Below are 129,430 nucleotides of genomic sequence, written 5' to 3' on the forward strand. Positions count from 1 at the left end.
GGCTGTAAACCAGGGTTGGCATGTTTAAAACAAAAGTATTTTCAACAACTTGTTTTAAACGTTTAAAAAACATTGCTCTGTTCTTACAAATGTTTATAATGTTTAAAACAAAGTGTTATAAACATGTGAAGGGTACAGGGGAAAAAAGATGAATGTCACAAGAAACTTGAATGGAGTTAAATGAATTTTAATGTTTGAAATGCTCTTACATCTACAATATGGCTTAGCACTGTATGAAATTTTTACATAATCTGAAGCATTATATTGTTTAACTAATGATATAACAGTGTGTGTAATAATGTAAACACGAAGAACACATTTTTGACAAAATTCGTTCTTAATGCACATTTTGCAGGTGAAAAATGATGAATGTCCATTATTCGCACAGAAAAAAAAGCAAAGAAAGATGAATGTCCATTTGAATTGTAAAATACTTTATAGCTCTTTTCAGTTCTTACGGCGTGCGCTGTAGAAGCTGGCAGGGGAAGTGGAGAGCGGGGAACATGCCGCTGACCAACCAGAGAACAGACCACCTAGCGGTGGAGCCGAGAGTTACGCAGTCGCGGGAGGAAGCTGCAGCGCTAACTTCGTTCTGCACGTTGCTGTGTTGCCAATTCACCGCGTTGCTGATGGTGTTTTGCCCCAGTGTTGATTCCTGTTTGTTATGAGCGGAATGTAGGAATAACATGCGTGGTGGGAGTAATTGTCGTCGCGTCGTGTATTGCCCAACTGCATTGTTTCTTCGATAAACGTGTATGTGGCATGTGATGTGACGTTTATTTGTACTCTCGTTGTTCCATTGGGAGCTTTGTATTTAGCAACGCAGTAAGCATCGTACGATGGCTAACAGGAAGGAGGCAGTTCGAAGCCAAGGCAGGAAAATAATCAGTAGGGTTCATGAATATTTTCAAAAGGAAACAGAAAACAGTGGTCCCTTGGTAAGTGTGCACGAAGTGCAACAGAGAGCGTCGGAAGATTGTGGAGTGAGTAAGCGAACTGTGCAGCGTATTGTTAGGGAAGGCAAGGACAGTCTTGAGGCGTCGGGTTCCACGCAGTGATGTGCGTCTACGCGTAAACAACGATAGTCTACATTCTACACGTAGACTATGTTATACACGAAGATTACGTAATCTATGTAAACAACATGGCAAAAGGTGATAACTTAGCAAAGAGCGCCGTGGAATTAAAAGAAAATTATACTGCGTATCAGTTGCTGATGTGTGTGGAGAACTTTTCATACTCTTTCTTTCAAATTCGAATAATTTCTCACCTAGGAAAAACCTAGCGTAGGAAATATTCTAGTGCTTTATGGGGAAAAGACCACTCTTGCCTCACGACTGCCATCTGTTGTTGTTTTTTGCATACTATTTATCTTCTTCTATAGTTGATGATAGAAGAGAAGATACATTTTTTTGTAAATAGGGTTCTTTTCATTTCGTTAGGAACCAATATAGTTGAAAATGTCACTTTCATTTCATGAAACCCTTGAAAATTAATTTTAATGCACTTTACATTGTCTACGTAGTCTATGTAAACTATAACTCAATGTAATCTACGCGTAGATTACGTGTAGACAACGCATGTAGACGTAAACTTATAGTCTACGGCACATCACTGGTTCCACGTAATTTGAATCACCGCGCAAGCGAATCAAAAGGAACAGTATCACAAAGGAAATCGACGGTTGCGATAAAGATAGCTATAATAAGAAGAATTATTCTCGGGTATTATGTAAAGGACGAATATCCAACACTGAACAAGTTTTCGTTGATTTGCATACACAAATAAGCTTTCAGTGGGGAGTTTCGTCGTTGTGGAGGATACTGAAGTATATGGGGTTCAAGTACAAAAAGAGCAAGAACGGTAGACGATTTCTGATGGAGAGAGCCGATATAGTTACAGCCAGAGTAATGTTTTTACGAAAAATGCATCTTCTAAAAAATAAGGAACCTTTGCCCTATATAGGTATTTTATTTAGATGAAACGTATATACATCAGAATTACGCTCCAATGAACATCTGGCAAAATAAAGAGGGTACAGTGCGTTTAAAAGTGCCCGTGGGTAAAGGTGGGCGCATTATTGTTTGTCACGTAGGTTCCAGTCACACTGGTTTTCTGCAGGAATGTAAATTAGTTTTCAGTGGTTTTTGCAGTTTTTAGATACGCTTGACGAAAGGAACATCAAAGACGCAGTGATGTAATGGACAATGCTAGCTACTATTCGGTACAGTTGGAAAGAATTCCTACAACGTATACACTTGATATACACTTATCGGTATTCTACTGACCACAAGATGGGGATAATACGCATTCTCAAGCCATACGCGAACAATGGGACGTCTGTATTTCATGGTTCTTTCGATTTCAACTCACCTTTCCCGCTACTCTGGCAACGCTGCAGTCTCTCTCTCTAACCGGCCTGTCTCGTTGCGCTGGATAGGTCGTTTCCCCGCTCTCCACTTCCCCTGCCAGCTTCTAGAGCGCACGCCGTAACAACTGAAAAGAGCTATAGTAAAGAATATGAATGCTTTGTGAAATACACAAATGAAATAAAATGCTTTTTAGTGGAAAGAACATGAACATTAAATAGAAAAAATGACAACTGTCTCTTATAATATACATCATTGGTACTAATATTGGGTAACTTCAAATTATTTTGAAAATAAAAACATACTGCCTCACGTGAAGTCATCTTCTGACTTGAGAGACGTGCTTGGCGTTTTCTTGTAAACAAAGAATCTGCCCTTCGCAAATGGAGCTCTTGTTGAGTTTTGAGATCTTGCAACTGTGCGTGTAATTGAAGTTTCTCTTCATGAACTGATGAGTTAGACAGTTTGTTCTCAAGAGTTTGTTTATTGACTTTGAATTCATCCCATGTGCTGCACGTATCTGTCCGTGGATAACCAAAAGCGATGTTGAATTTTGTTTTGAAGAGATGACGATACGTTTCATATGATACAGGGTTCGTGGTTTTTTCCTTATTGGCATGGAGCTTTTTATGTTCAATTCTTCTGGTAGATAAACACGTTCACTGTCATGAAGGCTATAATGAGATCTCCTGCTTCCAAGGGATTTTATGTGAGAGTATATGGCATTCAGAGTTTTCCGTTTCAATTTGTTTGGTCTAGTTTTATGCTTCCCACGCTCATCTTTACCAACAGAACCTGTCAGTGCTAGTTTAGACTGAATTGTCTGTACACGCCTTGCACTGATACCATGTAAAGCCAAAAATGCCTTGTAACAAACAGATAACTTAGCCATTACACCACCTCTAAGTACACGGACTTTGTACGTTACTGTATGAACGTGTATGTAAATTGGCGTCATCCTGATTTTGACTTGGCCTTCTTCGTGAAACATCGTTAAGAGTAATTAAACCCCCTAGATAACAGTTTTGTGCATTATAATTGTCCATTCTATTAAATTGCACAAAGAATTTCAAACGATAGCACTTGCAGTCTGTTCCTGTTTCATGAGTACTACACAGCATTTTCTTTCTAACATCAATCACCCTTTCAAGATGGGGCCTCTTCTTTGTTCTCCCAAAGTTATCATCCACTTCTGGGTTACTCATGGCGAACACTGTGAAACCAACAAAACCTGCATTCAAACTGACAATGTCAGAACTGAGACGACAATGCGTCTGTGAAGTAAAGGCTGTTGCGCAATGAGTCCGTATCGTACGCGACGATCTATTCCTACACAATGGATGGACAATCATCATTTTTGCCCTGTAAACCTAGGACATCTATCGTTTTTCCCCTGCACACGTTTTTTTAAACCTTCATTAAATATGTGTCTCTCAGCACTTTTAGCCTGTTTTGACATTTTAACCGTTAATGTGGACTGCCTTTAATATCAAGGAGGCAAAATATCATTTTTTGTGATTTTGTGACATTCATCTTTTTTCCCCTGTACCCTTCATGTTCTTTACAGACTTGTTTAAAACACATATCGATACTTGATATATGTTAGTTTGTGGTTATTTGAGTGTTTTATAACTATGCCTTTTCATTCAATGAGTGTCATTCAAATTCGCGATTAAAATTACCACCTGAGCGCTAGTGTCGCTTCCAATATGGCCGCTCTAAGTAGGATAACTCTTTGGGCCCGTTCCGAAAGTCGCACAAGTTTAACGCGTTAAACGAGTTATGGTAACTGGCTGTCCCATAAGTGCTTCCGTGCGTTTCGTGAGTTTCATTATGCTGTCCCAAAAGTCGCATTCCGTGCAAGTTCGAGATTCACCAAACGCACAGGCCAGGAGGCTGGTTTGTTCCGTGAGAATCGTCTGCTCCTTGCAGACAAAGCGCGTACTGATGGATTCAAACTGCACTAGTTCGGAAGATGTATTATAATTTTAACAGAGACCGATATGAAGCAACTTGCACAAGATGAGTATGCCTTGACAGTTCTTAGAATATGATTAAAATGAGTAACAGTGTCCACAGTAAAGTTTATTTTTGCCATAAGGACATCCCTTCCGCTGACGCCATGCGGAACAAAACGTTGCGCCTGCGCTTTCGCCTAGAGTGTCCCACAAGTCTGTAAAATAACTGGTTTCACCAGTTTCGTGTGCCAAGATATTTTCGTCGAATGCGTTCGTTTTGTTAAGACTTTCCGAACGCACCCTTTGTTTACATTCAGTAGTAGTACGAAACAGCAGCGTGTTGTCATTGCTGCTATGGAGGAGAAACGTTTATACCTGCCGCAAAATTAGTTTGGTATTGACGCTTGGGAAGCACGTGGAGAAAGCGGGTCTACTTTACTGCGGCAAGTTGGGTTGCTGGCATGCGAGCCAATCAAAATCGTCCCAGTGCTTCACCCAAGCTCTGGTTACCTAGCAACAGAAAACGTTTATCACGGTGTTGCCGCTTATCGGGCGATTGTTCTTGCGATCAGTTTTCATGTTGTTGGGACAGGACGTGTGTGTTTGTTGCGTTGCTGTGATATTTTAACCGGTCCGTTTGTTTAGTGTTTACTGAATTTAGAGTATTCATTGTTGTATATAGCGTGTTGTTTTAGTGTGTTATTTTTTGTACATAATTTTCTGCTTGAGTATGTCGTGTGTTTGTGTGAAGAATGTCAAGCACAGGAGGCAATACTCGAGGAATTCTGTGCGCAAATATTTTGAGCAAGAGAGAAACAATTGGGATTCAATCATTTCTGTAAATAAAGTTCTGCTGCTGCTGTCGGAGTGTCTAAGAACACTATTGTTAACATAGGGAAAGAAGAATATAATGTGGTAGAAATAAATCAATGCGAGGCTTCAAAACTGGAAACCCCAGGAAAGAAGAGGAATATCAGTAAACGCGTAACAAATTTAGATACCTTTCAGCAAGACGCTATTCGTCCCCATATTTACTCTTATTATAGGAGGAAAGTTCATCCCACTGTAGGGAAACTGCGCGTTTCGTTGAAAGATTCGGAACTTTTTCGAGGTGGGAAAACATCTTTAAGGACAGTCATAAAATCTCTGGGATTCTCATACAAAAACAAATAATGGACGCAAAATAAAGTATGGAGGCATATGGGGATGCGGAGGTAGGGCTCCACACATTCTCGACCTCGACCATATTATGGAGGTAATGTGGTTCACCAACCGCCTTTACCCCAGGTTTGCCCCAGGTACTAATTTGGGCTGAGTCGACTCCGGAGCAGCTAGGGATATTTGATTGATTCATTCATTCATTTGTTGTTTTAAGTCCACTTTATGCACGGGAAGGCTAATCGGGACTGGACCTACAGTTTAAAGAGGGATCCGAACCACTGTGCCATGTGCCTCCACCGGGTATCGAACACCTTGATTACAAGGCGACGACGTTACCACTACCCCATCGGGGAGGCCTGCTAAGGATATTTGAAAGAGTTCACCAAACCACCGCGGGTCTCCCGCGTAAAAGTCAGACGCCTCACCAACTGGACTTTGTGCAATTCAGTTTCGGTATAATTGAAAGATGGGCAGACTTTAACGGCGACTTCGGAAAGAAATGATTATTGAAAGTGTATATTCAATATTTTCAGAATGGATTGAAAAGGTAACCTGTAAACAATGCTCGTTTCGTTAATTCGTTCATGTTGTAAGGGAGATGGAAATGAAGAGAGAAAACAATAACACATTCATCATTGTTGTCATCATTGTTATTCCGTTTTCCTCAAAAAACAATAACACATTTCATCATTGTTGTTCTTTTTCATAACACGTTTTCCTCGACACAGCGTCAGAAGGCTGCACTGCGTACCGTACCGCATGATATGGCAACACCGTGACGCGTGTTCCTTCAGCTCTCAATACCAAACTAATTTTGCGGCAGGTATAAATTACGCGATATTTTTAAATATTGCGAATGCGATGTGAATTCAAGGAACTCTAACGAAGCTGAAGCTGTGATGAGAACGAAGCATTTAATTATGATAGCAAAAATAACAGGGAAAACGCAGATGAAACTAATGTATACGCACTGGTTCTTCATAGCAGTGTTGTAACATATGCACCTCATGTTGTAACTGGGATTCTCGGAAATTATTTGAAAATAAAGAAATTGAAATTGACCTATACTTGAAAAGCTGGCAGGAGAAAATTGCGAAGATATCGTTGCAGTTCTTTCTCAATAATATTCACGATTTCATGACCAGGCTATCCTCACCTCACTGAAAAAAGGACATCGTACTCAATGAAACAGCAACATTAGCATTTGTATTTTCTTTTTCTGGTTACATTTGACATTAATTCATTCTCAAACTACTTTCATCTTCTCTCTTAATTGACTTGCACCTCTTCCAAATTTCAGAAATACATTGCATTGGGTAAGACAATTCATGACTTTTCGAAAAAGGAAAATGTTTATTTATAAAGTACAATTTACAACTTTACTTTCATGGCAATCTCTCGAAAAAGAAGGTGTATAGTGCATTCTTCGTAATTTCCTAGCCGAATTACAGTGTTATTCCCTTTGTCAATCAATTACGTTTCCCCTGATTCATTTACATATTTCATTTTGTTGATTCCACGGGGTGGAAATACATGAAAACTTTTCATTTGTTCTGACCCATAAAACGATTTAGAGTACTAAAAAACCTGAACTCTCTCGCATAGTCCCCATGCTTTAAACGACTTCAACACAACGTATCCTACTTAGATTAGTTCCTGAAAGTCCCTCCAGATGGCATATCGGTTAATTTTAATCAAGTAATGTAAATGGCCGTGTCTGCTGCCACGCACGTGTCAGCAGTAAGAATAAGCTTCAAATTTGCTCCTGCCACGTAATTCGTCTGCTAAGAGGATGTTACAAATTTTAAGAACAGATTGAGACGAGAGAAATGCAAGTTTATGATCAGTGGGAATGAATGTACAGGTAATTTAGAACCTTTTTTCTTTAGAAAGCATTCAGCGATAATCATTTAGGACTAGGGGAGTGCGGGACAGAAATTTTTGGGGTAAGGACAGTCATTTTAAAAAGTTTTTAATTCTCGACGTTTTCTGCATTGCAAGTCTCTGGAACTTATAGGAAATTGTTTGTTTTTATTCCAGAAATGCAAAACCAATCAGTTAAGTTGAAAATGACGTATAGAATTCGAGTTTTTCAAAATATCCCGACTTTATATATATCCGAAAATATCCCGACTTTGTCGGGTACTGGCGAATTTCTCCCGTTCCGAATGTCGGGAATAAAAAAAATTGACGTATCCGGCTTACTTGGCTCGTACGATTTGTAGGTCGTTCGCGATGCGACTGATGGCCGCGTCCATCGACACCGATTATTTAGAGGTTCAGGTGAACGAGTTCAATGTTAATCCACTTAAAATGATCTTGGTATAAAGATTTGCATTGCATCATAGACTGCTAGGGGCGTGCGGGACAGAATTTCCTTGGTCGGTATGGGAATTTTTTTAATCCCGACATTTGGGTCGGGAAACATTCCCCATTTCCCGACAAAGTCCGGAAATGTTCGAAATTTCCCGAAGCTCTAAAAATCTCGAAATCTAATGTCATTTTCAACTTAAGTGATTGTTCTTGCATTTCAAAGCAGAAAACGTCGAGAATTAACAAGTTTTTAAAATGATCACTCGGTATTTTCCGACTGTTCTGGATCCCGAAAAGTCGGTGAGTCATTTCCCGAAGTCGGAATCGGAACGGGAATTTTTTTCCCGACCCCGGTCCCGACTTTTCGGGATCCCGCACACCCCTATAGACTAATAATAATAATATTTTATTGTCGTTAAGCTTGTACAGCAATAGACAACGTCAAGAACAAAATACATGTGAAATATCTTATAAAATTATAACCCCTTATATGTTTAAGTTTCTCTAAAGTACTATATTTTTAATTTCAAGAAATTCCTGAGTTGAGTACAATGTTGTAGCAACTAACCAGGCATACAGTTTATGTTTAAATACATTCATAGGCATATTTGTCATATCAAGAGGTAGCTTATTAAGTAGTCTTAATCCTAGAGCTTCAGAACTATTCAGGGATTTTGAGAGTCTATAATAGGGTATATTTATAAGCCTGCTGTTTCTTGTAGTATAGGAATGTACAGTGGGATCCATGAGTTTTACCCTGCAAATTGTCCATCACCATGTTCGTGCACTTTATTTGACCCAATAAGAGCTTCAAGAATTAAAAGAAAACTCAAAACAAGCTGTTGACAACTTCTGCACCAGCATAGACAAAAACCCATCACTTAAAAACACACAGGATGTAAGAGAAAAATTAATGAAAATAGTCATGGACAATTTGCAAGGTAATACTCATGGATCCCACTGTACATCTTGTCTACTTTGTAGTTGTGGCAAAGTTTTCTTTACATACAACAGCACAGTGTAAATATATAGATTTATAAGTCATAAATATTAACAAAATGAACAGTGGCTACAATGAACTAATTTGTGTGAGTTGGTAATTATTCTCGCGGCTTTTTTCTGCAGTATTAAAATTTCCTGTACATAACTGCAGTTCCCCGAAAGTAAAATTCCATATGAAATAATGCTTTGAAAAAGAGCAAAGTAAGCTGATATTACGTAATCTTCAGGTACATGACTGTTTAGATTCCTTAACAAATATATAACCCTGGAGAGCTTGGCAGTTATGTATTTAATATGTGGCTCCCATGACAATTTATTATCAATGACAATAACTAGAAATTTTACATTGTCTGAGCTATTATCGATCGGGATGTCTCTAAGACTGAAAAACATATGCTGGGTTTTACTTTCATTCAGCATAAAACCATTAGCTCTGAACCATAAAGAAAATTGATACAGGGTATTCTCAGTTCTGGCTTTAAGAGTGTTAAAGTCAGAGCTGGCATTAAAGAAGGTAGAGTCGACGAGCGATATGAAAGCGGCTGACCTTGACAAGTCCGCGCAGAGAGAGAGGGAGATACATTTCCGCTGTTGCCACCTACTCACCGTTCGAGGTTCTCGCCATTCTTTCAAAATAAAAAAACAATGGCTACAATTGGAACAATTGTAAATTGCCGCTGCGCGGCTATTATTGCAACAATCGATACCAATCCTGCACGAGTATTACCAGAAAGATTTAGACATTCGTATTGTGTTGTAAATTAAATGTGTAGAATCTTGAAAGTAAGTGAAAGAAATTAAATATTTTATTGACCATTATTATATAGAGAAAAAAATTCTCTTGCGAGCCGATTTTTATTAAATTAGATTTGAAATAACTTCCAGTGAGAAAGTTACAAAGAAAACTCCAAATTTTAAGTTCGTATAATATTTACAGCGATATGTTATTTGGTTACTGAAAAAACGAGAGAAGAACTTGATTCATTCTTTCGCGGCGCGGCAAAGGCAACTTCGTTTTCCGCAGATATCATGCGCCAGTCTTGTGCCACTCGCAAAACAACTGTCTGGCATGCATAACATGAACTGAAAATAAAAAATAAAATGCCATTTACTTACATAACGCTCATTCCGTACTGCTGTCAATCTCGTCACTTGATTCAAGTTCTTCGGAATCCGTGTCTTGCAAATTTATAATGACCTTCTCGATGACATCATCTCTGACTATTTCACGCTGGAAGTCATCTTTTGTATTTTTTCTGCGTGAGCCACACAATCTGCCCACTCGGAAGCACCTATTCTGTCTATTGCTTCGTGAGTCAGTTTCTGTACGTCGGCAATTTTGAAAGTCTTCTTCTTGTCAGCTACGTACCCCTTCACCTGGGCCCAAATCATTTCAATCGGGTTGTACTGACAATGATAAGGTGGGAGACGAACAACTGTGTGACCATATTCTCTTGCTATTATATCGATTTCGTAACTTTTGTGAGTTGGTGTATGATGTTTCACCAACTGCAACAATTCTGCTCGGGTTTGCGTGCTTGTGTGGGGAATGTTCTTGTTACAGAGCCATGCCATAATATCCGCCTTCCTTGTGTTCGAACAAGGCGTTTTATCCACTTGAAAGGAATGTATGCTCGCGTTGTCCATTACAATCACGGATTCGGGAGCGAGAAACGGCAAGAACTGCTCGCAAAACCACTTTCGAAACACGGCAGACGTCATTTCTGAATGATAGTCAGTACTGTTTGTTTTGGAGCGGAAAACCAATTTACTTTGGGGCACAAAGCCTGTAGCAGCTGAACCAGCATGACACACTATAAGACGAGCACCTTTTCCTAATGGCACCTTTAACCCACCAGAACCATCACTCATTCTCCAGCAGCTCGTCTTCGTGTGATTCTGGTTGACCCAGGTTTCATCTAAATAGTATATATTTGCAGTACCAGCTTTCCTGATTTCGTGCATGGTTCTGAGGAAGATCACTCTCGCAGCTACAACATCACCCCTCTCCATTAAAAATTTCCTCCCGTCGTTGCCTTTCCTATATCTGAACCCCATGTTTTTCAAAATTTTTAACACTGACCACGTACTGCCTGCAAACCCGATAGCTTCCTTCAATTTAGCCCTAAGTTTCACTGCAGTAGGAAATTCGCCATTTGCGTACATATCAAATATAATTATACGCAATACCCCTTTATCAAAATCGTCCAAGTGCGTAACATTCTTTCGCCGATTACGACGTTTGCCAGGCGAGCGAAAAGAAACCGACCCTGTATCGCCGATCGACGACCTGGCTTCCTTCGCAATCGTCTGAACTGTACGCAGACCTATCCCACATGCAGCCGCTGTACGCTCCTGACATTTGGCAACACCGTTCCCTGACGAACACGAGGCACTGTCTTCACTGCGAGATTCACTTTGGAAGAACTGATACACTTTGTACACCATATCTCGCGCTTGTTTGTGTAGAATACGACGTTTAGGTGTTTCTGTAGCCATCTTGCACACGTATATTGACAAATTTTTGTGATCACACTGAAGAAACACGAACAGTCACAACGAAAACCAAACCGATTCTTGCCGCTCGTAAAACAAAAGAACGACATCGCTCGTTTTGCACGGCAGTCTCCACCACCTCCTTTTGCTACTGCGCATCGAGGCTTGTTCAAGGTCAGCCGCTTTCATATGGCTCGTCGACTCTAGTAACAAAAGATCAGTGGAAGAATTATACAATATATGATTTTTTCCACAAGGTAACTGGATAAATCATAGATATCTACATTATCTGATGGTTTTAGCTTTTTCACATTGATAATTATCTCGCTGGAGTTATTTCAGAAAGAAACAAATTTTATTTTCGAATGTCTTACGCTATACTGTTCAAGTAAGTCGGAAACTGTTTCAGGTATGCAATTACGTCTGTAACACGTACTGTGAAATTGTAGCGATTACTTTCACAAAAATGATTTAAGATTATGTCCCTTAGCATTCTTATAATAAAGCCCCTATCACACGGAACTGGATTTCTAGTTGGAATGCCCTACTTGGCGATGAACTGACTTTCTGGGTAGTAATCATGGCCGCCTGGCTGACTGCTTGACTGGTTTTGAGGAATAGGACATGTTCTAATTGCAACTAACTTTTTCGACTAGATTCTGTGGAACAGCCAATCAGAGCAATGTATGGCCATGTGAAGATAATCTGTGAGTTTGTAAAGTAGCCTTTTTTTGTCTGTGGCTTCCGAGTGCATACAACACGAAAGGCATGTTTACAATTGAAAAAGCTAAAATATTCTTCCATACGTGTATAGTAAACGTTGTAAAGTATGTATTTTATCAGCGCCGTTCTTCTCTACCTAAAACCATTTAATGCGATGCGATATTCCTCTCGGTTGGATAGTTATTGTATTTTAAAAGTTTGAAGTGATACGTTGTTTACATCTCGCGCGGCCGCCATTATGGGAACGAAAGACTATCGACAAGTACGGTATAACAAGTACCGTGTGATGCGAAAACTAGCAAATGGGTAGCCAGTCCAGCGTCAACTAGAGCATTCCAACTAGAAATCCAGTTCCGTGTGATAGGGGCTTTAGTTAGGTTAGGTTCTGTTAGCATTACAATAATATCGCTAAATGCTTTCTAAAGAAAAAGTTTCTAAATTGCCCGTACATACATTCCCACTGATCATAAACTTGCATTTCTCTCGTCTCAATCTGTTCTTAAAATTTGTAACATCCTCTTAGCAGACTAATTACGTGGCAGTAGCAAATTTGAAGCTTATTCTTACTGCTGACACGTGCGTGACAGCAGACTCGGCCCACAGATTAATCAAAGGCATTGATATTTTGATCAATTAGCACTTAGCAGTGTGAAACGGTGAACACACAGCGTCAAGCAAATGATCTGTCTGCTCAACGAGCGAAAATCTTGCTCGGCGAGCAATTGAGCACCGCTCCCCAAGCAGCGTATCTGAGCGATCACGATGCTCACTGAGCGCTCAGATACTTGAAGCGCCCGATGCACGCTGGTGAATTCTGGAAAGCGCGGGATGTCAAATAGTAAACATCATAGGTAAACATAAACAATTCTCCTCTACTGTTTGTCTAAGAAGCGGTGACGGCAAGGATTTGAAGGTCCTCTTTCAAAGGAAACCTTGGCAAATCGCGTGCGCCTGAGTTGAATGCAACCTGAAATAGTGTGTAAATTTCGAAGAAACAAGGTATGATGATTTTATATTGTTATCTGCATGTTATAATAACATTGACATTTTCTAGAGTGTTATGTACTTGAACGTGTACACTGTCTGGGCTTACACGTGTGCATGTACAAATTGTCAGTAACAAACTTTGGATCGAGAAAGAAATGATTCAGAGCAGATGCGGCGGGCAGGTAGTATGATTGGTAGTCAGGGTACTTATCCGATAAGACCCGAACACCTCTCACTCGTTTTTTTCGTTAATTTTAGCATTGATACTTACCTATTCTGCATTGCGGAAGATTCTTTAAGGTGAAGTTATGCCCTTTTTAATAAAATAGTGTCAATTCTTCATAGTACGAGTCATTATTTGTCTTCCTTGTTATGTTATGCTTGGATAACAGACAATATGGCGTGCACTCGTCATGGATCATCGCGCGTCGTGCTTGTGTTTTGTCGATTTGGAGTGAGTATGCAGTGTTTCAACCTTCCTAACCGAAAAATACCTACTTTCGTGTTCATTATGTCATCACAAACCATTGACGGATAGCCCCACGGACCATTTGCATCAAGGTTAGGTTAGGTTAGGTAAGCATAGTTGAAAAAAAAAATCCTCGTTAAAAAAAAAAGGCATGTTTGAAAACACTGGCGAGACCGCTTGACTTTTGACGCTCGCACCATCTGCACGTACATAATGGAAACAACAGCCTAATGTTACAGAAGATGCAAGTGCCTTACGTAACAAGTGATTATTTCTTGTTCTGCAGCATTCTATGGTGAAGTTTTCAGTTTCCGCGAAAGAAAATACCTCCAAGACCTTCGACAATGCTACAGAAAGTGATTTCTGTAAGTAGTTTCTCCTGTAAATTTGAAGAAATCTATTCGGGCGATATCGGATAGTTACCGTAGTTAGTGCCAACATGATCAAGAAATCGAAAAAGAGAATCTTCGTTAGCGTATCTAATGGAACCGGTAATGGGGCCGTTTACCCACTGTACCCCCTCGAGAATTACATCGAATTTTTATTAATCGATAGATTTCAATGTTTTACGTAATGTAAAACTGGTCCCAGCGTTAGGAAAGAATAAATAACAGATATATTTGAACCCAAAGAATGGCACACGTAAGTTAAAACCTTCAATTTCGGAGTTCTTTCGCCACTTGTTGTTAGTAAAAACTGTTTATTTGTACACTAAAGTAGCGAGAGAACATGCCGAAAATACAGGGGATGGTCAAAAATGTGGAAACACCTGCAGAAATACACATTACCTTTATTAATATCGAGTAGGACCACCTTTGGCACGCAGAACGGCTTGCAGTCTACGTGGAATGGACAAATACAGGTTGCCTATGGTTGCCAAAGGGATGTTGTACCATTCTTTCTCCAAAGCAGCTGCAAGTTGTTGTAGAGACGATGGTGGTGGGTAGGGGGCTCGCTGCTTGGTCTCCAAAACCGACCACAGGGGCTCAATAATATTGAGGTCTGGCGATTGTGGAGGTCATGGCAGATGTGACACTTCATCTTCGTGCTCATCCAACCAGTACTGGACGATGTGAGCTGTATGAACAGGGGCTCTCTCATCTTGAAACACAGCATTACCATCTGGGAACAAAGTTTGCACCATGGGATGCAGCTGGTCACTCAAAATGGTTACGTAGTCCCTGGCAGTGACATGTCCATGCAGGGTGATGAAGGGTCCGGCAGAATACCAGGACATGGCTGCCCAAATCATCACTGAACCACCGCCATGCTTCACTCTAGGTAACAGACAGTCGTACGCTTGTGCTGGCGTTCTCCACATGGTCAGCAGTTGGAAACAATGTATAGGATGACTCATCCGACCAGATTACAGTCTTCCAATGCTCCATTGTCCAGTTTTTATGGGCGTTGCACCACTGTCTCCTTCTAGCAGCATGGTCAACAGTCACGAGTGGTTTGGGAATTGCAGATCTGCTATGAATACCCAGCTTGTGGAGTTCTCTTCTGACTCTTTTGACGCTAACAGGGTTTGTAAGCACTGTATTCAGCTCAGCAGTGACTTTTGGAGCTGTGGTGGCTTCTGCTTGGTCACAATCCTACCCAATGTGCAACTGTCTGTCACGCAACACACACTTGCGTCCACGCTGTTGCTTCACTGATGCGGTTTTTCTGGAAGTCTCGTAGGCAGTCATGATCTTCGAGACTGTGCCTCTTGATACACCAAACATTCCGCTACTTTCATCACGGAAGCTCCCACCATACGCGCACCCACAACTTGCCCTCTTTGAAACTCTGTCAGCTCAGACATGATTCACGATAACCCTCTGAACTGTAACTGGCCCATCTGTCAGGTTGGCCAGGGTGTATACCTCGCAGGAAGTGCCAGTGACCACAGTGCCACCTACCATTCAGATGCAAATCGTGTTTGAAATGGCTACCTGTTTTATCCCCTGTAACTATCAGTACGAAACCTAACAATCCTAACCTAACTACGTAAAATTATAGCTGCTGTTCTGGAGAGTCGTTTTGGGTGCTATATTCATTCATTCATTTATTTTCCGTTCCTTAGATCATAATGTACATGTATGTTGAACAGGTCAATTCATTTACAGTTACATATATCAACACACTATTACAGTGTTTTAACATTTCTAGTAATTACATACATTAGAATACATCAAAATTATTTTACAGTTTAACAGCTTGTAGAAAAATATGAAAAAAAATATTAAAGAATGTTATCATACATAACTTTGAAGTGAGAAATAGTCAAGTATTATATTTTATTCTTCCATATACTCATTTACATTGTACAGAACTCTACCAGTTATACATTTTTATAGCTTTGATTTGAATATTTTTCTGAGGGATTAACTTTATTTTGTTTGGTAATTTATTGTAGAATTTGGTACCTGAATTTGTCAGAGCTGACTTGGTTACGTTAAGTTTCAATGTTTTCCTGTGAAAATCTGCTTTTTGTCTGGTATTATACGTATGTATTTCTTTATTTTTTATAATTTGACCAGTACTTAGGACATATAAGATTGTCTTGTATACATATAAGGAATAGATAGTCGCTATGCCTTTTTCTTTAAATATCTGCCTACATGGTGAATTGTAACCCAATTTATACATTATTCTGAGAGCATGCTTCTGTAGTTTAAGTATTCTCTCAGTACTTGCGTGAAGCCTTCGGGCTGTTCTGCTTCACAGTAAAGTGACATGCTAAGGTAAGAGACTTACTTTACTCCACAACAACACATTTTCTAGAGCTAAATCAACTGAAAACGTTCATATATATATATATATATATATATATATATATATATATATATATATATATAAAGGAATGAACAACTAAAGACACTGAGCCGAACACTGTGCTCTTGCCTTGTTTCAGCTCTTGAAGTGCAAAATGTTAGGTGTAGGGATCTTTGGTCTAGCCTTGGAGTTAGCTGGAGGGATGCTTGTATGGTTTAACATGGTGATAATGCGACAGCTGGGGGATACCCCCCTCACTTCAAGTACTTCCTTGTTTTGCTTATAATTTTGGAATCCCATCACGGCACATCAACAACCGGTGTTACCAACAACTAAAATATGATTATCTGCTAAATGAAAATGTGGATCTGAAGATTTTAAAATTCAATGAAGCAATGGAATTATATCTCCAAGTGAAATTCATACACACTGATACATTTTCCATGTGATTTTTTAAAAAAATGTAGAAGTCAAAATTCCCTGGTGATGCGAGTTCCCTTTGATATTTAGACAATTCTTTTTTTTACAGAGAATGTCTAAAATATTGTCTTTGTCAGTTGCAACACGTGTGTGTGTGCGCGTGAGAGCAAGGTATGACTCTAGACTCTATCTAAATGGTTATGTACATTTTGGAAGACATTACATTCGTTCTTCCCAAGTAGGCAGAAAAGTGTCTTTCTCACGTATTACTTCTCCAGTGGGTATTACAAATCAGTTAGGATTAGCAACTTCTCTCTGAAGTTTGCAACTATGTCAACACAGTGCGAAAGCTCTTGCATGCCCAACAAAAATTGGCTCGACTGGTGTCTTATGTCCACCATTGCTACCTCCTATAGAGCTACCACAAACAAAAGAAAAAAGTCTCCATGCAGCTCCCCCTTCTTCTGTTCAACTCGAGCCGTAAGGAAGCATGCTCCACTCTGCCCCTCCCTCCACACAGGAGTCGCGGGTCTGTGGAGGCTTTTTTGCTTGTGGGCCACACTGGGCTCAGCTCGGGGTAGCTTGGAGCAAGTGTAGGGAACAGCTGTGGATGCGGCACAGGGATTAAGGCAGCCATAACCTTGACTACAATTATTTATATCTAGTAGAAGAAAAGTATGAGCTTCTCTATTAGATCACAGTTCACATCTAGGTATGAGGGTAAAATTTAATTCGAAACTGCCATTATGAGCACTGCTGCATGTAAACAATGGTATCTAGATACCATGTTTTACATGAAATAGAATGTACGTGCCCATGCACAATTTTAGTCGCATTTTTGATTGGCAACCTCTTCATTCTCCTCATTCTTAGTCAGTGGTATATATTCCGGGAATCATATACACTTTCTTGCTCGTTCTCATCTTTGCTATTTCTTCAATACTCGCAAACTTTCTTAGACACGTTGCAATTCAGTAACAGCCGTTTTGCTGCCATCTTTGCTACTTACCATACTTTACATGAAACAACTGGTAGATACCATAACTTTCAACACGTCTAGCTGTGTCATCTGTTGACGAAATGAAACACTTCGAGTACGATTCGACTCTATTTACGATGGACTAGACGATGTACATTGTAACTCCAAAATGTCACTTACCATGTTTTACACCCGAGCCCTTCAAATTGTACACCTAGAATTGTAATATTTATTTGTTTACCATCTTTCCACTTAGAGCCCAAAGCCTACCCGATGGTGCAGTAGTATCATCGTTGCCTTGTAATCAAGGGGTCCCGGGTTCGATACCTGGTGGAGACACATAGTTGTTCGAATTCCACTTTAAACTGTAGGTCCAGTCCTGATTAACCTTACTGTGCATAAAGTGGACTTAAAACACCAACTCAATCAATCAATCAATCACATAGAGCCCGAAGGCCATTTTGCTCTATTGGAGATACACGCCTCCAACATATCAAAAACATACCACCAATCAGGCTGTCAAAAAAAAAAAAATGCTTGAAACCCACTGTTAGGAGAAAACCTGTGGTGTTGGTACATTAAATGTTTACGCCATACCCTTAGTGAATGAAGGCAGTGAGCCTTCGAAATTAATCAGAAATTGCATTAAATTGTGTAACGTGGAAATACAAAATTTCACTTAAGTAATTAGATGTTTAGTTATGACTAAAGGGTAGAATGAGAAAAAAGTTTGAGAACCACTGACTCTAAAACAGAAAGGAGGGATGGGCTGAGGGAGTGAAAGTACAATCATGATCGTAACTAAATGAATATAAAAAAGCCTAACTTTTATGGTGGAAAAACTAGGTTACGAAAACATGAATTTTCAGCATGTGGGCATGATGGAAGCAAATGCTACAAAGAATGAAATTTATGTTAAATCACTTTGAATAAATAATTTATAGAATAATGTACATAAGGATTTTTGTAGATTACATTAATCTCGTAATCATTTGAAAGTACATTAATCTTGTAATCATTTAATGGTGTTGATTAGGCTGTAAGAAAGGAAACAAAATATATGTGCTGGTGGGGTGAAGCTCATGCGAAAGGAAATCTAATATGTAAACTGTAAATATGCTTAAATTTCTTTTGATTTAAAATTCAATAATTTTTATATTCAAAAATAGCAAACATTTTGTGTAGAATAATATACAAAATACTAGTCTTGTTAAACTGTAAATAAACATGGCATCTGATATTTTGCAAGCTAAAAAAAAAGCAGAAAGAAAAGAAAAGAAAACAGCCAAAACTGTGTATCCAAGTTTAATCTGTATGTAATAAAATTTAAAATATGGCCACAGTTTTAGCCATAAACAAAGATTATGAACATAGTTAACATCTCTAGGTTAATCACAACGATGAGATTAATGATGATTTGATGGATCACGTAAGAGTTGCAAAAAAAGCCAGCTTTTTTGAATGAACGTTTTTTTAATAAATAGCCAGCCTTTTTTAAAAGAAGAAGAAAAAGAACTGACATTTTGGCTTTTCACTAATTGCAGTAACCTATTTCACTTACAATGTCAATTAAAAGTGTAGAGGTTTGTGATGACATATGTTGGAACTTAATACTAATACTAATAATTAATTTCTGAGATGGAGTTTTTCTTAAATTATTTGAAAATTCTGTCAGAATATGCACTGTAACAAATGGTACAACTAAGAAAAGTTCAAGGTTTTTGAATCCGATACTGGATTTAGGCTCCGGGATTGATATAATTGATCTAGGGTTGTGATGGTTTCTATTGTGTTTTGGTTTTATTACATTGCTGTCTAACCTCTGTACCTTAATTTTGAGAATAAAGAAGACTTTAGTATACAAATTATTAGGCCTGAACTGATACTGATACCGATACTGATACCAATGTATCTGTATCTGCCGTAACTAGGGGCATCGGTTGAATTTTTTGTGCAGATACCATCCGATACTGAAGATTCTGAGTGGCTAGATCAGTCAAGAGAAACAACTCGAGATTTGTCCTTTTCAAAGGTTCACTCACCCTTCCTTGTGACAGGTTGTGGTCACGCACAGAAATTCCATGTACATTTCCAAAATATTCAAAAAATCTAAATTTTACTATTTTTATAGTATAAAAAATAATTGTTTTTTTAATCAAATTTAACTACTTATTTTTATAGGGTAAAATTTACTTTTTGATCCTAAATCAGTATATTTACAATTATCCAGATTTTAAGAGAAATGGAAGTGATGATACTGGTTTTAAGTTATCAGTACTGCAGTACTGTGTAGTGCATATAATTATTTCTCAAAATGTGTGTGTATTTCTGATTAATTTTTACATCTGAAAATGTAGATACTGTTTTAAGTTATTAGCAGTACAGTGTAGTATAAATAATTATTTCTCAAATGTGTATATTCTGATTAATTTTACATCTGAAAATGTACATGTGTGTATTTTTTAGAAAGAAAAAGCTATATATAAAAATATATATGTATCTTGGTATGTAAAGCATTCAAAATTGTGTGTAGTAATGTAAGTTAATATTTATAAATATATATATGTATTGAATAATAAGCAAATTGCGAAGCAATTAGTGTTAGTGCATCAAAATTGTTTTTTCTTTAAAAATATCAAATTTAAGTGTCAGTAATATATCAAATCTACCTTGAAGAGGGTTTTTAACATTGAAAGATTAAGAAAATTTTGTAAAATCTTGAAATTATTACACGTTAAAGCTAGTAATATAATATTTTCAATCATACAAACAAACTAGTATTAAAAAGAGAAATTTTCACAAGTCAAAAACATTAACTTTCAGCTTCATGCTGACAAAAGCTCTAAATGCAAACTTATTTGCCTCTGAAGGAGTCTCAACTTGCTCTGACGGAGCAAGTGTGTAAAGCCCCCGAACTCTGTCTATCATATATATTTTTTAACATGCATTTTCTAAATATAGCAAGTGTATCTGTTTACTACTGTGTATTAAACGAAATAACCTGAGTGATTGCATATGATCACCTTTATACTTTACGGGTGCATTAAAAAAAATGGCTTTTTCCCCGTTTAAAAAAGCTTACTCATTGGTTAGTAATGACATCATGAAGAAAGGTCAAAAACATTATACTTCTTTGTATTGCACAATGTCTTGCAAGCCTCTGACGCAAGTTTGTGCAGTGAATAGTTAACGGGGTGAACATTCTTTGAACTCTGTGATGCGCGCCACTAAGTCTGGGAAATAACCTGCAGGAAACACCGCATTCTAATCAATAGTTGTTACACAAAACAGTGGCATACAAAGAGATTGATGAGAACTTGGAACATGGTAATGTGTGACATGCAAACAAGTTGAACTCGGAATAAAACATGCAAAGATCATTATCTCCTTTTTGCATGCTATGAAAGCGAATTATTATGCGTTAGATGTTTTATCTTTTTTTAAATCTTATTTAAGCTTATAGCTCGAGAACTAAGCAACGTAGAAAGGTGCTGTTTTTTGCATTCGTTTTGTTTTGACGTTCTCTTTAATTTGAGACCAAACTCGATAATAAAATAACCAAAAAGAAATAATGCCCATGAATGTATTTGGTTGTAAAAAAACATATTCAACCTGTAGAAATAAGAACTCCAGTAAACATGGATATTATTAGAGATATTCATTGTAAACTAAGAGGTCTGCTCATCATCCATCTAAATGGTATCTGGTATCAAGTGGATGAGGATACAGGTAAACAATTACATGTATTTAATAATAACCAAACATCTTATAAAATTCCTGTCACAGGGAAAATTCAAATAAGTATCTCTTCATCCAATGCAGCAGTTGTACACATAGGTAGAAATTTGTACAGGATTAAACACAATAATATGATTCCCAATACAATATACGAGGTAGAAACAGGTGATTTCCTCTATGCTGAAATAATTGGGGAGTATGATAAGTTAATTCCTCTCTTCATTGAAATAAGAATAATTTATCCTCTCATGAATATATAAAAAAAGCAAAACCAAAATAAGAAAACAAATTAAAAATAAAAATAAATAAATAAAACAATGGATATATTTGGAAATAGACGACGACAAGAGATACCAGATAATTCCAGCGACATCGCCAGATTAAACGAGCGTCTTAAGAAACTTAAATCAGATTTATTAATTTTACAAAATTCACTAAATTTAAACATACAAGCTGAGATTACAAATCTCCAAACTGAATTAATTAATCCCATAGTAAAAATTGATGGTGAACTTAAATCCCTACTCCAAAAATATACTAACTTAGCTTCAATTGACAATGTTCAAAATTTAGAAGAAAGCATAGCCAAATTGAAAAATGAACTTAATAAATTTTGACAACTCCAAACAACCACTTCAGATGAATTGAAACAAGAATTAAACAATCAAGCGAATACTATTCGTTCCGAACTTGCTTTCTATTATTCAAAATATCAAAACCCAAGAGCAGTACGAACAGCTTAATGCTAGTATTCTCGAATTACGAGAACAATTGCTATCTTTCGAAATTCCAACACTAGAAAATATTACAATTGAATTGCAAACTGATGAGTTACACAGGCCCATAACAGAAGTTCAAGCCAAACTGCAAACGTTGGAAGATTTTATCAATAATTTACCTTCATCTTCTGAATTAAATGCTATCACACACAGCGTTGCCAATATCAAATTACAGTTGGAGACTTATGAAGATTTCGGGAAGATACAGGGTACCATAGCTCATATTGAAGACACTTTGACAACCATGAGAAATGAATTGACAAATGTACAGGAAACTTTGGAATTTAAGTTGCCAAGCATATCCGAATCTTTTAAACATAATTCAAGAACAGATTACTAAATTAGAAAACCTTAATACCGAATCTGAATTATCCCATTTTCGTCATCTCATAGATGATATTTAAAACAAATTACAAATATTACAACAATCAACGCCTACACAAGATGACATACAACAACTTAAAGATGCTTTGAGCAATGTTGCAGATGCTACAGAGTTAGATACTGTCAAACAAGCTTTGACCACACTTCAAAACACTGTAGCTAATTTACCCACTTCCCAGGAGTTAAGATCTGTAAAAAGAGCAGTAAATCGAATACTCAAGTCAGAGGACATCAAGAACATTCAAGCGGAAATTGCTGTAATTCAAGATACCATCGCTACTTTGCCTACCAACCAGATAGTCAATGAACTTCATGCATTGTTTGAAGAAATCAGAAGTCAGGTACACGATCTTGCAAGCCAAAGTACCAAATTAAAACTTGTAGAAAATTTACAGAAGATTATTTCTAACATTAACCTACAAATCAGTACCCTCGAAACAAGTCAAGAATCTGCTTTATCAAGTTTTACCTCGCAACTTCATGATCTCAAAGAACAATTTAAACAATTGTATGTCGATGTAAAAATCAAACCCAGCTACGATGAAGTGGTGCGCACCATAAACGAATATCAAGAAACAGTATTAAGCAGATTAGATTGAATTACATCAATTTTTTACTGCTGAGATAGTTAGACTTGAGAGTGTAGCAAATGTACGAGAGCACTGGACTTACATTAATGCAGGTAATGTTTACAAACTGTATCTCTATACTCAGTCTCATGAATTTTTTCTTGATGGTAATATTAGGTTTTTAAAATTTGGTAATCTGAAGAAGGGGAAACATATAGAAGTACCAAGTTTCACCACACAGAGAAAAGATGGTGTGTACAGAGCACTTCAGATACCTATTGCATATTGGGATGAATCTGTAAAGAAATATAAAATACATGAGGATGAACAATTATCTGGTTTTCATGTGGAGGCTGGTGACCAATTATTATGTGAAGTGAAACAATTATACCCTGAAAATAATCCATTTTATGTCATATTTTCTTATAAAACCAGATGTCAAATCAAGATATAGTTAGTGAATTACACAGACCAGCTCGTCGCAACTACAAACGACTGAATGTAACAAAAGGTATAGACGATTTGTTTCAAGCTGATTTGATAGAAATGAGCACAGGAACTTTAAAAAAATTAACTAACTCTCTAGCCTTCTTAAACCCGAAGGTTCATGGCTGCAGCAACACAGGCCTTCCATCTGTCCCTATCTTGAGTAAGATATATATACTCTTTTCCATCCCTACCGATTTCCCTTAGGTCCATCTCGACGTTGTCCCTCCATCTTCGTCTTGGCCTTCCTACTGGTCTCTTACCATCAGGTTTCCCAACAAGAATCCTGTAAACTCGTCTTTCCTCTTCCATTCGTGCCACATGGCCTGCCCACCTAAGTCTTCTTGATTTAATTATTCTAATAATGTCTGGACATGAATACAAATTATGAAGTTCTAAATTATGTAACCTTCTCCACTCACCTGTCTCCTCATCCCTTTTAGGTCCAAATATTTTCCTAAGGATCCTATTTTCAAATACTCTCAATTTATGTTGCTCTTTCAATGTAAGGGACCAAGTTTCACACCCATATAATACTACAGGCAAAATTACTGTTTTGTATATTTTAACTTTTAGTTTCTTAGATATTAAACGATAAGACAAAAGTTTATGAAGAGAGAAGTAACATGCATTTCCTGAATTAAGCCTACTTTTTATTTCCTCTTTAATATAATTTTCATTTGTTAATATTACTCCTAAGTATTTGAATTTGGAAACTGGTTCAAACGAGTTGTTATCAATAATTAGATTTGGATTATTACCTAACACTTGGTTTTGGTCTGTAAGCATATATTTAGTTTTCTCTTTGTTAACTTCCAAACCTATCTCTTTAGCAGTTTTGAATAATATTTTAGCATTATTCTTAATTGTATTCACATCATCCCCCAGTAAGTCTACATCATCTGCATATGCTAACAACTGAGTCACACCATTTAATTTTAGTCCTTGTTTAGTTTCTTTTACCTTGCTAACAGCATATTCTAAGGCAAAATTAAAGAGCAATGGAGATAATGCATCTCCTTGTTTTAACCCATCATGAATTGTAAATTTGTCAGAAATATTAATACCCACACGAATTTTACTTTCTGTTTCACTGGTACATATTTTTATCATACTAACAAACTTCTTAGGTATTCCAAACTCTACTAATATATTATATAATTTATCTCTTTTGACCGAATCATATGCTTTTTTGAAATCAATGAATAGCTGATGGACATTTTGATTATATTCCCACTTCTTTTCAAGTGTCTGTCTGATGTGAAAAATTTGATCTGTAGTTGATCTGTTGCGTTTAAATCCACTTTGATAATCACCTTTAATTTCATTAGCATATGGGGTTAATCTTGTTAAAAGAATGTTAGATAATATTTTATATGTTGTTGAGAGTAGAGAAATTCCACGGTAAAAATTACATAAGGTAAATCATGGTTACAAATATATGCTCACAGTTATTGATACATTCAGTAAATATTCTTGGCCTATTCCTTTAAAATCTAAGAGAGGTACGTGTGTTACCGAGGCTTTGAAATTTATTTTTGAGCAAGGTAGGATACCGAATTATTTACAGACAGACAGAGGAAAAGAATTTTACAATTCCACATTTACCAAGTTAATGAATCAACATAATACTAAACATTATTCTACATACAGTGATCTTAAAGCCAGTATAGTGGAACGATTCAACAGAACATTAAAAAATCGCATGTGGAGGCATTTTACTCTACAGGGTAACTATAAATGGGTACAAATTTTACCCGAGCTAGTTCATAATTATAATAATTCAGTACACAGAACTATTCAAATGAAACCTGCTGAGGTAACCGAGTCTGATGAGTCTAGGTTGATTTCTACTGTTTATTGTCAAAAATATAAGTACACTACCAAGAAACTAAAATACAAAATAGGTGAACAGGTGAGAGTAAGTAAATTCAAACATTTATTTGAGAAGGGATTTACAAAAAAATTCACTGTAGTTCAAGTTTTATCAGGGAATAGAAATGCATATATATCATAAAAGATAATTATAATAAAATATTGAAGGGGAGATTCTATGAAGAGGAACTTAGTAAAACAAAATATCGAGACACATATTTAATTGAGAAAATATTACGTAAGAAAAATAATAAATTGTATGTTAAAGTAAGTCAAGATGGCGCCGAGTGCAGGCTGTGCGAAATTTGTAGCTCCGCTCTTTATCTGTTTTATGCTTGTGCTAGTACGAATCTGCATAGTGAAAAAGTGTTTTCCGCCTTGTGAAATTGCAGTTAACGATGTGAACATATGTGAAGATCTGCTCTATGACAGTTATTTGAAAGCTCTGAGTGCTTTCCCAACGCTTTGTGCTGTTCGAGGGGCGAGCGCGTGCAAGGGCGCTTCGAGAAAAGCCTCACCCGGGACCTCCGCCAGGAAGTGCATGCTCCAGCATCTCTTCCTCCTGCTATTGCTCCATGGAGACGTCGAACTTTAACCTGGACCAGGGACGTCTACAGGGATAACAACATCAAGTGATAGTGCATTTCACCTTTACTATCAAAACGTGCAGTGCCTAAAAAATAAGTTTTTGGACTGTGAACTAATGATGGCTGAGTTCTCGGAATACGACTGTGTGTGCTTTAGTGAGTCATGGCTCAATTCTGATATCTCGTGTGCTGAAATTCCGCAGTTCAATGTTTATCGCAAAGATCGTGAAATGCGTGGTGGTGGTGGTGTTATGGTGTGTGTGAACAAGAAGTGGCCCAGCAAGATACGACTGGATTTACAATGAGACTGCGTATTACTCTGGGTAGATGTAAGTACAAACCACCATAGAAAAATGCTTATAGGTTGTTTCTATCGGCCTCATAGGCAAAGTCCCAAAGAACTCTTAGAGTGTTGCTATGAATCTACTCTGGCAGCTCTATCCAGCCACGAAGTTATTTTGTGTGGGGATTTTAATATGCATATAAAGTGGAATAATCCTGTAAATGGCATACCAACCACTGGAGACGAAGACTGGTTCATAGACAATTTTATACATGGACTGGGTCTTCTTCAGCTCAATATGCACAACACCAGAAAGGACAAAAACCTTGATTACATTCTCTCCTCTTTTGAAAACTGTGAGGTTACACCCTCGTTGGATCTTGTTCAGTCAGACCATGAGTCGCTTTGTGCTATTTTCGAAATTCCAGTGAAAGCGCGAAGCTCCCCTTCTGCACGTCCCAGGCATAAGACTCGTTTGTGGAAGAAAATGCCATGGGACACCGTCTGTCGAGCCATTGACCTTTTCAATTGGAACCTGCTCTCCGAAGGGACCATGACTGAGGCTGTTGAACTGTTTACGGACGTAATTCATGCCCTAATTCAGGACTATGTGCCACATAAAACAATGAAAAGTAAAAAGTCCCCCCCCCCCCCTTGGTTTGATAGAGAGTTTCAGCATCTGTTACTTAACAAAAAGAGAGCATGGCAACTGTGGAAATGTTTCCCCAATCCCCACACACACAACACTTTCAAAGCACTTCGAAAGCATAGTAAAGACTTTATGAAACAGAAATACACCGAATATGTCAACACAGTCACAAACAAACTCTTTACTAATTCAAAGAGATTCTGGACATTAATAAATTCACGAAGACAAGCCAAGCGCATCCCTTTAGAAGTAACACACAATGATGTTTCAGCTGTTGGTAATGATAGAGCTGAACTATTCAATCTAACATTTCAAAATAATTTTGTTTCAAATGATGTTTTAGATCACCCGCCTATCAAATCTATCTGCTCTCACTCTCTTTCTACCATCTTTACAGAACCAGGTGAAGTCTTGCACTTCCTTACCTCCTTTTCTTCTCACTGAGCATCTGGACCAGACAATATTCCTACTATTTTCCTTCAAAAAACAGCTCACTCACTAGCTACTCCTCTTGCAATGTTATACAATAGGTGCTTCTCTGAAGGCTGCTTTCCCACTCAATGGTAGATAGCAAATATCATTCCTATTTTTAAATCTGGCAATGCTAACGATACTACATGTTATAGGCCCATTTCTCTCCTTTCCTCACTTGCTATTGTCTGTGAAAAAATTCTGAAAAAAAGACTTCTGAAATTCACATCCCCTTACATTAACTCAGCACAACATGGCTTTCTTCCAAATTCTTCATGCCTTACCAATCTGTCTTGTATGCAATCCTGTGCCATAAATGCAATTACTAATCGTAATCAGTTAGATGTTGTTTACTTTGATCTGTCCAAAGCTTTTGATTCAGTGGATCACCACTATTGACTGAATAAATTATCTAACAGATTTAACATAACTGGAAACACGTTAAAATTAGTGAAGGACTATCTAAGAAATAGACAACAACGCGTTATACTTCCTGGAACTCATTCTAACTGGCTTCCTGTTATATCTGGTGTGCCGCAAGGAAGCGTTCTTGGCCCTCTGTTATTTGTATTATATCCGGATGATCTCACAGACCTCTTTAATTCCCCCATCTCAAGCACAATTCTAATGTTTGCCGATGATTGCAAGATTATGAGAAATAAAACAGCCATCAGACATGCAAATTCTCCAAAATGACATTAACAGATTCTCTGAATGGTGTAAGCGATGGAAACTGTCCACAAACCCTTCTAAATGCTCATACATAACAATTTCATTGAAACAAAACATTCTTGAAGGCAATTATACACTCACCGACCTCCCTCTAGCAAAAGAAGCACAACACCGAGATCTAGGTATCCTCATAGATTCAAAACTAAATTTCGATAATCACATATCAACCATCACAAAAAAGGCAATGCATATGCTAGGCCTACTTTACAGATTCACCGAAATCAATAACCCGAAAGCACTTTCCATTTACTTCAAGATATTTGTGTCCCCCATTCTAGAATATTGTTCACCAATCTGGAACATGGCTGCCCATTCTCATACCTCCAAGATCGACAGTGTTCTCAGCTTTTTCCTCTCCATCGTTCGATATAGAGTGCCTGCCCTGAGACACCTGCCTAAGAGAGATCTGCTTGTAAAACTGCATATTAATACTCCAGAAACTTGTAGATACATTGCAGATATGAAATTGCTATAGGAGGGGGTATCAAAAAGTTGTAATTATCCCCATGAAATAATTGAGACAGAAAGTTGAGTTTTATATCCTTTTATTGTGACTTCTCTACATAGTCACCATGCAGAGTTACACATTTCTCCCAGCTGAGCAGTAGTATGTCCCAGTGATAGTTTCTCCCTTCCGAAGATAGTCTGTAAGGATGACCCCATGACAATCCCAAAACACTGAGAGCATGACCTTCCCAGCAGACTTTTGCACCTTTGCTTTTTTTGGGGGGAGGGGACGAGGGGTGCTTCCATTGTTTGCTCATCTCTTTTGTCTCAGGATCATATAGGTAGATCCAACATTCATCCATAGTTATCATACGGGCAAAAAAATCTTCCTCGTTTTGTTCCAAAATGTTCAACATCTGACTCGACATGTCACGCCGTGTTTGTCTCTGAAGAGGAGTGAGCAAACGCGAAACCCAGCGGGCCGAAACCTTAGACATATGCAATTCCTTATGAATAATATTCCAAACACTACCATAACAGTCCACTTTGTCGCATGATGTTTTGGATAGTTATGCGTCGATCTTCCAGTATCAGATCCTCGATTTTCTTCACTGTGGCGGCATCATCCGTGGATGATGGGTGTCCAGATCTAGGTTCATCTGTAACAGACATGTGACCTGTTTGGAAATGTCTCTTCCACCTCACAATAGTGTCATAGGATGGACAATCACCACCATACACAACTTTCATTTCTTCATGAATTTGGCGGACGTTGTGACCCTTCAAATGCAGAAACTTAATAACGCTGCGAGCTTCGATCTTCTCCATTTTGCACTTTACTGACAACTAGCGCCACCTATAAAGAACAGAAATAACACACATTAATAATTTTCACTACAGAACACATAGAAGGTCTAATGACTACAGAAGCGAAGTTTCATCGAAATCACTCAATAAATTCTGGGGGATAATTAAAACTTTTTGATATCCCCTCGTATAAGATTATAAATGGAAACTTAAGATGCAGCATCCCACTCCACGAACTCTCACTCAGAGTGTCTAGACATAAAACACGGAGCAAGGAAACTTTCCACACTACAACTCTCAGGCTCTCACTCATACAACGATCACTATTCCATAGGCTATCGAATCAGTTCAATATAATCTCAAACCAAATAGATATATTCACTTCATATTCATTTTTTATCAGCAACATAGAAAAAAATTGTACATAAGTAATGCTTTTGTGAAACTGATCTTTTTACCTTGATACTTTTTTTTTGGCTTGTTTTATTTTTGTTTATTTTATGTTATCCGTTCTTTTGTTTTTAATCTTAGTCTATTGTTTTACTGTTGTTTCTTTCTGGTTTAAAATGGCTTCTGCTGTACTGGAAATTTCAATAAACAAATAAATAAAGAAGTTGGGTAGAAGCAAACCATTTGATTATTTGACACCAACATGGAATGTGGTACAGTGTTTACCAGATTTAGTGGAAACTAGTAAAAAAAATGGGGAGTTGTTACCCGATAATATATGGTGCCTCATTGTAGGTCCCTCAGGTTTTGGAAAAACCACTCTGCTGGTAGATAATTTCCTGCTAGCTCCTAATTAGCTAGATTGGGAAAATAGACACCTGTATGTATTCTCTAAAAGTTTAGAACAACCAAAGTACAAGCAACTCATGAAGCTGTACGAGGGACTTAACATAGCTACATTTGCATCAAAAGTAAAACCTCTCAATGATTGTTTGAAAAATTCTGTTGTAGTTTTCGATTACATCATTTTAGAAAATCAAACCGAAATCCGAAATTTCTTTACACAGGGTCGTCACAAAGAAATAGACTGCTCAAACTTATTCCAAAATTCCTAGACAATTACTACGAGATAATACAAACCTAATTTGTTTGTTTCGTCAAGATCACACTAATTTGAAACATGTATATGATTTTTACGTGGGGGGTGACTTAAATTATAACCAATTTTCAAAATTCTGTTCATTTTGTTGGAACAATGATGATTTTGGATTTGTTACCATCAACATGACTAGAAAACCTAACAATGGAAAATTTAGAAATAAAATCAACGATTTTTTGAACGTTGAAATAATAAAAAAATAACCTCTAATCAAAAAATAAATATGTCAAAACATAAAATTGAAGATAATTTAAATTTACATGATTACCTGTCCAAATGTTTCAAAGGTTGGAAATTGAGAATCGAGGAGTTTATGAACAACACAAACGTCAGGACCAACCAATGCAATCAGTGGTCTCGGTAAAGAGATTAAGGGTGTCATAGAACATAATAAAAATCTCATAAATGAATTGGTACCTCATACTGCTAAAAATTATGCAGATTTTCCACCTACCCCTTTATCTAGTATCCACACTCCTCTGACCCTCCAACAGCCACCTACTAAAGCTATAAGTGAACCAGAGATAATCGAGTTTGGTCCCTTGGCAAGAGATTACCTGAGTACAGGCAAATTTGAAAAAGAGTAAGTGTTTGGGTTGTATCCGACCATGGAAACAAACGAGGGTGTGGTATATAAAATTGGGAAATCTAGAGTAACATTTGAAGGGGACAACATAAAAAAGAATTTTACAACCAAACAACCAAAGAATTTTACAGAAGAAGATTATCAGAGTTACTCAGATATTTTGATACTATCTGATGCCTTATATCAAAATAACGATGCCACTCAAAATTGTGTTGAATCGAGCAGTGGGGACAAATACAAGAATCTTATTAAACCTATCTGGAACCAACTCAAAACTGGTAGTGGTATCAAGCAATACAATACTTTACCTAAAGAATTTGTGAGGGTAGATGATGTGAGAAAACTCATAGATAGATTGCTGGTTATAGCAGAGGAGGAAAATGCTGGGAACAACAACTTTTAGAATGAGAAAATGAGTATTGTAGACATGATTAGCAATAAACTAGCTCATTTTATTGTAAATGATCCCAAAGGTATAGGATACCTAATTAAAATTATTAATACTCTACCCCCTAAATCTGGAGGTGTTCAACAGGGTCTGGCATGACAGCCTGCTTTGTAAGCTACAATGCTTTGGCTTTACAGCCCAGGAAGTTCAGCTTCTTCACCCATTCCTGAGACCAAGAGATCATCGTGAGGTTCATCCTCAGTCCTCAACCAGTCATGGCCAGCATGCTGCAAGGCTGCATATTTTGACCCATATTAGGCACACACTACACAGCAGACATGTGGCTGTACAATACAGCCATCTTTTCGTCAAGTGTGAAACACCCATGCAATGCTACATTCAACAGTACCAAGAGTGGGCTATGAAGTAGGCCATCAGAGTCAATTCTAAAAAGAAAATGGTTGTCCTCTTTATTAAAGAGAGGAAAAGATTCCAACCCCGTCTCCCCCTCCACCAGTGATGATACTTTTGCAGACTCCGCGAAGTACCTTGGAATTCTGGATGAAGACTCACCTTCACCAGAGACCCGAAAGACTGTGAACAATGGTACACAGCAAACTGAACGACTGTATCCAATCTTCAAAAGCCACTCCCTACTCATTTGACAGTCTTGAAATGGTCATCAGGTCACTTATCCCCTACTCCTGTGTTATATGGCTGCACGGTTCGCCCAGCTTCAACATGTGCAAAACCGAACCCTCCGGTTTGGTTTGATTTGGTTTGAGTTGGTGTTTTAAGTCCACTTTATGCACGTAAGGCTATCGGGACTGGACCTACAGTTTAAAGTGGGATCTGAACCACTTGTGCCTCCACCCGGTATCAAACCCGGGACCCCTTGATTACAAGGCAGTGACGCTACCACTGCGTCATGGGGGAGGCCCGCGAACCCTCCGGAGCAGACCACTATGTAAGAACCTTTCAGTTGCATGAAGACCTCGACCAAAACACACCCTTTGAATTTATGTTGAGGGAATGGACGAAGTTCTGGGCAATGCAGCCTTATCACTCCAATCTGACAGTTAGCATCATAGGCAGAGTCCATCCAGTCCACTGGATGTACAAGTTGCTCCGGCCAAACTGAAGAAACCGCCAACTCCACCCAGCGCACGAAGTCAAGCAGCATCATGCTGGTTCAGTACTTGGTTGGGTGACCACCGGGGAAGAAAGCTTTTCTTTGGTGCTTTTCTCTTGTATGTATATTAAATATTATTTTTTCCCCCAGAAGTATACTTTTATATTTAGATTGCTTTCTGTGTCACTCTAGCTTAAATGTTCACATTGATTTTTAGTTGCATCACGAAAATCTGTCTTTATCCAGGCTTGAATAACCCCCCTCCTTCAAATCAGTTGTAGGGAATAAGGTCAATCAATCCATAAACAGGAATCAAACCAGATTAGGTGAATATTATTTCAAATGTATTATTCATGGTAGCAGGAACAAAATATAACAGTATCTTTCCTTTATTGTTGACTTTCTGTTACTGATCTAGGTGTATTATCCTATTATAACAAGTAGCACATGTAACCTCCCAGATGGCACAGTGGTAGAATCATTGCTTTGCAATCCAGAGGTCTTGGGTTTGATTCCCGGTGGAAGCACATAGTGGTTTGGATCCTACTTTAAACTGTAGGTTCAGTACCTATTAGCTTTAGTGTGCATAAAGTGGATTTAAAACACCAAATCAATCAATCAACACATACACACACATAATCTGTAGCTGCAACTGTCAGAAACTTATAGAGCACAGAGTAAAAATCATTCTTGAATATGTGCCACATGTTTTATTAAATCAACACTATCTGTGAGCTAATGCTGCCAGGGCTACCACAAACCAGCAGGAAGTTCTAAAATAGACATATCCAATTAAAATGTTGATGCACCTACCCTTTCATGGGGTCATTTACTACAGGTGCCTTATGATCCAGCTAGGATGGACTTTCTGTACCTTTCACACTTGCCCCACTCTCCACAACCAGTCAGTCATCAATATAATTCTCTTGATTTTCCTCAGTATTATACTTTGTCTATAGATTTTAATTTGTATGATTGTACCTTTGTCTATTTAAGGGAAAGAGTGACAATTTCGCACCAGTTGTGAATTTATTTCAATATAGTCAGAATGGGCACTGCTACTGAAAAAACCTTCACTATACCAGAGAGTATGAATTTCTCTCCTTGTTGCAAGTGGAAGCAGGTTTTAAGGTGATTGTTAGGCTAGACACGATGTTTCAAAAATATGATAAATAAGTATGTACAGAATCCCATGTATTCCTTATGAGGAATCAACTTCAACTTCAAGTTATGGTTAATCGAATGGGAGTTTTGACTTTTCGTATGACTCCTTTTTTGGTCCATGTACGTTTCTACGTCATTGGATGTTTCATATTCCTGAGAGAACAAATAAAATAATTTTCCCATAAGCGTAATCCATTTCTGCTTGCCTCCTATGGCCATCTTGGCAGTGTGCCAAACCTGATGTGCATAATGGAGCTAAATTTCACCTTAAATGGAGATAAAGTAGACTTTCAAGGAGCTAGATTTAGGAAGGCTGGATAAAGTGCATCCTAGACTGTTTTTTGTTGTCAAAGGGGTGGGAGATGCTGCTATAGCCATTACCTTTAAAGTGATGACAATTTATTCTTAGTTTTCACCGTCTAGATCTGGTGGCATCACCCATCTCAATAATGCACTGATGGTCGTATGAAATCGAAAATAAAATATTCCCGGATAACAATATTATGTCATCTTCATGTCAGCCACGGCACTATAAAAAAGTAGCTGGGGAGATAAAAGGGGGTGGGGCAATGTAGCCAATATAATAATATTACGTCACGTCCACAATGTATACTCATGGCAAAAGTTGAGCTATGTGGGCCGGAGTCAGTGATGGCATCTTAGTGGGCCATGGGGGGGGGGGGGGGGAGGTGCCACAGTTCACAGCCAAACAAGTGCATGAAAGAGCCAGATCTGGCTCCAAAAGAGCTTAAGTTGGCAACAGTGACCTGTTGCCTCAGATGGACCTCGGGGGAAATTGCCACTTTTCCCCTAAAGTCTACTTTCAGCTCAGATAGCCTAATTGGAAGTGGTCCTACAATTTCAAGTGGGATCTGAATCACTATGTGTCTCCACCAGAGATCAAACCTGGTACCCTTTAATTCTAGGGCAACTATAATTACAGCTTTACCACTACACTGTCAGGGAGGTCCTAATTTGTATGAAAATAAGCTATCAAAAATAATAGTTTTTCCAAGTTTGTTCCCATTTAGTTGTTTTGTGTGTGCTTATTATATTTACCAGATTTAATTTTTTTTAAAATTTATTTTGAAATTTTCCATTAAAACCTCCCTTTTCTTTTATTTTCACAGCTGTATTTGCATTTCAAAATGGATTTACTTCGAAAGTCTGGATACAGGGTTATCCCTATAGAAACTTTGATACGTGAGGGTGTTACAGACCAGAAATTCAAAGAAATTCTTGATGCACTTCCAGAAAGAAACCTTCTACTCTGTGCTAAAAGTTACAAGAAACCACCAACTCCACCTTATAACGTAGAAAAACTAATGCCTTGGGCTGATTTCAAAGTTTACGTTCTTGCCCGTTTCTCTGGAAGTTTGGAAGACAGTGTAAAATATTTCAAAGATGGTAATATCTTATTCAGCGTGTGTGATATTTTAAACTCAAAGAAGTGGGAGAACTTCTATAATGTCCTGGGAACAGTGCTCTTCAAATATATGCTAATTGATTGTGTAATTTGTTTAGAGATTAGGAGAGGAGTAATTGTGGCTCTGACAGACGTAAATGCATTGACATTGGACAAAAAATCAGTGACCACCAATGTGCGTGAAACTTCTGATAGTAAGAATCCAAAAGATAAATTATCAAGTAAGAAATCCAATGATCCATTGTTCAAAGAAAATTACGGCACCTGCACAAAAGTAGTAAAGAGTGTATCATATGCATATAGTAAGTCAGATTGCAGTTCAAACCAAGATGGATCAATTGGGAAGGAAAGTCAGTCAAAACACAAACCATGTGATTGCAAAGTGCCTCAGAAAATTAATAGGAAACGGGCAGCTGAAGCAGCATCCCCAACAGGCACCAAAAGGTTTAAACTCTCTGGTCAGGAACAAGAGACAAGGAGTCAACAAGCTGGAAGACCAGCTCAAGTCGATAGTAGTAAAGAGGCATTGCCTGCGAAAGAACATGTAGAAAGACAAGGTGCAACAGGAGTTGAAAAGAAGCAGCCAGCGGCTGGTACTGAAAAGATTACTAGGTCTGATTCAAAACCAAAAGAATGTTTTAGATATGATCAAGTTATAAACTTGTCATTTTTATATTCAAATAATACATGTGAAAAATGGCCTGCGCATCATATATTAAGTAAGTGTAATGCAGATGAAGAAGGTGCACTGTCACTATTGCGACAAGTTCTGTCCCAAGATGTTGGCTGTGGACGTGCGGAGTTTGTTGATGAAGAAAAAGTAATTGCACAATGCAGTGATTTACAGGGTATTCTTAGAGAGTTTATCAAGAGTCACAAACATTTTCATTACCAAGAGAGTCTGAAGTATCATGTAAAGCATACTAGGAAAATAAACCCAGAAGTTGAATCTACTAAGCATTATGTGGAGTGGAAAACAATTTTCAGTTTCTTGAGGGCCATTGATAAGAATATAATATGTAGTGAGCTTTTTGGTTCAGAAGAGAACCATCAGATTTTCCTGGACGTATTGAAGAAACTAACGAGAGCAACTAAAGGGCAAACTTTTACTTTGGACCAATTAATGGTTGGAATAAGAATTTCTAAATGCAAGTGGCTGAAAAAGGTCGATGGAAACGTAAGAGGTGTTGTTTTCGCAAAAGTGTTTCTGTGGCTGTTGGAAAATTATATTTTTATCATCCTAAGAACTTTCCTGTATGTCACAGAAACAGGACTTGAGAAGAACAAGCTAGTGTTCTACCCCAAGAGCAATTGGGCCAAAGTTCGTGAGCAGTCTTTGAAGGCAATGGTGTCAGAGGAGCGCTTGAAGAAATTAAGCGAAAAGCAAGATAAAGGATTTAAAAAGAATGAAAAAAAGATTGAAAGAGGAAGACTGCGATTCATCCCAAAGAAGCATGGAGTACGACCTATAATCAAAAGTACAAGGTGAGTTGGAAGGAAAAGAGTTACATTCATTTATTGATTATTTTTGAATGTTTGTTAGTTCTGTCACCACAATTTATGGCCATCCCGACAGCAACTTGTTGCAACAGGGTGGTTACTCACCGGGAATTCCTTGAATTCTGGGAATTCTGTGTGAATTTTTCTCTGTAGATGTGAAAAGTTGGAACTTTTTTTTAATGCAAATCCCATTGAATTTATACATATTTATTAATGTCCCGAGGCAAGTTTTTTTCACAGTTTAGCTTTTATTTTTATTGAGGAAGGAAAAGAAAAGAAAGTTGCATGGAAAATACAATGCTTTGTTGGTGTCAGAACAATGTATCCGACAGATGGAAGATTATTGCAACATAAGCTATCTTGATTTGGTAAATTGGAGTTTGAATTTCTCATACAATTAACAATTTTTCCTAGATTTGTATATTCCTTAACATTTGTGACTTGTGTTTGTAGATATATTTCGATTCTGAGTATGTGATATATACGAATGTAAACTCTCCACCATAAATTAAATATTTTAAGTATATATACACTACGTTTAATTGAATTAGAATTTTTTGGATATATTGGAACTCGCAGACCCTTTATATTGTTAATATATTTGTGTCTGTATGTGTGGGTTGTTGAGAGACAGTAATGCGCAAGGGTGAAATAGAGAACACATCTGCTTGTTCCCTTGAATTTTTTGGGAAGTTCTCCTTGAAAACCGGGAATTATACTTGAGTTTTATCATGTTCCTAGAGCGCCCAACCTGTGCAACTAGAAATAATTTAATTTTTCAGTAGAATGTTTTAGTTTTTATTAATTTTGTGTTGAAATGTTGTAATACATGTGCATCAGTAATATATTGCTGAATCTAGGAAGAATTATTTCACTTTATTAAAGAAAAAGTAACAGCCTATGGAAATACTTATACAGGGTGTCTACCAGTGAAGAATGTCAAGAAAGAGAGAAATCAACAGACATGTCGAAAAATTATGCTTGTGGTCAAGAATCTCTGCTATTTTTTTTTTTTTTTGTACAGTATAATGAACATATACATGTACTGGGATTTGATAAAATTGAATATTCGGAAATCTAAAATTGTATTGAGTTGTGGTTAAGAATTGTTCACTTTGTTTCTTAAGAATTACAAGTTTTATAAAATTATTACATAGCATAATGTGGCCATTTCCCACCCAGGATGAAGTCTGAATCATAAATTTTACATGCATTAATAACACAGGCCTGCGATGAAAAAAATACAAGGGAAGTGATAGGTGAACTTTATGTATTTTGTGGTGCTGAGTTAAAAAAAAAATAAAGAAAAATGTCTGTCACGTCACGTTTTCTTGAAAAATTTAATTGTACGTGGATTTGTATGAACATTTACCATAAATATGTTGTTTCGGCGTGTGGAATATCTTCCATCCCTGCCTGACCATCATTCTACCATGGTGAAACGATACCCCTGTGTGACTCCCCCCGTCGACGTCCCTCCCTCCCCGTCACAATCGCTCTCGACAAATAGCATTGTGCAAATCCTTATCTTGGTTCGCCGACTGCGCAGGAACGCTCGCTAAGCCAGCGTAAATCGCAGTCACCTTCCAGTTGTGTCGAGCTTTATCTGGATTGATCCTGAACGTGTTATTCATAAGACTGAATTCTCGCGACTTGTCTGGAGGCAGCAGAGACGATATAAAACAGATGTCCTCATGAGGGAATCAGTTTATCGCTCTTTAACCCAGCAGATCATGTACTTACCGTGTTCGTAGTAAGATAAAAGACGTGGAAATTTGTACAGTGACAAGTGACAAGTGGAAACTGTATCACAAAAACAATTGTAACTGGTGCTTTCCTCTGTGCGTTTCGTGAACCATGGCTTCGAGTTCGAGACATTGTGAAAATGCACCAGATGACTTTTGTTACATATGCGGCGAATATAGTGATCTTAAACATCGCATGAGGAGCATTACAAACTATGTAAGAAAACTTTATCTTGCGTATTTTGGCATGAAACTTGGAGACCAGGACAAATCGTGGGCTCCTCATAAAGTCTGTGTGCAGTGTCTCAATGATCTACGCTTATGGCTCAACGGAAAGAAGACTGCTTTACGCTTGGGAATTCCTATGACATGGAGGGAGCCGAGAAACCACTGTGATGATTGTTACTTTTGTGCCTGTCATGTCCATGCGTATAACTGAAAAAATCACAAGATAATCTCTTATCCTGAGAACATTCTATCGGCCATACGCCCCGTTCCTCATGGACCTGATGTGCCAGTGCCTTTGCCTCCAACTGAATTACCAGTCATCTCTTCAGAGTCTTCAGACTCGGAACATCCAGACGGTCAAGGCTCCGATACCGAATATAAGCCCTCTGGAGGTGATTCACCTCAGCCCTTCTCTCAGGTTGAACTTAATGATCTGACTAGAGATCTGGGCCTTTCAAAAGAGGCAGCTGAATTGTTGGGCTCCAGATTGAAAGAAAAACATTTATTGGCCAAAGGAACCACGTTTTATTGGTACAGGAATCGAGAAAAGGACTTTGTTCAGTACTTTGAGGAAGCGGAGAACCTGGTCTATTGTTCTGATGTTCCCGGATTGATGAGCAAATTTAATATCACGTACGATAAAGATGAATGGAGGCTGTTTATAGATTCATCGACAAGGAACCTGAAAGCTGTCCTTCATCACGGAAGCCAGTATGCATCTGTACCAGTTGCACACTCGGTACATTTACAAGAACGCTATGAAAACCTGGCTCTCGTCCTCAACAAAATAAAATATGCCGACCATGGTTGGACCATTTGCGGTGATTTGAAAGTTATCTCCATGTTTCTTGGTCAACAAGGTGGATATACAAAGTTCCCATGTTTCATTTGTGAGTGGGACAGCTGTGCAAAGACTCAACATTGGATCAAGAAAGAATGGGCTAAAAGACAAAATCTTGAACCAGGCACCAAGAATGTGATTCGGAACAGCTTAGTTGACCCAAAAAAAGTATTGTTACCCCCGTTGCATATCAAATTAGGTGTAATGAAACAATTTGTCAAGGCTATTCCAAAAGATGGCGATTGTTTCAAATACCTGTGCAAAAAGTTTCCAGGTTTATCTGCAGCCAAGTTGACAGAGGGAATCTTTGTTGGTCCAGATATCCGCAAGCTCATGAAGGATAAAGACTTTGAGACTAGCATGACAACAAAGGAGAAAGAAGCTTGGGTTACCTTCAAAGATATGGTCAGTAAATTTCTGGAGAATTACAAGGATCCTTACTATAAAACAATTGTTATGAATATGCTAAACAAATTTCAAGCGTTGGGTTGCTCCATGAGTGTCAAACTACATTTCCTTCACTCACATGTGGAGTATTTCCCCGAAAATTTAGGAGCAGTCAGCGAAGAACAGGGTGAAAGGTTCCACCAAGATATTCAAGATATGGAGCGCAAATATCAAGGACGATGGGACAAGAACATTCTTGCTGACTACTGTTGGATGTTAACACGAGAGAGGCCTGAGATTGCACATAAAAGAAGAACGTCAAAAAGAAGTTTAAAAGGCAAAAGGATACGTACGTAAATATAAACTTTGTTTGTGTTTGGTTTTGTTGTTTGTTCAGTTTACAATTTGTGTCAAACGTTCATGTACACATACATTGCTCCTCGTGGTCAATCGTCTATTTTATGTACGTTACCTTAATAAACACAAATGAACATAATACGTTGCGGTGATTTGAAAGTTATCTCCATGCTTATCTCCATGCTTTATTTCTAGAAACTTCACCATAATAGGATGTTAAAAGTGTAAACGCAAGGGAGCTTTGTGTTTTTCTCTCGACCAGAGGCAGCTCGTGCGATCTGGCAACAGATCTTCCATTTAAACCTATAAAAAATAAAATCAATTGCTAATAAATAAATTTGCATCACCAAGCTTCAATTTTACATAGATTTAAATGGATCAAAACCACTGTTGCCAGATAGTGCATGCAAAATTGTTCGCAAAAATTCCTCTTCATATAGGATTTTAGCAAAAATATTGATATCGATTGTACAAAAAATCCTGACGTGATGAAAAAAATGGAGGTCATTTTTGAAATCACCACACCTAATAACATAAAACTCAGTGAACACGTCTCTTGTATTTTTCAACAACTTCAATTTCGCAGGCCTGTGTAATTAAAGCAAGTCTAAATCTCTCGTTAAAGTAGAGCTTCAGTTTTCATCTTACTGGCCTTGTAGTAGGGGTTTTTCATTGAATAAAAATATGTACGAGGGTTTTTTTTTTAAGTAAGGTCAGTTTTGCAATAAAAACGAAGTAAGTAAATGTATTTAAAAAAAACCTTTATTTTCTGAATTTACATACACTTTTCTATTTGCTACATAATTTCCTTGCTGGTTTAAACATTTATCGTAATGAACTATGAGTTTTTGGATACCCTCCTCATAGAACTCTGCTGCCTGTGAGATAGCCAGTTACTCAACGGTCGTTGTTACTTCTTCATCAGTGTCTAAACACTTGCTGGCCAGGATGGTATTCAGATGGCGAAAGAGGTGCTAGTTGCTAGGTGCAAGGTCTGTACTGTATGCGGATGATGATCTGATCGAATCTTTTGGCTGGGAGGTATTCGATCTTCAGCATACAGTCCAGACCTTGCACCTAGCAACTACCACCTCTTCAGTCATCTAAATACCTTCCTGGGCGGCAAGTGTTTAGACACTGATGAAGAAGTGAAAACGACTGTGAGTATCTCACAGGCGTCAGAGTTCTATGAGGAGGGTATCCAAAAACTCATAGTTCCTTATGATAAATGTTTAAACCGGCAAGGAAATTATGTAGCAAATAGAGAAGTGTTTGTAAATTCAGAAAATAAAGGTTTTTTGAAAAATATTTACTTACTTCATTTTTATTACTTAAAATAATAACCCTCATATTTTTTTACTTTCCAAATGTATCTAAGTAGGAGCTGATTAAATAAATGTTAAGAAAAAGGGGAAAAAAGGTCAAGAAAAAGTCAAAAGTCAAGAATTCCTGCTATAATTTGAGTTCTTTACGTTTTTTTTTTTTTTAATCCATCATTTTGGCTCTCCCACCATCTTAACGATCCACTATTCTCCAAACCACTTCCTGATAGTCTTGTGTACTGTCTGTACCTGTGATGGAGTAGAAAGCAGTGACAGACAGGTCACTCTGCATTGTGTGTGACCTTCAATTCTAACTCTTTTAACCCAACTTACCTTCCTTCGTTTTAAACTTAGACCCCAACAGGACAGCAGGTAAGCACCCAGAGTGATATTTTTACCATCCTAACCCACAACATACAAAGCTTAACTCACAAAAAACACAACTCAAAGTATTGATCAACACAATCGACCCGGAACCAGATGTAATATGCTTGACAGAACATTGGCTCAACAGTGAAAATATAAAACTTTTGAAAATTAGTAATTATAAAATAATTAGCGGTTTTTTGTAGTGACATACCAACGAGGTGGTTCTCTAATTTTAGTAAAAAACTCTCTGCTGCCACATGCTAGACAAACTAACAAACTGTGTAACGAGTCCTCGGAATTAAATTTTGAATGTTCTGCTGTTACAATAGATAATTTGAACCTTGTTATACTTTCGGTCTACCGGAGCCAATTAGGGTCTTTTGAAATATTTCTTGAACGTCTTGAAAATGCACTAAATAACATACCAAATATTCATAAGAAAAAAAGTATTAGTTTGTGGAGATTTCAATGTTGATTTTCTAAAAGACTGCCCTGAGCAAAACAGTTTGTTGACACTAACTTTGTCGTATAATATTAACTATTTAATTACAAAACCTACCGGAATAACATCTAATTCCGAAACTGCAATTGACAATGTTCTCACAAATCTCGATCACGGTGACATCTCATATGACATTAAGAACTGTCTCTCTGATCACACATACCAAATCATACACGTAAAAACTACACGTGTTACCAAACAACCTATTATGCATGAAAATAGGATATATAGTCAAAGAAATATGTACAAATTAAAATCTTTGATAGAAATAGAATCTTGGAGCCAAATATACGTAAGTCAAATAGACAGTGATAAAACGTTCACAATTTTTACAAATACACTCTACAATATTTTTGACAAAGCGTTGTCTAAAAGAAAAATACAAGCCAAAACTGGAAGGAGAAAGCAGTGGATAACACGAGAGGTAAAACAATATAGCAAAATTAAAATATCCCTGATAAGTCAAAGTCAACGCACTCCCATAAATAAATCAGTAAATAAATTTTACATAAATTACTATAAAAAACAAATAAGAGATGCCAAACAAAAATATTATGCGAACAAAATTGTGTCTTCAAGCAACAAAAGCAAAGCAATGTGGGACGTTGTAAATGAAAATACTGTAATGAAAGAAAGAAAAACAAATAACAATATAAAATTATGCACAAATGATATTGAAATAGACGATCCATTTGTAGTGTGTGAAACATTTAACAAATACTTCACCGAATTAGGAGATAACTTAGTAACAAATATAAATAAAGCAAAAAAAAACCATTGCAACGTTTGTGTAACTCTAAACCGCGCACTCTAGAAAGCATGTTTTTAACACCAACCACAACAAATGAAATATTGAAGGAGATATGTAATTTAAAAGACTCAAAGGCTGTAGGAGACAAATTTCCAATCAGAGTAATAAAAGAAATCAAGGAGTTGTTAGCACCCATTTTAGAATATCTCTTTAATGAATGTATCACGAATGGTATATTTCCCACTAAGCTAAAAATAGCAAAAGTCAACCCAGTATTTAAAAATGGAAGTAAAAACCTGGTTCAAAATTACAGACCAAATTCTTTACTACCTGTGCTAAGCAAAATTCTAGAAAAGTTACTAAAACGTCGCCTTCTACAGTTCCTTAATAAACACAACATACTATCAAAAGAACAACATGGATTTATTGAAAATAAAAGCACAGCAAGTGCAACACATACATTAATCGAAAACATCTTGCAAGGTATAAAGGATAAAAAATTAGTTCTCAGAATATTTTACGACTTGACAAAAGCCTTTGATTTAGTAAACCACAAAATATTAATTTCTAAAATGGAACACTATGGGATAAGGGGTAACGCACTTGAAATTATGAAATCATACTTATCAAACAGAATGCAATGTGTTGAAATTAGCCACGAAAGAGAAGGAAACGTAAGAAAATACAAATCCACTCTAAAGATATTAAAATATGGAGTTCCCCAAGGATCAATATTAGGCCCACTACTTTTTCTTTTGTACATAAATGATTTACCATTTAATATACAGAATACAAAGATTTTGTTGTACGCAGACGATACTAGCGCAATAATAAAGGGAAATGATGTGAACGAGTTAGAAGACAACATTGAAAAAACAATGGAAGAAATGAAATCTTGGTTTGACAGTAATAAATTACTATTGAATGAACAGAAAACAAATTATGTGCTATTTCACACTAAACAAAACAATAAAATTAAATATGTAGTAAAGAATAGCCATCTTCCAGTAATATTAGTTAGAGAAACAAAATTTTTAGGAGTTACTATAAATGAAAATCTAAATTGGTCAAACCACGTAAAAATACTTGTTAAAAAACTAAATTCCAAAATATTTGCACTGAGGTTTAAAACAAACACTTCAAACAAATTCACTAATTCAGGTATTTTATGCAATGTTTCATTCACTAATAAATTATGCAATAGAATTTTGGGGGAACTCACCGGCAAGTTTAGAAGCATTTAGAAAACAAAAGCAAGCCATTAGGATTATAGCAGGTATAAAGCCTAGGGAATTGTGCAAAACATTGTTTAAGAAATTTAAAATATTAACTCTCCCTTCTCTGTACATATATGAAATGTCATTATATGCGAGAAAAAATATTGAGCTGCGAAGTTCAATAGAACACACATATGACACCCGAAATAAACAGCTCTTAAAGCCTTACTTCACCAGGCTAACATTAGTTCAAGAAGGACCCCAACAGATGGCAATTAAAATATTCAACCATTTACCAAATGATATAAAAGCAGAAAGTATGACAAGTTTCAAAAATAAATTAAAGAAACTATTAGTTAATGAGGAATATTATAGTGTTAGTGAATATCTAGATTGTAAATTACAGAAATTTTGTAATTATAATTTTTTTTATATGAACTGTACTAAACCCTCCAAATACCAATGTATATGGTTTACATGGAGTAATAAAATTGAAATTGAAATATTCTTGTCTTAACTCTGAAGAAGCCATGTGATGTGGCGAAAGCTGGAGTAAAACAATGAGCACATGCCAAAATTGGACTTCAGTTATTAATGAAATGATGGCTTGTGGTGTAAGTTATGGCTTATCCAAATATTGCATGTTAGAATTGTTAGTGAAGATATTTTATACTTCATTATCTCAAATCTTGCATATCTTTCATCTGTACTCTGCGATTAAATAAGTTTATATTTTAAAGTAAAGAGTGAAATTTACTTATATCATGAAAGTATAGTATTAACAGGGCCCGGGGCTTTATGTCCTATAAAACTAAAATATGTGTCTAATTATGTCATAAAAGGTGAAAAATATGTCATGAAAAATTAAAGATATGTCAGAAAAAATCAGAAATATTCCCAGTATAGTCATAAATATGCACGTCAGTACTTTCGAATTTCTCATTATGTGGGAAATCAGTATCTTCCAGGAAGGATTGACTAGGGTGGGGATGGAGTATTAAATGAAGTCAAAATCCCTTTAAGAGCATGCAGGATAGTCTCCACAGGACTCTTCCCCCATAGCAGTGTTGCTAACTTATCTCTCTTGAAGCCAGATTGTGCACTCGTTTGGCTGTGACTGGGGACACCTGCCCCTGTGTCCCACTATGATGCCATGACTGGTTCCGACCCACATAGACCAACTTTTGCCATAATTATACATTTTGTACATGACGTTGTTATATTGGCTGCATCGCACAACCTCCTCTTATCTCTCCAGCTACTTTTTTTATAGCTATGTGTTGATGTGAAATTGGCATAATATTGTTATCGGGGAATCCTTTATTTTTGATTTTATATGACCATAAGATGGGTGATGCCGCCGGATCTAGAGTCATTTTCACGTTCAGAAGACACAATGGCGCTTATGGAGAAACCGCACAGTGTTGCCAATACAGTGCTAGCTCATGTCGCCGGGAAATGATGAGCTTTCTTCACAATGAAGGTGTTACATATTTTGTATATATAATGATAATTATATGTAATTATTAATATTAATATTATATTATATTATATTACAGTTCATTAGCATGTCATTTTCCCATTAGATTTAATTTAATACACAGGCACATTTAATATTCATTCACCTTTCTCTGTAACTATTTCATAGAATAACATTGAGATATAGTAATGTGTTACATATATATATAAATTCATTATTGTCTATGAGTTTATGTGTACGTTGGAAACTGAAAGGTGATCTTCATTTCAGTATTAATGTCGACAGTAATGTAAACAAAAATGTTTATTTGCCACAGCACTAGTGTTGCTCTCAACAGCAGCATTGGAAATAATTGTCAATTATTAAATTAAAGTAATTGCAATTCTATTATAACAAACTGCATGAAGTTAATATTTTTACTGAATGGAAATAAAATAACAACTCGAAAACTTGGTGGTGATTAGCCAGAATGCTGCGGTGAGCCAGCTCAAGATGGCCAGACAACGTCTCCTTACTTCGCGTGCGGTTCGGGTTAAAAAGAAACTCCAAATGCATGGAAGTAATATTTCTGAGAACCTTTGAGTGGTTATAAAAAATAATTTCATTATTTTCTTCACAACTTTGTCACTGGAAGTTTTTACTTGGAATTACAGAACAAAGAATGGCCAGTGACAACATTTTTTACTGCACGAATACAAAAAATCTCCACATACTTTATTTGAATATTTTTTAATGCAAATATGCTTTAAAGTATTGATAAATTCTGATCACCACCATCACCTATAACAATTAGAAAACAGTGTCAATTTTTTTCATAATGAATGTTTCAATTTTACGGCATGTTTCAACGTTAGGAATGAAAATAATGTAAAAATTTTGTTTTCACATAAAATTTGCGTTTTTAATTTATCTAAAAATATGTAAGCAAGTTACCAGTTTTTTGTGCTCACCATCGTATTCTCTACAAAATTTCCTGCAAAACTGCAGGTACCGATTTTACGTAAGCTAAATTTGTAAATCGAGAAATTTCGCAACAGCGCCCTCGTATTTGCCCATAAGAAAAGCATTGTCCATAAGAGCCCATTGTGTCTTCTGAACGTGAAAACGAATCTAGATGGTGAAAACTAAGAATAAATTGTCATCAATTTAGAATTAACGGTAATAGCAGCACCCCACCCCTTTGACAACTAACATTACTCTAGGAAGCACTTCGTAAATCTAACTCCTTGAAAGTCAGTTTTAACTCCATTTAAGGTGAAATTTAGCTGTTTTATGCATATCAGGTTTGGCAACACTGTCAGGATGGCCCAGGAAGCAAGGAGAAATGCATTGGGCATATGAGCATATTTGATTTGTTCTCTTGGGAATATCAAACTTCCGATGGAATTGAAAATGAATACAACGAGAAGAGGGCAGTTAGAAGAAGTGTTTGCCAGGCAAAAAAGTCGAAACGTCCAGTTCTTTAGCCGTAACTTGAAGAACTTCCATAAGGAATACATGGGATTCCGAAAATTCTTATTCGTCATATTTTTCAAATAGCGTGTCCGGCTTAATAATAAACACAAAAAATGCTTCCACTTGCAACATGGAGAGAAATTCATACTCTTGATACACCCAGTTTTTTTTTAGTAGCAGTGCCCATTCAAGCGATATTGAAGTAGATGCACAATTGGTGCGTAACTGTACCTCCTCCCCTTAACCGAAGAATGTAGTGGGAAAATACTGAAAATATTGTGAGGTTCACTGCAATTATCCTAATTTTGATTTGCTATTATGTCAGATTAACACCTTTGTGGAAACTAAAGCACAATTGGCAGCTCGCTACTCTAGTAAATGTAGGCAATCAATACACAAACACAACTTGTTTAGAATCTGGAAAACAGTCTTCAAAATTTTGTCAGAACATTTTACACAACTCAATATTATTTCCGTTCCAATATGCACATATCATCTTGTGGCAGCAATCAATACACAAACACAACATTTTAGGGGATTTTAAGTATATAGAATTTGAAAAACACAACAATGACTGAGAACATAATGTTCACAAGGCTATCGATTGTCGACGGGATAAAAGAGTGGGTATTATTGTTCTCTACTAGTTGGTAAGAAAATATATCTGCTTTTAATATTTTCATCCATAATTTCCTTATCCTGCCATTGATAATATAAACTATCCGTTAAGCTAAAGGTATGAAGAAAAAAATATACATATAATAACCGAGGCAATTACGAAATTATACAGAAATATTGTTATTAGGAGAAAATTGAAGAAATATGTTGTAAAAACATGAAGTTGGTAATATATGTCAAAATATGCCTTATCAAGTTTGTCTATTTCATCTGATTTTCATCAGAGACTTCAAGATCTGTTCAGATATGTTATAACATAAAGTCCCAGAGCCTAATTATTAATAATAACAGTTATGTGATTTATTTCTGTTAATGCAAAATGTAAAGAATACAAAGAAATAACAATAACTAGTACAGTTCAAGGCAGGAAAATCATTAAATAGTGGTGCTATCTTTTTATGTATATTTCACAAATTGTAATGTTACATACACACACACATAAGATGTAATAAGATGGTCTAATGGTGATTTAACTTCCTTAAAAATTTGTTTTACCCAAATGTGTTCTGACTTTGTAATTTTTCTTACTAGGCTATTGTTATTACTAGCGCTAGGAATTTCTTGACTTAGCATATTTTTTTTTTTGGTGAAGGGTGATGTGTTCCCTAGATATGTAGAAATTCATATTATGAAGAAACCAATTAAATTAAGGTGCTTTTTAAGGGTATATTTTGGCATATTTGATCATTTCTGCATGATAGAGCATATTTTGATGGATTTTGGGTTATATTCACCATATTTTTGCTTTTTCAAGAAATATACAGTCCCATGTTCAGTAAAGTTTTTGTTTTTTTGGGCTGCAGCAAAATCTTTTTCATTTTTATTTGAAAATTTACAGAAAGTATTCATTGTGTATTGCAACTCAGGTCCCCTTAAATTGAACTAAAAATAGTACATAAGTGAAAATATCTCACCATATGTTAGATATTGATGTTTTGAAATAGTAAAATTTTAGGTCATAAGAGCATATTTTATTTTGCATAGTTAGGTGATTTTTAGGACATAAAAGTCCTAGCCCTAGTTAATACATGTAAGTTTTGTATTTTTTACAGAAAAATAGACAATAATCTACTTGAAGCACAACAGTTTCTACTGGCGATAAATAGGGAGAACCAGTTTGCAAGCATTGGAAAAGAACTGCTTTCAAAGTGGCAAGAATTCAAAGCTGCGTGGGAGAATGAAGGAAGACCAAATTTGTTTTTTGTGAGGACAGACATAACAGATGCTTATGGATCTGTAAATCATGAAAGAATTCTTAAGAGACTGGGACGTGTTCTCATGGATCCTGAGAAAGTAACTTTGAGAAAAGTGAAGGTAACTAATGGTCAAGGAAGGAACAGGTTCCAAATGGTCCAGGCAAAGAGCTCAGAAAACATCAGATGGACTTTCCCAAATAATTGTATAATTCAGGACACAGGAGAGTTAAAGGTGTGTATATTTTTGGTATAGTGGTCGTAGACTTTGTTCTTCTATTAGTATAGGAGAAATTAGTCCTAATAATTATATATTTTAGGGATTGGACAGATTAATGAGTACTCTGTCGGTATTGGCCGATGTGGGCATATCAGTGTATTGGTTTATCGGTAAAATTTCCGATTATTTTACCGATCTGATATATCTATAAATATGTACGGAAAGTACATTTTTAGACTACATTTGGGTCTCATCTGGACATTATTTAGATATGAAAAGAGCATTTTTTGTCCAAAAAATATATTTTTAATATTTTCTGATGTTATTGGGTTGCAAAGAGGATGTTTTCAGGCTATTTTATTGACTAGATTGGAGCATATTGTGGACATTTTCCTATCATTATATCGATAACAGGGAAGTTTTTTTTTATATTATAACTTTTTAGGACACCATTTAGATATCAAATAGATGTATCCTGGACTGAATTGTAGTCGCATGTGTACGAGAGATTTATGCACATATATTTACAACATGCTATCATATCTTCTTCCTCTCCCTCTCTCTCTCTCTCTCTCTCTCTCTCTCTCTCTCTCTCTCTCTCTCTCTCTCTCTCTCTCTCTCTCTCTCTCTCTCGCTCGCACGCACGCATGCACGCACATAAACACACACACTACTCACACACGCATATAAACACACACACTACTCATGCACGCATATAAACACACATACTACTCACCACGCATATAAACACACACACAACACAAACAAACACACAAAGCACACACTTGCATATCTACATATCCGAAAAATGTATTATATTCACATGCATATCCATATAATAAGCAGAGTATTGAGCTTGTTCTTCACTGCCATGTGCACCTATTGCAACTTCCTGAATTCAAACTGTCCACTGGCAACTTGGAGCTAGCCAAAACCTGCCCTCTAACAAAGCGTTTCACTTGAACTTGCGTGCACATGCGAGACTTGCTTGGACCCAGACAATGACCACATGGGTGATTCTCTTAATATGCAGACAGGGAACTCCTTAGTAAATAACAAGACACTCACCAACAAGGAAAACAGTCACAATCTTCTGATTCACTCAGGCTTAAAGCACACGAAAATGATGTGCACAGCAATTATCTATACTAAATATAAGGAACAGGTTTTCCAGCTTGATGCTAAGCAGGATTGACTCGATTTTAGTCTCGATTGTATTGTAGTGTTGAGTAAGGCTAAATTGAAATTTTCTGATTCTAAGAAGGAAAAAAATTAAATCACTAAGTAAGAGGTAAATAAGTTTATAAACACTAATGCTTCAATGCAATTATTGTTTCAATTCCACGATAAAGTATAAAGATATACATAACCGAAATACTATAATTATTTTCTAATGTCCGAAACACATCGTATTTATGTTTATTGTTGGATATCCCGTTCTGGATCAGTTCTAACTATGTATTGGATATCCAGAATTGTATATATTTTGGATATCCCTTTTTGGGCAAGATCTAGATATTTGTTGAATATCCAGAATTGGATGTGTTTTGGACATCACGTTTTGGACAAGATCTAGATATGTTTTGGATATCCAGAAATGGACGTTTTTTGGATATCCCATTTTGGTCAAAATTAAGATATGTTTTGGATATCCAGAATTGGATGTGTTTTGGATATCCCTTTTTTGACAAGATCTACAGGGTGGGCCAAAAGTCAGGTGACAGCATTGTCATAGGAAAGGTTGGTGTGTTGGAGGTCCACTTTGGCCACATATGGTGTTTTGGGGGAGGGGCAAACCCAAGGACACATGTGACAACCCCAGCCGCCATCTTGGAATCCGCCATCTTGAATGCAACTTAGGTTTCTTAAATGGAACCATAGGAATGTGACATATGATTTCCAATTGTTTTTTCGTCAGAAGTTCAATGCCACAAACCGTTTTGTCCTATCGTGAACCTTTTCCTATTTATGGCCTGTTTTATCTTTGCAGGTATCACCGACTGAATAATGGTGCTGACGACCGAAGAACATGTGGAGATCATCCTTATGTGTATAAATCGGAGCTCGCATGTGGTGGCTGCAGAGTTTAATGCATTACACCCCGATAGGGAGCCCATTTCCCACAATGGTGTGGTCAAACTCATCAGCAGATTCCGAAATACGGGATCTGTGGCCGATAAAGCATGCAGTGGTCGCCCGAAAACGTCAACAGATGAGGCAACCACTGTCGCTGTCCTCGCATCATTCTCCAAAAGCCCCCAACGTAGCACCAGACGTATCGCCCTTGAATCTGGAGTTAGCCGAACGTCCATACGGAGGATACTTACCGTTAACAAGTTGCACCCATACAAAATTCAGGTGCACCAGCATCTGACAGAGGACGATCCTGACCGTCGGGTACAGTTTGCCGAATGGGCGACGGAGGAACTGGAGACCAACCCGGATCTTCCCTTGCAGGTGTTGTTTCCGATGAGGCACTTTCTTTTACGTAAACGGAGAAGTGAACAAACAAAATCAACGTTACTGGAGTGACAACAACCCACACTGGATTGATGCATCGTGGATCGTTGGTTCCGAGAAAATTATGGTATGGTGTGGTATTTTTGGCACGAGGATCATTAGTCCATTTTTCATCTTCGTCACGCTGAACGCCGACCACTACCAACGACTGCTGGATGAGGAGATTTTCCCGTCTGTTTTCTCGGAAGACGGTTCATACCCAACGTTCTTCCAACAGGATGGAGCCCCTTCCCACTACGGACATTGTGTACTGGAATACCTGGACCAGCAGTTCCCTGGGAAGAGGATCGGGCATCGGGGACCAGTAGAATGGCCACCACGGTCACCGGACCTCACGCCTCTTGACTTCTACCTGTGGGGCCACCTCAAGGCCATGGTTTACGCCGTTAAAATCCAGAATTTACAGCATCTGGTGCAGCGGATTGTGAATGCCTGTGCTGCTATGTGTCCGGAGACATTGGTGGCTGTGCATGAGGACTGGAAGAGGCGTGTGGAACAAACCATTGTGCACGAGGGTGGTCATTTCGAGCATGTGTTGTGAGGAGACACAAAGGGGGAAAAACAGGCCATAATTAGGAAATGGTTCAGGATAGGACAAAACGGTTTGCGACATTGAACTCCAGACGAAAAAAAACAATTGGAAATCATATGTCACATGCCTATGGTTCCATTTAAGAAACCTAAGTTGCGTTCAAGATGGCGGATTCCAAGATGGCGGCCGGGGTTGTCACATGTGTTCTTGGGTTTGCCCCACCCCTCAAACATCACACGTGGCCAAAGTGGACCTCCAACACACCAGCCTTTCCTATGACAATGCTGACACCTGACTTTTGGCCCACCCTGTAGATATGTTTTGAATATCCAGAATTGGATGTGTTTTGAACATCACGTTTTGGGCAAGATCTTGATATGTTTTTAATATCTTGAATTGGATGTGTTTTGGAAATCCTGTTTTGGACAAGATCTGGCGACGTATTGGATATTTGGAATTGGACAATGTTTCTGAATGCCAGTTCTATGCATGTTTGGGCTATGTATTAGATATCTAGAATTGTTCGAGTTTCAGATATCCAGTTCTGGATAACCCATAGATGTCCAATGGATATCCATAATATCCATGGATCTGATCTGGACATTGTGGACATCCAATGGATATCCCTTGGAGATTTGTACTGTATGAACAGTGGATGTTCCATCACTGAGAACCATATATTATCTTAACAACATGCATGCACGTACATGAAGGTTACCTTCACCTCTGTGTACAGTGTAGGCAACCTACCATAACTATTCCCCGCAGGAAGAGAAATGGTCTGATATTTTTAGACAGGCTACGTATTTATTGTTACTATTTTCAACAAACTCATTTTGAAAATGTAGATTCCTTACTCCCTGAAAAATATGGGATGTAATGAGAATTGGGTATAAACTCTTCAACTACAGTTTCTTGCTCATAATTTTTATTTTTACGTGAAATAATGACAAGAAGGAAAAAATGAAACTTGTTCATAACATGCGACACTTGGGCATCCAGTGGTAGATCTCCAATTTTCAAAGTTACCCAAAACTTGTGTTTTTCTAAAAATAGTTGCATATTTTCCTTTTTTAAGGAATCGGGACTCCTGCAATGCATGGATTGTTGCATAGTTTTAGGACCGCTGCCCTTTCTGGTGGAGTGGTTATCAGTCACAGCATGCTATGATGCCAGGAGTTCCGGGTTGGAATACTGGCCTTTGCATGGAAAGGTAATGGATTGCCAGACTGAAGGAAAATGAGTATTGGGAGAAGTGTTATTTTATCAATGGTAAATATTTTTTGTAATGTTTCAATTTTATATAGGGTGTCATTTTAATGGTGCCCACGGACCACAGAAACATACAAGGGTTGTTCAAGGTTGACCGGGACTTTTATTTCTGCAGAGGAAATAGGTAGCAGTAGAAACACCAAACTATGTCAGTTTTTCAAAGTATTCTCCGTGCGTGCCGAGGCACCCTTGCCATCGTTCTGGCAGCTCCCGAATTCCTTTGGCATAGAAAGAACTTGGTTGTTGTCGTAGCCACTGGAGGACATCGCTCCTCAGTGCTTCGTCTGTCGTGAATTTCTTCCCTCCCAGATGGTCTTTAAGGGGTGCAAACAAATGATAATCACTGGGGGCTAAATCCAGACTGTAGGGGGGATGGGGCAGAACTTCCCAGCGCATGTTGGCCAGAGTTGTTGTTGTCACATTGGCCGTGTGAGGGCGGGCATTGTCATGGAGAAGAATGACATTTCCAGACAACATCCCAGGTCTTTTCTTGCGAATGGACTTTCGTACAGCACCACTCAACAATGTGGAGTAATACTGGGCATTAATCGTGCTCCCTTTGTCCAGAAAATCCACATGGATAACGCCCTTCATGTCCCAGAAGACACTTGCCATGATCTTTCCACCGGAGGCTGCATTTTGCTTTTGTTGGAGGGCGGGGAACCTTTATGCCGCCACTCCATGCTGTGTCTTTTGGTCTCTGGGGTTGAATTGTGCAACCATGTTTCATCACACGTGATGATGGATTGCAACAATTCATCACCTTCTGCTCGAAACCGATTCAGAAGCTGTTCACAGACCGTCCTGCGTGTCCACTTCTGATCGAATGTCAGCTGGCAGGGAACCCACCATGCACAGATTTTACGGAAGCGTAAGTGGTCGTGAATGATTGTCTCAACACTCCCGACACTGATATTCACCTTGGCAGCAATATCCCGCACTGTTACTCGCCGGTTCTCAAGAATCATTTGCTCAACACGTGCGATATTCACTGGTGTGACTGCAGTCGGGCGAATGTGTCCATGAACTTCATTTGTCACCAGCTCCCGTCCTTCGCAAAACTGCTCACACCATTTGTACACTCTTGTCCGCGACATCGTTTGTTCACCATACTGTGCTTGCAATCGTCTGAAAATCTCAGCTGGTTTCACTTTCTCCTTCACGAGAAATTTGATTACACACCGCTGCTCCACAGCCACACACTGCTTGCCGCCATGTTCGCTGCAACTGCTGTGCATGCGCGAAATACGTCATGCCGGGCGCTAGTTACTCGCGAAGGAATACATTACGTCACCCGCACGTTTCATCATGATCCGGCTATTCATCGATTTTTTATGTACGAAAATTCCGGTCAACCTTGAACGACCCTTGTATAAAAGACATCAAAACAATCAACTTTTCTCAGTAACATTGTTCTCGTTGGTATGTCGTTTCTGTGCTACAGTCGTTCAGAAAAGCCCATTTTGCCACCTGAATGCTGGCAACCTCACACAACATGTGATGTCATTTCCTGCAGCGAAACAGTGCACGGCAGTGTTGCAAGAAACACAAATTTTGGTGAAAATTTCAACCACATTACGAGCTGTAAAACTAAGATAGGAGCCCATCCTGTAGACTGAACATCTGTAATATGGCCTACCAGTCAGAAGACCAGCAGTCATCCCAGGGGAAGGTGGAAGTGAACCACGATACGAAAAATGTTAGAAAAATAACGTATTCAAAATGAAGTGACAATATCGAATTTTTTCTCAGCCTACGTGTCAACTATAATCATCCTCAACAATAAATTTTATATGACTTGGAGTTTATATCTGGCTGTTTAAGCCCAGCTACATGTCAAATATTTGCAAATCTTGTTACAAGGTTGATATCTACAAGTTTGTATATCCATTTATCCTGAAATTTGTTGTATTGTGGTGCTGATATACAGAAGTATCAGAGGTTCACATTTTTAAATTATGGTTAAAACACGTACAACCACAGTAACAACCTAATAATGAATCAGCAGCGAATATACTGCCATATTCATAGTTGCAAACTATTACATGTGTATCCGGTCACCCGGTGCGTAGATAAACACAGTCGTTGGAGAGCTTGTTTTACTACGACTTACATCCCTTTATTTTCAACCGTTTTTGCCCCTTGCCGCATAATGCCATCAATATACATTACATTATGTGTTACTTACCTTTGGAATTTTGAGTTCTTTAATTTCTATGTTGTCAACTGTTCAGTGTGTCACAGACAACCAGTATCAGAAGGATGAAGTGGATAGACTAAACTGTAGATGCCAACTTGTCAGATTTGCAAATAATTGACATGTAGGCTGAGACAAAATTCGATATTACCACTTCCTTTTGAATACGTTGTTTTTCTACCATTTTTCGTATCGTTGGTTCACTTCACGTTGGGTTACAGAACACATTTTCTCACTTTGTTTTACAGTACATAATGTGGCTGGTTGTAGCTATGTTATTTTTCACAGAATATGTGTGTTTCTGGCAACCCTGGCACGCATTGCTCCACAACAGGAAATGACAACTCAAATGCAATCACGTGTTGAGCTGGGTTGTCAGCATTCAGGTAGCAAGAGTGGCATTTTTGAACAATCGTAGCGCTGATACGATGCACCAAAGGGAAAAATGTTAAGGAGAAAATGAGATGGTCAACTCACAACCAATGGCATCACAAAAGACCCCCAAACCTTAATTCCAAACTCCACCCTTTAAATCACAATTTCAAATTTTACAAAACAAAAGGCCCTTTGGGCATCTCACCTGCGGTAATAGGAGCTCCAATTTGTGTTCCACAGCAAAAGAATTACATAAAAATCCTGTACTATTAATCTAAACAATATTTAATTTAAAAAAATCCACTGATATCACAACATTAGAATTCAAGAAATTTTATGATTTGAACAAGCCTCGAATAAATTTCACCAATAGAAGGAGTAATTTCTAATTAAAAATTAACCACCTATGGGCACCCTGTATATCAAACAAGACTATGCTATATGTTAGGAATAGTGGTTAGTTACTTACTTTTTGCACATCCCACATATTCACCATGTATAAAATACCCTTAGTTATTAATTCTTACATTAGGTGAGCTTACACGCTCCAAGCCATTCGATCCTTTTTGACAAGCTATCAATTTAATTTGGAAATTGTGGAACCACCCTCAAAAATGCATTAACACACTTCTCATAAAGTGAGATTGGCAAGGACACATAGCTAATGTTGAAATATGAGCAAGAGAAGTACAAGTGGAGCCTCTCCTTTTCTCTCCTTGTAGCGAAGCAATTTTTAAGGTACTACAATTCAACATTGCCATCCGATAAAATTATATGTGACCACTGTGAGCATTGAACTCCCCCCTGCTGCAAGAAAAGTTTGAGATTAATACAATTAAATACACTGTAGTTAACTTCTCACAAGGTCATTATGCATAGGGTAAAATCTCAAAGCCACAAAGTAAACAAACTCAGATTTATTCATATAATCAAACTACCCCTTTAATACAATAAAAAAATGTGACTTTCAAAGTTCTTCACTCAAAAAAAGTAAATAAATCTCAGCATGGCAATTTCACAACAAATATCAATGTACTGGAGCATACCATATAAATCTTTATTATTTTGCTGCTATTTACTTGATTAATCAATATCGTACAATAGCATCTTCCTGCCATAATATGCCATATGATATAACGTGCATCTTCCTGCTGTAATATGCCATATGATATAACGTCCACATGTGGATTGATACCAGTAAAAAATCTTTCTTATGATTTCCTCATACTAAAAGAAAATAGAAGATCAAGAAAAAATAAACCAAAGTGAAAATCTAACTGAATAATATTCTTTTGAATTGTACTAATAGGCCTTATAGCAGTACCATGAATACAACCTCAATGTTCAACGAGAAAACATTCAACAATAATTTCCCTTTCCTTGCTTTTTTTTTTGTTGGTTTTTAAGTCATGTGACAGGAACACTAATTTACCTCCCTGAAGTTATTCAACATATGTGAATGAGTGTACATATACGAAGAGTAGTTCCGAAAAACACTATCGATAGTTCCATCTTGGATGAAGCCTTATTTGTGCATTAAAGCAAATTATTTTGCAAATGGCGTCATCACCATTTTATACAGATGGCGTGGTTTGAGAAGGTTTATGCAAAATCACATCTATCTTTCGAAGCTCATGCTTGCATGCAAATATAACTCATTTACTCAACTTTGCAGTAGTACTACTGTGCACTTTTGAGAGAATAATCCAAGGATCACTATCGTGAAAATATTCCAAGATTCACTTTGGTAGAAAATCGTTTTCTACTTACAGAGCCATTGCAGGGACAAACAATGGCATAAATGGCAGCCGACGAAAACTCGCTCCTTTCATCCTTCAAGGGCTAAATCGGCACCAGAAACAACTGACATCTCGTTCCCAGACAGTGAGTGCTCAACTTGATCCTACAGATAAGCACTCTACTATATTTAAATGTCCATTTGGAGATCCTTTTCTCCTTCCTTGCAAACGTGCAATGTACAATCTCGAGCAGTCCCTTCCGTTCCGACCAGGTATCCTCATTCCTCCATCCCAGCTCCATTTCAGTTTCTGTTTCCGTTCCGCTATTCCACTTGCACTTCCATTTTTTTAAATGGATATGCAGTTTCTGGATTGCTTTGTGAGGTGAATGTGATGTCTTTCCTTGACAAGAACATTGGAATGACATCTCGTGAGATGTTAATAAACTGTTAATGATTGAGAGCTAGTGACACCTCTCGTGAACTTTCTTAATTAAGTGTGCAATCAATGAACAAAACAACAAATGAATTACAAGGTAACCAAAAAAGTTCTTGCCGTTCTAGAGCAGTGATAAACAAAGAGCAATACAGTGGACGGTACATACCTTTAGGTTTCGAAGTAATCTCCATCAGCATCCAACACCTTTTGCCAACGTTCCTGCAGTCGCACAATACCCTGGTGATAAAACTCGGCGGGCTTGGATGCAAAGAAGTCAGTGAGTGCATTCCGCAGGTCTCCCTCATTTGCGAAGGATCTCCCACGGAGGTGGTTGTCGAGGGAATGAAACAGGTGGTAATCTGTTGGTGCAAGGTCCGGTGAATATGGTGGATGGCACAGTGTCTTCCAGCCAAGTTGCTGAAGGGTCTCCCGGGTCCTCTTTGCCACATGTGGCTTGGCATTGTCGTGCAGGAACAGCACAGCCTTGCGATTCACCAGTGATGGCTTCTTGTGCCGCAATGCATGGTGCACCCTTTGCAACTGCTGAGAGTAGAGGTCAGCAGTGTTGATCTGACCAGGTGGAATGAGCTCGTAATGAACCACTTGCCGACAATTCCACCATACAGGAAGCATAACCTTTCGTGGGTGCAGAGGTGGTCTTGACGTGTGAGGAACAGGGTCACGTGGCGACAACCAATGTCTGGTACGCTTGGGAGTGTCATACAGGACCCACTTTTCGTCACCAGTGAGCAAGCGATCAAATATGGGTGTGTTCAGGTGCCGAGTGAGCAAGGACAAACAGGCTGTCACTCGTTGTTCCTTGTTGGCTGTTGACAATGTGTGGGGTACCCACTTGTTTAACTTGTATGACTTCCCTATCCCATGCAGGTGCAGTCTGACTGTTTCAGCGGAAACATGGAACCTTTCTGCAAGTTCATCACATGTTAGACCACTGTCCTCCTCGATGGCTGCTTTCAGGGCCTCGTCATCAAACACATGTGGTCGTCCACTGTGAGGTTCATCCGAAAGGCTCACATCTCCCGAACGGAATTTCTGGAACCACTGCCTGGCAGTGCGTTTGTTCACGGCATTCTCCCCAAATGCCTGGCAAATGCGGCGACTTGATGTGGCACTTTAAAGTCATGCAACTAACACACGCGAAGAAGCTGCTTCGATACCTCCATTTCTCTTCGACACTGGATGAGCTATGACTGCTGTGTGTGCGCAACGTGCCTGTATTACTGACAGTCGATGGTCAGACTAACTCCCGATTGCTTGGCAGTCACGTGCATCATTTCGTTTCCTCTTTGTGAGCGCATGACTAATGGGACATCAAAAACGGCAAGAACTTTTTTGGTTACCTTGTACAATATCAATACGCTAACAAATTAAATGTATGAGCTGCAGAAGTTACTAAAAATCTTACTAGGGTCAAAATTCGATTCCTGGTGAGTTGCCGCTCCATATAATTCAAGTTGTGAACTAATTGGCTGCAACTTTTGATTATCAACTATGAACTACTAGTTTATTCATTATAAGTAATAGCTCCTTGGATGTGTAGTGAAAATTGACTTCTTCATACCAGTACTGCGATGTCAACCTCTGACTTAACTACAATTTCTGCAACCAACATTTTGCTCATTTTTCAAAATTTTTTGTAAATTTAATGTTAGTTCCTTTTTGCACAATTTTTTATGCATAATTCTTATTGTTGGGGGGGGGGGTATCGTTTTTCTTACTTTTTTTTTACTTAAGGATTATTTTTTTAGAATGTATTTATATTTGAATTCAAGGGACATTACCACGATTTCGTTATGACAAACTTATATATTTGGCTTGGAGGAGTTTTCTTCCGGTTTCTTTGAATTATTATTTTTTTTGTTGGTTTTAGGGGTTTAATTATATCAATTTATATTTAATTGCATAATAGTTAGAATGTAGAGACTTCTAGAATATTTACATTCTACTTTATGTTTTCAAGACATATACTTAAAGTTTCAGTCAAGAAGCCATTTTTTTAAAATTTTATCTCATAGTAGTAGTGTTGTAGGAGATATAATGAAGTATGTAAAAAGATGAAATTTGGTATATAACATCCTAGTAAAATTAATAACAACATACCAAAAGTCCCCGGTGATCACCCATGTGCTAATTCTGCCATATTGGAAAATGGCGAGAATGAAAGTTTTCACGAAATAAGGGAACTATATTTCATAACAAGCTGAAATTTGATGCAGAGCTTCTTTAAAACATTAAAATAACATATCAAAAGTCCTTGCCGATTACCCGTACGCTATGTCCGCCATATTGAAAAATGGCACACAATGGAAGTTTTCACAAAATAAGTGAACTATATTTCATAACAAGCTGAAATTTGATGCAGAGCTTCCTTAAAACATTAAAATGACATATCAAAAGTCCCTGCCGATTACCCATATGCTAAGTCCGCCATATTGAAAAATGGCAAACAATGAAAGTTTTCACAAAATAAGGGAACTATAATTTATAACAAGCTGAAATTTGGTGTATAGCTTCTTTGTAACAATAATAACAACATACCAAAAGTCCCTGGTGATCACCCATATGCTAAGTCCGTCATATTGAAAATGGTGGACAATGAAAGTTTTCTCGAAATAAGGAAACTATAATTCATAACAAACTGAAATTTGGTGCATAGCTTCTTTATAATATTAATAATAACATATCAAAAGTCTCCGGCGATCACCCTGCCACCAAGGACGCCATATTGGAAAATGGCGGATAAATTCCAGATTTCACTAACTAGAGAACTAATTGACAATAGCTTGCTGTTGGATATACGTATATCTTTCTTATAACACTACTAACATCAATTACAACATGTTAAGTTTACTGCAGATTACACCGCTCTGCAATTTTAAATTATTTTTTTGATGTTTTGGTTTTGAATGTCGTTTCCCCCTAATTTTGGGGCGCTGATTCCAAATATGTAAGCAGTTTTCTTCTATCACGTCCAGATTGTTGAAAAAAAATGAAAACAAAATTTGCATATTGAACCATTACGACATATATTTATACCCTTCTACAAGATCATTGCTATGCTTAAAAACGTGGTGTATATTATAATTATGTAATTGTAAACACAATGTACGTACAGTTCACAAGAACTACCAACAAGTGATATTATTTACAGTGACCTCACTTATTTTACAGACAGGAAGTTTCGTCATTTTGAACTTTTTCCATATGCATGAGAAGTACTTTCCCTTTTCATGGACCAACAGTTGTCTGCCATCATGTTCACAGTCCAACCACCATGGTATCTTCTTTCCATGTCTTTCAAATCCTGATGGAAACGTTCACCCTGTTCCTCGCTGTAAAATCCAAGACAGGTATCTGGACAATAGTCAATGTGAGCATGTAGGAAGTGTAACTTAAAGCGCATGTTACAACCTAGTTTTCTCAAATTTTCCAACATGGTGTTCACAATGGTTTTCTAAGCTGGACTCCTTCAGTTTCCTAGGAAGTTTTTAAATCTTTGTAGCTCTCCCAGGCTTGCTTTTCTGTTTGGCTCATTGTATCCTCAAAATTGGGGTCACACATTAATTTCCTGATATGAGGTCTAGTAAAAACACCTGCTTTCAGCTTATCTAGGGTCATTCTCTGATAAACACTACATACGTTCTTAAAACACTCACTGTCCTTATCTAGGGCATGTACAAACTGGCTCATGATACCCAATTTAATGTGTAGAGGAGCGATAAGAACTTTTGTGGGTTCCACAAGGGGCGCATGCATAACATTCTTTGTTCCGGGTGTCAAGGGTCCTCTGGTTGGCCATTCCTTTGCCAGTGATTTTGTCCGTCTCGACTATCCCACTCGCACAGGAAACAGAGTATTTTTGTGTATCTCATTTGTAGTCCCAGTAAAAGGTTGATAATTTTGAAGTCACCACATACAATGCAAACTTTCATATGATTCTTTCAAAGTAATAGAATAAGCAACTGGTACAGATCCAGGAACATTACTATTGTGGAGTAAAACACCTTTCAGGCTGGTTACAGAAGAATCTATGAAAAGCCTCCATTCAAAAGTTACATACTTCACACCAAGCCACATTACAAGTTTCGGTATGTCATTGCAGAAGATCGTAGACCTTTCTTCTGAAAATAAAGAAACATTTCTTGTTCCCGGGATCTGTAACATGAAATTTTAGTGCCAGATAACAATAAATGTCTTGTCTTTCAGTACAGAAGCTAACAGTTCAGAACTTTCCTTTGGTAACGCAATATCACGTACAAAGTCGTCTTCTGATCCACTGATATCCGTTGTATCGCTTACAACTTCCTTTCGAGGCGATGTACAGCTTGAAGATGGACGAGAAGGAATAGGTAGACTTTCGTCACGTTTGATTGGTCTCATTGCAGATCGCAAATGTGGATACACTATGTCACTTTTGTTCTTGGCACTGAAACGTTGCACTTGAACCTGGCAAAAATAACAGTCATCCGTATGGTTTAATTCTTCCCTCCATACCATTGGCAGAGCAAAATAGAATTTCTCTCTTTGTCCGTTCATCCAGAACCTCAAACCTTCCACACAAGTCTTACATACTTTCTGGGGTGCCCATGGTTTATTTTCATCGCCAAGCACAAGTCCAAGATATGCAAGGTAGGCTTCTTTGTCGAATGGCGTTATCTTTAGTTTTTGTTTATACACAACATGTACTTCCCACATATGTAACAGAAAGTGTTTGGGTCGTTTTTGCAGCCACGTGAAGACATTGTTGTCCGAATATACACAATTTGTCACTTCATGCAACCGTCCAGCACTAGGAATACAACACACTCAACCACCCGTGAAACAAAACACAGTTGAATTAGTGTTGCCAGACCACATACAAACGTGTAATCACAATTTAACTCTAATAGTCTCCATGCCCTCCTACGGTATATAAACGGGACTTTTATGAAACACAAATTCCTGATTTCCTCAAAAACCTGACGTGATAGGAAAAAACGGATTGCACCGTTGAACTCAGCGTGAAAATTCCATTTAGGAACACTCATTCATTCCAAAACCTCATTTTTGCTGCAGAGCAGTGTTATTGACACTGTAGGTAACGGCACCATAATGAAAGCACTGCGGATAATTTCAATATTTCGCATGAGAATGGAATTGACTTGTAACAGAATTGAATTTGGCAAATGGATTTTGTATGTAAGATATGACAATATTATGTAATATTTGCTTTCTCATGGGGTACGCTATTGTTTTCTTGTGTGTCGTTCTGTTAACAAACTAAATCAAATTGTCACTATGTCAATGCACACTGTAGGTAACACACCAGAAAAGACATATCTAAATCAGAGAGTTTGTCGTTGTCATGTTGGCCATCGACGTCTTCACCATTGTCTTCTCTGGAAACACTGAAAACAAGAATGAAATTCATACAGGAAACACCTTGGCAAGTTTCTGTTTTCTTTCACTTTCACTTATTTCACTTATTTCTTTGGTAGATACTTTACCCTGTTTTATAATACGCAACACACTATGCACAAACACCACAAGCTTTAGCCGTAAGTTCTCGACTATGAGAGAACACTGTTTCAGCACACACTTCTTCCAACGCCAATTCCGTGAAGTAAGAATACACTTTAAAACTAAATAAAACTAAGATTCCTGTCTTGTGAACGTAATATATTACCCTTGCTGCCTGTACTACTGGTACTAGGTTTCGATAGCGACATTATTAATTTGATTTCATTTGTTTTACCTTGCTTTTCTGCCATTTTTGGCTAATTGCGAAGATGGGAATGAGTGATGAAATAATGAAATTGATGAATGGACATTCATAAACATCCATGTCCAGGCCGGGATTCGAAACCCGGGAACCCTGGCATCGTAGCACGATATGCTAACCACTGCACCATGGGGACCAGTGTGACATTATTTAATAACACTCGCGGAACACAAACTATTGCACAAATATCGAACATAAGGGCTGTATTGCACAGCATGCTACGACACCAGGGTTCTTGGGTTCGAATCCCAACCCGGGCATAGGTGTTTGTAAGTGTTCCTTCATCAATTTCATCATATCATCATCCATCCTTATCTTCGCGATTAGCCAAAAGTGGCAGAAAGGCAAAGTAAAATAAATCAATTTAACCAATCAATAAGGGCTCTTGAATCCTCTCACAACTGTTCTTTGTGGCATACGAGTATAATTATCTTAACATAGCCCTTGTTACGAAAATGCTGAACTCAAACCTGACTAATATGACTTGCAATGTTCGTGAATGCCCACAACAATGAAGAGCCATTGTGTATATTCAGCTGAATTCAACACCCATAGCTTTACTAAGACACAAAAACTCAGCGGGGTCAGCATGGTAGCAACAAAAAAAAACAACCAAAAACAGACTAAACATGGAAGGAAAACGAAAGGGTCATTGTGTGTGTTAGAGACGTGTTGTTTCCCATGTTTCTTCAGGAAACGATAACTCTGGCTGTAGGTGATGGAAATTCATGGGACTTGGACAGTCAGGTTCAAAATGTCGTGCCCCTCTTATGATAAACCTTAAAGTTGCGAGTTTTATGAAAACTTCTTGCGTGCAAGAAAAAATACAGAACACGGCATTTAACTTGCATGCCGCAGTTTCCTAACTGTACAATGTTGCACTCCTGCCATTGGCTGGTCGCCAAGGACATGCTCTCAGTAGCTCCACAAATATCGCTTCTAAAAATGTGCATCTTATACATACCAAATTCCAGCTTGTTATGAATTAGTTCCTTTCTTTTGAAAAAAATCGCCTATGGTGACTGTACTAATTTATTGTTTTGTGTGACTTAGTATTGTTCATTTTTACTTTCAGCAATGTATTTTCTAGTACATCGTTTCTCAACCTATGGGGCACGACCCACTGCTTGGTCTTAAAGGGGCATTCGTTAGGTTGCGAAGCCGAGCTCTAAAATTTATTTACTGTGCGTTAAAAATCTATTACATTTAAATGACTAAGATATATTGTTTTAACAGTTTTAATTCAACCCGTGTTGTACGTTGTATAAATTCTACATTTCTGTTATTTACGCTCTACAATGATTTTTACCAGAATCTTTCCGATGTTTAACTCTAGGGAATTGGTTATCTGTCATTTTCATTTCGGTCGCAGCAACGAGTTCTTAATTATCTGTGTGCCACATGCATGTTGACTTAAGGAGTTTCTGGTCACCTCTGTGTGTGTGTGTGCATGTGTGTGTGCATGTGCACACGTGCAGTTACCCAGAGGTATCAACTGTCATCATTTCACATTTCTATTGTGGCTGCTTGGATTACATAACTAACTGTCTAAGAACAAATGGATTGTTTCAGTTTTAAGAGAGAGTAAATTAGTCTTTTAAATTACATATTTACTTTTCTTGAATAAAGTGAAGCAAGTGTAAAAGATGGCTTCTTAAAGTACTCAATGTTAGCAAAAAATATGATTATACACTGGATGCACACACCAATAAATAATTCTGCCAGCACCCTGGACTGGAGAAGATTGAGAACCACTGTTATAGAACCTACATTAAAACTTCTTCATATACACTCATATCATGATTCAGTATGAATTTATGCCACCTTCATCATTATGCCCATTGAGGTTCAAGAAATTAATATTACCTTCAAAAGTTCCATGAATAAAACACTCAACTTTTACCTGTTTTTAAATTTATTTATTTATTATTATTATTTTTTACAGACATATAGTAAAGGAAAGATAATCAAGAAGATTCAATTCTACATTCAAAATCAGATTGTTAATTTTGGAAGACGGGCTTACTTACTTCGGAAAGGGGTCACCCAGGGTGGTAAACTTTCAGCACTGCTCTGTGATTTTTATTATGGAAACATAGACAACAGCATCTTAAAAAGACTTGTGGAAGAAAATGATCTCCTGCTCAGATCTGTGGATGATTATATCTACATTTCTTCCAAAAGAGAGAATGCAGTAAGGTGAGGCAAATTAATCTTTCAAAGAATTTACTGTAGTTAAGTCTTTGCCAACAATAGTGGCTCAACCCTCCCCCTCCCCTTTTCCTTAATCTACTCATGACCATTTCTTGTACCTTAAAGCAATTTAAAGATGTTTACAATAGTCATAAATATTAATGTACAAGTATTTTGTTGCAATTTTATGATATTCTACTCCCTTTTATTTTAACATAAATTAACATGAGGCATTCAGAATATTAAAATTGCTTTTATTTAATCCCAAAATGCAACTTTAACCCATAATGTTGGTGTAAATCAGCATTCAAAAATTGAATATTAATATAATCTATGAAATATGAATTGTGTACAGTTGTTTTTCACTATGTTAACTAATAACTAGAGACACATATTTTTGGTAAATAAAAATGCAAAAGTTCGATACAAAAACAGTCAATTTCGGGTTCAAAAGCGGTAAATGAAATGAAATTTCGCTGTTATAGCGGTGAAAAAGCACCATATAAAATGACATTTTGATATAAAAAAATGTGAATATAATCTCAAATTTGATTTAAAAACTGCACTATTACACAAAACATATCCCTTCTAATAGCACATTAAATCATGAAAATAATATTTAGTTTCTTTCTGTATAAAGGGGTCCATTTTTGCTTCTCAAATATTTACAGCAGAATTATTCAATTGGAATTGCATAACTCATAGGATACTTCAGACTTCAGAACGTGTCATGTCGGTATATAAACGGTAAATTTCGTGTTTAAGAGTCTATTTCGCATTTTGCAGTTCATTTCGCATCATTTCGTGACAAAACAGGGTAGGAAAATGCACCTCACACCTTTCAGAAACATGAAAAATTAACATTAGAATGTGTTATTTTACATTTCTTGTTTTCATCAAAAACGAAATATGCATAATAACAATTAATCAAAATCGCTAAGGCTATTATATTAACAAATATACTATATTATTGTGGTCAAAAAAGAGCCCAAACTTGGTTCATGTAACTTTAAGGGGCAAATAGTGCAAGGGTTAACCTCCTTAATTAATTTATGTAACCACGACACTGTCAGTGAGAATATCCACATCTTCATAATTGGAATGTTCAATGTAAATGTTATATTCTTTATGATTTTTTTGTCAATAAATATTCGAAACAGAATGCAAAACATATGTATTATAAAAATAATGAACATGTTATGCTTGTTTTTTTCTTGAAAAAGAGGGGAGAGATTGAGATTGTCCCAAATCCTTAAATTGTAATGCTCAACTTTTTTTTTCATGTAAAAATTAAAAAATAATTTCAGATTCAAAGAAATAGTGCATATTTCCGATGAAATATAATGATATTTTGACTTCTATTACCTAATACAGTGGAACCCCGATTTTACGTTTTTCAGGGGCCTGTAAATAGAAAACTTAAAAAGCGGGAAAGTATAAGGGAGGGATGAAACTCAAGTGTCGGTAAGAAAGGACTACACAATCATCTTTTTAAGGGGTATAATATGTCAAAAATAATTTAACAACAGGAAAGAAGCATGATTGTTAATTTCTAAGGATAAAAGCAAGACCCACTGTGAAAAACAGTGGTGGATTAACATGACCCACTTTCGAGGGTAGGGACGGTGGATCACTGCCGCCTATTAGGGTCAATACAGTAAAACCTCGTTAATCCTGACCCTGATAAGCTGGACTTAGCTTAATCCGGATAGGCAAAAGGCTAAAAAAAAAAAAAAAAGAAGAAGAAAGAATAGCAGAATGCTTTCGGAAGAAGCTGCATTGACACAGGAATACCCTCGTACTGCATTGTATGTACAGTATTGCTTTACATTTTACTGTGCTGTATAGTGTATTTAGGCCTATGTCCTTTAAATAAACCATAATAAACGTGTTTTGTTGCTACAAACAGTTTTAATGCACTTTCTACTGTTCTATTAGGTTATTTTAGTTAATCCAGACTTTTGTTAAACCGGTCAACTTATCCCCATTAGTGCAGATTGACGAGGTTTTCATTGTATATGCATGTGATTGTGTTGGATCTCCATTTACTCTCTAAACTGGTAATTAGTTGCTAGTTTTAGAAATCTTGAGTAATTGAAGGGGGGGGGGGGTTCCAGCACGTGAATGGTTCCAAAGAAAATCAACAATTATATTATTCTTAGCATCGTGTGCATTTCCTTCCTGCACTGCTCTGTGTTCAAGATGCTGACATGTCCTTCCTGGACGTATGAACAGACTGCTGAAGTCTACCATCCCGCCTGATAGATATGAATCTTGTTACGGGGGAGAGAAGTTACAAGATTAATGGAAGTTCATGTGATAATTTTTGTGCTGCGGTTACTATGACTTTTAGTGCATTTCGTTATGATGTAAAATGTTGTTCTTAATTGCATAATCAAGATAAATAGATTCTGAACCTAGATGTTAACACGTAAGTCCTGAGTTTTTTTAATTTACTGCAAATCTTATTGTTTTCCCGTGCCCTAGGAGGTATCACGTGTATACCAATATATAGTCTCATGTTGCTCATTCTCAATTTGTATTAAGATAAATATATTCTTATGACTATTAATAATATCCTATGGTTGAATCTGGCACAACCGTGTCAATGCAGAACAAGAAAAAAATTAGCTTTTAATGCGTCACTTATTGTCTGGTGCTCGTGTTTCCTAATCATCAAAGGAAAACAACCTTGTGTGACGAGATTCAAAACAATGTTGTTTTTTTCTTCATGATGGATGAGTCATTGCTCTGTAGCCATTGGACAAAAGATTGGTGCCAGCTACCCGCAGAAATCTCTCCGATCAGTGGCAATGGGAAGGAGGGGAAGTGAAAAAGAACAGGTGGTGAAGCTGAAGGTCCTCAGTGCCAAAAGTCTTGTCAGAAGTATCCTTTTTCCTTGCCACGTTACAGAGAGAAAGAAGGGGAGGGTAGGATCATTGCTTTATGCTCTCTCCCATACTGCAAAAGCTATGGATATCAGTGGCGTAGCATTATAGTACGCCCATACGCCCGGCGTTCCCTGATTTAAAATTTCAAAAATACGAAAATGCTGTAAATATAAAGTAAATCTTGACTAATATCATATATGTTTGACCTTCATGGCATTATAATAGCTATTTTTCGCGATCTGCTTGCAACAATCCACTAACAACACTCGTTCCAGCATTTTTTCAATGCCTTTCCTGCCTGGACGCCGGGCAGGTTCGGCGTAAAGAACTCTATATTCCTTGCTGTCTTTCTGGAGGGAAAGCTTGGACAGGCTTGGATCTCTACAGCACGCTCGCAAATGCTCTCTCGTACGCCAGCGTATAGAGCAGAGGGCTACGTAATTGGTTCATGTGACCCTTCCTGCCTTCTGAAGCAGACGACAGCGGTAGAATTCCTACCCGGTTCTTCGCGCTCGTGCCACTCATGCTATGTGATGCTACAATACGCAATATTGACTGACGTAACTTTACCATACCATTTCTTAATGACCATTGCATTGTATAATTTATCGCACGAACAGCGATGTGCATTAAAAACTAAAAGATCAACACATGTTTTGTCAAATAAGTTGGTGAAGTCCTCGTGGTAGAAGTTCAGCCTGTGGCTGCTCTACCACTTAACCCGCAAAACTATTATTTTTTTTATTATTATTATTTTTTCGTTAGTATCTAACTGCTTAATATTGTGTCAATGGAAATGTTTAGCATTCATTTGAAAACTCTTAACATCGAATGGTCTCTGGACAAAATTATTTTAAAATGTTTATCACCATTCCAAGATGCAATAAACGGTGGTCTGAATTACTAATCGGCACTGTTACGTCAGTAGAGTGTACGATAGTTGGATCATCCACCCACCTCCGTGTCAGAGTGTTTTGCACAGCGTGCCAATACGACAGAGGTCCCTGGTTCGAATCCCGGCGTTAGCATGGGTGTTCTTTATGAGTGTCCCTTCATCAACTTCATAAATATCATCACTCATATTCATATTCACGATTAACCAAAAGTGGTAGAAAAGCGAAGTAAAATAAACCAAATCAATCAGTAGTTGGATCGCTCACAACAATGACGTCTACTGTTGTTCAGAGGTGCTTGTGATTGAGGTAGGTTTTCTAATGACTTGCGTCATACCGAAAAGTATAAAACACCAGAGTTCAAAACATTTGTGGCATAGTAAGGCATCTCATTTTCTAGCTAAAACATGCATAGATGATGTTTTATTGAAAACCAAGCTGACTTCAGGCAAATAAACAATACCTGTGGCGACTAATTCCATAAGTAAATTATTAAGCAAAAAAGGGCCGACCCTTCCTTCGGACTTGGCGTTCCCACCCGAAATGCCCATGCTGCGCCACTGATGGATATACGAGCAAGATTTCTGTCAGCAAAAATACCTTAAAAAATGAGAGAGAAATGGGCTGAATCATTCACTTATTGCATAACCTTGCATACCAGTTGCGGATTAATGAGCTTGTGTAGAGGAAGATGAATGACTTTTTTTTTACTTGTATGCTATGCTCGTTGAATGTATGCATCCAGGAGTGACTGCTTAATTTTAGGCATCACAGACAAGGAGAGGGAACAATCGCTGTTCGCACTTATGCTAATTGGTTAAGATGTCTCGTGCAAGGGGACTTACTTTCAAACGAATAAAATAATCTGGGCAAAAATACTTGGCATTTTTTAGTAATTACAAGACTAGTGATGATATCATAGCCTTTACTCTTCCCCATGGTTGCCCTCAGCTATCCATTTATTTCAGGGTCGTGAGCTCCAGAACCGCTTATGTGGAGGCTTGGATTACCCCCACCCAATCTGGGTCTCCATCGTGTCAATCAAGATGCCCTACTGAGTGTGCCACTACTGCTCCCCAACAAATGAGAAAAAAGTAAATAAACATATGCTCTTTTTGCCTAAAGAAGCATTTAATGGTATTAAGATGTGCACTAAATTTGACTGCTCCCAGAAAATATTGCCGCACCCCTCGTTTCTCAACTCATTTCTCCTGATCCCGTTCTGAATGACACAGGAGTCACATCATGTGCATAGAAAAAACGTTCTCTGCCCCATGCAGAAGAATACATATGCCAGGTTGAATTGGAGTTAGCTTCCAACATTTCGCTCATCTCCAAGGAATGTAAAAATGGGAGACCAGTGTAGGGTTATGTGTATGACTATGATGTTGCGAAACTTGGATGCTGTCTTCCTATTGGCTCACTCTGGATCCTGGTGTTCTCATTGGTTATGTGTCTTGTTTTTATGAAGGAGTGGGTTCCAGGTGTGACTGAGCTGGAGTCTCACATCCTGTTGAGATTTATGCTTTCCTGTGGCTATGGCTTCCTTTACTCGGCGGTCCCAGTAACCAGAAAATTTGGCTATTATTTTGGTGTCAGCAATTAAAATCCTGTGTCTCTTGGTGATGCTGTGTTTCGCAAGTCCTGACTTTTCTGATTGGAATAATCGGATATTGCGCTGATGTTCATTCCGTCACTGCTCAATGGTGCATCCCGTTTGGCCTATATATGGTGTCCCACACTCACAAGGTATACAGTATACTCCTGGAATGCAGAGTTCCAGGTCATCTTATACAGTATACTCCTGGAATGCAGAGTTCCAGGTCATCTTTGACTGAACGGAATAGCAGCCTGTGAATGGTCTTCACCCCATGCCGGGCTAGAATTCTGCTCAACTTCCTGGAGGTGTGTCCGACGAATGGTAAAACTGTTACAGTGGGCCATTCTTGTCCTGTGTTGCTACTGGCTGTGCTGTGCAGAATCGGTCCATGTAAGGGCCTCATCCTCATGTTCAGCTTCTCTGGGTTGTGGAGAATCGAAGGGCCACACTGTTATCCATGCTTGGTCTCTGCTGAAATGAAACTGTCGTGTTGATGTGGTATCCTTTCTGCTGTAGAGTGGTTCTGAGGTGAGTGAATTCTTATTGTAGATTCTCCTGGTCTGAAATGGTTACTGCCCTGTGGCTAGTGTGTTCACAACAGTGAGACATTGTGCTTTGTGATGGAAGCTATTGGCATTAGGATGTCCAGGAATGGGAGGCAACCATCTTCTATCTCCACGGTGAACTGGATGTTTGAATGCCATTTGATAAGCAAATCCAAGAAAGTATGTAATGTCGGTCGTCCATGTGGCCAAATGACAAACATGTCATCCACATATCTGTAGAAACAGGAATGTTGGTTGGGAGCGTCTTTCAATGCTTTGTGTTCAAAATGTTCCATGTAGAAGTTCACGATTGCCGGTGAGAGTGGTGAACCCATGGCAACTTGTTCAGTTTGTTTGTAATATTTCCTGTTGTAGAGGAAATATATGGAAGTTCGCATGTGGTGGAAGAGATTAACTATGGCTGGTGGGAAGTGGCTTTCTAGAAGTTCCAATGTGTCTTTCACCAGTACTCTGGTAAACAGGGAAACTACATCAAAACTGACTAGAATGTCGTTTTGGGAGACCTTGAGTTAATTCAGTTGCTAGACGAATTCAGTGGAGTTCTAGACATGATGTTCACATTGTCCGATTAAAGATTGAAGCAGGGATGTGAGTTTTTTGGCGATTCTGTAGGTGGACTGGCTATAGCACTGACAATGGGTCTCAGGGGGATACCCACTTTGTGGATTTTTGGTAAGTTATACAATTTGGGAGGCTGGCTGCCATGCACTGTCAGGTGTTTGTGAATCTCTTCTGTTAAGCCATATTTCTTGAGGAGGCAGTTTGTTTTCTGCGCCACTGCTGTTATGGGGTCCCTCGGTAGTTCTCTATATGCCTGGTCACTCAGAAGTTCTGCAATCTTCTCCCGATAGGCAGGCGTTGATACTAACACTGTTGTGTTCCCTTTGTGTGATGGTAGAATCGTCATGTCAGGTTCTGAACGGAGTGATTTCAGGGCTGCTCGTTCTTCTCTGGTGATGTTGGATTTTGGTAGGACTGCTCTTCTGAAGATCCGGCTGACTTCATGACGAATTTTGTCTTTTGCATCTGGAGGGAGACGGATAACTGCTCGTTCAATGCCGGAGATGATGTCCTCGGTAGGACAGTATGCAAGTTTCTGCATTGTCGAGTTGCTTGTTGGTGAAATTAATGATTTCTTCCTCAGCATCCAGTTCTGGTTTACTGGGTCTTGAAGTTTGTAGTTTTGTGAACTTCTTGGTTTGCTTGGTGGTGAGCTTCTGTCGGAGTCTATCTGCTTGGCTTGATGTCACAATGTCAACCCATTCCCTCCCAATCAGAAGGTGAAATCTGCGAAGAGATTTTGTTGTATAATGAGAGTAGGGCAAGATCGATGTGATTCAATGGCTGCGGGAGCAGTGTATCCTTTCCTTCACCAAGGAGGCTAGTGCGTTGAAGAACCTTGTTTATGGCTGGAGAATAAAGATGGTAGCGGAGTTTTGTGAAGTTCGGTGTTGTGTCTTGGTCTCTGCATCTCAATAGGAAGGCCAAACTGGTAAGTAAGCAAGCCTTCTTCTGTCGCAGGTCTTGAAGATGGTGAATCCTGCGAAGTTTCTCCTCCCCGTAAAGGATTTGAACAGGTGTTCTCGGGTTATCAGCCAGGTTCAATTGGAGTTAGCTTCCAACGTTACGAGCGCATACATTGCTCTCATCTTCAGGGAATGTAAAAATGGGGACCAGTGTGGGTCATGCCTTGAACCCACTCCTCTGTCAAAATAAGACACCAGCCAATGCGAACACCAGGATCCAGAGCGAACCAAAAAGACAGCATCCAAGCTCCGCCACAGCATAGTCATATATATAACCCTACACTGGTCTCCATTTTTACATTCCCAGAAGATGAGAGCAATGTATGCGCTCGAAACGTTGGAAGCTAACTCAAATTGAACCTGGCTGGTAACCCGAGAACACCTGTTCGAATCACGTTGCCAGGAAAGCTACCATTCCAAAGAATATATTTCCGTCAGTGAGTAAAATATCAACCATCTGCCCACAGAAAAAGAGAATCACTTTAGCTTGTGCGTTTTCAGTTTCATTCTGATAACCAAATGATATACCTAGGTAACATTCGTGAAAAAACTTCAGATTAAAATTAATTTACAGTGAAATATAGAATAGATCCAATCGTATTTCCTTAGGAATCTAAATGACATTCCATTTAAGAAAAAGTGCAGTTCTTATCTCGTATCGGATAGCAAAGGTTGGCAAACACTTCTTAATTTTTTAAATTTCCAATGCTGCAGACAAGAAGATAGGAAATGTTTCAAACCAGCCCCCCCCCCCCTCACCTTTTGTTTCATTCCAGTCAAAGAAGTGAATGGTGGTTGAGTTCTGTTGTCAATTTTCCACTCGGTTTTTGTGGAGGGGGAAGGGTGAACAAAGACACAGTCATACATATTGTGGCCAAACTCTAGGGAAGGCACAAGAGTCCCGGGTTAGAATTCTGCTCGGGCTTGGTTGTTTGTGAATATCCATTCATTAATTTCATTTCATCACTCATCCCCATCTTCGCAAATTAGCCAAAAGGCACAAAACACGAAGTAAAATAAATGAAATCAATAAATAAATCAATCTAGGGAAGGCAGCATTTAGCGAGAATCAGTTGACAACAGTGTGTTTGTTATCTGATCCTGAGGCAGAAGGATCAGCAATGCAAATAGTGCAGTTCTTCCTTCCTGTCCATCAAGAGAGGTGCGACAAGACATTTACATGTTGCCTGCCATCTCCCCCCCCCCCCCCTGCCTCCCACCAGTGAACCATGCCTGTATCTTTAGTCAAAATGAAAATAAATGTCTGATGAAGGGAGTGTGTGTTCTCCTGAAACGTCACAACAAAAAACTGTTTTCTTATGCTTAAACTACAGGAAAATAATCAAGTGATATGTTCCAGGGACCAATAATATGTTATATTTGCTAAGTATTTAGTAGAATTTTGTTAACCTGCATAATGAATGTTATTTCTTATCCAACAAGATACAGTGGAACCTCGATTTTACGTTTTTCAGGAGACCAAGCTGAAAAACTTAAAAGGCAGGAAAATGTAAAATCGAGAAAAATTTTATGGCATTTTGCTTTATTGGGACCATGAATATTGAATGTATAATGCGGGAAAATGTAAAACCGAGGAACGTAAAATCGGGGTTCCACTGTACAGTGTATCACTTTTGAAATTTACATTAGAAAATACTAAACATGTGTGTTTAATTTTAATAGGTTTTTCGAAACACTGAACAGCCTAAGAGAGTACAACATTTTTGTGAATTCGAACAAAACCCAGAGCAACATTCTTGCTAGAATGGAACATCAAACCCACTTCACATTTTGTGGATCATCTTTTGACATCAGGACTCTAGAAGTTGGTGGTGATTATTCTCCATATGTTGGAGTAGACATCCGGAATTGTGTGACTTTTTCTTGTACTAGTCACCCTGGAAGGTAAGCAATATTAACCACTAACAGTCATGGTTTGTGTAATGATATTATTCGTGAACTACCAAAGGTAATACATTTTTTGTTGTTGTAAAGTTACTTTCTGTTTGCTTACATACACACTCAGACACTATTCAATTATTACACAGTAATGCAATACTTTCTCCATAAGAGTAATTTTTATTTGATGTTTTTAGATCTTTTTAAAGCCCCCTGCAAGAAGAAAATGCTCTGTAATAAATGCAACTTACCTAGGCTGTCAAAGCAAAGTGACAGCTGGTTGTATCTTAACAAAGACTTAAACAGTGAAAAACTCATTTTCACCTCTACAGATACTAGAGGAGCAGGCTTGAAGGAAACTATGTCATATGGCAGTTATAAAAAAAAAAAAAATCTCCTGACAAAACATCAGCAGTTGAATGTAGCATGCTAAACCCTTCATTTTTGTCCAAAACCAGAATCATTTCCTTTTATACTTTCTCATCAACTTTTTCTAAGTCACATCTCTTTTTTCACTAGATCTCTTTGTTGCAGAAGAAAGGATTTATCAGATGTTTTGGAACCAAAGTTTTTCTGAAACATTCTGGCAAGATACAAGTGGGTTGCTTTTTTTTTTTTTTAAAAAAAAGAAAACATTGAGAAATGTCATTTTTTTGTGAAACAAAAATCAAGATTTGCAAAAAAAAGCAAAAAATTGTTTAAATGCCATGAAACACCCTAAAAATGCAAAATCAACAAAAAATTTCCATCAAAAATGTTTTTTTGGGCTTTTGTGGCTTTTGTTATGAAACCTTTTTACTGAACAATGTATTGGGCTTCCCAAAAAAGATTTAAATTAAACAAAATCCCTGTTTTACTGATTAGTAATTCCTATTTATTGGTTTGTATTCCCATTTCAAAGACTTTGTAGTCATTTGTTCACCATGCAGTTGCTTGAGTGCCACATCCACACTGTTCCCAGTTTCTCCCCTTACACATATCGAAGTTCTTAAATGTTTGCATTGAATAACCGTGTGAGAGCATGTACTTTGATATTTTAGCTTCGGAAACATCTAGGAATAGAAAAGGAAATACTAAGCCCACATTCCTACTGTCAAACACTGCATGCATTCAATGACCTTACAAAATATCACTGAACAATTGTATGTAGGTTGTATTACATCCACACTGTTGTAGCAAACATGTGACAACATTCCATTGAACGATATGGTAGCTGGATCAGAGTTCCCACACATCGGCAAATCTCAGAGAAATTAAAAAAAAGAAAAAAAAAAACTCTTAGGGAAAATCATCTACTTGATCAAGACGTTCCTGTGTGTGTCCTTGTTGGAATGAGCACAAATGAGTGTGTCCCGTGTATGACTGAAAAATTTGTTTTCGTGTTCATTTGCACGATGCAAGTGATAGGAAATTGCACTCACTCACTGTGTCACAGTGTGACACAAACCTTCAACTCTGGAATGGAGGACCAGAATGTTGTATCCCATAGGCTTCATTCAGCCGTGGATGTTTAGTGAAATGACACTCGGACTGCAATTAAACAATAATATATCAGAAGACGTAAGTGAGTACTAAAAAGATTTCCATGAAACTTACTTGTAAATGTTCTATTATCTGCCACCACCGACTTGAGAAACTCGATACTTCAATGTTAGGTTGGCATCTTTCCAAAGTTCATTCAGTGGAAAGTGCAGATAAATAGCTATAAAATAAAAAAAAATGTCATATACAATGCTCAATTACAGCAGTCATTTCTGAAAAAATCACAGAAATTCAACAGCTTGCGCATGTGTGCAAAAAACAAAGAACTATCTCGTATCAGTGCTACCCCCCCCCATCCCCCATGCGAGATGGTGAACATGCTAGCAGAAATATAGAACACATGCTACGTACAGTAAAAGAAGAGAAAAACAGGACCCTCACAAACAAGCTACACCATATTGGAGGAAAGTGGCCGAGTGAAAGTGCAAACAACCCAAATGGTGGACAAGTTAACAATGTTGTTAACCTAACAAACATAAACGTTCCTCAATCATTCAAAAATATCCTCGTGTTCGGTGACAAATTCAATGTACTAACCAGTGAACCTCCCACCCTAGACCTCATATGTGCAGCAGAAAAAGCAGCATGTTTTGCACCCAACCTGCTACACTCGGACAGCATACAGACAGCGGCAGCAGGCATCCTGCAGAAGGTGATTCTAAATAAGGCATCCAAATCCCACCCAACCCACATAAAAATCAGGTCAGTTCTAACCGACTTCAAATCTTGGCTGGAAGCAAACAACTGCTGGTGCTAAAATCGGATAAAACAAACCAGTATGTGATCATGTATAAAGGTGACTACTCTCACAAAATACATGAAAAGCTAAATAGTGACTGTTACAAAACCATCGAAAGTGACCCAACCAGAAAGTCCAAGGGTATCAATCATTAAGCGTGCAGTTGAAAGTTGTGACATGCTGAACCAGCAGGACTGCAAACTACTCCTCAACACCCACCCATCCCCCGCCATAGCCTATGGCATTCCTTAAACTCACAAACAGGGAATTCTGATGCGCTTCATAGTCGCAGGGTTCAACCAACCAACGGTCCACCTCATAAACTGGCTAAATAAGAAAATCTCTGAACACAACCACAAACTGACGTACATTTTCCACAACAGCACAGATGCCAAAGAACTAATAACCTCAATAGTGCAAGCCAATCATGCCAAACTCACTAGTATTGATATAGTCGACATGTATAACCCCATCCTGATCAACCTCAGTGGTAGTGTCTGAGGTATCCAAGTTATTGGAAATCTGCCTCAGGCAAAACTATTGTCAGTTTGAAGACAAATACTAAATACAAACAGAAGGATTAGCCATGGACAACCCCCTGTCCTCTCCCATAGCCATCATTGTGATGCACATAGCTGAAAAGGATATCCTTCACTCACCAGAACTCCTGTACATACGATATGGCAGATATGCTGATAACACCATTGTCATTTACAAAGAGGAAGAAGAAATAGATCTACTTATGGAAAACTGAGCAACATTCACCCCAGGTTGAAATTCACAATAGAATGCAGGGTGGCGACAGACCTGGAAAACCTGGAAAAGTCAGGGAATTTGAGAGGTCAAAAAAGGTCAGGGAAATGTCAGAGAATTTTGTCTTTATTGACTTTTTTTTTTGATGGGATGCTAGGTGTTTGCTTTGAAGGATGTCATTATGTATCGCTGCATGGGAACAGGAAATCCAGTTCCTAAATCTGGGCCTCAACTTTTAGGCACCTTTTATGCACAACACAACCACAGCACCAGAACAGAAACCGTGATGGGGGAGGGGAGGGAGAGAGAGAAATTTCTGGAGTTGAAAAAAATTGATAAGCCTCTAAATATCATGTTGAAAATGCATTGAATTATCACTTTACTTGTCTGTATGGAAGTAAGGGGACAGAACAGTCAACAGATGGAGAGAGGGGAGGGGAGGGGCATTACCACTGTGGCACTGTCAGATAGTTGTTGGACATTGTGAAGGAACATGGAATGTTTTGGTACAGCATTTATCGGATGAACATTTTGGCTCCATTGATGCCTATGATTTTTATTTGATATCGCCATCTGACTAATGTTGAACTTCAACAAAATGTTCACTACAATTTGCGACAAAAATCGCATGCATGGCATTCTTATGGAATTGATTTTTGTTGGATGTCTTCGGACTGCAACATCTGACAAGAATTCCATGGATAAACAGAGCTTTGTACATCCGAGTTTGTCTGGTGTGGTACAACATTTCTTTGAACAATTTTTTGGGCTCCTTATATGCATGCGATTTTTGTCAAACGTAGCAGTTCGATACTTGTCATTCTGCGACATCCGACAAAAGTCACATGCATTGCATTCTCATGAATCCGATGTTTCTGGGGAAGTTCCAGTATGACATTTTTGGTCATTTATGACGTTTGTCAGATGCAACATCCAACAAAAATGGAGCCTTAGTCTGCTGCACCACTGCAAATATGCTGCTGGAATTTTAGTACTCTTCTGGCTCTTCTTATTCAATGTATAGGGGCATGCATATTTCGTTTTTGACGAAAAAACGAAATGTCAAAACACACATTGTAGTGTGTGTTAATACTGGAGAAGCAAAAATGGGCTCCTGTACACAGAAATATACTTAATACCCTGATAACTACATAAAATGTGCTATTAGAAGTGAAATGTTAATTTTGTGTAATAAGTGTAGCTTTTAAATCAAATTTAAAATTATATTCACAATTTTAAAACAAATGTCTTTTTATATACCACTTTTCATCCGATTTTTCACTGCTATAACACCAAAATTTTATTTTATTTACCACTTTTGAACCCAAAATTGACTCCTGTTTTTGTACCGAAATTTTGCTTTTTTATTTACCAAAATTATGTGCTTCCATCAATGTAGAAAAGCGTACAAAGGTTTTCTTTCATCATCCAGACGTAATACTGGTTTTGCATAGGTTAACATTCGTTTACAATGACATGGAACTGTAATTCCATGTCAAGAAGAATCCAACGAATCGGGATAGTTGAATAATGTCACGAAAAAAGTAAAACAGGAATCTGCTTTGGTAAACGTTATATAAATTTGAAAAGTGCATGATGCTCCCAACCTCAAGTTTTCTGCAACACTCGTATTGCAATTTATGCCTTCTCCAACCCCTTTGGTCCTGTCTGTTTAAACTCGTGGAATGGCCAATGTTATGAAATAAAATTCTAACAATATATATGTGAATATTTTAATATCATAATTACTCGAATAATTTAATCCTAAAAGCATATCACTTTCTTCAGTAATTGACATTTTTCTGCCAGACCTGTTAAATTTTCACTTTTCATCTACTGATTTATACGAGGGGCATCCAGAAAGTAAGTTCCAATGAATAGGTACCTTGATTTTTTTGCAAACGCGATAATAGTGAAAAATGTCATTTGCTGCAAAGTAGTGTGTATGAATGTGTAGTGAGATGTGTGGACACATTTTCACCTGTTCGAAATGGCAAAATAACGAGAATTTGGCATAAAATGTAAATTGTTGACATTTTTCGCAAATTTTAAAAATTTGATTAAACAACAAAAAATACCTCGAAATCCAACATTCTTGTCTTCTTTATTCTTAAAGAAACAAAGTGTGCCATATTTGTGTATCTAGAACACACGAGTTTTCCAAATTTTATCGAAGAGAAAACTAATGCATGTTGTACGTGGAATAATTCCGACTGCCAGATTCAATCAAATATTACCCAGGATTTTCTCAACTTCTATCAGAACAATTTGCACCACAGAGCAAAGTGGCGAGGTTCGCACAGAAGCCGCATCATCAGTATTTATCACACGAGAAGTGTTTTGAATCACCGAGCTAAGTGGTGCGATTTTGGTGGTGATCTAGTGCTCACATACCACCAGGGAGGCCCCTGGGCAAAATGTTTTGTGGGGCCCCCCAATGTTTTCATTATTTTTTACTACGAGCTTTATTAGCTCAATATGTTAACCACCAATTTTCAGCCGTTGAAATGGTAGACCTGATTTTAGAATCAGTAGTCATTCACAATCGAATATATCGCAGATAGGTTTGCAGGGAGAATAGCGCAATATAATAAAGTTACTGGACGAAAATTGTAGCGCTCTAGCAGCAGTAAAATTCTGCATCTAAATGTCTACAGTATATTTTGAAGAGTGAACACCGTAATTACAATATATAGTAAATACTAAGGGGGTTCAGATGGAAACACAGAACTGAGAAGTAAACTGTACTTACGTACATAATTTATTATAAATGATATTATTTACAATTGAGAGTAAATATGTCACTACATATGCACGGTCCATCTACTGGACAATTACCGACAGTTTCATTGTGGAAATTGTAGTAACTACATTTTCTTCAAGGAAATTCCCAAAGGCTTAACACTTGTAGTCATTGGCGTTGCCAGAAATTTTCCTAGGGGGTAGCGGGTCGAATCGAAGATGTCTAGGACACCCCTCCCCTCAAAAATATTGTGATAAAGACTAGTGGCATATGCAGAAGTATGTCAAGGGGGGTTCATTTTTAAAATTATTGCATTATTGGTATTTTAAATGGTTATTATATTATTATTATATTATTATTATTACTACTACGAACAGTAGTAGTAGTAGTAGTAGCAGCAGTTTTAGTTTAGTATATTTTAGCATCCAATAAATTTATTATATGAATAATATAGTACTTGTTACAACCAAGATTACATAATATTTACTTCTAACATGTAGAAGTAGCAGCAGCAGCAAACGCAGTAGTATGAGAACCTTCGGAACGTTTGAAAGTTAAATTAACAGAGTTTCAGTGTTGCAAATTATGAAAGTTTCGTACCATTTTTGATATCTCAAGACCATTTTTAAACAATAAGGTGAAATAAAGTGCTTCCTTTATAAATTACCATAAATTGAAAAAATGTAGATGGAAATTTCCAGGGGGGTCGACCGACCGGTTCGACCCCCCCTGCTGACCCCCATGCTTGTAGTAGACACACTTTTCTTGCCTTTTTCGCCGAAAATTCATCTACTATATCATCGAAGTCCAATTCACGAAGAAGTCCATGTTCAATGCTTAATAAACAAAGATTGAATAAGCGATCCTGTCCCATGGCAGCACAAAGCCTGTTTTTCACTAATTCCATTTTTGAGAAAGGTCTTTCTCCGCTGCAGTTTGTTACCATTAAGACCAAATATATTCTAAAGAGAATTTCGACATTGGGAAATGTACTGCGGAACGGTCCTTACATACAATATTATACATAGACAGTTCCATTGGGATGTCTTCCTGATGTTTGACATTGCTACTGCTTACTAGGTGTGCAAACTGTATCAGTTCATTCCCTAGCGAGGGTTCCAGATCCTCCTTGTAGATGCTCACAAGCTCGTGAGCTGCAGATGTAATTTGTGATGGAGTTGCCACTGCAAGTTCATTTAGAATACTGAACCTCTTTGTGACATTTTCATAGGGAAAAATCCTGTTTGCGAGTGATGAGGCAATTTGATCAATCACTGGTAGAAAACGAAGGAAACTAAAGAAAATTATGTACTTCGTGGGATTATTTATTATCTTAATCGTATCTGAGACTTGATTGTTTGAATAAGTGTACCTCATTTCCATGCCACAGCCAAATCAATCCATGGTATAAAGTATACTGAGTTTCAGATATCTACAAACAGATCGACTGAGAGCTGTGCCAGAAGAGTGTAGACATACGACAATATTGAAGTTTTTTTATTTTTAAAATAAAACTTCTTATGTAATTTTTCACAAGCATATCTAGCTGATGAAAAGATTTTTTGGTGGAGGCCCTTCACAGCTTCCTTTTGGTGGGGGTGCCGGGGCAATTGCCCCAGTTGCCCATAGGTTAATCTGGCCCTGCATACCACCACAGGAGAGTCGTAACATCAGCATTTGTCGATCGAGAAATAATGGAAAAGGCTTCCTCAAAAATCGTTTCCAACTTATCAAACTGTCACGAAAATACTTACACCATGTGATCTACAATTTAAAACAGTTATTTAAAAACACCACGAAGGTATAATTTTAAAGGTGCAAAATTCTGATTGCAGCACATACCTTGCAGTCAGTGGGAGACTGTATGAGAGGTGCCATCTTTAACCTTGAACTGTCCTAAAACGGCTGTGTTTTACTGCACAAGATTAAAACCACATGACACTTCTTCCTGCCTGCATATGCGACCACTAATGCCGCGTACAGGTGCCATTGGAACTTTTTTCTGGATGCCCTCATACATAAACTTTCGGAAGCTGTTATCAACAGCATGTTCCCCTTCTCGCCAGTAATAATGGTATAACTACATGTTGGCAGTTTCACAGTACTTCACTTGGTTATACTGTGAATGTTTGTACTGAAGGAGAAGTCCCATTGATAATGTAAGGAAATATGACACTTTGTTTTGTATGATTCACTTGTGTGCAAGGGTTAAGTTTTTTGCTTCACATAGAAAAGAGAAGTAGGTTTGTGCATTGAAAAACGAGTCTGCACTCATGGTTCTTGCAAGCAGAGGGTTCCAAACCAGGCCCGTAGCTAGAATTAATCTCTAGGGGGGCTCACGGTTTATCAGGGGGGCTCACAGTTTATCAGGGGGAGGGGCTTTATAAAATGAGTGACTTTAAAAAAAGTTTCACATTAAATAAAGGTAAGCTATTTTGTGTGTGTTAAGGGGTCATTAATTTAATATAAAACATTAAAGAAATAGAAATATAATACAAATAATACCCAGAAATATAATACAAATAATACCCTCTTTTTCAATATCTTCTAAAATACGGTCATCTCTCGAAGTGTTAATTGAATGCTACTGACCTCATTCCTTAATAAACACTTCATACACTTTTGATTACACAAATATTTGTATCCCATATGAAAAATGCACAATATTCAATACTAGGGACTACAGTACATACCTCTGCCTTAAAAAAGTTGGAGTCTGCGATTCTTCATGTTGAACCTGTGAAGCAATCTCGATATATCTATGTTCGATGCTCGTTTCTTCTCAAATGCCAGAAAAACAAGATTTGCCAGGTGCTTGCTGCACATTGACAGTCTCTGAGGGCTATTGGTGCAGGTTAACACAGAGAAAGTGGATTCACACAACGCTGTACTGCATGCAAAAGTTCTTATGCCAGCAAGTAGAGCATAAGTGTCTTCATAGGCCATTCTAGTTTTGTACAGTTCTTCAAAAGTATCAGGGGAATCCAGTTTCTTGATATATGCATTGGCAACAGTTAGTTCCTCTTTTGACGGAATGGTGATTCCAAAGGCTCATAAATATTCAATATTGCTAAATTGAAGGGACTCGGCCGATGATATAGCCTCCAATAAGTCGTCGTTATTGGTAAAACGTCTATTCGTAGAATATTTGTGTGAGAGATGTGTGCTTTTCCTCTCCTAAGACGTCAGTGATAACGAAGTCTTGCAACTGTGTATTTCGTTTTCTCTTTCTTGTGGGGTGCTCAACAATCTCGTCCTGAATTCCAACCTCTTCTAGCAGTGCATTACTTTCTTGCAGAATGCCTTCGTACACATCTTCCTGACGCATCCTCCTTAATGTTTGTGTCAACTGGGCTTAATATTTCAAGGATCTTTTTCATGAACACTAAGCAAAACCGAAACTGAGGTTTGCTGATGACTACAAGCAAACCAACACTTGCTGCTACGTCATCCCCATTAAAATTTCCAATTTTCACCAACTGCAAAACATGAATTATATCTCTGTAGTTTTCAAATATTGTTCTCGTCATTTTTAAATGTCCTGACCAACGTTGTTCTAAAAGTTGCGAAAGACTTCTCCCCTCCCTTTTTTAGAAAATTGTGCAACATGGAACTGTTCGAAAAAGTGTTTAATTGGAGAAATTTCATTCACACATTTAACAATTACCAGATGTAACCGATGGTTAAAACAACGAACGTAAGGAAATAGATGCCCAAGCCGTTGCTGGATTAAAGCTTGCACACCCCCTTTTTTTCCCCACTCATAACTGAAGCCCCGTCAAAACACTGGCTGGCATATTTCTGAAAAATATTTAGTGTTAGATCTACAAAAGATTCTGCATCAAAAGCTGACAGTGTTTCTATGCACAGAATTGATTCCATGACTGTCCCATTCTTTACATAGCGGATTCCTATGGCTACGTTTTCTCTGTTGTTTTTATCTCGTGTACCATCTTCAAGCAAAGTATACAAAGGAACATCTGCACTATTAATGTCACTAGCAATGTTTTCACGTACGATGTCAGCCATTATTTCAATAATGTCATTTTGAATTTCAGGGGACAAGTAAGATGCGTTTTTAGGCACCTGGTTAAAACAGTCTGCCAGTTTCTCATCTTTTCGAAGTGTGAACTCGAAAAGATTTCGAAACAGGCTTTGTTCTTCATGTTCTTCTAAGTGGTACGTTCCACTAAGAGGCAATTCGTTCATTGCAAGGAACTGAATTACTTCAGCAATGCTCTTGATATAATATTGATTCTTTTCAAGAACATTCTGATTCACTAGTGTAGAGATAGTTTTTCGCATCAACGAACGGTTTTGGTTTTCTGCCCACCTTGACATTGCTTCTACGTGTGTGTGTCGCATCATGTTTCACTAGCCCTGCTTTGGTTTTATCGAGAGCTGCCTTCCAGTTCTTAAAGCCTTTAGATGTAAAGGCCACTTCTTTGCGTCCAAAAGGCCGATATTGTCTACAAGCATAGCAGAATGCTGCATCTAGAAATTGTGAATACTCTAACCATTTGAACCTTTTAAACCAGTCACTTTGAAAACACCGTCCATCAGCATTTCGGGGGTAATGTTTGAGTTTTAGCTGTTTAATTTCCTCACCTGGTTTGGAAATGTCCTTTACTTCTGTAGGCAAGAAATCCTCTTCTTGATTGGAGGCAGCCGTAGATGGGGAAAGAGTAGGTACGGTGGTCGCCGTGGTCAAAGATTCAGATGTTTTTTTACGAATTATAAATTTATCCATGGTGCTGGGGAATCGTTAAAATATCACAATACTACACACCAAGGACGAAACATGGTTATATTATTCGTCACTAAAACCACTCACTATCACACGAATCAGTTTTACGAAGATACGAAACACAATAACACCTGCGCAAACGCGAAACCTTCTTTACACGAATGAAGAACTCAAGAAAGTGTCTTTGTCAATGTTTTTCCCCAACAGGGCATGGGCAAGCCCTTATATTCCACCCCCGACCGGGCAATAAAACTCCCCTTCGCAAAACTTGGGAGCCGATGACCTTTGATGCAGATGGAAAGGACCTGCTACAAGGGAAAGCTGAAAGAGGGGGAGCAAAGGTGCATAGATTCCCTGTGGAAGAACTTTAGAGAACCTTCTAAATATTCGGTTTACAAACAAAATGAACAAGTGTGATAGCTGCTCTTCATGTTCTGTGAATTTATCCTTCTATCAAGTTATGAGCAAATAATATCCACTCTCTACATTTTCACTTGTCACGGCAAACAAATTATGCAATAGTTTTACCTAATACCAAGTGCTGACGACAATGCCAGGGGGGGGGGGGGGGGTGGCTGACGACAATGCCAGGGGGGCTCAACCCCCCTAGCCCCTGCCTGGCTACGGGCCTGTTCCAAACCTCAGTGGAAATAACATATAATAACAAGAAAGGCTAAAGAGATTGAAAATTACAAAATTCCTTTTTGCATCAATCACTTCATTCTAATCTCATTTAGTCATAACTTTAAAAATAATGAAATATTTTATTGAAAAACTTACTGCATATTAAAACATCCGTAATTCCTCCCTAGCTTGCGAATAGTAATAATTGTCCAAATTCACTATTTTGCAGTTTGAATCAAATCATAGAGAAATGAAGTCAATTTCATGGATGGTAATATAGGTACTTAATATACCTGGATCTGTATGACATTCTTATTTCCATTTGCAAGAACATGAATTTAGTTTATAATTGTCAAGAAAAAATCTAAATGTTGTTCTGGAAAACCTGGAAAAGTCAGGGAATTTCATTTCTGCTTGTCTGTAGTCACCCTGGAAAGGGAAAACCAAGGCATTATCAACTTCCTAGATCTAACCGTCAAAAGGAGGAGCAATGAATTCACCACCACAGTGTACAGATAACCAGGGGCAGGGAACCAATATATCCACACTCGCTTTCCAACCACCCACCCAAACATAAAGCTTGTGTATGGCTTAACTTCTACCGAAGAGCTTTCTTGCACTGCTCAAGTAAAGAAGATTTGAAGGAAGAAGTTACCATGGTTACAGACATAGGACTTCAAAATGGGTACACAGTACATCAACTCTCTACGTAGTGTAGCAAAGCTGAAATGCAGGTGTGACAACCTAACCAACACCACCCTCCCAGCAGCAATAAAACAAAATGGATTGCTTTCCCTTACAAGCAGACTACATCCAACAACCTAGCCAAGACCCTGAAACAGTATGACATCAAAGTCTTACACAAACCAGTGAACAAAATAGCCAGTGCCCTAAGCGAACACAAGAGATCTTTCCTTTCACCACTTGACAACCCGGGAGTATATGATGCCCAATGTGAGTGCAACTTGCATTACATTGGCAGATCCATCAATGAACATATACAACAGCACTTATCCGATGCAAAAAAATCCCAACCAACTACCAGATTAGCAAAGCACCTCAAGTTTAACAAACACAGGATCCAAAAGTTTCAGTTAGGCACGCAGCACGCACAATGATTAACACAAACATTAAAGAGACGCACGCAATTATGCACTTTCCGCAAGAGCTGAATATTGATAGTGGTCAGGCACATCATGTTTGACTCCCACTTTTGCAACAACTGAAACCTATCACACGCAGCAAACAAACTGGTTACACCAGCACCACTAGTGGTAAGCGAGGAAACAGCAGGAACCGGAAGTCAACCCAACAGTGAAGCATTGAGTTTCCCAAGTGGATGGTGGCAGAGGCCACAGAAATTAATAGAACATTTACGGAAATCTTTTTAGTGCTCGCTTACGTCATCTAATTATCAACCACATTTTTTATTCCCTCTAACATGAATAATATATTCTTGAAACACGAACACTAAATCATTACACAAACTTTGTCATGTTACAATGCAATGAATGAAATGAAGCACTGTGTATGTCTTGCAGTTTTTCAGTTTGAGACTGTGTTGTTCTGGGTTCGAGAGTTTGTGAGTAATGAAATCTACCAACTGTTATTTCTGTCATTTGTTGGCAAAAATGCACTTACTGATTACACCTGAGATTGTACATAAAACCTAAAATTCACTTTCTCCCTCTTTATTGCACTGAGGGAGGGCCTGAGATTGTACATAACCCCTAAAATTCACTTTTCTCCCTCTTTATTGCACTGAGGGAGGAGAACTAGTTTGTGAATTGACCTCCTGTAGGTTCCTGAAGAGGTGTGCACTGTAGCCACTCGCTTCAAGCTGTCTCTTCCATATTGAATGCTAGTGACTTCCCAATTTCCATGATAGGAGAGGTAAATGGTCATCTTTGATGACAACCATCAAATGTGGTTTGAAGTTTTCTTGTATACTGGTCCACTGGGAACATTGTTGAAGACCAACCATTTAAATCCTTCTTGGACCATCGCTGCCAAATGTAGTCTCTGCAATCTGGACAGTCGATTTCCAGGGAGGTCAGTGAGGTCTGGCTCAGGAAAGGAAGTAAGGGCTGAACCAATGAGAAAATGTCCAGGAGTGAAAGCACTTACTGAATCGTCTGATAAAACAGTCAAAGGCCTTGAATTTAGGCATGCTTCAATTTGGGTAAGTAAGGTTAATAATTCCTCAAAATTTAGGGTTGAATTTCGTACTATTCTCACTAAATGATGCTTCATGGAGAGAATTCCACTCTTCCATATTAGTCCGAAATGTGGTGAGTTTGGTGGGCTGAAATGCCACTGGAAGGATTCAGCACTTTCATAGTCATGCAGGGTTGCTACTCACTGGGAATTCCTTGAATTCCAGGAATTTTGCATGAATTCTGCTTGAATTTTTCTATGTAGACATGAAAAATTGCAACTTTTATTAATCCAGATCCCATTCAATTTATAAATATTATTCCCTGAGGCAAGTTTTTCACAGTTTAGTTTTTATTTTTATCGAGGAAGGAAAAGAAAAGGAAGCTGTGGGGAAAGTAAAACAGAATTCTCTCAATCTGTTTACTTTGTTAGTGTCCTTTGCTGACAGACACACTATTATTGCAAGATAAGATATCTTGAAGTTGATTAGGTAATTTTGAAATTGTAGGTTACTGTGTCCCATAACATTTGTGACTTGTATTTTGTATATGTATTTCTAATAGTCTGAGTATGCGAAATGGCAAATGTAAACTCCGCACATTAAATTAAATATGTATACCATTCAATTGAATTGAATTAGAATTTTTTGATACATTGGAATCACACAGACCTTTTATACATTGTTAATATATTTGTATTTGTGTGGGTGGTGGGAGGCGGTAATACGTAAGCACCTGCTTGTACTCTTGAATTTTTGGAAAGTTCTTGAAAACCGGGAATTATCCTTGAATTTTATCATGGCCCTGTCATGAATATTTTGTATGAATTCCTGTGACAAAAATAAGCTATGTAGCTCTTTCAGTTCATTCATTGCACCGATGAAATTCTTACCATTGTCACTGTAAAGAATGGCATATTTATCTCTATGAGCTGTAAATATTTGTAGTGCTGCGATAATGTCTCTGCTGCAAGATCAGAGTCGAGCTCTCAATGTATGGCTTTGGTGGCTAGACAAATTAATAAAGCCACGTATGATTTGCTGCATGGTGAATCTGATCACAAGAGAAAACGTCCACAATAGTCTACACCAGAGTTGAGAAATGCCGTAGACCAGTGGTTCCCAAACTTCTTCATTTCACACCACCCTTAGTGTTTCAAGATTTTTCCGCATCGCCCAAGTCAGAATGTAGACCTACCTAACACATGCAATCCTCAGTGTAGTTAGGATGCGTTCCTTAAGTTAACAAATAAACACGTGTTTCAAGTTCAGAAACATTTTATATGTAATAAGTACTAAATATATTAAATAAAAATCATATCATTTCAGTGAAAATTTTGGAACATTTCACTGCATGCCTGTAAGCCAGCCAGGGCACCCACTTTGAGAACCACTGCCCTAGATGATCTGGCTAGGTGACAGAAGTTGACCCATGAGTTGGCTTCAACTTGTAATGCACGAGGCAATTGTAAATTACTTGCTGTACATTGCTTTTAAAATCCAGTACTGCAGAAAGAGCAATGACAACAATAACTGAAGTCTTGCATTAACCTGTCTCAAGTGTTTCACTTCTATTATGAGTTTGGTCAGGTGACCTTTCGAAGGTAAAATAATTTCATGTTTTGTATCATATGTCAAATTGCTATTCTTAAGTCTTCCTCCAACACGAAGAAGATTGTTGTTGTCCAAAAATGGATGCAGGCTCTTCAATGTGCTGTTGGCTGTAATTTGTTGGTGCTATTATGATCTTGACTTTCAGACTTGTAACTTGTTAGCTGCACAGCCTTGATGCTTGTATGCAATGCTGATTGCATTTCCTTTGTTGACAGATTTTCCTTTACTTTGTTGTCGGCAGTTCTGCACAAATCAGACAGAAATCTATTACCAGAGTTAATTTTGATAGTTTGGAGAACTGCTCGATTGTTTGCTCAAGTGAATTCTGGCAAATTTATACTGTTGTTATGCTTATTCCCTCTGGAATTTGTACTTCCCTTGGTTTCTGCGTAAGTTTAGAGAGTTATGGCATATTGAGGTGGGTTCAATCCCTCTAGAAATTATATCTGCCAGGTTATCTGCTGAAGGAATGTCTTGAATCTCTGCTACCCGGTTGGCTTCAATGGTTTTCCATCTGTTGGATGGTGCTGCTAACCATGCCAATACAATTTGTGAATCTGACCAGAGATATATCTTGTCTACTTTCAGATATAGATATGGTAGTACCTTGTAAAGATCTCTTGCTATGAGTAATGCTGCACATAATTCAAGGCGACGTAACGCCACCCTCTTGACTGGTGCTATTCGTGATTTAGCACAAAGTGGATTTACTTCTGTTTCCCTTTTGTGGTTAGTTGAATACACATACAAGCATGCACCATAAGCATATTGAGATGAATTATTTCTAGGGCTGAGCTGATACTGATACTGGCGGTATCGGCATCAGTGAGTATCGGTTGTTTTTTTTTTACTGATACAAAAGATTTTCAGTGGCTAGAAAAGTAGGCTAAAGCAACAGCTCATCTCAACATTTGTCCTTTCTAAAAGTTTGTTCACCCTTTCTTGTGACATATTGGAAGACCAGGACAAGAAGTTCCATAGATTTTCCTAGAAACACTGGATCATAAAGCCTCCTGGGAAACAGATGGCAAGATCAAAGGCACCGGGAAGTGAAAGCTGAACCCAAACGTGACCATGAAGGCATGTAACTGCTTAGTTAACGCTGTGGGAAATAAACCATTCATTGCCAATTCTTGTTTGAAGATTGTGGTCGTAAGATAGGTGGATGTTTTTAACCCTCCACCACACTAATGTCGGGTCTGTAGTTGCGGAGTTCTTAGAGGGATGAAGGTCACTGTGAAATTAGCTTTGTTTTATCTACATTCAAGCGGGAAGGGGAATCAACCATTTATACATATCCTCTTCATTTCTGTCTTTCGTGTTACTGCCGGTATCGGCCAATGAGGGTTATTTACTTCTGCCGAAAGCCTGCCCCCTTGGGGGAGTGGTTAGCATATCATGCTATGATGCCAAGGGTCCCGGGTTCGAATCTCGGCCTGGGGATGGATGTTTGTGAGTGTCCATTCATCAATTTCATCATATCATCACTCATCCCTATCTTTGCAAATTAGCCAAAAGTGGCACAAAAAGTGAAGTAAAATAAAGCAAATCAATCAATTATTTCCGCCAAGATTAGATTGGGAACATATGGCTTTGAATCACAGTACTAAGGAAGATAAGCTAATCGGAACTGGACCTACATTTTAAAGTGGGACCTGAACCATTATATGCCTCCACTGAGTATCAAACCCGGGATCTATTGATTACAAGGCGATGGTGGTTCCACTACACCATCGGGGAGGCCAGTGGCGTGCCCAAGGGGGTGTCGGTGGGGGTCATAACCCCCTCCCTTCGGCCCAGTATTCCTAAAAAAGAACATCAAAGTCAGAAAAATATGGCAAAATGAGGGCTGGCTACTACAAAAAGTATGTATAAACCTCCTTTCGAAAATCCTGGACATGCCACTGGTGAGGCCCTCTAAAGATTTATGTACACCACTACTTAGAATAATGTACATAAAATATTTATCACGAACTCTTCAACTAATGAACATACCATCATTCCCTTTGTAATTCAATAAATATTCAACTTTTTACTTCTTTGACATTAATTTCCTTGCCAGGACAGTTGTTTTTACACAAATTTTATCAGTCTTAACTACATCTAAGCTAGATGATGAATATTTGCTGTTTTATCTGATTTTATAGTGTCTTTTTACTATTTATGTAATAACAATATTTTTAGTCTAGAAATAAAGAACAAAATGAATAAAATAAAGTTTTGGTGTAACAGCGGTGAAAAATTGTTTCAAAAGTGGTGTATAAAATGACACTTTGGTTTTAAAATTGTGAATGTATTCCTTAATTTAATTTAAAATCCAACTTAATATAAATATATAAGTGCATAATGTCCTCTTGGCTCTCAAAACTAGTGTCTTTCAGTGGATATTATAGCTTCGGGAACAACCAGAACTCACATGGAGCCATGCTCATCATCATCATCTCCAGTTATCATGGTATTGAGAAACTTTGCATCTTTCTTGACAGTTTCCAGTATGTTTTGTGCGACGTTACGTCGACGTTCTCGCTGTTCCTTCGAAAGCAGCTTGGACACAAGTTTTGCTGCTACCTTTTGCATGCTTAAATCCTCCCGTAAAATGAAATGAACAGAATCTTTGCAAATACCAATGCAAACAGCAATTACCCTGACTGTAAAACGGCGATCTTCCATTATCATGAACCTCAATTTCTCAATGTATTTTGCATTCCGGCTTGTTGATGGCCTCTCAGAATGCTGATCACTCTCTGCCGAATGTGTGGCCATTTTTGAAGCTGTTATACCAGTCCTTTATTTTGGTAACTCCCATGGCATCATCCCTAAACGCCTGTTGAATCTTGCAAAATATTTCAGTTTTCTTCTCTCCCCAAGATTCTGGCAAAACGTAATGCAGTATATCTGCTCCATGCTTTCTGCCATCCCAGCAAACAACAAAATGCGACATTGCACAGAGACACTTCCTCACTCGCCAGCTGCCTCTCATATATTGGTGGGTCCGACATGCCCAGCAACATGTGTGCTCGTGCATGAAATACCCCTTCACGTCTGTGCAGAGTGTAGCCAACCTACCATTGCTATTTTCCGCAGGAGAAGTAAAGATCGGATACTTTTTAGACAGACCACGTATATTAAGGTCATTCTTCTTAAAAGCCCTATCTTACTTATTTGAATGTTAACAATAGTTGCCAGTCTCTGTGGCATAGTGGTCAATGTAAGGTGCTACTAAGTCAGAGGTACCAGCTTCAAATCCTGCTCGAGCATGTTTGTATCATTGTGTTTGTCCCATCATTTCATCCTCATCGTCACGATTAACTAAACTAAAGAGCTAGAAATGAAGAGATTGTCTCAGGATATCAGGGAGAGTAGTTTCACGTATGTCTCTATGACCTAACTGATATTTAGAGAATTTCTTCACTATTCACTGCCAGGAAATCTTCAAGAATTATTTCAAGGGGGTAGAAAATCAACAAATAATAACTAAAACAAGTATTAAACAATTAATTACATTTGTGTCCTATGCTTTTGACGATATTTTGACTGAATTGGTTGTAATAAACAAGAATAAAATCTGTGTGCAATTTATATTATAGTGCTTTATTTGTCTCTGTCTCTTTTCCAGATTTTTGGAGCGACACATGGGGATGATTTATACGTTAAAGTTGCACAATATTCACTTGTGTGAAAACCTCAACAGTGTTGAGAAAGTTATCCAAAATATATACTATGCAGCCTTAATGCTGGCGTTTCGCTTTCATGCCATTATTAGAGAACTGTTTTCCAAGACTACGCTGAATCCATCCTTTCTTCTCAAGCAAATAGAAAACGCTTCCATGAACATCTTTCACCATATTCAGACGGTTAAGAAAAACAATGACATCAAGAATACTGTTACTAGGCTACAGACGCAATTTCTTACGTACAAAGCATTTTACTACAAACTTGCTCGTAGCAGTGCCTTGTACCAAAAAGTTCTGAAGAAATTGAAGTCCCTGGTCAAATTGAGTGTTCCTTCACAAGATGTGTTAGTAGAAATTACAAAAGATGGGTTACCTGAAATTTTCAAAAAAATTAAGTGAATCAGTATAAGTGTGTCTACTGTACATTGCTAGTGTCGTGGAGGCTTGGGCATTTTACATTATGCTCAGTTTACCCTGCGGAGGGGTGTGGGGAACAATTTGAACCCCAACTTATTTTTCTATATTTTTGGTTTTGTCTTCAGTCTCCATCTAAAATATTTATAAAACATTGTTGTAGGCTTCTAATGCATGTAGGAGATTTCACGAAACTCAAGATACACAATGAGCTAATCAATTAATTCAAATGTACCTTGAAAGGCGTAACTTCCTTACAGTCGGTAATAATTTTCTCAGAAATCATGTGAACAATGCAATGTGAAGATACTGAAGTTGAAACAATTTTGAACATGCTTATTACAGTTGTGAACATTTAAATTTTTATTAGTTTTAGAACTCTTCATACTTGAATGTAACTAACTGTTTTTATAGAATGTTCTTTGCAAATCAATTTGTAGCATGCAGAGCAGGTGGAATCTTTCTGTCTTTGGTTCTCGGACAAATAGAACATCTCCCGAGTTTTCTCCCAGTTATCTCACTCATTTCAATCTGCTGTCTTTTTACTCAAAGTGTTGCCATAGCTCTCATAATATGTATATGTATATTAGGAGTTTCAAGAGTTAAAAAAAATGTTAGATGAAGTGCCAAGCCCAGCAAAGAAATGTTTTTTAAAACAGGAATTGATATTTCATTTTAGTTGTCTTTTTTTTTTGGTCTTTCTAAATTATAGTCAGCTATAAAAATTACAGACAAGCAAGAATTACCATGTTAAGAAATATTACAGACAATTACAGCTGGGGGACAAAATGTCCCCGCTTGACCCTCTATGTGTTAATCATTGCTCCACTTCTCAGAAAATGAACTGACTAACTGAACATAATGTAAAATGCCCAAGCTTCCACGACACTTATGTATATAGTTCTAAATCACACCTCTAGTAGATATACTTCTTATTTGCACTAAATCCATACTTGTGTTTTATTTACTGTGATAAGAACTACACAAAACTTTCTTGTTATCTCTCTTCATTTGTTTTCAACAACTCATTGCTAAGCAACAAAACAGGATACTGTTACATTTCTGTCTGTCTGCTGCTTGTGCTGGGTTTAAGTTGCAGTAGCAGGAGCTGAATGTGATGAACCTGACCTCTGTCGATGTTCAGATCATGTGGAAAGTGCATAATTGCATGCGTCTTATTTTTATATCAATCAGCGTGTGCGATTTATGCATAACAAATGTTGTTGATATTTTATTTGTTGAACTTGAGGTACTTTGCTAGTCCGGTAGTTGGTTTGGATTTTTTGCATCAGATAAGTGCTGTTGTATACACTGATTGATCTGCCAGTGTAATGCAAATTGAACTCACACTGGGCACCATATACTCCTGAGTTGTCAAGGGGTGAGAGGAAATATCGTTTGTGTTTGTTTAGAGCTCTGGCTATTTTCGTTACTGGATTGTGTGCTAGTTTGATGTCAAACTATCTCCGGGTCTTGGCAAGGCAATTGGATGTCGTATGGTTGTAAGGGAAGTTAATTCATTTCATTTTATTGGTGATTGTTTAGCTGTCTAATCTGCATTTCTGCTTTGCTACACATGTTGAGAGTTGGTGCACTGTGTACCCATTCTTAAATTCTGTATCTGTAACTATGGTAACTTCTTCCCTGAGATCTTCTTCACTTGTGCAGTAAGGAAAAGCTTACCAAAGTGTATGAATGTTCAAACAATTTCCTTCTCAACTCCCTGTTGTCGTTAAGGAAATTTAATGTTCTATGCATATTATGCATTCTTGAACACATGTTATCAGATCTGTCTGTATAAATTTGAGTATAATTAGTAGAACTGAAACACCAAATCCAAGGAAAGCCTGTGTAATTCAAATTACAACATTCTCCATTACTGTGTAGAAATCATCTGACCTACGTAACATATTGCTGTAACTTCAGGAAATATGGTATTTGAGGAAGCATCAATGTTATTCTCACTTTGTGCTCTATGCTTGGTTAAATTACAATTGGATCTATTCTAACAAGAGCAATTAGTTACTAGTCTTTTCCTAGCATTATGTAAACTAGATTGTGATTTTGCTTCCAATGTACATGCTTAAGGTGCGAGTTTCTTACCAGTCTTTATTTTTGAGGTGTGTGTAGAACTTTAATCTGAATATTCAAACTGGAATCATGTCTATTACCAGTTCTACAATCATTTATATTTAAACTTCTCGATTAGTGAGTTACAACATTATCAATACCAAGAACTTGCAAGTTTATATTAGAACCATAATAATTTACATTAACTGGTTTATGCATATTATTCTCAGGGACATAAACACACAAAGAAATCTGTTTCAAATTACCATCGCACTAATTAACAAGTTCAAAACATTATGAAACTGAGATTTGAATGTTTCCACTTGCGAACAACAATAATCAAATCCATATTTCAGTTTACTTATATCTTCCTTTGCACTTTTCAAAGAACCTTCAATTTGATGTATCTGTTTCTCTTGAGTACTAAGAATACCTGATAATTTCCAGTCGTAATTTTGCATACTTTCTTGCAACTTCTGTTTTAATATTTCATTTGAAGTTGCACACGTTTCTGCGAAGATTAGATTTTCACTGTTATATCAGAAGCAAACTTATCTATACAGTTATTAATATATTGATATTTGATTGTGTGATTTGTTGAATTAACGATATGTATACGTTGTAAATGCACCAAAGATGATGCATAGTCAATCAATTTTGTTTTGTTCTATCATAACAGGATCATAAACATGTTAAAAGAATGTTAACTGCAAAGTAACATGTTAAAAAATGTTGGTAAGGTGCAAGGTATTTGCGATCAGTCTGATATATTATCTTATATTTTAATATTAGATGTTGGCATACAATAAGTATGAGTAATGCTAAGTAAAGTGCAAGGTAATTTTTTTTTTTATCAGACAATATTGTGATTAAATTGGAGTATTGCATCTATGTAGTAGTTGGCATGCAATAAGTACAAGTGCTGATTGTATGTCAATTCTTGAAATTGAATATGTCAGTTAGTTCAAAGGTTTCACTCATAGTTCATGCTCAATAGGTAAAAAGTATGTTGCTATGGCAGTATTTGTAATCACATTGCATTATATGTAACAATATTTCATGGTGTGGAAAAACCTGTACATGTATCTTATTTAGTTGTTCAATGTAAACATTTTCTGTACTAGCCTAGTGTTCAATTCATTGAAATAATCACTTGTACACAATGTGATTCTCTCAAAGCTTATGTATATTGACTTAATTCTTTTTAATTCTGCCATAAGTGCAAGAAAAATGTAAAGTACAAGTTATGTATTTTTGTAATCTAAATTTGTTAATATCTTTTGTAACTTACTATGTACATAGATGTGAGCTCTATAGAGTGGTATTTTAACTGTGATACATATGTCAATGTGATACCCATTATAGTTAACAAGGTATTTGTATAATAATCATATATTTTTTTCCTAGTGTAATGAAATTGTAATAGCTCAAGGGAGAGGTAGATTTTGCTTGTGCATTTTGTTCTTTGTGTGAACAGTCAGATATGCTATCTTATCTTTTGAATATTGAATCTTAGTATACAATGAGCATAAATACTGATTGTGTGTGAATTGTTGGAATAACTGGTTTGTAAATTCTGGACTTCCATTCATGATTATTGCTCAATTAGTGTATCATATACACGCGCAAATAAATAAATTCTGAATTTATATATATAATCAATATTGTAATGCATCATATCTAAAGATATCTGTTTGGCAGTTATGGGGAGATAGGTAATTTACTCTGATAACCTTACTTTTAATTTTTCCACATAAATTTTTCTCGCGATGAACTTCGCCACCAGATGGGTTGGTAAGGTAAAAGGTGCAAGGTATTTGCGATCAGTTTGATATATTATCTTACCACCAGATGGGTGGCGAAATCCATCACGAGAAAAAATTACCCAGAAAAATGAAAAGTAAGCTTATTAGATTAAATTAGTATTGTAGTGGTATAACATTCTGCACAATACTTACATATTCAGGGCCAGTTTTTCAATGTCGGCCAACTTTTTGGTCAGACAACCACCAGTTGGAGTTCACCTCCAGTCTTAACCAACACCAGGTTTTTCAATGCGAAAATAACCAGAGGTTGCTTCTTGTAGTTTGGGTGCGTAACAATTGTGATTTGGGCAGTGCTTCTGCGAGAAATTTGATCTCACTGCCATCTTGATGTCTCAATTCAAATCAAATTTCTCTTGATGTGAAAAGGTATAACTACAATAGGGCACATGCGGTTGTTGAAATTTATTGTTTACATTGCATATTGCATTGCTACAAAGAAACACTTAAAAGGGAAAAGCAATTACTACACATTTGGCTTTTTTCCTAATAGAGATCGACTTCACAAAAGAGTAAAATATAGTACAAATAAGTATTCTTTCATGCAGGACGAAAGAGACATCAGATGTAAATAACTCCTATCTAGCCATGTAATTAGAAATATATATTGCACGTATATTTTGACTAGAAGTTTATATCCTGGTTTGCACATGAATTTTTTTCCCAAGAGAAAGTAATATCACAGAGATACTAAATATCTTTTATTGAACATTCATACTTTGTTGGTAATTTTTACACCTTATTTCTACCCGACAATATGAAAAGAACAATTTTTAATAGATATTGTAGGATCGCGCAAAATAAAACATAGAATCAATGTCAAAACTGCCCTTATCCACTACACCAACTTGCCACCTCGGAATTTGCTTCGCCATAGGACAAATGTCTACAGTACGTGTACACAAATCAAAGTCTGGCGACCATTTCCTGTTTTACCTGTTACTGCACACTTCATTTGAACTCTGCCAAGCACAACATGTTTATTTTTACACCAATGTAGCTTCTTATTGAATTATTTCTCGTTCAGTGTATCTGAGAAACTGTCTGGTGGAGATCGATCTTCTGATGAGGCAGCCATGTTTGTTTGCAAACTACCAGTCATCTCGCTGACCACAGGAAAAAGCACAGATCAAGTTCAGAGCCACTTAACCTCCAGTTGAGGTGCTGACCGCAGGTGAAAAAAAGAAATTCCAGTAACCCCTAGTTATTTGCTCAACCCGAACTTTAATCTCACATTGAAAAACCTGCCCTCAATATGTTTATTTCTCTTGTCCACGTTCAGATGTAATTGCCATTTGAATAACGTGTGGAAGTGTACACACACATTGGGTTGCAAATATATTGCACACATAATATTCATTCCTTAAGCTCAATTTTGTGCATGTTGATAGTCCAGAGTCAGCAGAATAAAAGAAAAAAAGTAGAGCACAAATTATTTGCAAATATGTACAGCTACTTATTTGCAAATTACTAGCTGTACATATTTTGGTCTCAAATGAAGATTTTGCGCTATAGTGAAACCACAAGCAAATAAACCTGTGCAGACCTGTGACTCCTGTGCACGGTACTCCCACGTGGAGGGGAGTGGCAGATTAGAGCATGCTTCTTTATGTCCCGAGTTGAACAGATGAAAGGGGAGGTGCGCGGAGACTTTTCCTCGAATGTTCTTTTCCTTGTGGTCGCTCTATAGTTCTTGTATTGCAGTAAGATTGAAAGTAGCAAAGTGCTTCCTGTTGAATTTGTTTAAAATTTCTTATACAGTGCCTTTCACAGTCAAAGTCTTCCACGGAGTGGACAGCGAGAGTGCATCTGCTGGCAAACTGGATGCAACATCCGTGTAAATGGAACTGCTAGCTATGTAATGAAATATGCATGTACAATTACACAGACAGTTAAAATGAAAATGAGCACATATCTTGTTACAAGAGGTGTTGGAAATGATGTCCTCCTGCTTCCACACATTTATGGCATTATTTTTAGGAAAGTTTCAGCAACACATGCAGGTTCTCTTCCGAAATTAGTTCAGATTCCTTCCTGATGTTTTCTTTAAATTCTTCTAATGTATGGCTTCAGGGTTAAAATGTTTGGTAGCTCGCCACGCAGACATCATGCAAATGCCCGTTTTCCATGCAAGGTGCCGGAGCGATTTTTTTAGAAGTGTGTACAATTCATGTTCCAATGTCATCTAGTTTCTCCCCAGTAAGCACACACCATTTCACCTGTTGCTTCTTATCGAGAACAGACCCTGTTTCCCTAAACTTGCTCGTAAGTTCTCGAACATTGTCTCTGTGTGGAACAGGAACATCTGGGAATTGCTGCCAAATGCCTTCTTACTTCCCAACAGGAATTCATAATGATGTAAGAGTCGTACATAAAAATCCCTTGTTTTAAATTCTACACATAGCGTGGAATTATCAGACTGCAGAAAAGCACCAGTTATACGTAAAATAAAACAATCTAGAACACTTGTTAACATCTTAATACTTCACAAACACGTGCAAACTGGACACCAGCTATCTGAATACTGAAGCACTGACGCATCCAGTGCCAAGGTCGGCGTACAGCTGTGTGTCTAAATGTCGGCAAATACCCTCCCACTGGCTGACGTGTTAGCCACCACATCACGGAAGACTCGACAGTGAAAGGCACTGTAGACGTTACTATTATTTTGTGATATGGTTAGGTTATTGCATGTTTGTCATTGAGAATTGGTCATTCATGGATACATTTCATAATTTTATATCAAAATCTTTTACATACTGTTGTGATCTTGCCCTTGTACATTTTAACATAAAAGCATTAAAGTAAAAAAATTTTGTAAAATAAATTTATTTAGGTAAATGTTTGAAAACATAACAAAAAGGTACAGGATATTAAAAAAAACTGTAATTAGCATTAGTACAAAAAAAATATTCTCATGCTTATGTATATTTAAAAAAATCATATCTGATGTCTTGATTGAGTTGCGCGGTGGATGTTTTGGGACATTCAGGGTAGTTTGAATCCATGCTGAACACCAAACATCAATATCATACAATGACCTCGATAGAGCCATTTTCATAAAAAAATTTGTTTTCCCATATTTCAATAAAAGGCAGTAACACATATTTTTCTCTTTAAAAATTAGAAAATTACCTTTTTTCTCCTTACGTATGCTTATCTTCTCAGTTTTAATAAAATACTTGAATTCCGAAAAAGAACAAGATACTGAAATAGTTTCATAATGGCAAAACTTTCAGAAAAAAATATATCAAACTGACAGGTATATAGTCATGAGTCCAGAACCATCTATTGTTCATCATAGCAAACCATGGCTTTACATAGAAGAGATTTTTTAAAATCTGTTTTGCATTCACAATATTCAATAACAAGGTCAATTCACTACGACACTAGCACTTTTTACTAGTGTCGTAGATAGTTGTGTATTTTACATTATGCTCAGTTAATATTGCTCCACTTCTCAGCAAATCATGGAAACAACTAAATTTATATAGTTCTAAATCTAGTAGACATACCTATTATTTGCACTAACTCAATACTGTAACTTATGTTCTATTTACTGTGAATCAAACTACACACAAAACTTTCTTGTTAACTTGCTTCATTTGTTTTCAATTCATTGCTAAGCAAGAGAACAGCATGCTAGTTCAATTTTCTTTTTTTCTTACATGTAAGAATTGATTATTTGATTTACACAATTTGAAATTGGTCGCAACATTCCTTTTTTATACAAAATAAGAAAATATTGTATTTGTTACTATGCTTTAATTAAAAATAATTTTGATACAAGTTTAATATGTATGAATGTTTTGTAAGTATACGTATATATTTTGCATATAATAAATTCTCTAATTTTTTCATACAGTGCTTGTTTTATTTTTCAGGTGTTTAACTATATTCTATTCTTTTCTGTAGAAAAGTGTGTACATATAAGTGTAGGTGTAGGCTATGGAAGTTAGCTTGACCCTTCCTTAACCCTTCTACTTTTTATGCACAAAGACTCCCCTTAACCCTTCTACTTTTTATGCACCAAGACCCCACAGCTGAGTATGTTTTCAGCAGGATGTTTAAAATTACGTTAAGGTTTTAAATAAAAAATTGTATCTTGGTAACTATGGATACTAGAGCTACAAATTTTAGCTGGTTTTCAGTTCAAATTAGGCTACAAGTCTGTGGTTAAAAAGAAAAAAATAATTTACAGTCCGGCCAAGGGAAACAAAACTATCTGGAAAGTATGATTCCAAACCAGAGAAGGGAAGCAGGTTGAACCATCACCAAACCACCCCGTGGCATTTTTGTGTTTTTTTACCACTTGCTGTGTTGTATTTGTGATGGTTCTTACAATTCATAACCAACCGTTTCGAAGTGGAACAATGAAAACTGTGATGCTTTGGTCCTTATTGCACATTCTACAAAACAACCTCAATGTAATGCACAATTCCACAAATCATTCAACTACTCCTTTTTCTTGATTATATTTATATTTATACGAGGGCTATTTCTTTTTCAACTTCCAATTAGTGACGGTGCCACCCTGAAATATGTGGGGGGGCTACAGATTTCAGAGACAAATTCTACGGGGCTAACTAATACCAGGTAAGAGGTATTTCTTAATACTTTGCTACAGTATAACTTTACCAGTAACATATTTTACCTTGACAGTTGAAAGAGATTCGCCAAAGGTGAATGTTTTCTGTGCAGTGTCACAAACAAAGATGTATGGGCCGTTTTTCTTCGCTGAGCAAACTGTGACCGGTAAATGTTACCTGGATATGTTGCAGTTGTGGTTGTTCCCGCAACTCAGTGCTGACTTCAGGGATTTTGTCTTCCAACAAGACGGGGCACCCCCTCATTGGAACATCCCAGTTCGTGACTACTTAAACGATGAACTTCCGTATCGCTGGATTGAGCGTATTTGTGAGGATGACCTAGCTTTGTTCCCCTGGCCTCCCAGATCTCCTGATTTAATGCTCTGCGACTTCTTCCTGTGGGGGTACGTTAAGGACCTTGTTTACGTACCCCCACTACCGCAATCCTTAGTCGAGCTCAAAGAATGCATCAGTGCTGCAGTGCAGACCATTGACAGGACTATGCTACAAAATGTATGGAATGAGCTCGAGTATCGTCTGGACATGTGTCGTGTAACCAAAGGGCACATATCGAACATTTGTAGAGGGTGTATAAACTTGGTAAGTTTGTGGTTCTTTTCATATATCTTTCATGTGTGTAAGTGTAATACTTTTGAAAATATAGCCTTTTCAAAACAAATGAATCATTTATGCTAGCCCTGTATTTGTCACATATAATTTCATTTCAGCCACAATAATATGTGTTAATTATTGCATGAATATGATAAATTCAAATTTAAGCAATTTTTTTTTAGGGAACAACACTATTATTGGGGAAAATGTACCTTGCTTGCCCCTCCTTGGAAAAAACCTGCAGACATCCATGCATGTACGAGGCATATTTTTTAAGTAAGTACCGTTTTGATATGTACAAAAAACAAGTAAAACTTTTTGTAACAATTTTATTGTTACATGAAAGACCACACTTTCATCTACTTTTCCACATAATTGCCACCAATATTAAGGCACTTATCATATCGAACAACAAGCTTTTGTATTCCGTCGTCATAGAAGTTTGCCGCCTGAGTTGACAGCCACTGCAACAAGGCCATTTTGAGGATATCGTCGTCATCGTGGCGCTGACCTCCGAGATGCTTCTTCAGTTGCAGAAACACGTGGTAGTCACTGGGTGCTAGATTGGGGCTGTATGGAGGATGATCAAATTGTTCCCAGCCAAATAATGCGATGAGATCTTGACAAGAAAAGTCAAGGTGCTACCTAAAAGTTTGCTTTTGTGCACCTCAGTTAACATTTTTGGTACCCATCGTGAGCACAATTTTCGATAGTTTAAGCGTTCGGTAACAATTTCGTAGATAACACTTCTTGAAACTTCACGGAACTCCTCTGATAACGAAGAAATCATGAAGAATCTGTTCTCTTTCACTTTTTCGTCGACTTTCTGCACCAAATCGACAGTGATCACTGAGGGTCGCAACTCCGTTCCTCGTCATGAACATTCTTTCGGCCATCTTTGAAAGCTCTTACCCATTTGCGTACCATTCCATCACTCATAATGTCTTGTCTGTACACTTCACAAATCTGACGGTGAATTTCAACTGCTTTCACGCCTTTAGCAGTAAGAAAACTAATAACAGCACGTATTTCACAGTCGGCGGGATTCTCAATCGGCGGAGGCATTTTAAATACGCAAAAGCAAATGTATACCCGATCGATTGTTGCCGCAATGGCGTCTGTGGCTTGCCAACAGATGTAGGTACATAGTGCGCATGCACGGGACACCAACCGCAGCACTGCAGCGGCGGAATTTCAAAATGGTACTTACTTTAAAAATATGCCTCGTAGAATGTAGGAGGCAGGGTTCGCACTGAAGAGGAAGAAGATGGAATTCTCCCTCCCCTTTCCTAACCTGTACATCTCTAATGTAATTCTCAGCCAAGCCAAGAATCTTGTCGTTCTACATTTTATGTCACTTTTGTTATTGTTAATGAAGAATTCAAATTAATTATTTGTCTTTAAATCTCAAGTTAGCAAGTCACCCAAAATTATGTTTTTATACTAAATTTTACATTAATTGAAGATTTGCAAAGAAACAGTAGACCTTTTCATGATCCTTCCACTCCAAAAACAAATGTTTTTTAAGAGTCACATCAAGTTTATGGTTGGAAGTAGTGAAGTTCTAGGAACCACATACACACACACACACTCATATATGTAAGCAACAACAATAGTATTGTAATTTGGAGAGGATGTGATTTGTGAGCGGAACAAGCATGGGAATTTAACGAAGTTCCTTTGCGAATCATCAATTATGCATGCATGTGTGTGTGTGTGTGTGTGTGTTCATGTATTTCCTATCTGCACCGTTGACTCACAAGTACTACATGTGAGGTAAAACTATCGAAATGTAAAAAGAGGAAGTGCTACCACCCTCCCCACCTTTTCTACATTTTATTCAAATCGAACACGAGGCACATATCTAGATATATATTTCGGAGGGGCGTCCTAACGTAATGTCTCAAAATATTAATATTAATAATGTTAAAATAAGTATAATTATATTAAATTAATTAATATATTTTTATTACATGAATAGGTAAGAAGGCGGTATAACAACAGTGATACAGTATAACATCACGGATTCATTATCTAGCTTATGTCACGAACCCTGACTCGAACCATAGACCTCCTAGTCTACCACTGGGCTACCCTCAGAGTCCGTGGGACATATGTTTGCCGGGGCTCACCAGGGATCTCACAGCCACTGCGCTCACCTGACACAGAGCTAGGTTCTTGGGCTGTACACTCTTTTCTCATCTGTACTCCCGGCAGAAGAGTACAAGATACAAAGAGAAAAGGGCAATTTATGGGGGTTCCACCACTTAACTTCTAAGAGTTAAGAATACTTACGACAATTGGCATTCACCATTACCATCTAACGATAGAACTTAGGCATCATAATTATAGCTATGACTGTTGAAAAGGAACTTACATGTATTACCTTCTGAAATCAAGAGAAATAAAAGAGAAATACAAGAATGAACTTAATAAACATATATTCTTTGGTTAAATGTTACAATGTTGGGCTTTATACAGAATTTACGGTATTCACTCGCCATGAGTGATAGTTCGGATTGTACATATCGATCTGTTTGATCGAACCTCCTTTCCTTTGGAGTTTCTCTATGAACATTCAAGTTACATGGGCACTTTAGGCCTAATGATATACAAAACTATGTAAAAACACATACATTACCTTACAGCTATACTTCTAGTGAAGTTGGCTTCATAGCTCAGACCTTAAATCTGAGTTCGAACTAAGGACTGAAGAAAATAACTCTACTGAACTGGACTCGACTCTCGACTCACACCAATACTGACGACGCTCTCTCTCTTTGAGGCAAAACCTAAGCTTTTATACTACTGAAAAAGGCTTGTCACTGGGTGGGGTTATCTACTGGCGCCCTCTGACTGACGTGCTATTCTTTGAACTCTGATCCCCATTGAAAACTAAGAAATAATAAGTGTCTAAAGAATTTAAAATTAATATTACCATATATGGATGGTTGACGTTTTTGGGTGCTTTGGGGCTTGGAAGGTTGGGTAAGGAAATCATGGTGATTAATCATTCACTCGAGCGTGAACTTATCACCTTTGCAAACAAACAGGAAGCTCATTATTTCTTTCTGCGGCTTGGCTCTGATAACCCTTGACAGTGCGTGCTTCCCTCCGGAAGACAAACAATGCAGATTACCAACCAAATGCGGGCAGACCTCGGACACATGAGATAAACTGTATCCTGTTGTGGCTTCTTGCCAAGTTGATAAACAAGTATTTTCCTTGTCGAAGTAGCTCTTCTAAGCCTCTTAAAAACTTACCATTGCTAGCTGGGCAATGCAAAACATAAAGGAAAGTTATGGTTAAAGGAATATGGTAATCGAAATAAAGTTACTGAGTTCGATTCTGATGGGCGACAAATTCTAGGTGTGACAATACCCTCCACCTGAGATTGAAATATCTCCTGATGTTTCTTTTCTCTGGCGCTTTTGTATTGATCTTTTGCAAAATAACATCTGTCTCGTTGGCATTTACAAGGCTTTATGCTGTAACAGCTTTTATATATATTTCTGGAGTTACTTTCGGACTTTATCACAAACAAATGGATAATTAATATCATTACTTATGCTGGTTGTATTGGATTAAATTATCGAAGATACACTCTGTATTGTTGTTTAATTGATTTGGAGTTAAATCAGCTATTTGTTTCACAACTTAGAAGCAAACTTCACTGGAGCTTACAAATAAAGTGCTGCATATTCAAAAGTAAAAACAGTTATATGTATAACCTGAACAAAAATGAAAAAGATTTATATAATCACTCCAAGTTATAGCTTGGAATGATGAATATTTAAGTGGAAACATTTTATACCTAAGATATGCAACTAATGATACTAATAAAAAATGAAATTGAATAAAAATATGCTAGACATTAAAAAGTTATCATATTCAGGAATATAACTTGACTAAGAAACTAAGTGATACTAACTCCATAGCATCATACATGTTTTTCCTCGAATGACAAGGATCAAAGGGATCTAGTGAGATTCTTACACTATTTTCTGTAAGAAGAGCTCTAAGCAGACTGGGCTTAGACTCTGTTTCTGATACATGAGAATAGGCTATCAATGTAGGGAAGGGTTTTTCTTCCGTACATAACAAAGTAAAGCTATTAAACACACTGGATGCTTTTGGTACAAGAATTTCATGATATTCTTCTACTACTCTGAATATACATTTGAGAACATGTTGGTGTAACAAGTTCTGTTCTCGTGTTCTTTTACATTTACTTAAGGCAAAACACATAAACTCTTTTAGGTTTGTCTTAAAAGGTTGACAAATTGGTTCGATGTCTCCGTATCGATAGAAAATATTTGCTCTATCGTAGGCATATTGAACAAATTTGTCCAGTATTAAAATTGGATTTTGCATTATATGTTGTGAACAATTTGTGTTCTCTGCGATTCTTAGCATTTCTTACTTGTTTATTTATATGCCACTTGACATATGGATCATTTTCAGCTAACATAAGCTGTATAAGAGCTTGAGGATCTATGCCTGGAATACTCATATTTTCATTAGTTCGTTCTTTTCAACAGAAATAACTATCATCTCACAACCTTACCAATTGCATAATTGCACAGAAAAATTTTAAACAAAACATAATTAAACTCTATCAGGCAAAAAAAAAATATATATAAAGACAACATATGTTATTAGTAAAAGTAAAAGATTAATATATGATGGAAATGGTTAATTAAATTATACTGGTTATGTTAGAGTACATGAATATATAAGTATGTATGTGTATCTCTTTTAGCGTTTTGCTTGATTATAGTACGTAAAATATTTGTAACATTATTTTGATATAAGTTCACGTGTAAAAAGAAAAGAAATGTCTACACCATTTTCTTTCTTTATATCTCAGTTCAGGGTTCACTATATTGTTCCATAAGTTCACTCATGTCTGTAGTTAACACTTAAAAAAAATGTTTGTGTTAGAACGATTAACTCGTAGCACTACACTGTATGGTTTTTACTTCACCTTAATATTAACTTTGTTGAGTCCTCGTGAAATTTCACTAGAGAATTAATATAGTGACATGTTCCATTCCTATACAAAGGAATATACACACAATATATTAGTATATATACTTCGTATATTTTATAACATGGTGTCATACTGTTACACTCTTGACAATATAATGTCTTTAAGTTTTACACATTATGTAACCTAATGGCTTGTTCAACAGTGATATACGCTGGTTCGTTTGGATCTACTTGATTTACTACAGGAATTGGTTCTTCATAATTTCTGTTAGATTCATAGCGAATAATAGGTGGTGAAGGTAATGGTCTTGAAATATTCATATTTCTTACTATTAACCTTCTATTATGAGACCGTGGTCTCTTACATTCACATGTGTTTATATACACTTTCCATATTATATAAAATACAAGTAGATATGTCTGTAAGGTTAATATGGTTAACCATAACATAACAGATATTTCATATCTTGTACCTTTTAAGTTTATGTGACATTCTTCTTTATGGCATAAGTAAGGTATGGTTAAATTTTTGTTATTTATATCTATCCATGTTAATGGAATTAAACGACTTATACTAGCAGTAGTATCTATGGGTAATATGCAAGGAAAAGTACTTCTAATATGAAGTCTTTCATCATACTTAATATAACATGAGCAACCTAAATGGATTAGGATAACACCATATTGAAATTCTACTTGAAAATTGATTTCAATATCTTTGCATACAATGCGCAAAGTACGATTATATTCTTTATTTCCAACAAAAGCTTGGGTAGAAACGTTAAATTTGTAGAACTCTAGATCATTATTATTTTTGGTGCAGGTCATATTGCAATAATTATACATCTCATGCGCATTGTTTGTTATAGTAACTATTATACAACTCTCAAAGTTACTTAAAAATCCATGTTTCGGGTGAACGAAACATAAAGTATCTTTAACAATATCACATTCAGTTGTTAATAAGCTCTTAGAGTTATCATCATAAGCTATATTTCTATCTTCATTATACACACTACAAATTTCCGTTTGTTTTCTGAAATAGATTTGTTTTACAGAAAAAACTACGTAAACGTCTTTGGTTTGAAATAATCGGAATTTTTATGGCAAACAACACTTTGCTTTTTGATACTACGCATTCAGTTAAAGGTACATTGTAGAATTGTCCTAAATTTGTAACATCTATACTGATAGAATGATTAGTTCTCACAACCTTTTGTTGTACGTCTAATAAATCTTGCTGAAGCGTGGCAAATGATATTAGCTTTGGATTTATGACTTTTTGTTGACAAGAAGTTATTAATAACATTAAATTCTCATTCGTACATACTGATAATGTTTTGAAGTTTAACCATGATAAAGCTGGTGAATCATAGATTTTACTTCTTATAATGTCATAACCTTTTCTATCTACAAAAAGTGTTTTAACATGCACTTTTTCAATTCTAAAATATTGCCAACCATATGTAAGAGGATCAGCGTTGAAGGTATGATTACCAACGTGTGAAATTATATTCTCCCAATCAATTACATGTGGTTGTGGTATTGAAATGGTTATTTCATATATAAGAGGCAAAGATGTTTCATAATAAATAGGAGAGCTCAACTCTTCTATTTGCAACCCTGAATTTATATAATTAGGTATTTGTAAAGCTGGCAACAATGAAAAATGCATAAAAAGTACAAACGTAGCTAGTCAAGATGAAGATGTTCTATTTAATGTAGCATATTGTGGTTCCGTTGTAGGATTAGCGCTAGCTTCGAATGATACACAGCTAGGCCTTCCTTCAAAATTTGGACTATGAAATTTCATTCTCGTTTCATCGAGACTTGATCTTGCATTTGCTCTTCTTAATGCACTATCTCTGAATTCTCTAATCTCCTTACAAGTTGTCATCCATATCAAATATACTGTAACTACGATAACCAAAAATGCTATGACTACACATATGTAAACAGCAATTTCTTCGATAGTGGTTAGTTCACAAGCATGAGCTTCTACTTGACTTACTGGTATAGCGCTCATAGGTATGGCAACATTTTGCACTAATCGATTAGTTCGATTTAATTTTAAAATACACCATAATAATAGAATGCTAATTATTCCATTCCAAAGATAAAATACTAAATTATCTGTGGTATCTGAAGGTATTAATTCACTTCCTATATTTGTAACCATATTTTCAACTTCATCTAACAATTGTTTCCTATCGTTAACAGATTGATTTTCAGTTGTGGGTTTAATGTATATATGCGGTAGTTTCTGTGTCCAATTGCTATCTAAACAGTCTTGAAATGATTTGAATTCTAACATTTCTTGTTTCGTTTTCATATCTGTGACTTTTAATGTAGGTATGTGAGACCAACTTGCGGGGATAACCCTAGATATTTGAAAGTTCGTTTCAGCATTGTCTGAACATGGAAAAGTTTGAGGGATGAATACATCATCACTAATCTTAGCAGAACATGTACAAGGCAAATTTAACTCACTAGCTCCTGGCTGGTTTCCATGAGTAGGAAATTTACGTGTATTTTCATTACATGTAACTTCAATTTCATCTAATGCATTTGTTATCACATATTTATCTGGTGAAATTTCTGTAATAACTATTGGGTTTCCCTGGGTACATTGGAATGTACAGACTTTTGCTAATTCTTCTATGGTAGCTCCCTCTCTAATCTTCTGTGGGCAACCGGTGCCTATTACAGCATCGTGTCCATAACGTGGTAAGTAACATAACTTGTCGGTATGAGGGTTACATGTTGAAAGGAATGTTCCTGACAACATTCTAACACTCGTACTCGTAGTAGCTGCATAACTAGTAGAATGTAATAATATACATGTAGAATTATGCCATCTAAAGGGTACAGTTTGAAATTGTTCTAATAACACTTTGTCTCCTATCCTAATTATAGGAATCTTAATATGATAAACTACGTTTGTATTTGAGAAAATACACTGCGTTATTGGTAAGCTATAATACTGACTTAGTTTATTAAGTGGAATTGCTAATGTAAAACCTTTCTTAGAAATTTTCTCTATTATATCCATTAAGTCGTCTCTTAAAGTTGGTGGTCTAATAGAAGTCATGGGCAAAGTATTATGAAAACATGCGTTCTGAATTTCTTTATATTCCTGTTCTATTACTTGATTTAATAATTTTATGAAGTAACATCATTCTCATTTGTTCTAACAATCCTTTATATTGTAAATTTTGTGACACATTCATTAATTCCGCGAAATGAAAATTCTCTAATGATCGAATTTGTTCAAGTTTTTCTTCGACTGCATCAAGTGATTTGTTTATCTGTTTAGCCATATCTTTTAATCCATATCTAATAGTGACTATATCTCTATCAAAATGTTTTAAGCTTCTGGTGATCTTCAAAATTGCTTGTTTCAATTTACGATTTTCTACTTTAGAACTTTGAACTTCTTTATCTGTTGCTACTGAGCAACACCATCCAAGGAAATCTCCTAAGAATGGGAGAAGTCCTCTTCTCTTTCTAGTTGGTTCATATTCAAAATATTCCTCTGTAGGGAATTCTAATGACGATTTGTTCAAGTGCGCAAGAAAGGCTTCTTGTAATTGTCCTATGGCTTCATCTATAAAACAAAATAGTGAGTCTGTTTCCTCATGTTCATTACATAAATGACTTCTTTCTGAATTTGAAATTTCCCATAAACTAGGTTCGATGACTGGAGGTTTGACTAAGACATTTTCATATACTAATGGGATCGTGGCTTCATACATCGTTATTCCACTAATGATATTCCAGTATCCTCCAGATACTAGACGTATTGGTGGTAATGGGTTTCCATAAACCTGAAAAGAGATAGTTACCAGTATACCGAAGTAGATTTCCAAAACCAATTGGCGAGTCATCTTCTGGCTCGGTTTCATCTGGATCTATCCGGTTGATGGGTACCTTTGGAAATAGGTTTGGAACTTATACCAATTTGTTCACTGAGATTTCTGAAACTGGTTAGAAACTAAAAATACAATTTATTAGTTATTACAGGGTATTACAATTAACATTTTCAGTTCAGTTATTAGGAGAAAATTTAACGGATGCCTTGACTAAGGTGTATTTCTTTTAGGCAGGCTAACAAGTCTTAGCTTAGCTATGGTTGGATCAAAGTGGCAACTGAATGTCCACTGATCACCATACATCCATATGCTACGTTGTATATAAGCATCTAATTGATAGGCATTTTGCTTAAGCCATATCTCTCTATCTATTTTATTTGGTCTCAAACCTAAACCAAAACGAATATAACTCATATAGTGTTTTTCAATCGTAGATTTCCTTTGAAATGGATTGGATGTTATTAAAGGTAAAACATTGGTTCCATACGGAATATGTTTATTGTCTCTGGCTATGAAACATTTCTTAAAAGGACCTTTCATAAACTTATGTGTAAGGCTGGCTATTTCTAACATATCCTTTATTTTTATAGTTTGGGCTGTTGATAAATTTGGATTTTCTACCACCTTGGAAATTGTGTTATCTCTACTTGTACTTGCTCCTTCATTTACTTTTTCAACTTTTTCCTTACTTTCTCTACTCTAATTGGGTTTGTCTTAGTTCAATTGAACTATGGGCTCTTCCTAATTCAAAATAATCAGAAAATTCTGAAGATAGTGTACTGATGGACATTGTCGAACATCTTGATGTGACTTCGACAATATCACTTTCTTCGGTAGAACTTGTAATTGTCTCTTTGGAAGAAGATTCATCACTGCTTATAGTGATAGTCCCTCTCCCTACTGATTTCTCAATGCATGATGAATCTAAAATATCTATAATGGTATCATGATCTGATATCGTTATCATTTCCCTACTCACAGATGTTTTTGGACTAGAAGTTACTAATGGTAAATCCTTTTCAAACATACTATAAGTAATATTTGAGGGTAAAGTTTCATTAACTACAACACTTGCACTAGAGTCTGTACTAGAATCACTAAGAGTTATAGTTTTTTGGTGTAATCTCTCTAATTCTTTTTGGGCGTATTGTTTCAATAGCTCTTCAATGGGAGTATCCTTAATACTTTCAGCCATTTTTTTTCTAAATTCTATAGTACTACTACTGTTTAATTTGAGATCGGAATATTTTTCTCTGGGTTGATATAAGCTATCAATTTGATAGTGTTTGTTTCCCTATCAAAAGTTGACGTAAATAACCATTTACTACCATATTTCTGAAAGTTCTCTAATACAAACTTCTTTGTATCACTGGCAACTTTCTGAAGAAAAACATTTATGTCCATATCATGTATAATAGCAAACTCTACATTAGCATCTAAGAATTGTTTCCATTCAAACAATGTTCCTTCTTTGATCATAAAATTCCCTCGAAATAACAACTGTTGTACGTCAAACAGAGCATAGACGTTCTTTAGAATCCAAGTCCATAAGTCGGGTTTGGTAAGATCCAAAGCCATCAAAATCTTGTGGGTCCCCTGGCTTGTGTCTGGGGAGGAAGAAAATATAACATTACCCGGTACACTTAAGGTCTCCTTTTACTTTATTGAATGGAAAAAGTTTTACTTTTGGGGTTCTATCCTTATAATCCCTTACAAACAAGCAAATATCATCAACAGAATTTGCAGGTTGATGCAATACCAAAGTAGGATGTTGTTCAAATAAGACATTATTGACAAGATCCTTAAAACACTGGACTACATGAACTTCGTCCTCATGTCGTAAATTTCGTAATTCATAAACATACAGGTCTTTATGCAAATTTTCACTATAGTCGTGTATTACCCTCGTTGCTCTAATTAGAGGTTCATAGGGAAAAGTGAAATGTCGTCTCGTAGTATAAATTATTGATTCATGATCTGGTGGATAACAAAAATATGGCAGAGAAAATCTACCTACTAGGACTATTAAAGTACTACATTTATTCTCCCAATATCGAGAAGGTATTATGTTCCTCATAACTTCAATCATGTTGCTGGGTACTGAGTTCATCATTTTTCAAAAACACAAGGTCTTTCTTCATAAAATCGTAAGCAAGTTGTATGTTGCTGAACACTTTTATAACAAAACTCTTTACAAAATCTACAAAAATAGCTTCTAGGTAGCCTTAGTGTATATGGTGCTTTAAACAAGTAATCCTTCTCTTGTCTTATGACATAATATCTATAATATCGACAAAGCATATTGATGCAATACAGTCGGTTATGTCCAAAATCATGGAATTCGGCTAATTCTTGTCTTTCGCAATAAGGACAATATATCTTACTTCTATCGCGTACAATGGTTAGAGGTTGAAGATTCATTGTCTTAACTTTCTTTTCTTTAGTGGTTGAGATAAAGTATCTAACTGGTTTGGTTCTGTTCCTTGTATTGTTTGTATAGTTACTAGCGGTGGTGGACCGTATGGTGTACACAATTCGAACAATCTTCTTATTAGTACATAATATACATCTGCGAAATTTATTACGGTAACCTTGGCAAGTATATCATTTAACACGTACTCGAATCTAGCAATGCTTTGGTTTTCTAAAACTTGATCTATTGTAAACCTTTTGGCATCAAAGAAATAGGGCAAAAATTCTCTATACTTAATCTTTCTATCTTCTAATTCCAATGGAATATGAGGATATTTCTTTGTATAGTGTAAGGACATTGACTCTCAGTGGTCTGCGCTTTTCTCAGCGGGATTTGGTATTCTGGCTAGCTTTATATGTCCTTGAGAATCGGCGGTAACTTTCAATTTCCAATTTAATCCGTACCTTTATCTCCACTCTGATAAAACTATTATAGCGTTTCTTTTTACGTTAAGTAATAATCTATTCCACTCTAAATATGGAATTTCTTGAACTCCTCCACTGACTGATGGATCTACTTTATAATTTGCAAATACCAAATAATAGGCACACAAAGTTTGCGCTAAAAACACAAGGGCATTTGGTCCTATGCTATTCTTAACTTCAATTAAAGAATAACCAATAAATGTTTCGATTAGAATTTCATCTATTGTTTCCTGTACTCGTCTTCTAACGGCGTCTGGTATTAATAACACTTCAAAAATATTTAATTCACTTAATATTCCTTTGGATGCAGATTCAGACATTTAATCACAAAAACACTTTAAAGCGAGAAAAGAGGTCATGCAAACACTCTGTTCCGGGTAATATAACTCATAAAATTTCTTAACTCACCTAACGGCTAACTGTTCTCCGCGAGAAGAAACAAAAGGTCGATTCTATTCTGAAGTGAAGATATCCACTAGGTCAATCTTTAAGTAGAACCTGTTAAAGATAAATCCTGATATAGGTATGTCTTCGCCTATATTATACAAATGTATATTTTCGTCATTGTATTAATTGACGAAGTAGTAAATGAAAAAGATGATACTAAAATGATTGTCTCTTAAATGAATGGCCAGTTCATTCAATTGACGAGAAGATGATAATGATAATGAGATACATATTGAAAGAAAATGTATATACATTCTTCTTTTACGCATAACTAAAATATGCGTTTCTTGGATTATCTTTTTCTTTTAAACACTAGTTCGATCCTTCTTTAAACAAAGGAACAAAATTACGTGTATTTAGGATGAGTTTCTTCCTGTTCTGAGTTATTTGTGATTTTGGTCTTTACTGATTTACATTTCCAAAAATGTGATTACCATTTGTTCGGTGAATAATATCTCTTCAAACGTCTAACATTGACGTTCATTTCCTTTCGTCCTACTAACTTTCTTACATGGAATACATTGTTTCCTAAATATCTTATGATTTCCCATGGTCCATTCCATTTTCGTCTTAACTTCTCTGTTAATCCCATTTTGTGTGCGGGTTGGTATACCAAAACCAAGTCTCCGGCAACAAATTGTACATCATTTACTTTTTCATCATGCCGTTTCTTGTCATATACCTGTCTCTGTTCATGTCTTTTCCTTGCTAGTTGGCGTATTTCTTCCAAATGCTGATAGATGCGTTGTGTGGGCGGTAAGGTTTTGCGTCTTGTGTGACTCAATTCCCATCGTCTCTAGAGGAAATATAGGTTTCCTTCCATATACTAGTTCAAAAGGTGAATAACCAATTTGATCTACTTTTGAACAATTGTAAGCGAAAACACATAATCTCAAATAATCACTCCAATCTTTTTGATGATGTTCTACGTATTTACTTAGCATTTGTGCTAACGTAGCGTTGAATCTCTCTACCTTACCATTCGTCTGTGGGTGGTAAGCTGTAGTACATACATGTTTCACTTTCATGAGTTCCAATAATTCTTCTGTTACCTTGGTCATATATACAGATCCTCTGTCGGAGAGTATCTTTCGAGGACATCCGTGTCTACATATCACATCTTCTAGAAGAAATTTGGCTACTGTTTTTGCTGTGGCTGTTCTTAGACATCTCGCTTCTATCCAGTTTGTAAGATAGCATGTTGCAGTAATGACATACTGAAATCCTTTAGAATTTGGCAACGGTCCTAATATATACGTGGATACACGAGCGAATGGTGCTCCAATAGGTATCGGGTGTAATAAACCTTGAGGTTTACCAACGTTACGGTTCCTTTGCTGGCAAGTTGGGCATCCTTGGACATATGAAATAATTTCCTTTTTCATATTAGGCCAGTAATAACGTTCCGTGATTTTTCCACGAGTTTTACTTATTCCTAAATGTGCTCCGGTGAGAGGAGAATCGTGAGCTTCTCTCAAAATTTCTCCTTTCAATTTTTCTGGTACCACTAACACGTATTGGTCTCCAAACTTTCGATACAATATGCCATCTTTAATTTCAAAGTATCGTACATTTAATTGATCGGGGTCGGTTTCTTTATCAGTTATTAGTTGGGCTATCACTGGGTCTTCTCTCTGCAGTTTTCCGATATCCTTTATTTCTTTTTCCGTGTCATCTGTCTCCGTTCTAACCTGGGCGACGGCGACAATGGCTCCTTCTTTTATGCATTCTCTTTCTTGAGCTGATAGCGAAGTAGATGGAATACGGCTGAGACAATCTGGTGCGCAATGCAATTTTCCTGATTTGTGAACAACATCATAGTTATATTCTTGCAATCTTATTGCCCATCGAGCTAATCTTCCTACAAGATCCTTACATCTTTTTAACCAACATAAGGCATGACTGTCAGTTACTACTGTGAACTTTTGATCTATTAAATATGTTCGGAAGTGTGTGATTCCAAACACTACAGCCAATGCTTCTTTTTCAGCAATAGAGTAATTTCTTTCTGGTCCATTCATTGTTCTGCTAGCATAAGCGATCGGATTTACAATCCTCTTCTTTGATGACGGATCCTTTGGATTCGGTCTACTCTGACATAGTACTACACCTATACCGGACTCTGAAGCGTCAGTGTGCAATTCTATAGGGATACCTGGTTCAAAATGTCGTAATACAGGAGCATTCATCAAACATTCTTTCAACTTCTCAAACGATTTTCTTTGCTCTTCTCCAAAAATAAATTCTTGGTCTTTCCTTGTAAGCTTCGTAAGCGGTTGTGCAAGTTGACTGAAATCTTTGACGAATCGTCGGTAATATCCGCACATTCCTAAAAATCTGCGAATCTCTGTGACATTCCTAGGTTCCGAAATTTCTCTGATTGCTTGTACGTTCTTGGGGTCGGTTTTAACTCCGTCTCTCCCTATGATAAATCCTAATACTTCTGTTTCGAAATATCCAAAATGGCATTTAGTTGGCGATAATCTTAAATTAGCACTTCTTAGCAGTTTTAAAACTTCGGACAAGCGATATACCATCGTTTCCCAGTTTTCTGCGAAGACTATTAAATCATCTAGATAAACTGCAAGGCTGTTCCACTTCATAGAAGCAAAAATTTGGTCCATGCATCGCTGATACGCTGCTGGGGCTCTGTGCAAACCAAATGGCATCCTTTTCCAATGGAAAAGTCCATCTCCCGTGATAAACGCGGTCTTGTGTCGATCTTCTTCTTTAATTGGGATTGACCAGTATCCTCAACGACAATCTAAAGATGTTATATATTTGATATTTCCCAAAAAGTGTATAATATCATCTATGCGTGGCAAAGGATAACAATCTTCTTCTGCAATAGCATTCAGCTTTCGGTAATCTACACAGAAGCGTACCTCGTTATTCTTCTTCGGTACTAAAACTACAGGTGAAGCATAAGGTGATTTACTAGGTTCTATAACTCCTATGTCAAGCATATGTTGAACTTCTTATTTTATAAATTCACGCTGCTTCGGACTCGTCCTATAAGGCGATTGACTTACAGGAGTTTCCGTCTTCAATGGTAGAGTAAATTCATAAACGTCTGTTTCTCCTAGCTGATCGGCAGTCCATGCTAAACAGTCTTTATAACTTGTCACTAAATCGAGAACTTCATTCCTTTGTGCTGGTGTCAATTCGGGATTGATGTCTAACTCTTTTGCTAGGTCATGGTCATCCTCTTTCCCTGGAGTGGTTCCACTGTGTAAAACATCTAGATCCACTGCATAACAAGATTTCACTTGGGGTTGCGTTAGCGGTGAAAGACATTCCAATTTTCCTATCACTGTTCCGGATGGAATATTAACACTGGCATAACCCATATTAATTATCGGCACGACTTTCAAGTCGGAAGGTTTCACTAACATTCGTGGCACTAAACATCTAAACTGATTGTACAAACCATCAGAAGGTTCCAGTAAATATTCACTATCACTTTCCTTTAAAGTTGTACATGGATAAGTTACAGCGATCTGCGTATGCTGACGAGATGGAAGAAACGTATTTACCATCACTTTAAACACTTTCTTTTCCTTTCTCCTCTTTCTTTTCTCTTTTCTAGCCTTTAAACTGGTTTCAAAATTATCATCAAAACCTCAACCTTTCAAAGAAGTTATATTTACCTGATTATCTGGTAAAGAAGTTGGACAATTCAAAATCTCTGTAGCTGGTGGCTTTCTTATAGGGGTTGGATCACAATCACAACGTGAAGACTCACTAAGTTCAGACTCACTGTTGATTTGCGTTGATTTACTCGAAACTTTATGTTTGGTGCTATCTTGCGTTACTGTTTGCGTACGCACTTGGGTGCGGTCGGCGTTCCTCAAGATAGCTTCTGGTTGGTTGACTTGATCATGTGTTCCCTCTTGGCGACATGATGGCGTCATATGCGCGCGCAACTGGGTGCGGTCGCAAGACTCGTTTATGTTCTCTGAGTGGCTAAATCCTAATCGCTGGTGTGGCGTCATTTCGTCGCCACCGGACGTTATTACTTGTTTGCTGCTTAGTGGCGTGATATTTTGGCGTCGCGTCGACATCACGTGGGCATCAAAAGTTGGCGTTAGGTCGCTTTGATGGATAAGGAAAGCGTTGGCTTGCTTCAATTTCTTGATAACATTAATGAGCTTAGTTAAAATTATCTTACTAGGCGTTTCTTTATTTTGAAAGTCACCATCCCTCATCATTAGGGATCCGCACTCCTTATCTACATATGGTGATCCTTGGTTAGAATAGGTTTCTTGTCTTTCTTTTAATTGGGAATAAAAATTGACAACTTTTATAAGACCAGAGTATGACGGAATATTGCCGTTACTGTCCATTTTTACCAACGGAATTATTCTCTCCATTTGCTGGAATTCCCCGGGACGCTTTAAGCATATTTCCTTTGGACTAATCCATTTCACATACTTATTAAAGAAATCACTACCAAGTAATACAGGGGAGACCTTTTCTCCTCTTTTTGGTTCCATAAAAACGAAGTTTATCCACATTTTTAAGCCGTTTGCTCTAAAATAAACCCTATGGACTGGATATAAATCTGAATCTGTACCAAGCAAGGTTCGAATACTTACTAAACCTATCTTTTTACTGTTGCTGACGAATTTCTTTGGCAATAATACAGGGTTAACAATACTAATTTCCGATCCTGTATCTAATAAAGCTAAATCCTTTTTCCCAAATAAATGTACATATAGGTGTGGTCTCGGGTAGCGGTGAGACTCATATATTACAGATTCTAACGGTTTCTCTAATGGTTTTAGGGGTTTTATATAGTTCGCCTGATTTACGAAGCGATCCCCATCTCGCTCCGTCCTTACTCGTTTGGGGTTCGAACGGCATGGATAGGTGCGTCATTACCCTCCGTCAAACGCGTTTTTCCAAGCAGTTCTGACACTAACATCTCGGCTAACATTTCGTTGACTTGATGTTCTACTGGTTTCTGTACTAACCCTTGTACACCTTTTTGATCTCTGAAGGAAGCTTGATTACCTGTGGGTGTTCGATTATCGAAGTCAGACCTTCTTCTTTGTGGGCATTCTCTTGCATAATGACCGAAATTTCGACAAGAGAAGCACTGAATGTTACTCTTATCGTTGTTTCTAGAATTCTGATTCGCATTTATACTTCTATCACTTCGCTTATACTGATTCAAAGTACCTCGGTAATTGTTACCCCTATAATTAGTCCCTCCAAAATTATTGCCTCTATACTAGTTTCTAGGTGGCGTGGCTACCTCTGCTGTGAAAGTACGCTTTGGAAAATCATTTCTAGGTGGAGTCCTAAATGGTCTACCTGTTCCTCGCTGATACTGGTTATCTTGTCTTTCCGGTCTGGGCCTAAGATTATACCTGGTTTGAAAGAATTTATTCTGTGATACCTGTTGATTCTGGGGTCGATTCAATATTTGGCTCTGTGGTCTATTTTGTGCTTGATGAGACTCTTGATTAGTCTTAAAAAAGGATGTATTTTGTCCCTTACTTTCGAAAGATGAAAGAACATCTTTCTCTTTTTGTTCAGTTACCTTTTTCTTTGATAACGCACTATTAGTTAACGAAGCCTGCTTTTTAGCTCTTTCCATTAACCGAAGGTTATTTAACAAATCACTTAACGATTCCGGTCTCATGGGGACTAGTTTCTCAACTTGGTCCTCACTGAGTCCTCTATAAATATAGTTCATTTTGCTTTCAGTATTCATATGTGGGTCAGCTCTCTGACACAATTTTAACATAGAGTAGTAATACTGCTCTATTCTTTCATCATCACCCTTCTTTCGTGCACTCAGTTCGATTAAAGCGTCGCCTTCTGGATAGACAGGTGAAAAGGCTTCTTCTAATTTTGCTTTTAATTCAGAAAACAAATTTAATGCCTCTAAGGTACTCTTATGCAATTCCCAAAAATCAGATGCGCTGTTCTTTAAATATGCGGGAAGATACTTTATTTTATCCCTTTCGGACCATCCCAAAATAGTTGCTACCCTTTCATAGGTCTGAATAAACTGTCGGACGTTTTCACCCTTGTTTCCGGAAAACGTGTCGGACTGTACGGACGGTACTCGCCCGTGACATGGAATTGACGTTACCGTTGTACCAGTGTTTTCTGAGTCGGTCGGCATTGTGGCTATTTGTGGTTTTCTTTCCGCTATAGGCTGGTTACATTCACTAAGGATACAGGGAATTTCTATTTGTCTACGTGATGCAATTCTTTCACTACGTCTTGTCTCTTTTATTTCTTGATCAGACATCCAAGTATTTTCAGTCATAGTTTCAACAATGTCAATCATTACATGCACCTAACTGGTGGGGAGTTTATTTCTTACTACTTTTGGTGACATGCCTTCTCACTTTTCCTACTACTTTTGGTGAGATGCCCCGCACCTCCACCATTTAATGTCACGAACCCTGACTCGAACCATAGACCTCCTAGTCTACCACTGGGCTACCCTCAGAGTCCGTGGGACATATGTTTGCCGGGGCTCACAAGGGATCTCACAGCCACTGCGCTCACCTGACGCAGAACTAGGTTCTTGGGCTGTACACTCTTTTCTCATCTGTACTCCCGGCAGAAGAGTACAAGATACAAAGAGAAAAGGGCAATTTATGGGGGTTCCACCACTTAACTTCTAAGAGTTAAGAATACTTACGACAATTGGCATTCACCATTACCATCTAACGATAGAACTTAGGCATCATAATTATAGCTATGACTGTTGAAAAGGAACTTACATGTATTACCTTCTGAAATCAAGAGAAATAAAAGAGAAATACAAGAATGAACTTAATAAACATATGTTCTTTGGTTAAATGTTACAATGTTGGGCTTTATACAGAATTTACGGTATTCACTCGCCATGAGTGATAGTTCGGATTGTACATATCGATCTGTTTGATCGAACCTCCTTTCCTTTGGAGTTTCTCTATGAACATTCAAGTTACATGGGCACTTTAGGCCTAATGATATACATTACCTTACAGCTATACTTCTAGTGAAGTTGGCTTCATAGCTCAGACCTTAAATCTGAGTTCGAACTAAGGACTGAAGAAAATAACTCTACTGAACTGGACTCGACTCTCGACTCACACCAATACTGACGACGCTCTCTCTCTTTGAGGCAAAACCTAAGCTTTTATACTACTGAAAAAGGCTTGTCACTGGGTGGGGTTATCTACTGGCGCCCTCTGACTGACGTGTTATTCTTTGAACTCTGATCCCCATTGAAAACTAAGAAATAATAAGTGTCTAAAGAATTTAAAATTAATATTACCATATATGGATGGTTGACGTTTTTGGGTGCTTTGGGGCTTGGAAGGTTGGGTAAGGAAATCATGGTGATTAATCATTCACTCGAGCGTGAACTTATCACCTTTGCAAACAAACAGGAAGCTCATTATTTCTTTCTGCGGCTTGGCTCTGATAACCCTTGACAGTGCGTGCTTCCCTCCGGAAGACAAACAATGCAGATTACCAACCAAATGCGGGCAGACCTCGGACACATGAGATAAACTGTATCCTGTTGTGGCTTCTTGCCAAGTTGATAAACAAGTATTTTCCTTGTCGAAGTAGCTCTTCTAAGCCTCTTAAAAACTTACCATTGCTAGCTGGGCAATGCAAAACATAAAGGAAAGTTATGGTTAAAGGAATATGGTAATCGAAATAAAGTTACTGAGTTCGATTCTGATGGGCGACAAATTCTAGGTGTGACACTTACGTGTAGTTAAGGTCGGCAAATTTGTAAAAAAAAATATAAACTGCCCTGGCAAGGACATTAATGTCAAATAGATAAAGAATATAATATTACTGAGTATGAAAAAATGATGTTACATCCAGTTGACGAAAGTAAAATTCCTGGTAATATTTTGCATGTTATTATAAGTAGTAATAATTCTTGCATAAATCTTCTTTGGTACTGTCATTCAAAGTCGTATTGCTTTCCAATATTTTTGCGGAAATAAACAATTTGCGATTAAACAACAACCTTATTTTCATTACTTAATTGAAGTTATTTTATGATCTCATTATTTTCATTATTTAATTTTTGTACTTGGTAAGGATTTCGGGGGGAGGTTGGAACTCCTGGACCCCCCTAAATAGTCCTTCGCGGTAGGGGTCGAGTTACTGTGTCACTGGTTCCAATTCACGGTAAATATGCTCTGCTTCTCTACACTCAAACATACACAAACTCATGGTCTTCCTGCTTTTTTGCCTGGGAAAGAGGAAATAATTCAAGCTGTGACAGCTACGGGACCTTCTGACGAGGGGACGGAACCCAGCTGTGCAGAGGATTCAAACACCTGCGCGAACTAGCCCTCCCCATCAACCTGAGGCAATTTTCGAACAGAGACATCTAGTGGCCAAGTGGTGAACTAGGATGGGTGAAATTCGCCGTAGATAATACATGACATTTTTAAACAATCATTTTGGGCTGTGCAAGTGACTTTTGATAGAAAAGCCCTCCCTAGCTTAGTCATAAAAGGATTGAGCATTAAGTTAGTATGCATCATAATGGCCACTTTCGTTGGTGCTACCCATAAATCGTATAATCATTCTGTGCTTATTTACGTATTTCCTTATGGGAAATTGAAAAAAAATAATGCAGTTTGTGCACATTTATCGCACTGAAATTGTATAAATGTTTCAAGTACTCAAAGTTTCATAAAGTAAGTTCACATCTACTTCGTGTTTTCCAGCAAATTTTTGTCCTAAAATGTTATATTCAACAAAATGCAAAAAAGCCCATGTTAAATTTAAGCGCTTTCCACGGCGACCTTCGCCAAACTCCACCGCCCTCTTAAACAGATCAAAGGAATATGGCAAAATTCACTAAACATAGTACCATAGTGTAGGTTATTGCATGAAAAGAAGAAATTATAACAAACACAAGACTTCACTTTTTGCTTTTGTGACTAATCGAGACTCTGAGGATGGAAGAAAGGACAAAAATCTTATGGACTGGACATATTTTATTACTACAAACGCCTATGTAGAAACACTAGAGTACTGTTACCTTTGAAAATTGAGGTTACACTGTACTGTTTGTTAAATATTTTGTGTTCGACAAGCTTAATAAGTTACACTTGTAACCATTTCAGGACAAGTACTGCTAATACTCTCAGATTTACTGTGAACGCACCAACTAAAGATCGACCACAAGGAAAAAAACCTTGGGACGAAAAGTCTCTGTGCAGCTTTCCCTTCTTTCCTCCACCTCGGGGATTCTTGTGTAGAATATTTGGCTATTTTTGGTCAAGTTGTAGTACTTAGAATAATCGCTATTGACTTATTGATTTTGTTTTGAGTGCTTTCTTTTGAAGCCTTAGTATTCTGGTAGTATTACATTGGTCAACAAATTTTAATTTTTTTTTTTGCGACATGGATCAAAATTCACTTTTCTTTATCAATCCATGATGCTGAACACGAAACTGACAATGAAAATGCCACTCGACTTCCAGTTTAAGAATTATACGAGGTATTGTCGAAAAGTCGGGTTTTCCAATGTTGTAACGTAGTGGAATGACGTATGCTTGATGTGCATGTGATTTTTACGTTTGAACTGTATTATGCGAACAGTGCAAAACGTGGGTACATTTCCATTTGCCTTTTCCAAGTAAATTCATGAATCAAAGTTTTTACATTAAGCACAAAATAAATATGTTTTACTATACTACTTACGTGGGATTAAATCCGTTTCCTCTTTGCTTCCCTCTTGTAGTGAAGTTCAGGATCATCCCTGGTTACTGTCCAGCAATAGTCGGCAAGCATTCCTCTACTCCATTTTCCTTGGTATCTTTTCTCCATTACAGATATTTGTTGGTGGAAACGCTCACCGTGTTCATCACTTACCTCCCCACAACTTTTCGGGAAGAAATTGAGATGAGAGTAGAAAATGCAATTTAAGGAGCATATTGCAACCCATTTTTTGATACGATGAAACCAAATTATTTACAAGTTTTTCATAGTCTTCAGCACATTTGTTTCCCAAGAAATTGTTTGAGACTTCTCTGAAAGAACTCCATGCACCTTTCTCAACATCACTTAGCAGGTGTTCGAAGATCTCGTCCTGGTGAAGTTGACGAATTTGAGGGCCCACAAAAATTCCTTCCTTGATCTTCTGATCACTGATTTTTTGAAATTTATTAAGTAGATATTTGAATGCCAAAGAGTTTCGATCCAACTTTTTGACAAAGTTTTTGATCAGTCCAAGCTTTATATGAAGTGCAGGAAGTATAATATTTTCAGATTCAACGAGATGTTCATTTTGTACATTCATATTTCCATTTTCCATACTTTGACGTAATGGCCAATCCTTTTTAATTAAATGAGAAGCTCTGTCTCTGCTATTCCATTCGCAGAGGAAACAGCAATATTTGGTATAGCCTTGTTGGAGTCCAGTTAAAATAACACAGTCTTTCAAATCTGTACATATTTTCCATTTGTAGTTGTATTTAATTGATTGAAGGAGGAATTTTAGGCTATCATACGATTCTTTATTTTGCACAGAAAACCCAATATGGATTGACGGCAATTGATTGCTGTTATGAAGCAGTACAGCTTTTAGACTTTATACCGATGCATCTATGAACAACCGCCACTCCTCACAGATGTGCTTAATGCCCATAGCCCCCAATAAACAATTAATATCACTGCAGTATATCAGATCTACTTCGGTAGAAAAGTATTCTTCCAACTTTTTTCTGATGGTCACGATAAAATAACACCTTCACATTACTAGCCAGAAAATTGCATTGTTTAAGTCTGGAGGCTAATAGCTCTGCCTTGGCTAACCTTGTGTTGTTCTGTAAGTTTAACATCACCTGCAAAGTCCGGATCTGTAGAAGTGGAAGGTTGTGGATCGTACGGTTCGTCTTGTGAGTCTACGAAATAGGATTCAGGGGGTGTTGGAACAGGTAGTTCATTACTATGCACCACAGGACGAGATGCAGAACGAATATTTGGAAATACAATTGTCTTCTTTTTAGTATTGGACATACGTTGTATTGGTGGGATCATACAAAAAATATAAACAATCGTCTGTATGATTAGTGGGCTCCAGCTAAATCATAGGAATAGCAAATGGCATCGATGGTCTTCTGTGATTCAACCAGTCCAGCAGATTCGTGTAGCAGGTCTTACAACGGAAATGTGGAGCCCAAGTCTTACCTTCATCTTCGAATTTGCAGTATTTACCGAAATATAGATTGTAGGCTGTTCTTACAGCAGAGTTAATATTTCTCCGCTGTCCAGAAAACACAATTTGACCACAAACATAACAGAAATTGTTAGCATTGTTAATGCATTTACGTGGTATTTTTTACCATTACTCAGAAATTTAATTAAATGCCAACCTTACCAGAAACAGACCACGTAATACGCAAACACGATCTTCGATAAATGCACACACTCAACCTAGTTTTTTTTTATAAAGCCACAATCACGTCTGCAAAAATGAACACCTCACAAAACAATGAATAAAGAGGTTTTGTGGCTGGTCTTGAACAGTTCCCCCTTTCCTTACAACAAATAAACAAAGATAAGATAAGGAAAAAAAACCTCAACATTTACTTCTTACAGCTATGCAATACCATATATATAGGGAACTTCTCCAAATCAACAATGCCCTGTAACTCAATTATAATTAGTCAATTGCGATTTTTAACGACAGTTTCGTATTTAGGGGACCAATATTGACTAGAAATTGTATATATCACTCATGTCGCACTTTGGCTGTTGACCAGTGATTAATGCTTAGGTAAATTAGCCCGTGAATATATGTATTCTTCTGATAAACTATTATCACTTAGTCGTTTTAATCATTTAGTCAATAGCAATTATTCTAAGTACTACAACTTGACCAAAAATAGCCAAATATTCTACACAAGAAGGAAAGATAATTACTACCGTAACAATGAACACTCAATATCTCAAAAGACCATGTAAGATATTCTACAATAACTGCTTCATAACATAAAACTGTTAAGTTTACAAAAGTATACAATCAATGAAAAGAAATTACTTGAAAAGGGAAAACTCTCTACAGTCTCGCAGAATTAATGGAAAATAACAGCATACACACTCAATAGTGCTCAATATGCATACAGTTTACATGCAGCTCTCATGAAAAAGGCACATAACAGTCTCCCAGCTCTGTTCTCATCTGTACTTGGACAACAAAAAAAAAAAAGCACTTTGGTCATTCTAATACTCATAAATGCTATGTTGCCATAAACCAGTGTGTGCTCTTACATAAATTGATAATAATAGCAATATAGTTACAATCAAAGACTACACATAATAATATTAATTTGAAAATTAACTGATAGAAAGAGATATAGTAATTATAAGGTTTTTAACATGTCAAAGTAATTAGTTTAGTTTGTTAATTACAAGAAATATAAATTAAATACACTAAATAAGTACAATTGTTTGGTTTGATGGTAGTGAATACATCAAAAATTGTGCTAAACTTTGCATTATAAGCAGTAAATTAAACAAAATTTGCCTTAGAATAGTGCAAAATAGAATACTTATTAGATTAATAACAAACTTTCTGATGCAGTAAAGTATTGAATAGGGCTGAATGATTCAATTACTGTAAAATATTAGTCTCTGATTGAAGTAATTCAAGTGTAAACATTACCTTTTGTTTGTAAAATATGCTTAATTCCTCTGATAGCAGAAATATCAACTTTATACACCTTCATACATTCTAAATAACCTAACTTAGACACCTAAATTAGTAACAAGCCATTAAAAAGGGTGCCAGATAGTGTAAACCAGTTGTTATCTTACTAATTTAATTAATTATTAATCATGTATAGGGCTTAAAAACTGACTAAATAACATAAAAAACATTAAAAATTTGAAGGCAGTATCAAGATATTTTTTTAAAAAATTCTGTTTTTACCTAACTTTGTTAATTATATTAAAAATTAGCTAGTAAAGTGGAACCACGAGAAAAACAACCTACGCAGACCCGGACTCTTGTGCACCGTACTCCCGCGAGTAGGGGAGGGGGAGAGTGGACCATGCTTCCTTATGGCCCCACGTGGAGGGAAGAAGGGAAAGCTGCATGGGGACTTTTCGTCCCAAGGTTTTTTTCCTTGTGGTCGATCTTTAGTTGGTGCGTTCACAGTAAATCTGAGAGTATTAGCAGTATTTGTCCTGAAATGGGTACAAGTGTAACTT

General features: G+C 37.3%; 1 protein-coding gene across 1 annotated transcript; it reads left to right on the forward strand.

The window, feature by feature from the left end:
• Nucleotides 1-12,879: 12,879 nt before the first annotated feature.
• LOC145999679 (telomerase reverse transcriptase-like) lies at nucleotides 12,880-98,522 on the forward strand. Its single transcript, XM_083136883.1, has 6 exons — nucleotides 12,880-13,021; nucleotides 34,953-36,733; nucleotides 49,133-49,508; nucleotides 66,294-66,547; nucleotides 75,701-75,922; nucleotides 94,450-98,522. Exons 1-6 carry the CDS (start codon nucleotides 12,983-12,985, stop codon nucleotides 94,904-94,906), a joined length of 3,129 nt encoding a protein of 1,042 aa, XP_082993009.1. The 5' UTR covers nucleotides 12,880-12,982; the 3' UTR covers nucleotides 94,907-98,522.
• The last annotated feature ends 30,908 nt before the right edge of the window (nucleotides 98,523-129,430 follow it).

Source organism: Lepisma saccharinum, chromosome 15, assembly GCF_977018435.1.
Source record: "Lepisma saccharinum chromosome 15, izLepSacc3.1, whole genome shotgun sequence".
Lineage (NCBI taxonomy): Eukaryota > Metazoa > Arthropoda > Insecta > Zygentoma > Lepismatidae > Lepisma > Lepisma saccharinum.

What these genes read in the sequence shown, in the direction of transcription:
- LOC145999679 (XM_083136883.1), top strand. Translation starts at nt 12,983, where the DNA reads ATGCAACCTGAAATAGTGTGTAAATTTCGAAGAAACAAG. An exon ending in AAAAGAGAGAATGCAGTAAG is followed by an intron (nt 66,548 to 75,700) that starts GTGAGGCAAATT and finishes TAATTTTAATAG; the next exon opens with GTTTTTCGAAACACTGAACA. An exon ending in TGTACTAGTCACCCTGGAAG is followed by an intron (nt 75,923 to 94,449) that starts GTAAGCAATATT and finishes TCTCTTTTCCAG; the next exon opens with ATTTTTGGAGCGACACATGG.